A 130,313-nucleotide genomic window follows, 5' to 3' on the forward strand; every position below is an offset into this window, starting at 1 on the left:
CTTTTCCTGCTCCAGCTGTTTCTGTCTCTCCTCTTCCTGTTTCTTCTCCAGCACCAGCTGTTTCTGCCTCTCCTCTTCCCGTTTCTTCTCCAGCTCCAGCTGTTTCTGCCTCTCCTCTTCTCGTTTCTTCTCCAGCTCCAGCTGTTTCTGCCTCTCCTCTTCCCGTTTCTTCTCCAGCTCCAGCTGTTTCTCCTCTTCCCATTTCCTTTCCTGCTCCAGCTGTTTCTGCATCTCCTCTTCCCGTTTCGAGGCTTTTTCCTCCAGTTGGGCACCAAGAATGCCCTCACTCACTGCACTGCGGTCTAAATGACCAAGTTGGAGGGATGGAATGATGGGAACTGCATTCTCAGGTGTCTCTACTGGTGCGTTCTCTTTGTTTGATTGAGGTTCCTGCACCTCCAGTTCTGTCCCACCATTGGCTGACTGGTCTAAAGTAGTGAGGGATGCCCCACTCTGGTCTAGACCCTTAATACTCGAGTCAACCATAGGGTCTTCCACCTTGAGAGAAAAGAAAGAGGATGATGTTTTGACACTATTAGTAAAGCTTAAAGTCTAAAGGGGGTCTCAAATTTTATATGCACTAATACTACATTAGTATTACATACTGAAAATATCAACAGGGAGTAAAACTAACCTTCTCATGGGCCTCTCTTCCTTTCTTGTCAACACCTCTCATTTGAACTCTCTCCAGGCCAACAGAAGGGCTAGTGTCCATAGACATTCCTGGTGAAAAACTGAGACACTTTTCAGTCAATAATGATCCAAAGATTTCTTAAACCGACCATCACAGAGACACCATATGATCAGGACCCTTAACTCTTACTGTCTAACCTGCTAGTTAAAACTACATGTGACCCAAGTACTTTCCTAGTGTATAAACAAACTACATTTAAAGGTTCCCAATAAAAAAATAACAGATATATTATTATCTGTATATTATTAACAGACAGAGCAGAGAGGAGACACTTGTGACTTACCACTTGGTGAGGTCCTGAGAGAGGGGGCGGGGCTTGACCTTTCTCAGAGTGGGGGACTGAGATGGGCTCTCTGCTATCAATTGTTTAATCCGCTGTTTCACACCCACTGAGATGTCCACCTCCTGGATGGGCTGTGCCGATGAATGAGGCTCCACCTCCAGGGGCGTGGAGACCCCGCCCCCTTGGGCAAAGGAGGGGTCAAACAGAAGACTGATCCGCTTCTTTATGCTGGAAGCAGCCTCTTCCTGATCGGTGCCCTGCTTCTTGCTCTCCTGATGCGTCCTCCCCTCCGGCATCATTTGCCTGAGGCTGTCTTCTGTGTTTTCCGATGGTTGTGACTCTGTGGCCTCTTCCACACACCTGGCCTCTTTCCCTTTTCTTTCCGGAATGTTCCCCTTGTCTGGCTGGCATTTGTCTGGGGTATTTAGGGACTCAAACCTAGACGCGAGTTGGCTCAGCTGGCCAGTGGCCCCTGTCTTCCGGAGGGCCGCCACCTTGAGTGGGGAACCTGCAGATTGTGGGGTGGCAGGCTGAAACACGACAGAGGTGTTTCTCCGCAGTGGTGGTGAGACTGACGACTTCTCCTCCCTAGTTTGTTCTTCTTCAGTCACGTCCTTCGATGCTTCCCACCTGGCTAGGTCAAGAGAGCCCATTGACTTAGCTCTGCTTATGGGAACGCCCATTTTCTGGTTGCCTGCACCCCTCTCTCGTGGTTGCTGCTCGTTTTGGGTCATCCCAGATGCTGAAGACTCCTGGGAATTCCGGAACTGTGACAACATCTTGATTCGTTCTAACACGGATAGTTTCCTGGGCTTTTCAGGGGAGTCTATGGAGGTAGCCTGATTGGCCAGGGGCTCAGGTGATGCAAATACCTCAGACTTAGATAGGTTAGGAGTACTGACTGGGACAGGTTTTAGTACAGAGGAAAGGTCAAGTTTAGGAGTATGAGGTGGGGTGGGTTTTGGTGTACTGGGATCATCGGGTTTAGGAATAGTAGATAGATTGGCTTTTGGTGCATTAAGTGGGACAGATATAGAAGATTCAGTCGGATCCAGTTTGGGCTTACTAAGCAGGTCAGATTTAGAATTCCAGAGCAGATTACTCTGCAAGGTACTGGAGAGATCATGTATAACAACAGTGGGTGGGTTGATTTCAGGATTCCTGAGTAGGGCTGGTTTAGGAGCAGTGGGTGTGTTGGATTTCGTAGATCTGGTCTGGTCCCCACCGAGGACTCCAGGAGAGTCAGCAAGACTGAGCTCACTGGATTTCTGGTCACTGGTTTGGCTAGCTCCTGCAGGGGCAGTTGGAACCTGAGGCTTGGGGGGCAGAATGGGCCGGATGAACAGGGTCTTCTCCAGAGAGAAAGGTTTAGGGGTGAGGAGGGGTTTGGTGCAGGTGGCAGGTTTCCCGGCCTGCAGGCCGAGGGTGACGTGCCCCTGGGTGCCTGAGGGAGGCTCAGCAGTCCTCCTCAGATGTCCACTACTGACCCCTGCTGTCTCCCCCTGTCCTGATTTCATCTCTACTTGGGCTGCCATACTTCCTTAGGTTCTAGAGAGAGAGGAAGAGAAGCATGACTATCATAAGGAATCAAAAAGATAATATCATGAAGCACATCCAAAAATGCAATTACATTGTTTATTTGCTGACCAAACCCTTCTATCTGGGGCAGTGATTTACATCTTACAGTTCTGCTCGTTTATACAGATAGATATCTACTAAGATACTCCACCTTGTTTGTCTTTCTCATGGTTACACAGGAGCTCAAATACAGCACAACCAGCGTTCATACAGACCTGTTTCTCCTTTTCAGAATAGGAAAAAGCACAGCTCATTTTTTGAGAATTCTCAGACAAAGGCTCACCTTTAACTGACCTATGACTTGCCTCTGACTCACCTCTGCTGTTTGTAAGATCCATCGTGACTGTATTTCACTCCCTTTTTAACATCTTTCCGTTTTGCTGTCCTAATAAAATGCTTTGACTCTAATCCATATCCTCAACTTTCATAACAGTCATCACCGGCAAACAAAAACAGCACAGTTAATCTAAAAATGTGCCCAAAAAACACCAATAATCAATAATTATGCATTACATTAAATTTCACGCAGCACTTTTTTTTCCCCTAATAGATCTGCCCCAAAGACTGGAATCTAAATTAGGAATTAAAAAACAAATTAACATTAACGAACGTTAGTACTGACTTAAAATTAATGAAAGATGCTTGTTTGAAACAACAAGTGCCCAATTTTTCTTTAACCTCTGAAAATTTATATGGGTGGACAATATAAGAGACATTACTTTCAGTGAAACACTGTGGGGTGTTCCTGGGCCCAGTGGTGTCAGTTTGACATTGGGGAGGACAAAATGTGCCCCAAATGCAGGGGGGGGGGCAGGGTATGATGTATATTGTGACATTGGCACAATAGTCACACTGGTAGAGAATGTGATGTAAGAAAGATTTAAAAATAATTTTTAAAAATTATATACAAATTAATAAAAATTATAAAATTAAATGTAATTAAAAATAATAAACATTTTATCATTTAAAATAAGACTAAAATAAGACACTATTAAAATAAAACTGCAGATTCATAACTAAAAAAAATACACTGATCTATATGATAAAATGATTTTGTCTCATTTAGGACTACAATCTTTGATAGGTTTGATATGTTTCGTCCCTGCGTTATGCATGCACACTGGCCTCAGTAGCGTGTGGATTCACAACGAAAGATAAGATGAATTAAGTGCGTGTTCCTTATGTGTTGCATCTGTAGCGTGAGAGAAACGTGTAAAATAGCAAAAGGCGCCATTGTGTTTGCCGATGGCTAAACTATGACACCATATCGTGTTTAAAGATTATTTACATCATTATCTTAAAGTAGCAGAGGTGGCCGTTCAATACAAGAGTGACATTTTTGACCACATAGGGATGATTTTATGTTTCTCTTCTTAATGGGAGGACCGCCCATGATCTAACGCCTTGATCTGTGTGGAATGACGGGGGAGGCGTGAGGGATACAGTGATGCCGCAGGAAGGAAGCACACACTCAATCTAATCATAACCAGAAATTCTCTGACATAGTGTTGTCATTGATGGAGGGTTTTATTATTTGCATAAATCAAGAAAAATATACAATAAGTTTATTTCTTTTTTTTGGAAGGAAGTGGGGGTGTCTGTCGATATTGGGGGGGGGACATGCCCCGTCTGGGCCTCCAAATGGTCTCTCAGCGCACAGCAGTGTCACTGAGCTGCCGCTTCGTTTTGGGGGGGGGGTTGTCCTTTGGTGCTGCTTAGTGACTATCCTGTTAGGTGTCTGCTCCTGTCAGTCAGCGTTGACGGTTTGAATGCCGTTCTTCGGTGATGCAGTTTGTCCACGTATTCCTTGTATTGATGCGACTTTTGAGAAAGTTCCTCTTGACGTGTTAAATAATGCAGCAGTTTGTATAACCAAAGTACCGGAAATTCAGGTACTAACTATTTGGCCTCTTAGAAGCTAACTCTGTAAGCTCTGGCTGTCAGACCTCTCTCATAGCTGATGCATGCGTATGGAATTCAGCTGATTATGACTCACCTTTGTAACTGTGTCAATTCCTTATGTAGTAAACAGTTTACTTCAAAATTGAAGTCCTTTTTTTATGTTGCATTTCCGTTATTTTGCTCACGCCCTGAATATACGCAAGCAGAAGACGCATCTTATATATATTTCTTGTGTAGACAGATACTTCTTGACACTACTGCATTATTAAACAAAACCAATGACAAAATAACAGCCCTCAGCCTGTGTCATGCCAAAGGCTGTTTCTTATGCATTAATCTGAAACTGCTTCATTCTCCGATTTGAGATCCCCCTTCCTTCTTGTCAGTGAACTTCATTGATGTCTCTCAGCTTCTGGGCTCTGAGCTGAGGGCCTGTGTTGCTGAGGTTGCAAGAGTCCACACCTCATTCCCTTGCGAAACAGGGGAAAATACCCTTCGACCTCCATGGTGGCCTCGGGTAACAAGCTCACCTGCCTAGCTGACAGTAGTCGCTGCTGGGTGGGGCCGTGAGCCTGGAGGGACCAGGCAGTGATGTCATCACATGGAGATGAAGGGGTGTGGCCTGGCAAGGGAAACAAACAGTATGTGAAAATGATGCATACAGAAGTGGAAGACTTTTCTTAAACAATTACTTGAATTAATGCACTGGGAAGAAAAAATGAAAACACACGGCACATCAGATAAACAGTCCTGACACCTTATTTTTAAAGATATTTGAGAATGCAGTTTTCCCTTTATGAGGTGTCGCAAGAGGTCCTGCTTTTCAAGGTTCACAAGCCTTGCGGTAACGTTGGTGAAACACACACACTTTGCCTCTCTCTCCCCTCTGCTCTCTTAACCCCTCTCACCTACACACCATTCAGATAAACACATACACTGGCACACTGCGATGAGCAACGACATACGTGTGATTGTGAGATTGTGGTTCAGCATCACGGAGTTTACAGGATAGTAGCATAAGCAGCTATCCCCAAACTGATAAGAGAACATAAAGAGTGCCTCAAGGTATTTTATAAGCGCAACAGTTTATGACAGCAAACTCCTGACAACATTGTAACATCAGTGTCATGGGAACAACACAATTAGCTACTATACAGGATTACCTATATAGAGAGGCAATGCCCTGTAAACCTGAATATGATCATGGTCTAGAAAAGAAAGCAATCACAAGCAAAGTCTTTTCTTAGCAAAGGAAAAACAAGTCAATAAATGGATCAGGTGACTAGAATCCTGCCCCGTACTCTGGTAAGCCAGTGGGAGCAGGACCCATAGCGTGCCCAAGTCGGATTTTCTCCTGACATGAAATCTTTACTCCTTCTGGTTGTATTTACACTGAGACGTTCCTTTGCTTTTACACTTCTCTGGTCTACATGTGGGTGCCCCCAACACAAGAGGAGAAGCCGACGAGATAAAGAGAGAGCGCGCTAACTAAGTTGAAAGCACGAGCCGAAGTTACTTCCTGCACTGCTACTCCACTCTGCACCTAGCATCTGCAAAATTTCGAAAAATTCCACAGATGTACAGAGCGCAAAAACTAGTCTGGCAAGTCAAAGATGAGCCAAAGCCGGTTGGATTTGTTCCTCGTGAGGTGGTTATAATGCTGGTTGGGGCTGTTCTGTGGCGGGGGGGGGGGGGGGGGGGGGAAATACCTGCCAAGTAAAGAAATTCTGGAGAATCTCCACCCTTCGCCCTCTTGATGTTGTGCTCAGAGCTTGGAGAAGTAGTCACAACCACACCAGGAGAGTCTTTAAGGAGCCTGAAGCTTTTTACATGTGATTTAATTATTATTATTATTATTATTATTATTATTATTACTATTATTGTGTGCCATCAAGGAGATATTGGTCATGGAGAAAGAATCGGGTCTTCCAACTTCCTAATTCCCAGTTCATACCAGTATTGAGGGAGATCATGCATCATCTTTTCTTGCAACTGCTTTTTTCTTGTTTAAACCTTTGGCTTTTCCAGGTGCTTCTGAGTTTACAGTGAGTCAATCTTAGGGACACTAATGTATGGTAAACGTGGTGCTGGGGGCCCTCGGGAACAAGGTCATGCAGTCACCGCAACTGTTTGCTCCTCAGCTTGTCCTTTGATTGTATTTTTCTCAAAAATATTTAGACATCCACTTTCCACACCCAGCAATCTCTGTGGTTGGGATCAGGCTTCTACATACAGCAGGTTTTGCAACAAAGGGTAACATGATTCTTAGTAGGTTTAACCAGCTCAGATTTAAGTGTGTAAATAATAATCCGGCAGGATGAAAGGTAAAATGAGTTCTAGGTCAGCTGCCACCTCAAGCATTTTACAGGCCAATGACCTGAAGATTCAGGCTTTCAAACTCATTTTGCATTTTTATTTTCACTGGAAATCAGACCAGCATCACCATTGTTCCCACAGACAAAGTGGTCAGATAACATTACAAGAGTGAACTCTTAAAATAATAAATAACAATCGGAAAGCAAATCCAGCCAAATCTGCTGATGTTGATCTCGGTTTAAAATCAGAAACATAACAAAATGTTCCCCCTATATATTGTTCACTGAACTTTCCTGGAAGTCAACCCCCCCCCGTCTGGCACTGCACCGTGTTTGTATGTCACTCAGATTTGCCTGGCTAGTCAGACAAGGCCATCATCCCTCAGGCAAATGTCATGCGGCACTGGTGGGGCAGTGGGGGAGGGGGTTGGGGTGTTGAAACATGCTGCATCTCAAAAATGAGAATGTGGTTTGATTTTGGTCTGTCAAGCTCACTGCTCACTCCGCCACTACCTCACTACTCACTCTGCCACTGCCCAGCCTGCCTCACCACTCACTCTGCCACTGCGCAGCCTGCATCACCGCTCACTCTGCTACTGCGCAGCCTGCATCACCGCTCACTCTGCCACTGCCTCACTACTCACTATGCCACTGCGCAGCCTGCCTCACCGCTCACACTGCCACTGCCTCACCGCTCACTCTGCCACTGCGCAGCCTGCCTCACCGCTCACACTGCCACTGCCTCACTACTCACTCTGCCACTGCGCAGCCTGCCTCACCGCTCACTCTGCCACTGCCTCACTACTCACTCTGCCACTGCGCAGCCTGCCTCACCGCTCACACTGCCACTGCCTCACCGCTCACTCTGCCACTGCGCAGCCTGCCTCACCGCTCACTCTGCCACTGCGCAGCTTGCCTCACCGCTCACTCTGCCACTGCCTCACCGCTCACTCTGCCACTGCGCAGCCTGCATCACCGCTCACACTGCCACTGCCTCACTACTCACTCTGCCACTGCACAGCCTGCCTCACCGCTCACTCTGCCACTGCCTCACCGCTCACTCTGTCACTGCCTCACCGCTCACTCTGCCACTGCCTCACCGCTCACTCTGCCACTGCCTCACCGCTCACTCTGCCACTGCGCAGCCTTCCTCACCGCTCACACTGCCACTGCCTCACCGCTCACTCTGCCACTGCCTCACCGCTCACTCTGCCACTGCCTCACCGCTCACTCTGCCACTGCCTCACCGCTCACTCTGCCACTGCGCAGCCTGCATCACCGCTCACACTGCCACTGCCTCACTACTCACTCTGCCACTGCGCAGCCTGCCTCACCGCTCACTCTGCCACTGCGCAGCTTGCCTCACCGCTCACATTGCCACTGCCTCACCGCTCACTCTGCCACTGCGCAGCCTGCATCACCGCTCACTCTGCCACTGCCTCACAACTCAATCTGCCACTGCCCAGCCTTCCTCACCGCTCACACTGCCTCACTGCTCACACTGCCACTACGCATCCTGCCTCACCACTCACACTGCCTCACTGCACACTCTGCCACTGCGCAGCCTGCCTCATCGCTCACACTGCCTCTGCCTCACTGCTCACACTGCCACTGCCCAGCTGCTGCCCAGCTTGTTCTCTATCCCACCTAAAGTCTTAATCTCACTATCAATTCTACCTTCTTCCTCACTTTAATCTTGAAGATCCATTTCCAATCTGCTCTCAATAACTGTGCTAAAATACTTCATGACAACAGAATGAAATTAGTTCTTGACCAGAGGGGATACATAACCACAACTTGTTAAACTAGTTGGTGTGGACTCCTTACCAGAGTTATGCAATTTATACTAATCTATTTGCTGCAGCCACTACTTCATTGATAATTCATGCATGTTCTATCACTAACCAGCTATAAACGTCAACATCAGAGGTTATATGCCTGTAAAAATGTAGAGATAGAGAATTTGTAAATCATGATTGGAGGCCTACTTGATGCATACATCATATACACTAATAATCTTATCGGTGGGCCTATACAATGTCATGGCATGTGAACAGAAGCAAAGTACAGAAATAATGTCTTCCTTATCATGGGTTAGAGATAAGCCTCAGGCAGAGTCACTGAAGGAGGTAGCAGAGTATATTCAAGGTATTTAAATACTAAAAGCTATATTTTTTACTTTTCTAACAATCTGGCCACAACACACAATCAAACGTTCTTCACGGTCAGAATCAAACTGCAACCATCCGTGACCCGACAGCGAACTTGCTGAACAATATGAAGATTACCGCAAAGGCAAACCTCCTGGGGTTTAAAAATAGTTTCCCTGCATCAGATTAATAGGTGGATTTAAAGAGAAATCACAAAACAACAAAATACTGCATAACAACTGGGACAAGGCACCATTGCCCAAAGGGACTGAAGTGGTTAGTTGACATTGACGCAGAACTGTGCGGAATTACACAGCGCAGTGCCGCAGGTCAAAGTGCATCGATCCAAGAGACGTCTTTCAGTCATAATGTAACATTTTACCCACAGTGCCCTGCTTTGCCCTGCCCACGCGCCTGAGAAAGGCTCCAGATGTGCACTGACAGCTCGCGCTGCACCCTTCCACATAAATCTAAATATATTCATAATCTCCGATGTTGTCGTTGTTATGTAATATTATTCAGTGAATTGTTTCTAATTTCATACCGAATTAAGATAGCCATCTAAAGACTTAATCATTTTAAATTTGAAAATAAAATATTTATTTTAACACGAAAGGAGAGTTTTATTAAAAACACTAACCAGTTTAATGGTTCTTAAGGGTGTAGCTATTCCCTCCGAACAGTTTGCATAGTTAGGCTCGTTAGTAAACAGGCACATACATTTCATGTCAGTATAAACATACCTGCTCAAGCCGACCGGCACCTTCAAGAAACTACCATTAAAAAACACCCAAAAATTCAGTAAAATTGTGATGGATTACCTGTTCGTCCCACAGTTGTGTTATAATGTATTCTCTTATTACTAGTTTTGAAGTCTGTGTTCGTTACTCCCGTCGTCCTCCTTATTGTGGTACGAGGAAGAGTCGGCCGAGTTAAATGAAGCGTTTCTCCACCTGTCGAAGCTCACCTTGCGCGATCAGTCACTCCTCCCGATCCAGCGAGTCAAGAGCGGGCTGAAGCAGCAGCCCTGCCCTTTGAACAACCCTGAAAGTTCACAATTTCCCTGTAAAAGGATGCGCAACAGCCGCGGCCGAAGGAGTATGTAGCCCCAGTGAAGAACATAAATGAGGCTTGTAAATTAATCTTTAAGTACTGATATTACTAAATGTTTCATTAGGAAACACAATAGACTTTGCAGTGCTTTCCGTGCTTCTGCCGTGGAGGTGTGTCTCATTCGGACTTGGGGCGGAGTTTCGTCTTTGTTTAACTTCCCGGGAGACGTGAAGGCCGGTCCTGGAGTGATGCATACAGCATTTGTCAGATTCCTCACGCTACTGGCTGATGGGCAGCGTGTCTCTGACATGAGAGCGACCAGAGACAAAGAGCAGTGGATAACAAGCTGTCCCTTGGGTAGTGTTTACATTCATGTAAGTTAGCAGGTTCCAGGTATACCTGGATCAGTGCATAGCCGTCTAAACCCGAGCCGTAAAAGGGACACTGGGCCTTTAAAAACAGTGGACACTTTTAATCAACTCAGTTGACTCAATAACTTTCAGTGCCAGGACCAAATCCAGGAGTGTTATTGAGAACGGGATGTGTTGTCCTGATGTGTATGGTACAATGCATACATTTACACTGATTACAGGCTTGAATTTAGGAGTGACCTAAGACCTGGGCTTCCTGCTGGGTGCTCAAATAATTTTGCTGTTTCAGATTCCACGTGGATCACTGACCTTGAGGTTGATTAAAGGTGTTATACACAGTGGGGGGATGTAAGAAAGCAACTAGTCACATGACCCTGAAACTGTATAAAAGAGAGACAGCAAAATAACAACAAAACAACTAATTTCAGACAGTTTTTTTGTGTAGATATGGAGGGACGTAGAAACTGGAGAAGTCGCCTCATATGTTGTTTGCTTATAACTACTCATTACCAGCTCTGATAACATTTCTCTGCTGTGTTTGTTTTGTCCAGCGTGTGTGTGTGTGTGTGTGTGTGTGTGTGTGTGTGTTTCGGATTTTAAAAAAAAGTTGTGGTCCCTTCAGTTAATTCTAGTCATTTCCATGTGAGTGTTCAGATTTTGCATCTTGGCACTTACACGGCACCTCCCACCCCCCAGCAGCCATGCCAGGGGCCAGACGTCACGGACGTCACGGACGAGGGGAAGGCAGGACGGCTGGGCTAAGAAGAACGGGACAATCTCCAAAGAGATAAGCAAAGAAAGGTCTGTGGAAGGTCTGTGGAAAGTATTTGAAAGGGACTCTGAAAGACGACGGAGGCGGGAGTCATCGTCCAGCTTCTCAATTAATCTCTTTTCTTTTTGTTGGGAACCCAGCAGCTGCTGCCTCCTGTTTCTGCTGAGGGCCACCTGGCACAATGCAGAGCAGGAGTGCGGACAGCAGGGGGTGCTGCTGGTCACCATCAGCAACCTCACAAGGCAGATGATGCAGACTAGCATGCAAATGACACCTGATATATGAATCCAACAAATTTTGCACTAAAAACAAACCAGAAGTGCTTTTATTTATATTTTTATGATTTCTTGATGCCTTAATGCCTCAGTGGAACGAAAATTGCAGACAATTGAGAATACAGACTTTCACAGTCTTATGAGATCCATCTGTCTGGATTCTGGGCCTGGTGACACAGCTTGAGTTCCTCAGGAGTTCCCTGCTCTTGCTTTTCAATTCCCCGTCCCCTGTGCTCCTCTCATCAGGACCACATCCTCACTCACGTGACACACAGACTCACTGGATCGATCCGGAGCAGAAAGAGCAGGAAGCTCCAGTGTGGCTGGTTAGAGGGCAAACACCCCCAGGAAACAAGGACAGGATGGTACCATTGCACATAAGCTAGCTGCGGGCTGAGTAACATAATGAACATTCATGAATAAAATTAAGTAAGTTTTATGCTGAGTGTGATTCATGTTTCAGGCAGGAAAGGCTGCAACTGTAATGCTAGGGAATGTTTGTAGCATTTTTAAGACATGGGTGATGAGCTCAACCCAGCTAGCAGATGGAGCAACACTGCTTCATATGACTGAGAGCACGGAACCCGGCCATCGCTCGTCACTTACTGCATTCTGGAATTAACGAGAGAGCTGCACTGGGCTGGGCCAGTACATTTGTAATAACTGCGGGCAGTCAAGTTCACTAGTGCAGTAAATGCAGGTAATTAGAATGTATGTTTACATGATTGTATAGCCACGGTTCTCGGTCCTGCTCCTGGCGCCCAGCCATAATGTTTTCATTCCAGCCTTATTTTAATCAGGCTTATATGGTCCTTAATAGGCTAATAATGAATGTGGCAGGTTGACAGCAGTGTGGGTCGGAATGAAAACAGGATTGAGAAGTACTGCTGTAGCATATTGTGGTATAAAGGTAGTATATAAATAATGCTGTTTTTGGGTGGTATTTCAATTGTAGAAATAAGTTCTTAAACCACTGTAGGTGGGTTTAATGTACAGCCAAAGTTTTAACCCAATAGGAAACAAGCATTGATAGGAAATAACCAATGAGAAGTATGTCAAGTGTGATTGACAGCGCATGATAATCTCACCCACAACGGCGCAAAAATTATTTCTTGACACTAGTGTTTAGTTACGTTGTCAACTCAACAGATTGCACAACTCAGCAGTTTTTCACTAACCTACTAGCTACCTACACACTGCAAAACAGGATTTTTTAAAAAACGCTTAATATGTGTCAAACAAACAAACAAGCCTCCAGAAAGGCTGAGACTGCCCCACATCTGGCGCCTTACTGCTCCAAGATAAACCAGTAACTTAAACCAGCAACCCAACCACTGTGTGAGTGTGAGGCCAAAATGAAAGCACTAAGCCCAGCCAGGGATGTCAGTCAGCCAGTGAAGCCAATTACTCCCCAGCGAAGGCAGTGACACCCAAACCATGCTGCTACTCAACGGGATGCAGGCCAACTGCAGGTGATACAAATTAGGTGCAATAAAGGCTAATGGATTGTCCTTTGGATTTGTTCATCAGGCAAGAAGGTAGCACACTGCCCTCTACTGGTTCTCATACACATATACACACACAGACACGGGCAAACCCACAATGCAATGCAGCTGGGTACTCTGCTCTTCAAGGTCACTGTATTCACTCACACAATGATTGTGACAAGGCGAAGGGTCATCACAGAATCACATCCTTTATTATGTTAGAAACTGGGCACAAATATCAATTGGCATGATGACATCCAATCCACAATCTCTACAGGTGCCGATAACCTCGGCAGGAAGCGATCTGGAAGTGATCAAGGAAATGGGCAGATCCCTCGATCACGTATTGAGAGGGCCAGGAGGAGCCCGGCCAGGTTCCCCGGAACCGCAGCCATTCAGTTGTTTTTCCCAGCCATTGGTCCCTCATTTCTCCTGGCTGCCCCTTAGACTATTTCAGCAGCATACTCTAATTGTAAGAAACAAATCAAAAATTTATACTACTGTCGATATAAACAGAATGTTAGGGTATTATGTCTGTAAACGATTTTCCGGGAGGAAAAAGTATGTGTGGATGACAGAGACTCATCAGATATGTAGGCAAGTGACTTTGTCGAAGATGCTTAGTGAGAGAGAGAAGAAGAACACTGTTTGTACCAAAAAGTCGCATTTTTATAGTTCATGAGAGTTCTACAAACGGTGGGCCTCATTCAACAATTTCATCCTAAGGTTTTGTTCTTGAGAAAGGTCCTAAGAAGGTTCTAAGAAAGCCTACATCCGATTCGCGACATGTTCTTAAACCACAGATCTCTTTGCAAATGTGTTCTTATAACGATGAATCCCACTGTTCTCGTAAACTGAAAGCATGCGTCAGTCGGTCCTAATAGGTAAATGCCCTGCCAGGCCCTCAGTGGAGCACCGGACTGCAAATGTAAGAACGACTTCTGCAGTTCTGAAGAGAAGGTACTGCTGTAGGATGTGAACAGCAAACGAGCCGTCATACTTAGCGGGGTGGATATGCAATAACAGAATAAAAGATGCATAGGATCCTATTACTTGTTTCAATAATTTAATAATTGCTAAAAAAATATTAGTAATAAATAATTATTAAAATATTCATTGTTAAAACTGTAATTAAATTATTATTTTAAAATTGTATAAATAATAAAAATATTGTTGGAATTTAAATCCTATAATATTATACAACTGCAGAATTGAAGAAAGCGCAATAAGCTATTATTTTGTACAAACTTGTGAGCAATCAAACGTGCATAAATGTGCTCTTGATTGTGCGTAGGTTCTGTTCTTACCTAAGAACAAATCCCAAATAAAACATTGAATGTCAGAATTTTCATTAAAACTGCTTAAGTGGGTTTTAAGAAGAAACTACTTCTTAAGAACGGTTGGTGAATGAGGCCCATTATCTTGAAACATTGAACCTTCATACCAAGAACCTTCCCTTACCCACTAGGGAAGCAAGAGCAAGCTTGTCACTGTGCAATTTTGAGCCAGAGCATTCTGGGAAATCTTCACACTCCTTGGCTATACTCGTCTGAGGACGACTGAAAATGAAAAGATGTCACAGCGATGCTCGTGATTGGAAACAGCAGAGGCAAAACAGGAAGGGAATTGACAGAAGTCTCAGTGTCCAGCGTTCATATGGGCTTGTAAAGGAGAGTGGTGACGTACTTCTTTTTGTACCGGTGAGTGGCACTCAGCACCATCACGCCGTCCTGAAGGGGGAGCAAAGGAGAGCCCTTCCTGCAGCCAAAACCATCACATGGGCATTTCAGCGTGTGCTCACGTCGCCACTGGCTTACCTTGATGGAGAGGGCGTACAGGTGATTCAGCATGACGTGGTTAGGCTCCGGAAGCAGGGCAGGGTCACACTGCAAGAATTAAAAACTTATTTTGCTACGTCACCAGCTTCCTTCTCACAAGCGCGTGAGACGATATTTAGATCAGTGATTCAACCCACGGTGGGTCGCTGCAAGTTCTGAAAGGGTCGGGAGTTGGAAATGTAAGCATTTTAAAACCAGCGAGCTCCTATGCTGATCCACGATCAGATTTCCCTCCCCCAATCCTAGAATTAACCTATATAAACAGGTCTTAGGTCTGCAAATGCTTAGCACAAAACTAGTGAACTCTCAACCAATCCAAGAGGCCAAACCACAGATGCTTAATTTAAAATTCACTGGCACATCCAATCAGATCTGTACAATAGGCATTGATTGGCGTAAATTGCAGAGTGCACTGTGCACTTGATCACAGCGTTAATTTAAACCTACTTGATATAGGGTCGCGACTGAGCTGGCATGGTAAAAATTGGGTCGTGGTGCAAAAAAAGTTGAGAACCACTGATTTAGATTATGACCTGTATCAAAACCTAAGCTGTCAACTCTGGACTCAGTGACTTACTTGCGCTGTCAGGCCATTTACTGGAGCAACGGTGGTTAAGCATCCAGCCAACATGCAGTGTACACAGTGCCCCGATTGGCCGGTCACTTACAGAAATGCCCGTGTCCTTGTTAAGGATAACTTGCAGAAGGTGCGGCGGTAGGATGGGCGGGGACTTGGCGCCCTCTTCCTGTTTAGGCATGTAGTGGTCCTGGTGGTACGGACCAGGTGGAGAGCTGGACAAGTCTGGGATTAGATATGATGAGAAGGTGCTTTACAGTCCAGCAAGGGAAACCATCATTATCACAAACAAGTGTGTCCATTAAAGTGACTACAAACCCACCACATCATTCTGAACTAGACTACTTAACGCATAACCACGTATCACCCTCAAAGTCTCTAGAGATAAACAGCTCGTGTTTGGATCTTTGGTTTAGAGCAGCGACTAACAGACAGTTAAAGTTTCTGGGAGCAAAAGCGTGGACCGGCTGTGGGTCCCCAACGTCCGGACTGGGAAACACTGGTTCAGAGCTTTGGTTGAGCCTACCTGACATGTCCGAGGATTTCTGTGAGTCGACCATGAGTGCATCAAACACCTCAAAGTCCGTCTTCTTCACCTGGATGACATTGTTGACCGTGCCGAGCTGGCTGGTTACCACTGGCTGGAAACAACATTGTGCAGCACAACTCCATTTCCATCGCCACATGTCACATCTCTACTTATCCCTACTTACAAATACAAACCAAATAAAGTGAGATATATATATATATATAACATTGTCAACTGAGAAAACAGGCTGCTCTGAAGATGTACTCACCTCTGTGGGGTCGTGGGTCCACTGACCATCAACGAAGAACTTGTACTGGTGCTCACCTTCCGGGAGGCCAACTATGGCCACAAAGTTGTTCTGACTTAGGAGGAAATAGACATTTTAATAGAGCAAAAAGACACAAACACATAAATTAGTCAATGATCACAAGAGTGCTGCTGTCACTTAGTTATTATTTATGCAGATATTTTTACCAAAAGCTAAAGACGTTGGTCTACTTGATCTATTTATAAACCTGAATATTCAACAACTGGCAGAATGCCTAACAGAAGAGCACAGGATCAGTCCCCTTCCTGTGGATTCGAACCCACAAATTTGCAGCTGCTTTGTTGCTGTGGCAACAGTAAACCCAACTGCACCCCCCGCATCCCGCACCTCCGGATCAGAGGTATCTTAGTGACCCAGCTGTTGAATGAGCCGGACACAAAGACTTCTTTGCCAGCCCCGGTCCATCGGAACACGGTGGGCCGGTCCTGGATGGAGCCGCTGTCATCATGCTCCAGATCGGGTTGCCAAGTCAGAAATTCCTTCTCAGCTGGAGCCTTTGAAAAACCAGCACAAATGACGATATAAACAATTAAAAAATCCATTGTCAAATTGCGTGGCATCACTGAATTAGCTACAGCAACCCCCATCCTCCAAAAATTAACTGTCGACACAACTGCATATGAAACAGCAACAAATTTAGGATGCACCCTGTTTAAAGGTTAAAAATAGAATGACATCGTTTTTTACCAGAATCTGCAGAGTCCTTAGTGCTGACCATTAGTGCTGACCATTAGTGCTGACCGATAAATCCTATTTTAATCGTCATCGCGATATAAACATACGCAATAAACACATCGCAACAGACTGCCTGAAATGCATCATCGCGTAACTGAACAATGTTATCGCATGTCGTAGATTTTCCTCATAACGTTCTGCCTATTAACCATCATGCCACCTGTTATCCACAAAAGTACATTCAGTTACTGGGTGCCCACAGTATCACTGTTAAAACACAGACTGATAACGACCAGTGATATAAAAATAACAAGCAAGACTAATTATACACTGTCAATATTTAAAGAAAACGTTCAGAAAGTAGAGCATCAACAACAATCACTTTACTAAATCAGATTAAATAATTACTGAGCATGATTATTTACTCATCTGTGTCACTCATATCAAGTGTAACTGCTAAAGACTTAACAACAGAAATTAAATTTAAATAATTTGACACAAATTGACTTGTTTATAGAGCCAAGGTCAAAATGGGACAAGTGGGGATTCTCTCTCTAGCCGCATATTCAGGACACCAACCGCATCGTCACATCACACCGGCTCTGGGTGTCCCGCACCTTAATATCCTCTCCGTGAAAAATGTCCGCGTCCTCAGGGCTGTCCATAAGGATTTTTGGACACTCGCCCTCCTTGGCCCCACGACTGTCCCGTCGGTGAACTTTGTCCCCTTGGACGACGCCCGCTCGCTCGCTGCTTGTGTTCCCCATAGTTTCGCCGCGACAAATGGCAAAACCTGGATCTGCGGCAGTGTGACGGCACATAAATAAATAAATAAACACACACACACACACACACACACACACACACACACACACACATATATGTGTCTGTATGTATGTATGTATATAAAAACACCCATCCAGCACGACACAGGTGCATACCCACCGGTTGTAGGAGAACAATCACACTGACAGAAACATGTACGAAATATTCAGAATCGCCATCGGTAATCAAAACTGCTTTTCCATCATAAAACATGCTCGAATGCTTAAGTTAACTGCATGATGAAATTAAGCTCGCCTTTAAGGGAGCACTGTAAATATGCATGGCTGCATTCAAGTTAGCGGCTAAGCCTGCTCAGACGAATGCAAAAGATGTGCTTTGAATATGCAACTCGTGCCTGCAGCAGTGCATTAAAACCATACACGTGCGCGTCGTTTAGCGCATGTACGCGCTGCATTAGTCACGTCTTCATAAAGTTTTTCCCCAGTACGTGTCCTTACCTTCAGTTCTATGCGTCTTATCGTTCTTTATGTTTTTATTTCGCCATTTTTCGGCGTTTGATGCAAATAACTATCTGCGTCACCACGAAGGCCAACCCATTCCTCCGTCCTCAAGATCGCACAGTGCTATACGAGAAAATGATCTTCTATATTTTCGTCTATATCTTAGTGGGGGATTAACATCGTTCAAACGGTTAAACATTTTAATATAAGCTTAACTGGAGTTTTTAAAAGCGTACTTCATACCTATCAACTGTAAACTATCTACAAAAGTGACTCCATGCAGATGGATAGATTGTCAACGGAGATTCTCAAAATAATAGGTTTCCTGAAAACTAGAAAGTTATATATCGCGTATATAGTACATTCAGTGAATCTTTGCTCATGCCTGGTTCGCGCTGTCCACGAGCCTGCATTTGGCCAAACACACTAAGGTACAAAGGTTTGATCTCGGCAGTCTTACAATATAAGGTTTAAACTTATCCCGCTTCTGTCCTCGTGTCTTATTAAATAGAAGCCAACAGTAAGGTTTAATTAACGTGGTATAATACACTTACAATGCGGGGGTCTTAACGCCATCCATTGAGAAATCCTAACAATAGCCTAACGATCGGTGTTTTATTCGTGCAAATGTCATTCATAAATGCTAAGCGTGGACCCGTTATTACGACAGGGTACCGAACATGTGTTGTTAGCTTGGTAATACTGGACAGAATGGAGTTACTCCCGTCTACTTAGGATTCCTCAAAAACATCCACAGTGTTACCTGCTGCGGGGCGAAGCGCGATGACATAGAAACAGCTAAATATCAAGGGCATCGGTTACATTGGGCGAAACACAATTTAATAAAAAATAATACTGTAGCGTCCTTAGAAACGGTCTCCGTAAAGATCAAATTGTTTTCGCGTGTTTACATGATGTTCTGATCCCCACCAACAGAATGACCTTCAGCGAAACATGCAGAATTGCACAACAAACCTATGAATTAGCTGTCAAATAAAATTTGGAAAAGGTCATTAACACGGTGTAACAACTTGTACTGTCAAGGTTTGTTTGCAAAATGTAACACAATTAGACCTGTTCAATGCAAGACAATGTATGTAAAATAAACGATTTAGCTCATATGAACGGGGCTGTTCAAAATACGTCATTGACTCCAAAGGAGGCGATGATAATACAAAGAATAATATTATATACAACATACTGAATAACACATTTAATGGTATTATGTTTGCAGAGTATCATGGTGAAGTTTCGGTGGCGATTCATAAATGAAAGCCGCCCAGACCCAGCTTCGTCCAGTCACAGCTCCGGCGAAGGATGGGCTAAACTATCATATAATCTGTTTTATATTTAGCCTCTAGCGGGTGATAGGATTACATATCGAAGTACAGGATACTTCAGACTCTGCAGATTGCCTTTGGCGCAAGATGCAGAAAGAGAGAGGAAGCGGACCACCCCGTGAACAACATCTGCGCCTGCCTGTAACACGTCCTTCACCCCACCGCTTCATTGCGTGAGTCACAGCGGACTCCACCTTCCCCTGCAGCGGGATGCCTGCCTTTCGAATGGCCGGAACTCTGCCCCTGAGTCCGAGCCGCACGATTTACACGTGGGGCTGCCAGCTCTCACGCATCTGGCGTAACTCTCACGCTTTCAGACTGTCACGCTCATGCAAGGAATCCTACGGTGCATCTATATTATTCCATTATGAACCTAAAAAAATAATACTTAAAAAAACGTCGGGGTAGTCTGCAAACCCTAAAGACAATTTGCTAGGTAATACAACTGTTACATACACGTAAATGCGTGTGCGTGTATGTGCAGACTTGACTCCAACTTAAAATCTCACTCCAACCAGCAGACCAAAATCGGCAACTCAGGGGTTCCGAATAGTTTCAGAGTTGCGCGCATCAGAATGATAACATTAAATGCATATTTAATACAGTGAAATTACTGCCGTCCCCAAAAGATATGAAAAATCGATTAAGACAAATGAGACAGACAGATTATCTGGATGTCAGGGTGGATTCATTCTTTATTAAGACATACAATTACAGTACCTGTATGTTATTTATCAACATCAGTGCAACAATAACACATCGCTCTCCAACAAACATCAGTGCAGTCTATTATAAATTTTACAGATATAAGTCAGACAATTAAGTCTCTATGTTCGGATTCTACGTGTATGTTAGCGGCTGGGAATACGCCGTCATTTACTCGTAAACGTGTTATGTGACCCAATACATGTTTCGGGATTACCAGATTTACCTGAGCATTGATTGTTTTTAGTAATACATGTACTGTAATTTTTAAAGGAATGCCTTTTACATTACTTTGCACACAATAATATACACGATAAAATTGATTATGTACATACTGTCTTCATAACTTTACGCACATGTACAGCAGACCACGTTTCTGCTTTTTTTAGGATACATATGATACACTCTTCCATAAGTCATGCATCTTTCAACCGCTTATCCAAAACGTTTTTGTTAACACGTAAGGTTTATTTTTAAGAACTATATACATTTACAAGGAAAATCAACAAACTTTTTTTTCGGGTAAAAAAAAAACCTTTTTTTTTTTATTATTAAAGAAACGTGGCATAATCTGGCCTCTCTACCCCTCCATCCAATGCTGAGCGGGTCAAGAATCTGTTCCAAATATATGTCTACTCTTAAGTTGTGTATAAAGTACACCATGACATAGTCCTCCTATATACCAGCAGCTTTAATTTCGGCAAATAACCACTAAAGAGAAAAAACATGTAATTTAATAAAGTTGAAATCAAAATCTGATCAGAATTTCATTGGATTCCTACGGATTATCCTATACTTTTACAATACACAAGACATACAAGAGCACGTCAAAAGACTGCTGTCATGACTGAGGGCGCATTTTGCTAAGGCCTACATTATTCTCTTCGCTGCAAGATATGTCTGTAACCTTGGTGGGATTTTACCGCAAGGTGGTATACGTTCACAAACATGAAAATCGATCCTGTCTCTGTTTTTCAATAAAAAATAAATTTACAATACAATTTTTTCTTGCTAGGATATTCATTAACAGGACGCCCCTTCTACTGTAGGATTTAGAAACACGATCGTTATATTTGTCGATCTCTTTCTTCCTACATAAGTGCTTGATGATTCCAAAAAAATCTACATATTAAATGCCTGTGAAAACCTTTATTGTAACTGCAGACTCAGAAGAGTTCACGTAATGGGAAACGGCACCGAGGGAGAGGGCTGTCCTAGGCGGGGTTAGGTGTGCCTAAAAGCGTGCATTACTTATTTTCCCCGCTTTGAGGTGGACCCATCATCTACAGGACACTCCAGTGGTCCCCATGGACTGAAGAGCACTTAGTTTTCTTTTCCTGTGTCTGTTTCTTACGCCACCATCACTGATTGGCCGCAACCCCCCTTCAAAGTTCCTGCTAAAATCCAGCTAAGAAGACAAGCTGGCAAAGTAACTATCGGGACAAACAGTAAATCCACAGTTATTATGAATTATTGTACTTATCCTATGATAACACTTCTTCTCGTGCGGCATATTCTGACTACAGTCAATAATACACGTATTCTTTTAATTTAAATGGTGTCTGTAATTATTTTGAATAACTGACAGGCTATATAAAACCAAATTCTACAGAAACAATTTTAAATTCGGGCATTTTTATGGTTACGCGAAGTAAAGAATAATATTTTTTTTAAATAATACTATAGTATTACCCTATTCATTGTGTAATGCGTTTAGTCAATATATAAATATTTATATTGATATATATATTATAAATCACAAACATTCGCAAAAGGATTTAGACTCACTGGGGTAGCAATCTGTGAAATAACACAATGATGAATATTAGCATTAAAACCCTATTTGTAACTTGGAAAAACAGGATAAATATACTCGAATATTAAAAATAAGATTACAATAATAATGCATATTTTGAAAGCTGATATAGACCTATAACGGTCGCCTAAGCATCCAGAGCCCTGCTCCTTGCGGATTTCGCGGAGCACTGAGGCGCAAACATATATTGCGTTGCTAACATGCTGCCATCAAATAAACTTGTGAATTCTCTTAAAGTACGAGTTGCCATTTAAAGGTAGGAATACTATTTTGAATGCTCATTTTGTTAATTTAGTATATATATATATATATTTGCCCCAGACAAATAACAATAATTGGAAAAGAAGACAACACTGTTTCTTTCTTGTAAATAATGCTCGCTATTTGGCATCCAACAATGACAACAGTGTCATCAAAACTTAGGAAGAGTTTCTGGCGACACAGAGAGGAGATAATGCTGTGCTCACGCTGTGCGATCCCAGAGCCGCGGCGGCCTTCCTCAGCATTTGGTGTTTTCTCAGTGGTTCTGCTCTGCCGATCCATCCGATTGTGGTATTTTTTTTTTCTTTAATCTCAGACTTATTGCTGGGGGAATAAATACAAGCACAGGTTGTTAATTGAAAATGTGCACCTGTAGTTGAAGTTCAGTGTGTGTGTGTGTGTGGGGGGGGGGGGTGGGGGGGCAACGTAACAGGAGCAGGTGGATAAATGGAGTAGGCCTGTGGCCAATAAATTTCGCAGGGGGGACTGTTACAACCCTCCTGTAGATTTTGCCGGGGGGGAGTCCCCTTCTGTAGATTTCACTGTATAGGCGGTTTCAGGCGAATTTCAAGGGGAGTTTTCCCATATGGTTACGTGGTGCTTGATCGGTAACAGTTACATTTAGGGGGGGGGGGGGGGTTCAAATTCATTTACTGGAATACACATGTTCAGGTGGAGGTTTGGCAGTGGGTAACCTAGTAGTCTATGCAAGAGGAGAGTTTTGCTTGGCGGGTGAAAGAAGGTTATCTCACCTTGGTGAACTGAACAGCACAGAAGATGATGATGATGGTGATGCCAAGGATGACTGAGGCAATTCCCACATGCAGGGCTTTACGCCCCAGCCTCCGCGAATCCTCATAGTCCCCATTCTGATAGCTGTTCCTGGACTGCACAGACACATGGGGAAGACACCAGGAAAAGAGAGAGGAAGGAGGACAGCAGCAAATGAGGAAGGAGGACAGCAACGAATGAAGAAGGAGGACAGCAGCGAATGAGGAAGAAGGACAGGAGCGAATGAGGAAGAAGGACAGCAATGAATGAGGAAGGAGGACAGCAGCGAATGAGGAAGGAGGACAGCAACGAATGAGGAAGGAGGACAGCAACGAATGAGGAAGGAGGACAGCAGCAAATGAGGAAGGAGGACAGCAGCAAATGAGGAAGGAGGACAGGAGCGAATGAGGAAGGAGGACAGCAACGAATGAGACGGCAGAGGTGAGAGATGAGTCATAAGCCGAGAGACATGGACATTTTATGAAGTCACAGCTCTAGACCCTCAGCTCACTGCCTGTAACCGCATACATACGTAAGATATATCTGTGGCCTTGCCTTCCATATACACCTTTGTTAGTGTATTTGTGATTACAACTGCACACCTGCTCAGGCAGCACTGAACAAGATCTATCCCAGGACTCTTCAAATCTGGACATGGATTCCAAATCCAGGCCTTATTTTCAGTTTAATAATTACTGATTCTGATTGGCCAGAGGCTTCACACCTGGCTCACAGGTAAAGGAAGGATGGAAAACCAGCAGGGCTCGGACCTCGAGGACCGTGAGTTGAATAGCCTCGATCTATCCCTCTCCCGTAAGTGTGCCCTCAGAGTTCATTTATCCAGAGAGCATTTGATGCCTGCAGGTTAACAGACTTGGCAGTGTGATAGATTTAATAAATATATGTATCTCTAAATCAGCGATAAGATGGTGGACTCGGCCAGCTGTCCCACTCCCTGATGCCAGGAGGCCGTCGCGAGAGTCGGTGTATCTGAGGGTTAGTAGACTACAGCTCTTTACCAGAGGAGAGGGTACTTAAAATCTACTTAATAAATGACATTCTCATATGACATGACTGCTGTATCTCTAGCTATACCATGCAGACAGATTCAGCTCTGGGGGGAAACTCATCTCAGGTGAGAACTAGTGAAAGTAATTACCAAGGGCAGCCACAGAAATAACACTCACATTGCATTGTGGGTAGACTATGCAATCAATGCTCCAGGTTACTGTCGGACTCTTCCGGTCCCTCAGTATTTCTGTTATTGCAATTTGAGCGCACAGGATTCTGAACTGATCCATATGATATTGATCCTTCATTGGCTGTTGTCGTATTAATAACTATTCATATGAAATGTCTGATGCGTGTATGTCTTTCATTGTGAATCCATGACTCACATCCTAAACTCATTACGGCACCCATGTATCTGTCTGTCTGACTGTCCCTCTCCTCAGTGACATGATCCCTGAGGCTGGAAAGGGCTGTTTCCCCGGACGGTAATCAGCTAGCAGCCGGATGCACTGTGTCAGCAATCGGACACACGAGTGCATCGGCATGCACAAGTTATCCCCAGTCAGTGGGAGGAGCCTGGGCTGCACGTGAGGAGCAGGGGGGGGGGGTGTCATGGTGTGCAGATGAAACCAGGTCACAGCTGCTTCACTCGTCAGCCTGCTCTCAGCTTACCTGTGTGACCCGGGCATGTGACTCTCCATCACGGCGCCATAAACTCTCCGCACTGCTATTGGTGGCTGCAGAACATTTTGATTGGGGCGGCCAGGTATATTTATGGGGGTGGCCGTGGGGCGGCTTCTGAGGCCCCAAACCCGAAAGAGAAATGAGTGTGAATTGGGGGTGCGGATGATATAACTTACTAACTGGGGGAATCCACAGATCGATCGGTGAGATTTATTGATGTGGGGTGGCAATGTGGTTCCCACCCCCCTTAGATCCACCCCTTCTCAGGCCTGCAGCCCACCCAGCTACACCTTCATGCTAATGTCAGTTTTGGTGGGGCAACAGACAGCTGGATTAAGGTGGCCCCCGGGGGGGGTTTGTCCCAGGAGGTGAGATGTTAAGCCCGGATACTGGTATCGCAATTAAGTTAACGTATTGGTCTGGAAACAGTAAACATCTTAAAAGAAAAGTGTTTCAAGGTCAGGACAGGTTGGGGAGCGTGCACTGGTATAATGCCGCACCCACCACACGACAAAACACCTTGGGATCCTGGTTGGCAACCCCCCAGGCCGAAACGCGGTTCAGTCCCACCCTCCTGAGAAGGCCATCCATCTGCCGCAGCCAGGTGTTACGTGGGTGTCCCCTCAGCCTGGTCCAACTGCTTGGGTCCTCAGCAATGAGGATCCTGTGAGCCGGATCACCCTCAGGGAAACGCGCCGCGTGGCCGTAGTGCCGCAGCTGACGCTCCCTCACAAAGCAGGTAATGTGCCTCATTCGGGACTCAAAGTCAGACTAGAAGCACCCAAGGATTCTCCCAAAAGACACAGTACCGGAGGAGTCCAGTCTTCGTCTCAGCTCACTGGATAGCGACAATGTCTCACAGCCATACAGAAAGACAGGGAGCAGCAGGACTTCATAACCCCCCAATCAGTCTACTGACTTCACAGGCGAGTCACCCCCTCCATACTGATCTCAGATCAGCTGGTTTATTACCTATTCTCTGGGGGAAAAAAACAATTGGCAATGATATGAAACAATACAAAAAATAATTATAATTAAATTATCATTTATTATAATTAAATAATTGTTTGTAAATTTGTTTTGTTTATTTGTATATTTTCTTTTTGTGGCATTAGCTTTAGGTCAACTAAAATGATTATTGGCTCACATTCCCCAAAAGGGAGATTTATGTATTTCAATATGTCAAAAAATCCCTTTGATGCTAAGAAGAATCAATAAAGAAGGGAGTTTTTAAAAGCCTTTCCATGAAATGTGCAAATGAGACAAATATCTTTGACGCGGCACTTTGGAAATCTGTCCTCGCACTATCTGCTCTTGGATTTATACTGAAGGAAATAATCCTAAACAGCTTTTCATTGAGATCCCAGCGGTGGTTCGGGCTCAGGGATAAACGGAGTGCAAACATCTCCGCCACCATGCGCGCTTTTTACAAAGGCTCAGCGTTACACCTCATAAAAATAGCCCCCCAGTGGCAGCACCGTTACGCTCCAACAGATCGGGAAAAGCTACAAAACGAAAAAGCAAACTGATATTTATGGCATCAAACAATCACCCAACTGGAGCAGCTGTGGAGTCCTGTGGGTGGGGGTGGGGGCACACGCAGACTGGGAAAACAGGCAAAACATGGGACAGGCTGGGCGCCACACATCCAGCTGCTGGGCCCATCAACGTCAGCCAGAAGCCGCGGGCTTCCTCACAGCCGGACACCATGCAGCAGCACGGAGAGCTCCTCTCTCTGCAGGTCACTTTGGTCCCGGGCTAGACTCACCATCGCGGAGAAGACCAGAGCCACGATGTTGACGGGGTATGCAGGGCAGAAGCAGGTGAAGATGGTAAACAGGAGGTAGCTCCGTAGGGGAGGGACCTGACACTCCTCGTCCACCAGGCTGTGGTTCAGGCTCCCGTTCCAGGAGCCCTTAGAGCTCGGCTGCACCACCTCCAGGGATATTGGACGAGACATGGGGAGGGCAGGTCAAACACAGTGCAATAAGAAAAGAGGAAAAAGAGGAAGAGGGCCAGGAAGAGACTGGGGAAAAAAAAAGCTGGTAGAGGAAGAGGGAAAGGAAGAGGTGAATCTGCAGAAAAAGTGACTAAGATCAAGGCGGCACAAGGCAAGAAACTGACGACTGAGCCAGAGATAGATGAGTTTTTTCTGAGCTGAATATTATGTCCGTGCCTGGGAGTGGGTGGGAGTAAGTGTTGGTGGGAGGAGCAAAGGGGTGGGAGCAACAAGAAACACATGGACAAGACCCTAGTGGGGCAGCGCCGTGAGACGCCGTGTGTAACACCTACATCGGGACCAAGGACCCACAGCAGCCAGAGAAGCACACGGGAGACGGGAACGTTTTAAAATAATTTATTAGGAATTTTTTAAGTCAAAATTTCCAGAGGAAGAAGAAAACAAAACAGGAACATAAAATAAATAAAACGAAAGGAGGAAGACTGAGGAATCGAAAACCCCCGCTGGCACGCCGCTTGTGAAAGTAAAACATCGCCTCTCGGCATCAGAGCCGAAGCTTTCGAATCTGTTGGCGTGACCATGTGCCCCCCCCCCCCCACCCCCCACCGCACAAAAAGGAAAAACCGAAACACAACAGCAACCGAACATACGGACACTTTAATCATAAACAAAGTTTCAAAAAACAAAACAAAAAAAAAAAAAACGCCTGGAAAGAAAACACCCTTTTTCTCCAAACATAACGTTATAGAGGTTTTAATGCCCCTTGGTCTTTCTCAGTATTCCTGTCACCATTGTTATTACTTCAGATAAAAAATAACTTATTGCTCACTCGTTGGTTAAATAGCTACAGTGTTTGTGTCAAACAGTAGTCACATGCAGCCTCCATCTCCAACAATCAGTGTAGGAGGTAGACCGTTTATACAGCGTTTGGAGGTGAGAGAAGGGTTTCCATCAGTAAACACAGAAGCACTACAAACACACAGTTGTTATGGAATATATTTTTGTGCCCAAATTGACTCCCTGTTCTTGCTTCAGTACACTTTCTGCCTGTAATGATAACAGCACCCTCACAGCCATTCTCACTGTTTGTCTGGAATCCATCGGGGGTGGCGGCCTCCTATCAGCCAATGTCAGGCCTCACTGCAGGTCATGTGACGCGAACGGTGGCCAGAGTACTGGGGATGAGCACCTCTATCTCAGCTGAATAATGCGCGAGCCACCCTTCTGGAATGTACTACCGCCATTCAGATTCCGGTCAGACTTTCAATAGCGATGCTGCAGCCGATATTTGCCACAAGATATGAAATTTCTGACAGTGTTTTGCCCTGAAAATGTTTTGACTGCATTCGGCCTTAATGCGAAAAATGATGTACTGACTGTAGTGTTTGCCCGAGGGACTGGGGTTTGTGCTCTTTATGGGGGATCTGAAGTCTCCCCAGTTTCTCTGCCTATGGAAGCAGCTTTAAATCCCGCTTTTGTCTACCCTTCCTACACTGTCGTAGGAGTTTCAGTACCAAACCTGGATGGCAGTTGAAATTCATATGAATCCCCCCAAGCCTGTAAACCCACACACCCTTCACGTTTACGTGAAACACGCACGCAGGCGCACACACACACACACAAACACACATGCCACCTATGAAAATCTTGAAGAGGAAGGATTTAGCCAGAGAACTAGACAGAGGCTTAAGGAAAGTTCTCACAGGGAATGCTGGTATGTTAACGGATCCTTCATTTCTCCTTTAATCAGTGATAGTTACCATAAGTGATTCCGCAAAAACGTAATAAAACAAACAACACAACTGAAGAAAACTGCGCAATATATACCAATTTTCTGAAAATCACTAAGACCGCCACGGAATTACTCCCCCCCGTCTCGTCTCTCATGAGTTTGTGTGGCGCCTTCTGAGGCTCTGAGACCCGGCTGGGACGCGAGCCGAGACCACGGGGAGACCCAGTGATGAGAGGCGGAATGGCAACGCCGGATTGTTCAAAACGAGAAGTAGCTTTTTCTAAATGGGCTACAGCAGCAAGCAGCGTTGGACTGTGGGGAATGCGAGGGAGTCTTTCTCCCTGCAAAGTTATGGGGAGAAATCTCTTAACCCTTCGAGCACCAGGATCCCTGGCCTTTGGCGACAGTCCCTGGAAAACAAATCGCAAACAATGGGAAGGTCTGTTCAATTTCTGGATGACCGCTTGAAACATAATTTCGCATGAAAGATTTCTATCCAGTGATAATTTATGGTACCCCCCCCCCCCGAAAGCCTGGGCTTTTGCTTAGTGTGATATTCTGATGACAGACTTTCCTGGATTTTGAGTCTCAAGGTGCAACGAAACCTTAAAAATAAAAAATAAAAACACCTTAAATAAAAGGCCCGTCCAAAAAAATAAACCCCAACATTTCATGAGATCACCGACGACTAAGCTGTATGTACATTATCTTACAGGAAGAAATAAACATCGTTTAAAACCAATTACGGAAAAATACCTTCTCGGTTATTATTACTATTATTAATATTACAAATGGTTTTTTTGCTTAAAAACTACCAAAATATACATTTTTGTCATTTTGTTAAAAAAATGATTTTTGATTTCTGTTTATTTTCTTGCTTCTGCGTTAAAATTCATCACGAACCTAACACTGAGACAGACGCCCAAGCTCACGAAAATGGGAGCCGCAGCCCCGAACATGCCTGGTATTCTGACCGGAGAAACACGTTCATCCTCTCTGCAAAATATTCTCTCCCTCTCCTCCGTGTGACATCATGATGCCGGTTCAAATTTATGACAAAGGTCGTCAAGTGAACCCAAAGCGACAATCCAGACATAAAAACCGTTAACTTACACTTCGTCAACAATAACAAAAACAAAGGAAAACTGCAACAACAAAAGCAGGTGCTTCTCTTCTAAATAAAATTACAATCTTTTTTAAAAAAAAAAACAAAAAACTTTTTTGTTCCATGTTTTTTTGTTCGCTCGAACAAAGTTGATGTGGCAGACTGGCCACCTTAAAAACAGATTAAACCTACGTAGGTGAGGATGTGAACAAGGGATGTTATGCAGGTAGTGATGTTAGTAGAGGAAACAGGAAGTGGGAAAAGCTCTTCTGCCATTGGGTAGAACTGGGGGTGGGGCAGAGTGAGGGGTGGGGGGAGGTCATGTGACAGCTGGCGTGGCCTTTCGGGGTGTGCCATAATGAAGACACCCAACGTTTCTCACTGGCTCAAAGCAGCATTTACTTCTCTGATGTTCCACACAGGAGACCCTTCAGAAAGACAGATGGAATTGCTGGGTTAAGAAAACGCACCCGGAAACACGGCTGGAGGCTCACACTCACAATGAGGCAAGGGGACCGTTCACCGTGCCCGGCCGTGCACAAGGAGCAGCCGTCTGGAGAACACGACAGACTCACCTTCTTCAGTGGTAGCCGTTGGTGAAGGCCGTAGCAATCAGAGGACCCTGGGAGGAGAACATACATAAGGATGTGCAGGGACAGCGCCTCCCCAGCAGGGGGTGCACAACTCAATGTGCTGGTGATTCAGAAGTAAACCCCAAGGGCTGCCCTGTGGTTCAAATTAAACCCACAGCAAGTGCGTGCAGTTAGACTTGCCAGCCAATTATCACCTTGTCAAGTTGGGGCTTGTTGAAGCATCTGCGCACGGCGTAGATAACATCCAAACAACCTTCAAGGTGATTTTAAAACAAATATCAAGTAGCAGTCACTCATGATTTTTAATTTTTATACCACACATATTTATATTTAATTAATCGTGAGCAAAACATAACATCTCCACTCCGCTGGACATAGAAGGTAAGAGGGCGTTCCCATTAAAGGCACTGACTGTTTGTTGGTTCCTCCATCAAAGAGGACTGAGACCCAAACTAGGAATTAAGTGATTTCCTGTCAGGTCTAGCCTGGATGCAGCTCATACTCTTCAAAGGATTTTAACACAGTTTGGGAGATGCAGCTAAGCTGGCTTCTTATGCTTCAGAAGAAGGTGAGATTACAGGACACAGGGAAGAGCCGTCTTATCCCCACAGGTGGCAGGACACCCAACAGACTGTGGAGCCGGAAGTGGACACCCAGCATGGGCCACAGCGCTCTGGGGCTCAGACACCCAGCATGGGCCACAGTGCTCTGGGGCTCAGACACCCAGCGGACGCCTCCAGAGTCAACTCCGAGTTCCAGTCATGCAAGAACAAAATCGTACCCCAAGGCCGGGGCCAAATCCGGTGCTGGGTGCCGGGCTTGCGGCGCTGATGTAACTGCTGACTCCAGAGTCCTGATTGGCTGCTGCATACAGGTCTGCCATTGGTCCAGGGCTGCTAGTGCCCAGAAACCCTGCTGTGCGGGATGGGGTGGAGCCTGTCAGGACAGAGAGGACTTTAAATACAGAGCACATGCTAGTATAGAGAGCAAACCATTGAGTACACAAATAATATTTATATTCTATATTTTCCATTAATTTTCACCACGGGGGACCCTGAATTGGATGAAGCTGGGTTGATGAATGAATGAGGGATGATGAATGAATGGTGGATGGCTGTTATCTTTTTTTCCCGAAACATTCCGTGACCATTCAGCTGGAATACCACCCAAGTGCTAAGGGAGGTACCAGCAGTAACCTCCATGTCGCCCTTGCAGGCATCCCAGACCCCCCATGCGAGCCCACCCCCACCCCGACCCCCACCTGAACACGTACCTCGAACTACCGCCGCGGCTGCAGCCGCAGCCATTGGTCCGTATGCCGTCAGTGGAATGGCTGAGGATGAAAGGGTGTGGGGGGGGGATAAAAGGTTTACTGACACTCAGCAAATGAACCAGAACATTCCCCCAAACATCAGCGAGCCAGAACCCCAAGGCAACCTGGGACAGTTTAAGGAACAGGAACAACGCTAGTGTTCAGGAAAACAATCTGCACTGCTAGTCTAGCAAAGGGTAACTAATATTTAAGTGCAGACAGGTTACCCAGCGTGTACCTGTCCAGCTTTCAGATTCCAAGCGTATGTGGACTGGTTACAGACCCGTTTTGTGATTAAGCCTCAGTCAAACTTTAAACTGATATTCGTTCGACTCAAAGCCAATAACTGAACAAATGGTATAACGCTAAATTTAAATTTCCAGAACAACATGGTAAATTCAGTTAGATACAAACAATAATCATGAATTACACAGGCTCAGCAACTAGGCCTCATTTCAGAGCCGCTTCTGCATGTCCGAAGCCAGAACTGGCACCTTCGAAAAGGGACCAGCCTATTATCTGGACGGGGCCACCGGGGGCGCCGTCGTGCCAAGCCACACAGATGGACAGATCAAGTGCTGCTTGTAAACCTCAGTAGAGGAGGAACTGACCTGTGATCTCGGGGGGGTGGGATGATGTCAGAAGGGGGGTCCTCTCTAAATGGAATTCTAGAACAGAAATGTCAGAGCGATTTTTAAACACACGCCATCTGCAGGTCTAAGAGAAACAGTGCAAGCGCGTGCACACACACACACACACACACACACACACACACACACACGGACGCTGGACAGGGAAGGGCGTTAGGAAGCAGGAGAGGTCAACACAGTGGTTAGATGGGATTAAGGCACAGGAAGTCCCACAAGTCTCACAATCAGATCATTTTAGGGACAAAGAAGGGGCCAGAAGTGACAGAAAAGCAAATGATACACTGTGAAGGATGGTTGCTGAAAATAATGGATTAGACCTTCTGTCAGCTGCACAATGATACACCACACCCACCGACACACACACCCACCCACCCACCGATACACACACACGGGCGCGTACAACCCACAGAGCGCATACAAGACAGGGACACGGCACCAATCCTCCACTCCCTGAAATTTACAAGCAGCCAGGGGGGTATGTACGTGTGTGTGCACACGTGCGTCATCTGCTAAGCCATGCCTGGGGTCACCTGATGCAGGACAGGAAGAGAGCTGAGGCCGCCGGGTTTTAAGTTTCAAACTGCTTCCAAGCTGTTGGGCCCTTTGCATCAGGAGAAACTGGACCCATTTAAAATGGGTTCTTCAGAACTTCCCGTTAACAACCTGACAAGGGAGACCAGCTGCACTCTCCTTTTTTGGGGTTGGGGGGGGGCATGTCCCTCCTCCACAGGATGACTCCACCCACGTGGCAGGAGGGTGAAACATGCAAGCGGCCGGGGTCACTTTGGGGGCACAGCACACTGTGGGGGTGCCTCTGTAAACCCCCTATTCTGTGACCCCCCATGCACGATGGCACAGTCCACACCAGGGGGGGGGGGGCAGAATGTCAACAGCTTAACACTGAAATCTATGCTAACAGGTCCTTCCTACAACCACACCCCCCACTAGGCAAAATGCATGCCTGTGTTCAGGACACATGCTTGTTGCTTTTAAGAGAGCTAGTTGGTCTAACTGACTAAAAGCATTAAGACATGGGTCGTCCATTATAAACTTTTTTTTTTTTAAAAATTGTAGAAGATCTATATTTAGTATCTTTTTTCTCCAACACAACTGAATTTCATTCAATCATACTCCAATCACAACTTATTGCCTTTCTGACCTGTACCAAAAACACCCTGTATTGCTGAGCTAAATGTTAAATGTCCATTTCTGTCCCACTCGACGACCGTCGTATGGGAAATGAACTTCCACTGCATAGATCTACCCAAATCTCTTTGCAATGCGTTTTGGGTAAGAGGGAGACATGGCCAGACACAAAAATGAAGGATTACGCCACAAAGAAATGTATCTTTTCCTGTTCATTGTGAAACCACCAGATCACAAGACCCTGTCTCAACCAACTTCACTTGTTAAGCTGGCATTTTTCATCATCTGGCCCCTGACCTGTACGTGTTCCTGCAGGTTAAAGACCAGCAAAACATTCTGTGAGGATCGGCGGTGTCCTCTGAAGATGACAGAGGTTGGCGTTGGGGTGGACACTCACCTGGAAACTGATAGGTGTACCCGGGGGTGATGCCTGTGTAGCCGCGGCTGGCGTAAGTGGCCGCTTGGAACCCTGGGTAACCTGTAGGGAACAGAAGACACATCAGCGTTAGCATCAGGTCAGATCAAGGAGGCCCAAACCCAGGGCTCAAAGTGCAAAAATTAACACTGAACCAGCACAGCTGCGGAGAAGCTGAGAACCTTATTTATTTCGCAGTGCAACACAAAGACAGATCACATGCAGTACAAATTTGTCAAAAGGCACTTCAGTGTTTCATAAATGCGAGGTAACGGTTTATGTCCAAGGGTTAGAAGGTCTCGAGTCTTAGTGGGTTTCTCAGTAGCTCTCGGTCGAATGGTTTTGAGAGAACTGCAGTTCCTGACACCAACCAGCAGATGGCAACTGCGGAGTTCCTCACCATGACCGGCTTCATTAATTGCTACTGGCGCGCCGAACCCCTCGCAATACTGAGAAATGGGCAGGGGGATCTTCAGAACTGCAAGGCAGCTGCCCCGTTTCAGGAGTCTCAAGATGAGCTCATCCCAATAACAGAAATAGCAGAAGACCCGCGCAGTTGCCAGGCAATTATGATGCTCCCCGGCGCAGCTGTAAATACTGACTGGGCGTGCTCAGTCAGGCTGGCTATCCCTACAGACTAGGTCCTCCAGTGAGCAGGTGAAATGTGAGGATGCCGTGGAGGATTCTGGGAGCGTGCGAGAGGCACATCTCACCCAGCATGCCAATCCCCAGCATGAAGGCGTCCATGCCATAGGGCATCACCCTGGAGCGGCTCCTCGCCGAGCCTGTCGGTGACATCACTTCCTTTGGCTGGGCCTTCTTACATTCCACCTAAATGGAAGGGAAATGCTTTGGTGTCTCCATTTGAACCATAAACACAAATACAGCACTGACATTTAGGACAAGAGCATTAGGAACTACCCCCGCTCCCCCCCCCCCACACATACAAAAACATACATACACATACACACACACACATGCATGTATGTCTATGTATTCATATCTTTATGGGGACTCTCCATTCATTTCTATGATCATAACCCTAATCCCAGTCCTACCCAGTCTTAACCTTAACCACGAGTAACCAAACAAAATATTCAACTTTTTTTCAGTTTTTTTGATTGCATTCACAAATTTTTATAAAGTTCAGGTTATCCTTGTGTCCCCACTAGGTAAAAAGTTGCAGGTTTTATCACATTGTGGGGTTAATCTGGTCCCCATGATATAATAATATCAAACACACACACACACACCACTACATTCACCAGAACACGAGAACCTTGACACCACCGTACAGAGGCACCTGAACCCACCATCTTGTTGTTGATCTCGTGGAAATGGATCTCGCACACTTTCTCCACCACGTCCTCGTTCTCGAAGGTCACAAATCCAAACCCTAAAGTGCGAAGAAGCACGGGTGAACCTCGAGGCGCAGCCATGTGACCCTCCTACACCATCCAAGGGGCATAGAAGACCCGGATGAGGACAGGATAGGCGAGAACAGGGCATAGGAGAGCAGGGCTATGGAAGAGGCCGGATCAGGCAGCCGGGGCTGGAAGGCAGCACCGGGTACGGGGGGAGGTCGAGGTCAGACAGGATGGGGTACGGTTGGAGATGCGATTCGGTCTGAAGCAGGATGATCTGTTTCTGCTTTTGTATCCTGCTGTTCTTCTATGTGTCCAAACACCCAAAAAGCTTAATGTGGATTTGAGCCGGTACGGTAGCAGGCTGTCTCCCCCACTGGGCTGCATTCCTGAATGGCACGCTTGTTAATGATTTTGAATGTAATAAATGAACAACCTAGACAGAAAAATGCTAACTAGGTCGCTGGTCTATGAAGGCTTGCCCTGCAGTCCTGGGATCCCTGCCCAACGCACCTGTCCTGTAGCCCCCCGCCCCCCTGTGGCCCCACCCCCTTCTTTCTTAGTCCCTGCTGGCCTCCTTTTCCCCCCCCATCCCCAACATCCTCTGGACTGTGGGATTTAGCCAATGCAGGCTTGGGTGTCACGATCGATCGCTCAGTAACCGAACAGGCCAGGGGGGTGGGGGTGGAGTGGGGGCGGGGCTGAACTCGGGAGGCTTAGGGAGGGTTTATCCTGAGCCCCGATTAGCTGGCTCGCTAATTAGCGTGGCCTCATTCCGATTCCCTCACCTCAGCAGCCCCTGCTTGTCCAGGGACATAAGACCGGGGGGAGGGACAAGGGACAGGGGATGGAGGTGGAAGGTCAGGTCCTGCGTGGGGGGGGCATAACGCTACATATCAAGAGCATAAGCAGTAAAGGAAAGCTTTTATTCTCTTAATCATTCAATTTTTTTAAGTTTTTAAGTTAAGTTTTTCGTATGTGTTACGCAAAGGCAGTATGTGAAATTGTTTTAAGTAATGTATGCTCTAGAAATAATCAAAACAGTTTTTATCAGGGCTTGGGATACTGTAAAAACATGCAGGGGGGGTCCCTGGGCTGCCATCTCTGAGACCACAAAACTCCTCCGCAAGTGGGCCGTCCGGCATGGTGTCACACCCCCCTCTGAAAACAGCCCCGTAAGTCAGATTCATGAAGGGGCAGCTCAGTTCCTTGGGCCCCGCTCTAGTCTGGGACAGAGTCTCTCACATTGGGCGGGGGGGGGGTCGGTAAGGGGTGGAGTGGAGGAGGAGGGGGTCGTGCAGACTCACCTCGGTGTCTGTTGGTGGTTTTGTCAAACATGAGCATGGCGTCGTCAACCTGCGGGGGGCAGGAGAGAACGAAAGGAGAGAGAGAGAGAGAGAGTCAGAGTTAGAAGATGGGGCTCATTTTGTTACGTGACTCCATGCTGCATTGTCCTGCCGTGGTCACCTCCTCTTTACCAGGGGGGTCAGGGTGGTGGTGGGGTGCGACAGATGGAGACAGAGAGGAGAGACACATCTAAGAGGGAAGGTGGGGGGGTAGGCAGAGAAAACTGAAGGGGAGGGAAGGAGAGAAGCAGGGAGGCCACGAGGGGGAGAGAAACATGGAATTAAGATGGCCGAAACTAACAGGCCGCGCTTCATCTCAGCGCTGCGGAAAGTTAAACAGACCTGAATGTCTTTCTTCCTCTCCGTCCCCCTCTCGCTAGCAGGGCATGGGGGGGACGGGGGCTGGGGTAATCTTTTCACAAACTCGCCGCCCTCTCTTCCACTTTCCACCAAGTTTACCGTTCCCATGGATACCGTGCAAAGAATTTCAATTAGGAGCGTTTTCCTCCTTCTCCCTTCATGAATAGGACACGAGAGAGCGAGAGACAAAGAGAAAGAGAGGGGGAAAGAAAGACAAAGAGAGACAGAGCGAGGCAGGAGGGAGGGATGGGGAGGGCAGGACAGCGGAGCGCAGGGAGACGCCTGGGGGTACTGGGACTGCAAAGGGGGCAGTTTTTATGGGGAGGGAGAAAAGCGAGAGTCGGTTAGGAGATACGGCGCCGGCAGGGAACGGCCAAGAAGGAGGGATGAAGAAACGGGATGGAGAAGGAGGAACGGCGCTTTTCCCGCTCACACCTCCGGTCTGTCTCCTTCCTGCCGCCCATCCTTTCAGTGCCCACGGAATTAATACCCCAACATATTGTGCTTTCCAAAGCCTAAAAAACAAAATGGCCACAAGCACCATGGCAACCAAGTGCATAGATCGGACCCTAAAGGTTAAAGGGGTCAAGTTCCAGGACACGTTTGCTAATGAACTCTGAAAGGAGGCGGTTAGACTGCACTGCTGAACCGTAGAGGGAAGAATGGATAAAAATTCCATGTGGTCGCTGGGAAAAACTTGCAAGCCACAAACAAACTCTGCTTTCACATTAATCTTCATCTCTCACACACGTCCACACTCACAGTCATCGTCTCCAAATGACAAGGCAAGAACCTGTTGAGCTGGTTATGTTCGGACCCCCAGGTCCACGTTGGCACATTGCTGCCCTTCCAGTCAGGTCATGAACGCAACCGAACCCGCCTCTGAAACCAACAGGTGGCATCATCCACCCGCAACCTCAATGTCTGCCTTCAAGGCATCGCTACACTGCCTTGACCTTGCTGGCCTGCTTGGCCTTGACAGGAGACACTTGAATCACAGCTTCTTCAACCTCGGAGCAGCTGGGCGAATAGCTCAAATACATCTGCTCATAAGTGACTCAGCCTCACTCTCCGTCATCATCTTTAATTCTCCCTTCTTCCTCTCTTCATTGTTCTCTCATTCTAAACAGGACAGCAGACAAAGACTCCAGTGAGTCTCCTTAATAGGGAGTCCACGCCTGGCTGAAGCTGAAAGTCATGCGTCCGTTCCTCTCTCGCTCTATCTCCCTCGCTTTCTCGCTCATCAGGGCTGTACTGTACCGCACCTGGATTAGCTCCATTTCGGGCAGCTGAAAGAGCCACAGCACCTCAATGATGGGGGGGGGGTTGGGTTGGGAGGGATAGGGTCCCAGAAAGGGGGGCCGTTTCCATGGTGCCTCACCAGCCAGTCAGACCGAACCCCCGTTCCCACTGCCCCGGGGCTTACGATCCCGCCGCCAGTCTGCCTGAGGAATCGGTGGGGCGACGGTGTGCCAGCAGGGTGGGAGGTGGGGGGCGACGGTAGCACAGAAATTTTGGCAGAAAAGACCTGGGGGAGCCCCAGACCATTCTCTCGACAATGCTGACGGTGGTTGGATGAGGCCACCGCTATGGCAAATACAGCACATTGGGGATTTTGGAAAGATTTGTCAGCGCCGGTCCAAGTAACTAAAAAATCTTAAAGGGGCCATGAATCCAGTCTCGTGTCTTAAGAGTATCTTCAAGTCCATAATGCTGGCATAAAAATCCAAGATAAAACAGTTGCTTAAAAGGTAAGCAGGTATTTCTTAAGCACATCTAGACAATCTCCGCCAAGTTCAGTAGAACGTGATTTTCTACAGATCTCAATTCTCCTTCCAGCTTTCAAGGGATTCCCCAGGCAACCTTCAGAGAGCAGTCACCCAGAATTCACCAGCATGCGACATTTGCACAAACATAACCTGACCTATAAGAGCTTCTCCGGAGAGGAGTTTCCACCAATAGCACAATAGTTTAGCACATGAGCATATGAACCACTAGATCTATTTCTTTAGCACTGAGGGCAAGAAAAACAAGGCTGAGAGTGAATTAGCTACAGGTCGTGGTGGAAAAAACATCAGGTGAGCATTTGCTTAGCAGATGCGCTTGTCCTAGGTGACATGCAAAGTTCCCATTTTACATTGGGCTGTCCCTGATTCCTGAGGCCGCATCGGGCTCCTCATTCCCAGGAGAAAATGAGCTTTGTTGTTCACCTGCCGTGAGGGTTCAACCACAGCGTCCTGTGGTGGACTTTCACCCAGTGCCGCCTTCTGCCGTCCACAAGTTGCCCCGAGCCCCCGAGGAAATGGCAGCAGTTGGTGGTTCTCAGAGGCTTGCGAAGGCATTGGCCAGCGCCCCAAGGCCACATGCCACGCTCAGCGCGCCATTGGTTGGCCGTTCCTTCACGTTGGGCTAGAAAACAATGACTGCTTGGGGTGAAGCGGGAGGGGGGTTCAGCTCCTGTCTCTGTATTGTGAGAACGGAGGCCTTGTTTAAAGCCCCACGGGAAGAGGGCCGTCACTGGCCACATTGAAACACGGCTCTCCGGGAGATGAGATGACAAAAAAACGATTGAGTCACCTGAAAGAAGACCTTTGCTACGGCCCCTGAAGCTGTACCCCTCTGGGTAAATGCCACAAAATGTAAAGATAAAAAAAAAAATGTACATGCAAGGCTGCATGAATTTAGATGATTTGGAAACAATCATCTAGACTAAATGATAACATTAAAACAACAAAAGAATCTACTGCACAATAATAACACCTCTTCTACAAAAAGTGGCGCATTTACAGTCACAAGGCGAATTGCCAAATGGCTCAAAAGTTTATCCAGAAAGTTCCAGAACACTTTAGCTTCAAACTTTGCACAAGAAATCAGGCTAGAAAAAGTACAGAGTCAAACGTATGTCAACAAACAACAGTCAAATACAGATCAGACTAAATGGACAGTAAATTCTGTCTGAAAACAAGAATGGAAATAACCATTACTTGCTGGCTGTTGGAGAGCCAGGGATGCTGTACGGTCTTTAATTTCCTAACTTCATTGTGAAGATGCCTTTTGTGACATCGAAGGAGCAGCTGGAGAGCCCAGTCCTCCATCTTGTTCCCTCCTCTCTGCTCCCACTCCCTGCCAGGCTCTCCATCCCGCCCATCCTCCTCCCCATCGCTTTGCTCTCCCTTAGTCGGTCGGAGGACCTCCTACTGCTGCCCCGCCCTCCACGAACTCGGCCAGGAACTTCAGTCCTCAGCTTCACAAACACAGGGCCGAGTCCCTTCGCTTTGCGCTTTGAGAGTCAACAGGGACCCTTGCGGGGCAGATTCTCGCAGACAGGACGGCGAGTTTGATCCGCGGGCTAAACCACATGGCGGCCGGTTCTGTCGTTAGAGGCAACCCCCCACACGATACTGTTCACACACACACACACACACACACACACACACACACACACACACACACACACACACACACACCCTGCCAAAGAATTACATATGGACAATAGGGACATTGGGTCACCACAGCAACAGGTTGACAGGGGGTAGAGGGCAAGTGTCTGTGTGTGTGTGTGTGGCGCACAGAGAGCTGGTAGAGCTGGAGCAGCTGTTACATCAGATTAGTTCAGATTCTGATAATCCCCTCCCCCTCTCTTCACCACCTTCCATACTCCTGTGAAACTTTCCCCCCCTCTCTCCCTCTCCTAGCAACCACTCTCCAGGCAACCACAGGCTTCCCCATGCTCCCGGTCGTCCCCCCCCCCCCCCCCGCCACCCCATCGCTGATTCAATTCCCAACTTTGCTCATCTCTTCCACCCTTCTCTCTGTCCCTCCCTCTTCTCCATCTAAACTCTTCCATCTCCCTTGTCTAACACTCAATATTTGCATCTGCCCAAATCCGCCGCCTTTTCACTCCCTCTTTCCCTCAGAGAAATCTCCCTCCCAATCACATTTTCTGCCCCCCAACACACAACAGCACGAATGCCTTATTATGCCGTCTTTCCCAGCCTCCCTCCCTTAGTTTCTCGCCTGTTCTTCCAAGATTCAGTCTCCGCCCCCTTATCAATTTAGAGCACACTGATTGACGTCAAAAAAAAAAAAAAAAAAAAAAAAAAGCTACTAACGAACTTAAATCACTCTCCACTGTGGCACTGCAGAGGACTGGAGAGGAAAGTGCCACACTTCTGTTGAAAAGCAAAGCCTACCTCCCCATGAGAGCTACATCTTCATCGCCCCGAGCAGTATGACCAACCCCCCCCCCCCCAAATAGCCATGTATCAGTTTATATCCATTAGTAACCCCCACCGTGTTTCCTCACAGAATACACTTCTGTAGGAGGTATCCTGGGCATTTTTGTTCTGGGGAGGGGTGCCTACAGTGTCACTGTATCCAGAAACGTTTGGAATGAAACATGAAACTAAACAATTTACCAAGAAAATTGTACCACCACGCTAATTTCACAGTCAAACGTACCGAATGTCAGCAACAGTATCCTCCAAGCAACACCAAGTACAAAGACTTCCCAGTGACCAAAATCATAAGTCCCAAAAAGTGCCACTTTCTAGTGAAACCCTACGTCAGCGACGCGTTAATGTTCCCTGCGATGCTCATCATGCTCGCTCCCTTCACACCTTCCCAGACCCCAGGGCCGCGGAGCGTTACATAACCGTACACGGTCTGCTTTGCTGCTGACACTGACGGCCAGGCTCCATTTAACCAACAATTCAGCTCCCTGGCGCCTTTTACAGGTTCAGCAGGAAATGAAGACCACACACGTACAAGTAGTTAAGCGTGAAATTCAGCAGAATGTTTACACCAAAAAAAAGAAAAAAAAGAAAAACCATGTGAAAATGTCTCCTGAGGACCAACATGCCCTCCTTTTACCTTTCCGAACTGGTCGAAATACTGCTTCACGTCCTCGATGGTGGTGTTTACGGACAGTCCCCCCACGAAGATCTTCTTGGTTCGGGTTACCATCTGAAGGGCCCAGATGGGGAAGGGGGGGGGGGGGCGGCGGGGAAGAGGGGGAGAGGAGTGAGACAGATGCTGGGTCACTTTGACGTGCATTTTGCAAGTCTCCACCTCACAAGGGCCCCAGCAGTGCTGAGAACAGCTCCCCCCCCCAATAATCCCCGACCTTCGCAATCCGGTGTGGAAATAGCCCTCCGGAGTACACACCCAGCATACCATCTCCACAGGGGTGTGGAGGAACACGCGAGGACACCATCATGAAAGTGAACTTTATACCACAGTCGACCCTTCCACACCACAGGGGTTAGAGGTGCAGTTCCCCCCCCGCGATCTGGAAAAACCGCGTAAAAATTTTTGGTCCCCTTGGGGAGGCAAGCGAGCATGCAGATAGAGCTAAGCAAAGAGTTTTGGATTTTAGCAGTTTAGGGCATTGAAATCATACGGCAAGATATGAGAAGTTCAAGATGCACAGATCACTGCGAGATATGAAGTGAGAGGCTGCCGTAAACACGCTTGGCATCCTCCAAACCAGCATTATGCATTTATAGTAATTTATGCATTGATGAGTTAGTAAACTATCTGTGGGTTTGTCTGCGGCTTTCACAAAACTCTCAAAAAAAATCCCATTTAATTTCCCATTTAGTTTATGCAGACCCCGACATACATGGATACCGCGATGGGGAAAGCTGCGATGCAGAAGGATCGACTATTTTTACATAGAGTACTGTGCAAAAGTCTGAAGCAGTCAAAGAAAATTATGTTTAATTGATCCTCATGTTTGTATAAAGCTATGATTTTATGTCTGTGTCAGCTTTGCCATTTCAAACCCTCTCCTAAAGTCGACCCGGCATTTGCGGCACCCATCCAATACGCTCATCAGTTTGTTGACTCAAGCATTAGCACACCTTGCTTGGCTAATCAATACCTCATTGAGTTATTTAACAAATGAAGTTAAATTAATTAATTGAGCTGGTGGAGAAATTTAACGATTACATGCAACGGCTGAGGTGCCCCTGAAGAGATGTTCGGGAACCAAAGCCGTGTGTTCATCCAGCTATCGAGCTAAATATCAGCAACTCACTGGAGGAAAGAAATTCTTGCCAATTTGTGTTACTGTTAATTTATGCGTTCTAATGCTAACTTGTGCTTTTTTTGAGGAAATATGCACTTACAACCCAGATACACAGTTTTGAACAATTTCTTTCAGTGCCTAAGACTTTTGCACAGTACTGTATAACTGATATGACAGCGCTTCTGCCGTTTAATACGGACAGGCAGTGAGGGACATGGCTAAGCTCTGTTAATGCTTTGCTTAAGTGACTGTAGAGAACACAGGACACAGCAGACCTGTATCAAACGCCGTGATATTGTCCAGGATTATGGCCATCAGACAGAAAGCAGCTGGGCACATTATGATGTAGGTGTGGAAGTGGGACAATTACACCATTACAACTGAATTACAATGAATTACACCAGGGGAGTCAGAAGTGGAAATAATCCAGTCCCATTACAACAGCTATAGGACATGTGGGGTCCTGCATCCTCATCTCATTAGGGAGCCAGGGTTCACACTGCTGGAGATGAGGGGGACTCAAGGCGACGGATCAGCTGACCGACTCACCTTGGGCTGAGCTCTCCGGGGAAACGCCACCTTTGGGTCGATCTGCAATGAAGAAAGAGAGGCTGGGGAATCAGAACCAGTCAAAGACCAGGAGAACCGCAACCACCTTCTTGGCCAAAAACCACAGCCTGCCAATCTGAGCCGCGATCTACATCTATTTCATCCTAAAATCCTGGATATCTAAAGTGTGATATCAGTGAAACATTTAAACATAGAAATACAATGGCTCACATCACAACTAGCTCTCCAAATGAATCTCCCCTGTTAGTCTTGAGCTTAAGAAGCTTAACAGAGTTTAAAGAACATTTGCTCATTTCAGAACATCATTGCTCCCTGAAACTCAAAATCTGGATTCACAAAAGGCAGACAAGTGTCTTCCTGTTTCCAGTTGCACACACACAAAAAAAGAATTTGAATTGACCTTGTGGGACTGAAAATCTTATGGGTTATTGTTACACTGACGACAAACTCTGGTTAGGTAGGTAATCTGAGTAATCTGAGGTGAGCTAATCTTAAATCAGCTGGAGGAGAAGGCATTTACCATCAGATCCGTCTCTGGCTGGAAATCAAATCATACTGCAATTTAAACAGCACAATGGCAAGTGAAAAAATAACAAAAAAAAACTGCTTGCTTCCTATAGCTACAGAGCTGCATAAAAAGTAAACAATGGCTCGAATTAACCAGTGGCCTGTACTACAAAGCAGGGTTACTGTCTTATCGGGGTAACTTGTCGGATTTAAGGTAGTCTGGGTAAAATGTAAGTGAATGAATAATAAGTCCATTTAAAAACTGTGGTACCTTAAATCCGACAAGTTACCCGGATAAGCCAGTAACCCCGCTTCGTAGTACAGGCCACTGGACTTCAGAATCGAATTCCTTGGTTGAAAAATACTTTTTAAAAGAATGAATAATAAAATAAAAACACATTATGACATGAAATGCATAGTAAATTAATAATTTACTTTAATATGTAATTGTACAAATGAAGACAGATTTAAAAGGATCAATAACCCAAAAATGTCCTCTTCTTTTGGCATTGTTTACTGTCTTATCACTCCAAAATTCTAATCTAAAGGCCTAGATAAGTAGCGTAAGGCCAAGACGAGTGATTATCCAGCCTCTGCTCTGTGTTCAGATTAGAGCAAGACGGAGATGGTGCTGCAGGGGGAGGAGACAAGCGGGGCTGTCAGCTCCACCTGAGGCCCAAATGTAATGGAAAGGGACAGACCAGGCATGGAGAGCCCAGGGATCCACTGTGATCCGCTACCGGCCTCCGATAGGACCAAGCGAGCCGCCACTCACTGCACTGCCCAGAACCCGCCCCTTCTGATGCGGGTCTGCGGTCAGGTTGCTGGGGGCACGGGGCATCTGACCCAAACCCATGCAAAGGGGGATGCAGACTATGTTGGGGAAATTCCCCACCGTTATTTTTACGCACGGCTCAGGAATGGTGCCGGGGAAGAACTTACCAACTTATCTGCCCATCTTAGCTCTACTCCAACCACAACGCCACCTGACCGGGCCAGGCGGGTGAGAGCCAATCAGAAGCCTGAATACAAATGCTGACTAGCACCTCTTCCTCTGTTGTGGCATGTGCTACACAACACATTCCAGATGTATAAGGCAGTAAAGTGGGCCACTGCCTCCCCACTCCTACCAGCCCACCAACCAATCCCCACGATGCTGTAAAAATGAATTCTGGCAGAACAAACAAGACAGTACCTGCTATTAAGTTCCTACGGGAGCGGTCTCTGCTCCTGAGGATGCTACACTATTCTACGCAGCAAGAAAACTGAACACAGTCCCTTTGCAGACATATTGTGCTTAACCGCTAAACAAGGCGACATAAGTCAATGTTACAGATAGACGTCGATCTCGACACTGAAGGAAAAACAAGCGGCTGGAAAACAAAATCACACATTAGAGTCGCGGCAAATGTCGTGTGTAGATTGACGCTGTCGGAAAAACCAGATTTAAATTATTAGATGCTGTAGCGATTTCTGTCACCTTAGAAAATCTTCTGGCTCACGTCTTCATATTGGTGAAAGTATCTAATCCACGCAGACGCACCTTGGGAAAGGCGGCGAGGAATTCAGTCTAACCTTCAGCATAACCTTAGGAGCCCACAAGACAGCCAAAGCATGCATGCGGCCCTTTGGTTATGGAGGCTGATCTGTCAACGCGAGGCGGCCATTCTCACTAATCTCCGTGGCAGGGTGGGCTCTCCTAGCTATGCCCCCCCCCCCCATGCATCACCCCCTGTGCTAAAGGGCTAAATCGAAAATTCATATCACCAGCACCACAGTGGATGGAGAGAGAGAGTGAAAAAGGGAGAGAAAAGATCTTCCAGAAAGTAGGAACAGATGGCGATCTCCCAGACAACAGCCGCAGCCGGGGCCCTGTTGTGTTTGTTTTTATCTGTTTGTTTCTGTCACCTTCCTTGCAGACCTCCACGCTCACTCGTGTGGGGGCCATTTTGCCCCCCCCCCCCAGAGGCACATGCAGATGCTGTCCTCAGACGGCACCTGCGGACACAAACGCCTGTCGGCCTAGAACGCGCATCCCGGGAACTGACCGTGGCGATCGGCCGCTCTGGGGATGCCGGCCGGCGTTTTGTTTTCCTCTCCTCTCCTCTCAAACGGAACGACGCGGCAATTTAACTAGGCGGCGCCGGGCAGGACTGAAGGCATTTCCTCCTCGGCTCGGCCGTGCGCCATGGGGACGCGAGCGAGGACGGCTCGTGCCGAATCTTATGCTGCGGCACAGGAGGGACTAAACCATCACCGCGCACTTCTAAAAAGGCTCCGTTAGCCCCTGCTCACAACACGGCCGGACACAGCCACTATGAAATACTAGTTCTTCTATCACAGACTGCTCATCATAGTAAGATGTTCCACTTCATCTCTCTGGCATTAGCTACACTGCCGGCATCTACTGTGCAGTTCTAGATATAGAAACAGATCTATACTAGGCTGCCTGCTGTGGAACACCACAGCTAGCTGGCTGTGTAGATCTATGCTATCAACGCAGCCCCCAGGGCCAGCAACCTGGTCCCCAGATGAAAACTTACTCAGAAAAAATGACAGACAGGGAGACACGGGGTCAGCATATGGGGAGGGGGGTCCCAATGACATTATTCGGGTGTCCTGACACCTGAAAATAACTGATAGCAGTCTTTACTCTTCTCTAACACTGCTGTTTTTGACGTCAGGCAGCAGCGTTTCAGAACTTTCCGGAACAGTGAACACCCCCCCCCACCCTGCGTGAAGAAGAGGCCGGCCGTCTGCTCTGACGTGAGGAGAGAGGGTTCAGTTGTAGCGATACTGTGGTTTAATAAAAAAGGAAAAACTATTCAAGTTTAAAACAAAAAAAATCTGCCAGGGTACAATTGTCTGCATAGAGTTTCCACCCAGCAGGGAACCCCCCTAATTTCATTAATTAAGGAGATGGGGGGGGGGGGGGGGGGACACAAACAGATGGCCCAGCTGAAAGGCAGGGGCCTCTGACACCAACCGTAAGCCTGACGCAACGAAAAAAACAGCATCTGAGCCCAATGCAGACAGAGGGACCCGAAAACAAACAATGTGAACAACTAGACGGACCACCTGACTGGACCGGGGGACCTGGGAGGGGTGCCGTCAGTGCTGGACCGAATCCCTCAGTGGGGGTCTCTCCAAATCACTGCTAGTCAAGAGTTCATACCAGTGGTTCAGATCAAGAGGAAAAATGCACTTCTTCAATTAGACAAACGCAAAAAGAGGATATCAACATAGTAACTATAAATAATATACACCAGGACATCATTTGAGCATAAGCGGTAACAGCAAAGTTACTGGCAAATTAATTCTGAATTTATTAAATTTGAATTTGAACAACAGGACAAGAGAGACACAAAACAGATGAAACTGGGCCACACCCTGATCCAGTCCGTGTGTGGCTGTGTGAGGCTAATCGAGGCTGGCTGGCCAGGTACAATCTCTCTCTCTCTCTCTCACACACACACACACACACACACACACACACACACACACACACACACACACACACACACACACACACACTTGAATTCTTATCTTTGTGGGGACTCTCCATTGATTTCTATGGGAACAACTCTAATCCCAACATAACGACCTTAACCCCTGCCCAGCCCTAACCTTAACAACAAGTAACCAAACAAAACATAAGACTTTTGACACTTTTTTTAGGTTTTTGATTGTTGTCACAGATTTTTTTATAAAATTGAGGTATATATTGTGGAGACCTGAAAAAATGTCCCCACATGCTAAAAAGTTACGGATTTTACCACATTTACGGCCCACACACACACACACACACGCACACACACGGGCGCCTGCTCAGGCCAACAGCTTACTCCCATCGATACCTCGGAAGTGTAGTCCAGTTTGTTTCCTTGAATCCGATTAGCTGCTTTCGGGATGTATGCTAATTACAGACTGGGTTGGGCATCTCTCCCCTTCCTCCCCCCCCCAACTCGGCTTGGCCTCGTCAGCAGAGCGGGGCTAATCTCCACAGACGGGCTGCGGGCTGTGAGTGGACTGAGGGCCCGTGATATCGGGCACCCAGAACGGGGCCACGTCGCGTTTGGCCCAGAGCAGCCGGCGCCACATCGCTGGGCACTTTCATGCATGCTGCTCCTTCTTTTGGAACAACTTTCCATTTTTCAGAGCCAGATCTGCCCCCCTGCTATAGGGTTTGGCCGTCTTGAACCTCTAATAGCATATCAAGCTTTGTTGTAGTATGTTTTTAGTCACCGGATAACATTTAATAAAAAAAAAAACAGTTATGAAGACTGTGCCTCACTGTGACAGTTTCCGCACCCCAAACACATCAATAAATATACGTATAATGTGCCTGCGACAAGCACTGATCGATTCCTGCACTAAAAGAACAGCCTCAAAGATCTAATTCAAGCTTTACAAACCTTTATAAATCTCTAACACAGAGACAAATTAAATGTCAAACTTTGTCTGAAGATCCTGGCAGGAGTTGAGATCCTCAAGTATCAAGCAAGTCTTTTTAATGGCCTGGCAGATTAAAAAAAGAAAGAAAGAAAGAAAGAAAGAAAGAAAAAAAAAACAAGGCCAAAATGCCATAATGCAAAAATGATCAGTGCTGACATCTGCCTTGAGCAGAGTCCAGACCAAAAGCCTTCCCACCAAATTGTCCTGTGTATGAGGAATATCCCTGTTATATTTTCAAGATGAAGAGGAAAACAGGCCACTATTCAACCACACTCTAGCACCGTCTGCCACCAAAAGTCACTTGACAGCAAGTTATAACAACATTTTTCTTCATTTCTATGATTTTATGAACGCGGCTGTCCCGGGGATGAACAAGAGAATCTGTTTATCTACCGGAGATGTAACTCCACAGTTTGGCTGAATTAATGCTCCTCATTTACTCTGAAGCCTTTTCTCCTCCTAGCTTTTCTTCTGGACGGCTAGCAGGAACACCTGGCGCTGTTATTCATGGGGCAGGGCCCGAAAACAGGCTGCTCCGCTTTGGAAAACGTAACCCTATGAAAAGCGTCCGAGTCAAGTTCCATCCTGACAGTAAAGGCTGCTGGTTTGTGTTTCATTACTGGCACATAAAAAAACGCACACTTCAGGTTTTTTCTTTAATAGTGGAGGGTGTGTGCAGCACTTGCAGGTACCAGTGCGTACCTGCGAAGCCCATCAGCATCACGGCTGACAATGACACTCGCTTTTTGCTTTTTTTTTGCACAATGCGAGAAAACGGATTGCTCGATTTCCTGCTCACGTTCGTTCGGTATACGGGCGCTGTGTTTGTTATGAAGAGCTCTACGAAAAAAAGAAGCTAACAGTCTCACTCACACATGCACACATACGTGCACCCACACACATATATGTGTACATGGCTTAATGACGCACAGCTGCCTGCTGTTTGGGAAAGACTTCGTTAAAAAAAGCAGCTAACTGGGCGACAAAGTGGAGAACACATACAGGAAGCTGTGGTTTTCCACCTGTGAAAATCTGTTTTATTTTCCCTTTATTTTCAGATCCGTGCTTTATGTATGGTCCTCATACAGACCACACCCCAAAAATATAATATTGGATGCACATGTAGCTCGAGACATCACAATATGGAAATGTCATTTTTTGAACCGAGGCTTTGTTCTGTCGCGAGACCGGATCTGTTTTTAATTGACTCTTCCGCGCTGCCTCCCATTCAGCAGGCAGAGCTTCTCAGAGTTGCCCTTTCATGTTTTTGCCCACTGTGGCCCCCGGAGCCGCTTCAGTCAGCCGTCGCGCTGGGTGTCCTATCTGTTCCCACGGGGGAGCCCCTCCACATCTCTCCAATTACCTGGCAGCCTGGAGAAGGTCAGGGAGGAAGCCTTGCCATCCCGCTAAAGCTGCAGTTCAGCCTAGCGCTCCAGGGGTAAGGTACCCCTTAGATATGGCACTTAGATGGGTCAGCCCTTTAAATATCCTACTTAAACATAAATGCCAAGTTTTTCACCTTTCAGGCACCTACTCTGTCATACCTGGATTTGAATACTGTGGGCTGGAAGGAGACAACAAAGCTACTTCAACGACACCCGCCGGCACCCATTAAAGTGACACACCCCCTTCATTCCAAGTAGCCAATCAGCACAGCAGGTAAGTGGTAGTTAAGAACATGGCCACCTAACCTGAAGGTCCTGGGCTTCAATCCCCAGGAAGGGCTCTACTGAAGCTTTGTTAAACATGCTCCTTAACTTAAACTATTCAAGCAAAACACCCAGCTGTTAGAACTGGGCAAGAACTGTAGGTTCACTTTGAATGAAAAGTCATCAGAGCAGCTAAAAGCTTGCATTTTATTCCGCCGAGAGCTGAATTACCTCCCAGGGCAAATGCTTGATCGACTTTGCAGCCCTCAATGGAAAGCGAGTGCTTGAGACCACAGACTCGAGTGGAAACGGGGAGATCTCTGAAAGCGATACACCCCCACTCGTCTTTAACAAGCGCACATTAATTACTGGTGTTCAACATGCTAGTGCTGACATGCATGAACTAAGACCCCGTTTCCTTCTGATTAATTCCGTCAGCAAGAACCATCTCTTTCCAAACCAGAGGCAGGGGGTGTTCCGAGTTGGCATGTCGAAAAGGTACCTGCCAGGAGAGGTGGCGAACTTTGATGACGGCACGTACGCGCCTGTTTATGTTCCCAATCGCTCTGGATCACCAGGGAAGTCATCATGGAGACAAAAGTCCCGCGTGGCATCGATGACAATGGCACCCCCAGTGACTGACATTGCCGCGCGACGTCTCAGCAGCAGCTGGAGAGGAACCGCTTTGACACACACACCACTTCTGCCAGTCATCAGGTTTTCTTTTTTGATCCCTCCCTCTGCATCCCCCCCTTTCTTTAGCTCCCTTCCTCAGCCTCCCCCTTTTTAGTCCCCTTCCTCTGCCTCTCCCCTTTTTAGTCCCCTTCCTCTGCCTCTCCCCTTTTTAGTCCCCTTCCTCTGCCTCTCCCCTTTAGTCCCCTTCCTCTGCCTCCCCCCTTTTTAGTCCCCTTCCTCTGCCTCCCCCCTTTTTAGTCCCCTTCCTCTGCCTCCCCCCTTTTTAGTCCCCTTCCTCTGCCTCCCCCCTTTTTAGTCCCCTTCCTCTGCCTCCCCCCTTTTTAGTCCCCTTCCTCTGCCTCCCCCCTTTTTAGTCCCCTTCCTCTGCCTCCCCCTTTTTAGTCCCCTTCCTCTGCCTCCCCCTTTTTAGTCCCCTTCCTCTGCCTCCCCCTTTTTAGTCCCCTTCCTCTGCCTCCCCCTTTTTAGTCCCCTTCCTCTGCCTCCCCCCTTTTTAGTCCCCTTCCTCTGCCTCCCCCCTTTTTAGTCCCCTTCCTCTGCCTCCCCCCTTTTTAGTCCCCTTCCTCTGCCTCCCCCCTTTTTAGTCCCCTTCCTCTGCCTCTCCCATTTTTAGTCCCCTTCCTCTGCCTCTCCCATTTTTAGGCCCCTTCCTCTGCCTCTCCCATTTTTAGTCCCCTTCCTCTGCCTCCCCCATTTTTAGTCCCCTTCCTCTGCCTCTCCCCTTTTTAGTCCCCTTCTTCTGCCTCTCCCCTTTTTAGTCCCCTTCCTCTGCCTCCCCCCTTTTTAGTTCCCTTCCTCTGCCTCTCCCCTTTTTAGTTCCCTTGCTCTGTCTCCCTTACTACTGCGCTTCATCCTCATCTCTTTGCATCTCTTATGTCCAGGCCCATCAGTTCTAATCCCTACACGTCTGGTTCCCCTGACCTCTAATTCTGCCCTCCTTCACCTAAAATGTTGAGGGACAGATGTGTGACAGCTTCCACCTCTAAGCAAATAAAAAAACAGAAGAAATAAGTAAAATGAAACAGCCAGAGACCCTATTTTGTTCCTGCATGCGCACACACACACACACAACAGTCATCTCTCCTTGCGTTTGACCTCCTGATTTAGGTGGTTGGGGGGGGGGGGCGGCAGTAAAGCAGCTCTCTCGTCCCCATGGTGACAAACTGGCAGCATTGTCCCTGGACACACCCACATTCATCATCACTGACAAAGATATGCACACACACAACATGCGGACAGACTGCCCCCCTCCCCAGAAGACTCTGCTGTGAGGTTAGGAAAACAGGGCTGAGGGAGGCAAAACTCGCTCAGCTCGACCTCAGAGGACTTCACGTCCACCGGGAGCCGGTTCACTTCCTATCAGCTGAAGGACTGTGTTATACGCAGCCCTGCACATCTGACAAAGGCTTCATTCATGTCCCAGGAGGGCCTTCATCGCTCTACCCTTAAACAGGTACTTCATCTGAGTTAATTCAACAATCTAAAAGATACTCACAGTGCAAAGCCACTACACACGTTAACCACAGACATGCATCACTTTAAATAAAAGTAATAAATGTCAAAATGTATGGCAGTTTGTTGCTTTAATCTGTGACAATGACGTCAACTGCATGTAACAATGTATTATTTTCTTCCAGTTCCCCTATCATAAAACTACAGACAGAACTTAAACAAAGAAAAGGGTCAGATTCACATTTTGGAAACCATGAAAACAGTTCTGACAAGTTTTGCTTAAATTTCTCTGCTATTAATAAAACAACAGACAGAACATACAGTCTACTTTTTCCAAAAGTTACTTTCCACTTGGAAATACATATATTTTTATGTAAGCGCAGTTAATTTTTAGTTTTTAGTAAGTAGCTTTTTTCCAAGCTTAAGTCTTTTTCTTCTTCATTGTTTTATCATATAAGCACCACAGTACTTATGCTGTAGGGTGGGAAGCACTTGGTCAAGCGGCCCGCAAAGCCAACTGCTGAAGTTGTAACGGGGAGCCGCCCCGTCTGGGTCCCCAGGTTACCATGGAGATGAACACCGAACGCTTTTATGTCGCGCGCTCCTGACAGCCTCACGGTCGGAGGGAGAGGCGTGGGGGGGGGGCTTGAAAGAGCGCTAACATTTCCCCCAGTGTTATTTATTTGACAATTTCCTTTCAGCAGCTTGTTAAACTGACAGTGGAAAATAATCATCATAATAATAATATAAAAGACAAGAAGTAAACAGAAGTCTTGTGTCGCTGTCGAGAACGTTCCCCGATCTTCGAGTTGCATTAAGAAACCTTGGCAAAAGTACTTACTCAGTACATCTTTTATACATCATAACTAATTCATTAACATTTTTCACAATTCCCAGTGAGAGTTCCTCCAACAGCTGGCATATATAACATTTCCACCTAAATTTCGTGCCTTTCTTAATTTAAATAATCGTCTCTGTTTGTGGCGCTCCTGTTATTCCGTATTGCCTACAAATCTTATAAAAGTATTTATTTTTGCTGAGGTGGGAAATATTCGAATATAGCCAACAAAAAAGGCAAAGATACTGCAACTCACGGTTTTAGAATCCAGCTCATGCCTGGTCTGTGCCAAAACTTTATCCACACCGGCCTGGTCGACGTAGGTGACAAAGCCGAACCCCCTGCGGGATTAACAGTAAAATAAACCATGCGAAAGTTATTTTTTTGCATGTTGCAGCTGCACTTCTGAGAAACAAACAAACAAGCGGCGGCGGCGCGGTGGGGGACTGGGGGCCGCGCAGCGAGCTCCTCTCACCTCGAGCGCTTCGTAACCGGATCCCGCATCACCATGCACTCCTTCACCTCACCGAACTTGCAAAAGTACTCCTTCAAACCCTCTAAAAGAAATGGAAAGAAAAATAACTACATTGTTTTGAAGTGTCCACACTGATGGGTGGCAATAAATGCGTCGCCTTATTAATCTTTTATGTGAATTTTGGGAAGTTTACGGTTGTACAGGGCTGACAACCCCAAATTGCCGTCGATAACCCGCAGTCATCGCAGCGGACAAATATGACAGCATAAGCCGTAGATCTGTACTAAACACACCGGCCGATGTCGCGGATGAACAAAGCATCGATGCCGCCTTCATACAAACATCAAAACAAAACATAAGGTATCTCCAGTTAAGCGTGGCTTCTTCGGCTTTGTACTGTTATGATGTGCACCCTGCCCTATTGTACTGCAATGTTTAACGGGATAAAAGGAAGACTAAACACACCAAACACAGGATCCAGAACCTGCTCTAACAAAAGAGTAACAAAAAAAGAAAAAACAAATTCCCGGGGCGCTATTTTATCTACTAAGTTTTCGCTGCCCAAAACTGGAGATCTCCGTCTTACTAAAAAGATGTAAACTCACGCCTTTTATCCCATGTCAGTATCTGTTCGCTTATTCAGCCACACACACATGCATTGAACAATATCTACAGCATAAAGTGTGCTAAATCAATTTACAGTGAGCTAATCCCCTCCCTCCGGCTCCACTGTTTGTTTCAATCCAGCACACTTGGAAATCTCCGCACAGTGATCCTTAGTTCAATGACCGCTTTTGATTTCAGCAGTTCAGTCCCACATCTACTTTCTTTCACATCACCACGGGAGATTTCTAATACATCTCCAAAACGGTTAGCAAATAACACGTTACATCTTTGCAATTTAAAAAAACATAAGTATTAATAACAATAAAAACAGATCGCCATCACATCCACCTTTCAGACTTTGCAAAGTACATCGCGGTTGTAATGGACGGCTCACCTTGTGTCGTCTGCCAACTGAGGCCGCCAATGAACATTTTGCTAGGGAGGGAAAATGAGAGAAATAATGAGAAACGGCATCCCAGGTAAGATACAATAAAATTAAAAAAGAAGACTTAAGTAAAAGAGAATCGGCCATGTTGGCAGTACAGGTCTACTTTCACGTCGGGTCGGGCCGTTATTCCAGCTTTAAGACGTACACTTCTTTTTGGTACGGATTAGAAAAGTTGCAAATATATCGGGACTGTCCCGTCTCTCGTAGCGCACGGAGCAGGACGGGGGCGCGCGGTCCGCTGCACTCCGGCAGGGCGACAATGACACAAGTCCGGCGCGGCGCGGCGCAGCGAGAGCACAACAGAAAAAAAGCACGCCGTCTTTTGTCTCCGAGCTCCGGCAGCCTGATCATCAACTCCCGGGTCGCTGTCGGGGCAGTGGACGAACCGGAGCGAGCAGGGCGAGAGATCGGAGGGGAGGTTTTTTTTATTTGTTTTTTTGTTTTTTCTTTTTACCAGGGATCGTGGGGGGAGTCCGCGGAGGACAGGCTGCTCTGGCTCCCTTCCGTGTCCATTCCGTGCCTCTGTTCCCGACTGTGCAGTGCGAGAGCGCGGCGAGAGTGGAGTCAGGGGCGGGTGGCCGAGGGGGGTGGGCTGGTTGCGGTGGGGGGGGGGGGGGGGGGGCTGGGGCGGCCTGTCTCTGAGAGGAGGGAGGAGAGCGCTTTACACACACAAAAGAGGAGACTCCTCCTCTCTTCCCCTCTCTCTCTCTCTCTCCCTATCTCTCTCCCTCCTCTCCCCGTCCTGCTGACTGTATTCTTTCTTCCGTCACCCCTGCTTTCCTGTTACCGCAGATAGACGTGCAATCCGCCATAGGGATGGTGTTTCGCTTCTGTACGCGGCGGCTCCGGTTACTGACGCTGCAGTGATTTTTTTTTTTTGTTAGTTATATTTCCTACGGTACGGAAATAGCAAGCCTTATATCCCCACGGACGACGTTTCTGTCTGCCTTAAACCGGGCCGGAACATCCGACGAATACGGGTCCATTACGTTTACAGGGAGCCCGGCGTCACGTGATCGTGATACGACGCGGGGAGAGGAGATTCACGTGCGGAGCGCCCTTTGTAAACCTGCGCATCAGCAAACGGCGTTTTCTCGCGTCTCTAGTCCTCCGGGGACCAGGAGTGTCACTAAATAGAGAACCCCACACTGCCTTTTGAAGAAATAAACTTCGTCAAAAAAGTTTATTATAACCAGTTTCTAAAATAGCTTTATTTCATGCACTGATGTATGACATCATGCTGTGCATGGAGTTAGATATCTCGAAGACAATCTGAAAAGGGGCGTTTTTGAATCCAGGCTGTTCGTGTTTAGCTGACAGGACGAAAGTTGTGAAGATTTTTCCCCCCCCTCCTGTCACTAGTCCTAGCAGGGATTGATTTGGCCAATCTCTGCAACATCAGTAGCTTTACAATGGCAGTGAGCATCAGTTAGATGGATGCAGATACTGCAGTTGCAGCAGGACTCCGTTTTAAAGGCACAGTACGCTCCTGTGACCCTTGACCCCGGTCCAGGTCCCATGACTGTGTACCTCTCTATATTTATAAATGCTAAGTGAATAGTACTACCTCTGAACTAGCCAGCTACAGACATCCCCTCCCCCTCCCACTGGACTCACGTTCACGTACCATGTGATTCAGTGAGTAAGTGGTAGATTACCAGCTTTTCGTAAGCCCTCCTTCATGTTGCCCAGGTGGTCACCTGAGCCCTCGGTAGCCCATTTTGCAGTGTTAAGAAGTTAGGCCTTCGCCTGCTGTATCATTTTCAGAGGTAATAACCATAAAGGTCAGGCCTGTTGGAATAATGTTCACCTACACAGTAATTAAATGCACATCACTGGGAACCCAACAATGTCTGCTGTTCCTGTTTCATCTTCACACAGAATCCAAGAACACTGACAGCTTTGTAATCATTTTAATACATCCCATAATACAAACTACATGGATATAAAAGACTGCAAAACCTTGCTTAAATATTGCATGCTGATATCTGTATTATTGTTCATCATTGTTGTGATTAAAGGTGTAGGCCTGACATAAACAACAATTTCTGTTTCCATGTGGTGCTTTTACTTCACACAAGTTCCCTTAAACCATAAACATGTGGGAGAAATCCATTCAAACAAAAGAAAAACCTTCAAACTTAACACATGCTGAGTCAGATGAGGGAATCAAACCCACAATCTTGTAGGTGTGCGACCCCACTACTAACTCTTACAACATCCTTATCAAGCAAAGATGTGCTCAATTATCACAGAGAGTTTTCCCTGCAACCCTCCCATGAAGACTCTTGGTGTTAAATTGCTTGGTGTTTCTGTGTGGGTTGACCGTGAGATAGAATGCTCTTTTTTTTAGGGGGGGGAGGGGGGGATCAACTCTGACTCCGTACTAACGGACAAGGAATAATGGAGGAGACTAATACGACCTCGGTGATGGTATGTGATGATGTCATGGATGGCTAACGGGGGCAGAGATTGGCCGATCCTTAGATGCTTAGTCCTCCCAGGATTCTCACCTCCTGCCCCCTTTTTCTCCTCTTCCTCACTCTCATTCTCCCATAAAAGTAAAAAAAAAAAATACACCTGATGCACAAAGTCTCCTTGAAGAAATCAGGAGTCAGTATTGTCCTGGAGAGGGTTACTTCAGGAGTCAACTCCGAGAGAGAGTCACAGAAGGCGGCTTTTGGCTGAGACGAGAGGCCTTTGAAAACTGAAAACAGGCAACTCTGCAAACTTTAGCATTAAGGAGTGACTTTTTACCAGATGTGCAGTTATAAAAGTCCAAACATAGCTATGAACTACATTTTGGTTTTCTTTTCAAAGTAACGGATTCTCTGGACAACCAACATCGCAGAGACAAGAAACTGCCAGCTACAGTAAGTGACAATTAGAGAGAGAATCAGCCACTTTATATTTCATCCCTTTAACTCAGGAAAGCATTAAAATATAATGAATATACAATGGGGAACGAAAGTTTATGGAGCCAAATGTATAAAATGATATTTTCTGTTTATATTTTAAATTCAGGCTGTATATTTGAGTTTATACTGAGTGGGCTGCAAGTTTTAGAAATGTGTGACTGTGCGTCATGTTGCAAAGGGACAGCGGACCAGAGGGCTGGAGCCAGCGTGTCGGGGGGGGGGGCAACAGTATGTAGGGCAAGGCCCATTCTGACTGGAATTATGGGCGTGCTGAATTTCTGCATGCATGATCAATGGGGTTGAATAGAGGGAGAGAAAAGGTTTGGGGGGAGGGTAAGAAATCAGGTGGCTCGCAAGAGAGAGGGACGGGGGGGGGGGGAGTCTGGAGTGGGGACAAGGGCTACTTATGGTGGAGGGAAATTAAGCGTAACATAGAAGGTGGAGGATGAGAAAATATCAACAAGCAGGAGCTAAAGAACAGAAAAGCAGCACTGGAGTCCCGGCAAGTGAAGCAAACTGGAAAAAAAAGTGAGAGAATTTATTGTACGGAGTCTTTTGCCATACATGACTTTTGTTCTCTCGTTAGGAGCCGATTGGCAGCCGCTGCCTCGCCTTTTCCAGGTCAGCGAGGCGTGACGAAACGAGAAAGCGCGAGGAGGGAGCTTCTGTGCGGGAAAATAAAAGGGGAAGATGCCGGATTAGTGGGACCGAGGGCCAGTACGCGTGTGTGCGAGTGTGCGAGCCTGTTTGTTTACGTGTGCCAACTCTTTCGGAAAGTTACCGAAAAAAGGCAGTTTCCGCCAAACAGTGGTGGAGGAAGTACTGAAGCTTAGTACTTAAGTAAAAGTACAAATATCCTGCAAAGTATGTACTCAAGTAAAAGTAGAAGTGCTACATCAACAATCTTACTTAAGTGAAAGTACTCTGTACTTACTTTTAAATTTACTTTAAAGTATTTTTTTAAGTAAAAGTACTCACACAATGGTTTGTCTCAACATCTGGGGTGTGCCATTTTATAAAAGAATAGTAGATATACTGACTTACGCCTCTACCAATATCATTGCTCATAATTATTACAAGCAACTATACAGTATATGTGTATTGGAAAGTTTGGTGTGCTTATTGTGCGTGCACTCTGCAATACTGTCTGTACCCTAACTTAGAATTATGTGGATGATAAGTTATCTACTAGGTATTACCCACTAATATACCATTAAGATAAACAATGTTGAATGGGTCCATGTTGAATGTCTCGTCTTCTTGAAATCCAGCCAGTCTACCAGCTCCTGCTGCTAATTGATGCGCTCTGCCATCATTGGAGCTAATAAAGCCACCTGATTGGTAGGAAATGGCAAACAACGCCAGAACGCAATAGGCTAACTATTTTTTCATGCAAGATTTTGAGGAAATTGTGTTCATAAAATGTAACGACTAACGGCATAAATTGTAGAAATGTAGTGGAGTAGAAAGTACAAATAGTTTCCGCAAAATGTAATGGAGTAAAATAAAAAGTATGCATTATTATTTTTACTTAAGTAAAGTACAGATACGTAAAAATGTACTTAAGTACAGTAACGAAGTACAAATACTTTGTTACATTCCACCACTGCCGCCAAAACATCTCAAATAAAATCATGAGCATGTATTCGAAATAAAAAAACTTTTTCATTCCCAAATTCAGCTGAGCCTAGGACTGGTTCACTTCCTAATTATGAATGAACATTCTGCCAGCTTTTTTTTCTTTTCTGTTTGCTTTAAATGACTAAACAGCATGATCCTAAATAACTAAACACGCCCTCAGGGAGCACAGTTTGACTTTTCACTAGGGCACTTTTGTGACTTCCTCGGAGTGGGCCTTAAGAATAGCAGCTAAATGTCTCCCTTAGCTTCACCCACACTTACATATCCAGCCTGCTTTTAAGCCAATCAGGATCTTCGTTCCTTGGTACCTTTGACCAAAGCCAGCCTCAGAGTTGGGAGGCTATTGTTTATTTTTGACCTTTGACCCAATGGGTCTGACACCTGCTGGAAATCCTTGGATGGGGGGTGGTGGGGGGAGCAGGGTCGTATTGGCATCTTACTTCCACTCTGGATTAAGAACATCCAACTTAAGGACAACTCCTACTAACAAACGGTCATAAACTCTATTATGTTAAAAATTCAGGTTAAATACAATGGTTCATAATAATAAACGCATGCACTACTTTGTGATGCTCGTGAAAACATTGTGTGGCTTCAGCGAGTTGGCTCGAGGTGCAGTAGAGTGCTGTATGTGATTACTATCATTATTGTTACTCTATAAATATTGTGTACTCTAGTTATATTTTTTTCTGCAGGCCCAGTCAACGTAAACTCCATATGGAGCTTCAAAAACATCTGGTCTGGGATCAGTTTGAGTTGCATCCAGCCATTAGCAAGGGGGAAAACCACAGCCATCGTGACAGACAAGTCAGGTAATGGATCACGCCTTAAAGCTCTGGGCCATCCTGGGCCGGTGGCAGGTTTCCTCGCACAGGTACCAGCTGGAATAAAACACACCTGCGCCGTGAGGTCAGTCCTTTCAAAACCCTTCTCTCTTCCTCAGGGTTAGGGTGGAATAGAGGGACGAGACAAAAGAAGAGAGAGAGGGCTGGAGAACGGACACATGTAAGAGGAATACAGAAAGCGAGAGAGAATGAAGAGGGGACCTTTGAAAGGCTCTTTATTCGGCCGTGATTGAGGAGAAGTGGAGGACATTGAAATAGGTGATTACTGGACTCCGTGGCTCTGAATCTCAGGTGAAGCTATCATGTTAAACAGTCTCGTTCTGGCCACCTTATCGCGGCAGCCCAGCCTTCCTGCCCGGACCTGTGCCCACACGGTGCTGCTTCTGGCCCACTTTCTGCCAAAGTGAAAAGCCATGGTCAGGGGGAGCTGTCTGGATTGGATGAGTCTACATAGGCTGTTTACTACCTGCCACATGTATCCCAGAATGCTCTTCTCGCATTCTACTCCTGGTTTAATTTGAATTAAAGCTCATCTCATTTTCCTGTAGCGCGTACAGCACAGCTGTGGCTGCCCCCAGGCACGCGTAGTGTGATGCAGTGTCAGGCCTTAGTGACCTCCAGCCGGCAGAAAAAGCTCCCCAGATTTAAGCCAGACACTCTGTGGGAAACGCTGGATTCACACTCGCCCAGGTTTAAAGTGTAAAAACGTTGAATTGCCTCCAATTTCCTGCTCATCCTCAAAGCCACTCCTTCCATCTGTTTTCATTTAGAAAAAGGTCACCGGAGAGAGAGGGTGAGGAAGATTCCAATGAGGAAGATGCTGGAGGTGACATGGATTTGATACTGTACATGGGTCACAGCAAACTTACAAACAGGCAAAGGACCCAGACGATTTCAGTGTCACATAAACACAAACCCCACTGTCTGATGCCTGGCTCCACCTCCGTCTATCTCTTCTAATCCCTCTTCTATATTCCTACCCCTGCTTCCGCAGGACCCATCAGCGCCATCACTCTAGCCTATAAATAGCTTTGATCCATTCCCTTGTCATGGTTTTGGCAGTGTAGGGAGGTGAAGGAGATGGAGCAGCTCTCCTACAGTAAAGAGAACTTTTGTGACTTGGACCAAACAGGAGTTCCCCATGAGAGGACTCATGAGCTGATGGAGAGAGTGAATCTAATTGAAGTATATGCAGCTGCTTGAGGAATTAAGTGACAATTAAAAGATTCATTTATGCACTCAACCTAACAACCTTAATTCATCCATTCAAGGCTCCATAAAGGGCCGTCACGTCAAAACATGAATCCCTGAATTCGTCCGAGTACATGATTAAAAGGTCACTGAAGGTTGTAAGGTCGGCATTTGATATTCACCTGCCCCAATCACAGGCCAGAACACCTGGGTAAAGAGATGATTGTTGTATCTGTTAGCCAATCAGCCAAAGGAGAAACTGGCAAGAGGGAGGGTGAATATATGATGCCCTCTGTAAGGGTGACTGATGGACAAATGAGAGAAAAAGGGAACTATTCAACAGCAAAAAAAAAATGACTTAAGGTATTAACGTTGTTGCTATAGCTGCCAGAAGTGGCAGCTGGAGTGTCAGGTGACAACGTATGACTGACATGCCCTCTGCTGGCTGAGACATGAACTACAAACAGGTCGCGAGGAGCTGCACCAGAAACATGGACACAGCAATCAGACGGAAAGGCGGAAGGCTGAAGTCCAGCTGGGATCAAATAAACAAACGGGATTTTACCCAGCTTCCTAAAAGTTCAATTAAATCTTCGTACTTGATAACATGTAGTACAGGGTGCCAAGAAACACAGACGACAGATGAAACAAGAGAGAAAGAGGGACAGCATTGGTAGAGTGAGCAGAGAGAGAATAGGTGGATGTGGGAAGGTGGAGAGCAGGCGCCTTTTGTTTGGCTTTGTGAAGCTGAGACTCTCTCTCTCTCTCTCTCTCTCTGGGAAAGTGGAAACCCAACACCAGTCCCCCAGGCTGCGTTTACCAGGCGGGAGTTTGGGAGAGACAGAGAGAGCAGCAGAAAAAGAAAGAAGAGGGTGAATAGGGGACAAGGAGGAACAGTGAAGAGGAAGGGAGGGAGAACGAGAATGAATGTGGAGAACAGAATGGGAGGGAAATGTGGGGGGGGTGGACTGGAGAGATGATGAGAGACTGGAGAAAGGGGGCTTAACCGGGAAAAAAGAGGCTACAGAAAACAGGTGCAAATTCACCGTCACGTGCATAGAAGCCGCATATCGATTTCAAACAGGATACAATACAGGGCGTGTTGTTGGTTGGCTGTTAGCTAACGGGTTAGTTTGGGCTGGTGGGGCGTGACCGTGACGTGGCTGTTTTAAGGAGCAAACCTTCATCCATGCTTAACTGCGAACGTTAATAAAAAAAAATATGCACATACCAGGAAGCACAAGTTCTCTCAACACATTTTGTGTACTTGTATGTCATGAGGCAGACAATGGTTTCTTAAATTCAGAAATATGTTGTATTTTTTTTTAAAGTTTGTTTTGACATATTTTTCCAGTCTGGCTGAAACGTCAGACCTATACACCCACTTCATGACAGCACGCTTTCCAAATGGACGAAATTAGTTTACATCCCGGAAAACTTGAGAAACTGCGGGGGATTTAATAGCGTATTCGGAGTGCCCTCCAGTGGCGTCGCGAAGAACTTCAGGCCTTGTGGATTAAATTGCTGCCTGGAACAAGCAAACCCGCAACTGCAGAGGCCGAGTGATCGAGAGTTCTAGACAAGCATGTAGATTATGCAACACACAAGTACTGTGGGGAAAAAAATAACATTTATTATTGCTGTTGGCAAAATAGATATATATATATTTTACAAACAAGGCAAATTTACACCAGACATGCTGCTACAAAATGTATTTGTACTCATACAGATTTTATATTTCAAAATGTCCTCTCCAATTGTAAAAACCTTCATTAAGCAAAATGTCCTTCTTGTCCTCAAATCCATGGTTACCACCAACTCCCCAAAGAATATTTCAAAAATGGATAATAGTACAAAATAACCTCAAAAAAAAAAAATTAGCAGCTTAGAGACTTAGAGTAGTCTTGATTACCAAGTTCCTTCACCAAACACGCAGAAATGTTACTGTTCCAAAGGCCTAAACCATTCCAACATGGACAAGATACCCAACTTTACACCTAGCTGTAGCACTAAGAACTGTTTTAGTTATTAATACACAGGTCAGTGCATCAGATCATGTATATTTTGGTGCAAAAGGGTGGTTAAATACTTATAACCATAAAATATCTGCTTATACATAATGTGTTGATATGTTTTTCCTCTCATTGTGCCCACTCAGACTTTTGGGGTGAGCTGTGATTGGCCGACACGAGCTGCCATTTCATCACTTCCTGTTTCAGTATCTTAGTGCAGTGTTTCTCTACTCGGTCCTGGGCGACCAACAGATGGTCCAGGCTTTTGCTCCTTCCGACAGTCCACATTTCTGCTGCCTATGGACAGTCTGGGGATACATGAGGACTGGTTAGAGAAACATTGTCTTAGTGTTCATTTGGGGTTGCAGTGAAACTATAGCCTACAAGAAGATTTGGGGGGGGGAATGGAGGGTTACTTTTGTTGGGGGGGGGGGGGGGGGGGTGTGTCAACATGAAAGTGCGTGTGTGTGTGTGTGTGTGAATGTGTTTGACAGCATTTCTGGGGTAGGGCCAGCGATCCCGTGGCAACGGACAGCCGGCAGAGACATGGAGGACCCTCATGGCTGACGTGGTCAAAGAGACCACAGCTGTGGCTGGCAGGTTGCCGTGACGACAGGCCACGGCAACCAAAAAAAGAAAGAGGAAAAACGCGGGATGCTACACTGGGCTCCGCCGACAACCAGGCGCCGGGGACGTGGGGGTCAAAATGTCAGTAAGAAAGGCTCCTCTGTGAGGCATAATTACATATTTACATCAAAATAAACAAGGATGAACATTTAACCAGCAACACAGGCCACAGAGGCAGGCAATTAGCTTGATTTTAAGCAGATCCGCTATGAGTCTGCACACCTCAACACAACCCAGAGAATGTTCCTACACAACAGGAGGAGCTTAAGCGGTTACCTAGTAGTGATTTTACCCATCCATCCATCCATCCATCCATCGTCCAACCCGCTTATCCTACTGGGTCGTGGGGGGTCCGGAGCCTATCCCAGAAGCAACGGGCACGAGGCAGGGAACAACCCTGGATGGGATTTTACTGTCTACAAAATTGTGTGCGGAGAATACGGTGTGTGTGTGTGTGTGTGGGGGGGGTTAATTCATCACCAAAACTTCACCATTTAGGTTAAAGAGAGGAAAACAGATCAATCCAAGTATGTGGGACCCAGCCTGATTCCAGTTATTTGGCGCGTCTCAGATCGCTGCTACATCCACTGACCTAGTTCAACCCGTCACGTGACCCTACAGCTTCGTCGTTTCCCCCAGTGGTAACCAAAGAGGGTTATTTTCATGGAAAAGGAGATAAAAGCCAACAGATTTTGCTGTGGCCATCCCAGACGCCCCGTCACGGCTAAACACTGAACATCACGGGGGAAAATAATAATTAAATATGACCAGTGACACTGACATGTGGAGAAGAAGCAGTGACGTCCAGCAAAGCCAGCAGGCCGTCTGACACCTCTCACGCCACAGCGCAGTGAGGGCACAGCACTGAAATAAACTGCTGAGAGGTACGGCTCAGAAATGCCCGCAAGCAACAAGACCCCCATGATTCCATGTTGTTTCCATGGCAACTGCACACTGCTTTAAAAAACAAAAAAAAAAACTAATTTCCCCTGTCCTGGGGCATAGAGCAATTGACAGTTATTAAAATACAGTTTAAGTGGGCATGTGTGTGTGAGAGTGTGTATATGTGTGTGTGTGTGTGTGTGAGAGAGTGTGTGTGAGTGAGAGAGTGGGAAGGGGGCAGCTATTAAATGGTTCATTAATAATAAATTAGTCTTGGCAAATTAACAAACAGTGTAGGCCATTTCCTGTGGATTCTTGTGGGGGGGGGGGGGGGGGGGGGCGGGGGTTGTAGTTTATGGCTGATCCACCGTGAAGAGTTCTTAGGCAGCACCCCCACCCTCCCCCAACCCAGGTGTTGGGCCAGTGCTACTGACCGCCATTGTAAGCATAGTCGGCTTTGTTGTGCATGATGAGCTTGTTGTCCACAAAGTAGAAGCTGTCAGACCTGGTCTCGTAAGGGTGCTCCACCATCTGGCGAACTGTGGAACAACGCCAGAGAAGACAGCCCATGAGACATGGACAGCAGGTGGCAGAGCGGTTAAGAACACAGACTCATACTGAGCAATGTCCCAGTGAGTGTTCTGCTGTAGTACACAGAAATGACATTCACTGCAAGCTCGGACTGCAACTGCAATATTAACATTATACCCACAGCAATAAGAAGCCACATAAAGGAAAAACTCAATTACTATTGAACAATGACCATCACAAGCATCCAGACACACACATATATGTAGTGTACATAATGACCCAGATCAAATCACTCGAACAAATTAGATTCCATACATCGTAAACCAGGCTGTCAAATTTAGCTGGTACAGCAACTGGCCTCAGAACACTGGCCTCCAAATGGACCAGTATCGACCACATATACAAAAACCGAATTTACACAGACGGAGAAAAACAGTCAGAGCCAATGAGTCAAGGCATTCGACCTCTAACCTCAGGAAGGCATTTTCTGGTAGGCAAAGACGGATGGAAGAGAGAGAAGACAGACAGAGACAGACAAGACCACTGTCACGGGAGGCCTGCATCACCTGGGGAGGCACAGAACTCCAAGAAAGAAGAGATGAGAGAAAAGTGAAATGAAATCAACAATCTGACAGAGAGAGTGTAACGACACATTGTGTAATAACACTGCATTATGTAATAACACTGCATTATGTAATAACACTGCATTATGTAATAACACGACAAAACGTAACAAACCTTGCCCTCAAGTCATGTTGGAAAAATCGTAAACATGAGATGAGAGCACACGAATGCCACTACAAAGTCGTATTTACCAGTGGGGAAACTTTTTCTTTAAGCTCCAAGTTGGGGGCGAGTCATTTTAACAATCATGACCGAGGCAATGGATAGTCCCACTGTGAAAGGCAAATTATTTTAGTAGTAAATTTTATGAAGTGTTTCATTGCAAAACTCTGAATTGTTTTGAATATTGAGATTATTATTCAAATGGTGTACCACGAAAACAAATGATAGCTTTTTGTCTCGGTATTTGATATATAGCTGGTTAGCTACCTGTTGATTGAACAAGGGCTTACGAAAAGTTCACCATCATTCAATTTATTACATTCTGTCGAGTTATTACATAATTCGGTGTTACTACAAAATGTGTTGTTACACAGTGTGTAACAACGCATTATATAATAACATTGCATGATGTGATGAAAATTTATGTTTTGTCAAGTTACTACATAATGTGGCATTATTATATAATGCGTTGTTACTGGGAGGCAGGAATGGGCGTGGCTTATAAATGACCACAGGCAGCCTGACCCAGGCGGGCTCACCCAGACTCTCGGGAAGCTGCGGGAACTCGTAGATGTGCTCGCATGTGTTGCGGCTGTTGGGAATGCAGAAGCCAAAGTCGAAGTCGAAGCTCTTGAGTAGCTGATCCTTAAAGAAGTGCCTCTCGATCATGCGGAAGCTGGGCACGGGACGGTCGCCCACTGTGAACTCCACCCTGGAACAGGAAGCAGAGAGGATCAAGGGAACAATGCAGCAGACAAGCAGCTGACAAGCAGCTGCAAATCCACTTCCGGATCACAGCTGGGCTCTGGAGACAACACAAATACCTTGCATCAACCCGTATTTAATCTCAGCAAGGACAATAGGATTCAACTGGAAAGTCTCCTAGTCTCTCAAAATAAAGGCAGACAAAGTAGTACTATCCCCTTTGTAGCTGTAAGTTCAGCATTTTGAAACATATCCCAAATAGAACTGTAGATAACTATTCCAATGATTAAATAATGTCACCTCCCTTTACCCCTATACACACGCTGTGCTGCACCCAGTCTAGTAATCATACATCTATGCTCAAAGCACAGGTCAGACTCACGTTGCTCCGACGGTACACAGCCTCAAAAATGCCGGGGTGAACTGGTAGCGCACAAAGCGGCCTGCACTGGAATCCAGGTCCCCATTCTCTTCGTCCCCCTCTGCCTCTTCTTCCTCCAGACCTGGCAGTTGATGATAGGAGGGTCAGGGGAAGCCACACCCACAGCACAAAGCCACACCCACAGCACAAAGCCACACCCATGGCCCAATTCCCACCCACCCAATCGCATTAGGGGACAGGATACCAGCATTGGGGGGCTTGGCAATCTCAAACAGCACAGTCCCTGTCTCCAGGTCCCTGATCTTGAAGCGTGTGAAGTCGATATTAAAGATGTTGGCCTCTGGCTTGCACAGGTAATCTGGGGACACAGTCGGCAAGGAACACTCAGCGTTAATAATAATAATAATACATTTTATTTATACTGCACTTTACATTACCAAAAATCTCAAAGTGCTTACAGAATCAGAATCAGTTACTCTCCATACTCTGTTACCTGCACTGTTCTAAATACATGTCATGGTGTCAGACACTTTATCCTCCAAGCCAAGGCTGAGCCAAGGTAAGTGTACAAATATAGCAGACTTCAAGAGTACTGAATCACCACAATCAAACTTGGGACAGACACTAGCTAAGCCGTGGACAAAAACATCACCTAAACAATATAGTATTACTGTAAACAAGCAAAAGGTGTTCTCTGTTGTTGAATACATCGAGAGTGCGGTTACTACCCCCCTACCCCAAAGCCTGAGCCTAGTCCATCTCCACGGGCAGGTTTCCAGGTTACCGTTTAACTATCCGGCGGTGCCCTTGTCCGAGGAGACGCTGATTTCCGCCCACGGTGTTTATACGCGGTTCAGTCTGAGGACCCACCCCTATCTACGATGGCCATTGATCTAAAAGTGGCGCTTTATCAGTGTTACTCTACTCTTCTTATTGTGAAATTGTATGTAATCGCCTTTTGTATCTAAAATTAAATAGTGTTTGGTCTCTAAGTAGTTATAGTGTTACTTTTCGGCAAGAAGTTAGGCGTATTACGTCCGAATTAGTAACATGTCTTAAGCAGACATTTTCAATAACTAGTAATAAAAACAAACTTTGAAATGTGGCGTCGTGAGAAAGTTAGTCAACCCTGAACATTATAAATGTTAAACATTTCGACCGATGTTACCGGATGCAGAAGTAAGAGAACTTTACGCCACGACTCCGCCGATCCCGAAACTGTCCGGACTCCCGCAGACGCTCGGAGCCAAGATCGGAGCAGCGCGGCGGTCAGCACGCCTACCGCTGGTGACGGTCCGCAGCCCCAGCACGTCCTCCGGGGTGATGGGTCTCCCCAGCGTCCTCAGCTCATCTTCCGTCACGATTCGGCTGTCTGCCTGGATCTTCCGTGACTTTAGCCTTTTCAATACACCGCCGCCAGGCTTGCGGTCTCGGGTGGGCGGGGAACCCAGATCGGCGGCCTCGTCATTATTAGCGGCCGTAGGCTCCGATCGCGCCCTGGGTCCGCTCATTTTCCTCGACCCAGCGGCTGCGCAAACGCCCGATATACCGTTCAATCCAAGATGGCGGCCCGCATCTCCATGGAGTGGCTACGGCGTTTCAGGAGGATAGTGACTCGCTATTGGTTGCCGAAGCTCGCCTGTTGCCATGACCACCGGACATAGAGCTAGACTAGACTAGATCCGACGAACAGCGAAAAACCAGCTGAGGAATATTAGAGTTTTCCATTGTGGGCTCACTTACCTGCCGGCCAAGATCGGAACAAACAGAAATCTGTTCCCGCCGGCGAGTCTGAAATTAAAGCAGTCATGAGTATTGATGGTTATCATTTGCACTGTTAAACGAATGGATAAAGATTTGCATAATTCAAAGATTTAAGTCATTATATTAATCCACCCCGTTTACTATGATTCAATGACTTCCAGCGATGGTCCAAACTTTTGATAGCATCACTTTTAAATTAATATAAAATCTAATAATAAGACGAATACAATTTCCTGCTTTGCCCAATCTTATTCTCCATCCAGGTGAGTGCAAACATGGAGGTCACAGTGAAGGGGCAGCCACCAATTGCAGCACCCAGGGAGCTGGGGTTTAATGGCCGTGCTAAAGGGCCCACGTACATGTGACTATTCTGTCATGGCCACGCTTCAACCGGCAACCATCCGATCACAAACACAGACGCTTGGCCTGCTGAGCCACAAACTTAAGAAACAAGAATCTTGACTGATAATATACCAATTGTATGCCAAGGGTACCAAATTGTGATCATATATACCAAATGAAACACTCAATCAATATAACTGTCATTAAAGAAATGGGCCACATACACTGCAAGGCATGCTGGGAAGTGTGGAGTTTCATGGAATGTAGTGATTTTGGAGGTCTTACAGATGCTGTCTTTGAATCTCAACGCCTCGACAGCTCTGCAGCCTCGTGCTGCTCGTGCCTCACGGTCTGCTTATTTGTGCAGAGGCGTCTGGCTGTTTGGCCGTGTCCTGGTTAGGGTTACAGTTAATTATTATTATTATAACAAATATTAGTGCGTCATGCCCAAGATCAGCACAGGGTTCTGCTGACACACGTACAATGAATACACACCATTATCCAAAAGCACAAATGCATATTTAATATTTGATTCCCTTCCATTGAATGTTTAGTCATTTTCATTCCTTATCGCATAGTTTGGCAAAATTACAGTTAACACTGTCAAGGCCAATAATAAATTTCGAGAATTTGCAAATTATCAATTGAAAAAAAATGTTTCAATATCATTTGAAATTATGTGTTAGCACAAAATAGTTATTCCAAGAAGATTTTGCAAGCAAAAACGCTGTTTTACTTTAAGAACAGCTTGCATGTGATAGATGGACAATAACCACATGGTCAACGGTAAAACGTGATAAAAATCTAGTTTCACAAATGATGGAACCTGCCAAAGCGAAGTTAGCATTTTGCATGGTAGCACGTGGTACAAAGTGCTGGAGCACAAGAAAGAAGGAGGGGCTGCATGCTTAAGCCAGTATATGCTGGGAGCCCAGGATTTGCTATTTGCTCTCAGAGGCTGAGCTCCTGCTCTTATAAACATTAAGTAGTGACACAGCGCCCTTCTAGGGCAAACCTCAATACAACGGTCACAATGTCTAATTGTGATATGACCTTTTTTCCTGTGACAAAATATCTCTTTTAAAGTCATGCTTAGGTAAATTATTCATAATATACTGGCATCCCATTCAGAGTGTACCCCCCCTGCTCACTTGCATCCCATTCAGAGTGTACCCCCCCCCACGCTCACTGGCATCCCATTCAGAGTGTACCCTGTGTTCACTGGCATCCCATTCACAGTGTACCCCGTGTTCACTGGCATCCCATTCAGAGTGTACCCCCCCGCCCGCTCACTTGCATCCCATTCAGAGTGTACCCCCCCCCCCCCCCCCACTGGCATCCCATTCAGAGTGTACCCCCCCACCCCACTGGCATCCCATTCAGAGTGTACCCCCCCACCCCACCGCTCACTGGCAACCCATTCAGAGTGTACCCTCCCCCCACGCTCACTGGCATCCCATTCAGAGTGTACCCCCCCCACGCTCACTGGCATCCCATTCAGAGTGTACCCCCCCCCACCGTTCACTGGCATCCCATTCAGAGTGTACCCCCCCCCACCGCTCACTGGCATCCCATTCAGAGTGTACCCCCCCCACGCTCACTGGCATCCCATTCAGAGTGTACCTCCCCCCGCTCACTTGCATCCCATTCAGAGTGTACCCCCCCCCCACTGGCATCCCATTCAGAGTGTACCCCCCCCCCACGCTCACTGGCATCCCATTCAGAGTGTACCCCCCCCCACGCTCACTGGCATCCCATTCAGAGTGTACCCCCCCCCACCGCTCACTGGCATCCCATTCAGAGTGCACCCCCCCCCCCCCACTGGCATCCTATTCAGAGTGTACCCCGTGTTCACTTGCATCCCATTCAGAGTGTACCCCCCCCACCGCTCACTGGCATCCCATTCAGAGTGTACCCCCCCCCGCTCACTGGCGTCCCATTCAGAGTGTACCCCCCCCACCGCTCACTGGCATCCCATTCAGAGTGTTCCCCCCCCCCCCCACTGGCATCCCATTCAGAGTGTACCCCCCCCCACCGCTCACTGGCATCCCATTCACAGTGTACCCCCCCCCCCCCCACCGGCATCCCATTCACAGTGTACCCCGTGTTCACTGGCATCCCATTCACAGTGTACCCCGTGTTCACTGGCATCCCATTCACAGTGTACCCCGTGTTCACTGGCATCCCATTCACAGTGTACCCCATGCTTGTGTCCTGTGCTGCTTGGGAGACTCCACACCGGGCTACATGGTTGGATGAATGCATTTGTAAGGTTCCCCATATTTGTCATTTCTGATTTTGAGTTACTTGGGCATGATTGATGTGTAGGGTTTTGCAGGTATGGTTGTCAGACCTGCATTGCTAAGATAATTATTACCACTAGATGGCACCACAACCCTCTTGGTCAGACAGCAGGGCCTGTTTCCATGGTAACTCAGCTTTTTGTACTGTACTTCTAAGAGTGGATGTCATTGAACATTTTAAGCAAGTATGAGTTTCTCATGGCCTAATGCCTTTGTATATTAATTTAAAAATAAATATACACAGTAACTCTTCAGGCCCGCCAAACCCAACATAATAATCATTATGATTATAATTAAGTAGGAATAACAGCAAGAATATTAATTACTCACTGTTTGACATGCAAATGATCTGTTGTCACTATCTGTAATAAAAACCAGCCGTGATGCAGACTCTGTTTGAATGCAGGAAGACCTCATGGGAACGTTGCCGCATTTGCATAATCGTAAGGACAGAGTCACTGACTCCCGAATTCTAGATTAGTCTTTATTTGTATTTGTCCTGTTATAAGAATAGGTTATTTCTGTGTACCGTAGGTGGTCTGTACTGCTGGCGCATGCATAGAAACAGGAAACTAACAGATAACACATGAAAAGTGACTACTTAAGATGTTTCACGCATGTACAAAAACGCAAAGCGACTTTTCCATGCTCAGGCACAGTAGAGAGCTACCTGAGATAGCTCTGACTGCAAACTACTACGTCAGGACTGTGAAGTTTAACATGACAGACGTACTGCTAAAGGTCACGTCGAAAGGCCATCCCCTCAGGAACTCGCACACGCATCGTCATGGAACACGTACATTCGATCACATGCAGCCATTTCACTGGGGGCTGTTCAGGTAGACTGGGCCGCAGCCTGAGGTTTGTGCCTTCAGATTGTGGTCCTGTGCTTGCAGATCTACATGTAACCATAGTGACAGGCATTTGTGGATCAGGGAGCAGGGTCTGCCAGTCTCCGGAGCAACTGAGGTTAAAAGCCTTGATCAAGGGCTCAACGGTGACATCACCCCTGGGATTTGAACCTATGACCTTCTTATTACAGGAACAGAATCCTTTCCCATATAGAGCCACACAATGGCCCCATGCAGCTTTATGTAGATGTTGCACTGATCCAGCATGAACCCAGTGTAAACACTGATTATATATGTCCTGTAGATATTTAATTCCTGTAACTGATATCTCATATTTATTTGCTGTATTTACCATGATTGGAGTCTCTAAGGAATGGACAAATATGTAAAACATTATGCAGAGTAAATACATAGAAATTACAGTTGTAATCTCACTAGCTTGAAATGTGACACCTCACTCATTGAGTGTATTAAAAGGGACAAACATTTAAACGACATTGTGGCTATGTGACAATTAACATTTAAAAGAGGTATTTCTCCTGTCAACTCTTGGTGGCTGTGCTCCCCACTCATGTTACCTACCTCCTCCCCTCCATCTGCTAACAAATAAAAGCGGGAGATGCGTGTCAGAGTGACCGTTAAGGTCACTGCTCCTCCCAGTGCACGCACAGTAGGGCACGACACCTGTGGTCTGGAAGCACTATTGCTGGAACCTTGAACACACAGTGGTTTTCCACACACGAGGAGGAGTGAGGAGGCGCAGGGGGAGGAGTCGCTGCCCTGCTTGCCTGCCTGGTCTCCGCATCGGCCTGGTCTGCTGGTCCACCCACTGACCCAAAGAGCGTGTGCAGGAAATGGCTGTGACATCACTCTTGCCTGGGTCAATAGTTCGCAGGTCAGAGGTCAAAGTTGAAGGTTCTCTCTCCTAGTACAACTTTGGGAAGGGGTGGGGGTGGGGGGGTTCAGTTTACGGCGCTCACTCCTGCACTCCCTCTCTCCATCCTTTGCCGTGGAGGCGATGGGGTCCGGCTCTGACGTTCCAACACTGTCCCCAAGTTCAGCGGGACATCATCCGGACAAACTCTGACAGGGAGGCGAATGGGAAGAGCGGGAATAGATAAACACGGGCGGTCAGCTCTCTTTCCTCCGGCAGGTTGGACTAGACCACGTCGAGATGGCTGGCAGAGAGAAACGGGGGCACCAGAAGACTGTGGAAATAAATTACCCTTATAATATAGTGAGATAAATTTTGATGGGTCGAGTGTGAAGGGGAGGCACAAAAGCGTGCACGTAACCAATCCGTCGGGTTAAAAAAAGATCAGCTAAAAAAAGAACATTTTCAATCCTCTCTCTGCTCGATGGCAGAAGTGAGAGATAATCTACGAGGCGACATAATCCTCTGAAAAAGGGGATAATCTGACAATTATACAGTCTTTAGCTTCCCATCTTTTTTCTATGCCTGGACCGCTAAACATTCTGTGTTTGCCATCAATCGTTCAACAGGAGAGGCACTGAAAAGCAAACATTAATAAATATATCTGCTTTTTCTCTCCATTCCAGAATGTCCTCTTTACCTTTCCTTAACCCTCCCTGTCATTTTTCACTGCTTGTTATGGTCCCGTGTTGGCGTCTGGAGATGTGGGTTTTTTACTGAATAAACTGAGGTTAAATATCTCGCTCGAAACAAACAGCGTGGGCCGCCATAAAACCTGAGCCTGAGACTGTTCTGGTCCCAAGTTAAGCTGCTCAGCATGTGCTGAAGGTGACGTGTCCCTGACAGAGACGGTGACGAGCCTCACCCTCAAAGTCCACGTGGCCGTCCCCGTTCAGGTCGATGTCCCTCAGAATGTCTTCCAGGTCTTTGTGGCCCACCTGGACAAAGAGGCGCAGGGGCAGGGTTAATGACACTGGCTGTCTGCCTCCATGGGGGAGGGGGGCACTAATCAGTCAGTCAATCAATCAATCAATCAATCAAGTCAGTCAAATGTGGTTTATCAAATTACAAGCATATTAGCTCAGTTTGCAAGCAAGGAGTGTTAAATCTCTATACCGATTTTTTTCTTTTTCAAATAAGACCGGTAAACAAGCAGAATTAAAAATTCCAGTACTAGAAAGAGATGCAAATAACCCAGGAACTGGCATTTATTAAACAACAAATAAAGTCAACCTTAAACGATGCAGAAAAATGCTCACGGATGCATGTGTGGGTACATACGATCTCACCTGCTGACCGAGTAGCTTCTTCATAGCTTCTCTGAGCTCCGCCGTGCTGATTTTACCGTCACCGTTGGCGTCAAACTGCCCGGGGGAACAGGGTGAGGGTGAGGGGGATGGGGGGGGGATGGGGGGGGAGGAAAAAGACAGATGGTGGATGCAACAGAGGTGAGTACAGTGACAAGCAAGGAAGCGCCTGAGCGTACCCCAGTTACTGTGCTTTTAGGAAAGAAGAAATATATATGTGAAATAATACATATAAAATAAATTATACTGTGTGAAATAATGCGTATATAACGTATATAACTGAAGGATGTGTTCCTGTCCTCCCATGACCCTGCATTAGATAAGTAGCTTGATGAAGGATGGATGGATGGATGGATATAATTTATATAACTAATGAGTCTGAAGTCCCAATGAAAAAACTGGTAAAGTCTGTCTTCGCAAAAGTATTTTTTATGTCAATGGAGGCAAGACTGAACACAATTTTAAAGATTTACCAAATATTATTATGATTTCAAAAGTATTCCTATAGTGTTGCAGAGGGAATTTGCATTATTTTGAAATTGCTAAATCACTGATAACGTGATCTGGCTGCAGAAGCGAACGCCTGTGCTATTCCCCTCCCGTCTTCGATCCATATTCTCCCCCGACCCCACCCCCGTTAGAAATTAAATTCAATTAAAAGGGGCTTAGACAGCAAATCCAACAGCCGGAGGCACAGTCATGCATGTTAAACGGCCGGACACCCCCCTCCCGATGGAGCAAGGGCGGAGCGGCGAGGGCATTGGGGGCCGTGGATGCAGAGGAACGTCAGAGCGGCCTAGGAAAGGCGGGACCCCCCCCCAGCTCGGAACACTACCTCCTTGAAGGCGTCCCTCAGCTCCTTGACCCCGATCATGTCTGCCGTTTCGGCCAGCAGCTTGGGACCCATCAGCTCCACGAAGTCGTCAAAGTCCACGTGACCCCCCACTGCAGATGGTAGGAGCACCGAGAAGCGAGGACTGCGCTCAGAGGGCTGCTGCTTCTGCATTCCCTCTCGGGCGTACACACAGGCTTCCATGTTCTAAAGCTCCCCAACAATGAAATGATTCCCACCCCCAACCAGCAAAACATGAAAACCAACAAGGTAGTTTTTGCAGAAATGGGCATCTCTTCCTTGGGGGCGTCCTGAACGTGTCTGCCGCTTAGGTCCCCTTCTCAGCACAGACACATGACTAGAGTTGCACAATTCTGGGAATTTTCAATGTTGGAAACTTTCCATGGGAGTTAATGGGAACATATGGGGATTAATGGCAATAAACTGGAAATTCGCAAGATTGCAGGTTAACCCATAACAGGGAACTTAAATATAGTTTAAAAAAATATTGACGGCACTAATAGTGGAATCAATGTGTAACCAAGTGCTTGTGAGTAATTACGTGTACATAAAAATAAGCATCGGCATCAAAATACACTGCTTATAAGCCATATTCTATGTTGCATTACTCATGCAGTTTGCTGTATCTGACAGCTTGCGTGGAGTTCTATATGTACAAAATTCCCCCGCTTACCTCCCCACGGAAAGTTTCTGCCTCTGTGCAACCCTACTTCCCATGGAAAGTTTTTGGAAATTTACCAGAAATTTTCCACCCCTTTGACCCAAAGGGAAGGGCTACAATTTATGGGCACTCCAAGGAATTTGAACCCACAACCCTTGCATTGTTAGCACAACGCTGCACTTGTTACACCAGTGTTTCCCAATCTGGGCCACAGGAGCCACCAGACAGTTCACATTTTTGCAAAATGTGGGCTGTCTGACAAGGAGTTTGGAGGGAGCAGAAACGTGGACCGTCTGGGAAACACTGTGCTAAACTACAGGAGCTTGTACATGGCCACTCACAGTTCATGTTGATCTGCTGGCTCAGTTCTATCAGCTCCATTTCGGTGGGCATGTACCCCATGGTCCTCATGCAGTTGCCCAGGTCTTTACAGCCAATGAATCCATCCTTGTCCTTGTCGAATTCCCTGAAAGCCTCCCGTAGTTCTGTGAGAGAGGGAGACGAACACTGTCACTTTGTTTCACCTCGGGGTGGGGGGGGCACGTGCTGGTGATGGACAACTGGTCTACAGCCATTTGCTGAATGGCTCCTCCACATGAAGGAGTCCCTCTCTGCGCCACCCTTCAGCTCCCCACGGCGATAGTCTCTCAGCACTCACCATCCAGCTCCTCTGGTCGCAACTGCCGGTCCTGCAGAGGAACAAGAGAAATGAGGGACCATCAGTGAGGTTCCTGCTCAGTCCTCCAGCAGCAGCGGAACCAAGAAGCCTGGAATTTTGCAAGTCTTCTCTCTTGTAGATTCTGTGGGGCTATCCAAGGCTTACCACTCAGCTAGGACCATCTGCCTGACGCTCACATCCTACATGGGTAACACACTGGTCTCCACCAACCCTATTGTTTGGACGCTAATGTCCCTGATCATTCCAGAATGTTCTCTAACTGCTTCTGGATCCGACACCTGACCGGTGCAGCATTCAGGTTCCTGCTAAATGATTTATTCAAACTGCGCCAACTGTTTGAAAAAATAAATGGTGCATGTTTAAAATTTCACTCAGGACTCAGTCCTGTGTCCCAGAGTCTGATAATTCAGCTGAATGGATGCTTCCCCATCTCTGTTTTTTTGGCAAAGGGGGAGAGAGAAAATCTCGGAAGGGGAAGCGTCAGACCAGGAGATAAAGCTCTCATAGACACTGCAGGATTTGGATCCCTGCAGCCGTTTTGCCCCACGTCCGTCACGCTGGCTCTTCGTGGAATCGCTGAGTATGGTGAGATTGACTTGCCTCCTGGGATTTATTTACAAAGGCCGTGGTAAGGAGACAAGGATTAATATGAAGAGTCTTCCTCATGGAAAGCAGAAAAACAAATCCTGATTGCTGGACGAGGCATTTCCTGACAAATCAGAGGAGTTAGAGTGGACAGGTTACACTTGGACACAGTTCCAAATAGATTCCAGTGGTTTTGGGAGGAATTACCATGGAAACACACAAGTTACATCACAGAGATACACAGGTAACATAGATCGATGATGCCTAAACCACATGATAATGAGGTCATGAACAATTTAGACTGGCAAAAGGATGAACTGCATTACATATCTGTTAAATCCACCTGGTTACCTCTCTCTGTCTTGAGCTCTCTCTTTCGTTTCTCTCTTTCACATACTCTCTATCTCTCCATTCATGCATCATCACAGTACCCAAGGAAACTTAAGTTTTTGAATTTCATTTGAATTTGCACTAAAGAGAATGAGTATGAAAGTTTCTACCGTGTGACTTTTTGTGTGACAGAAAGCTGATACTGTCTGTCCATATGAATCAATGCTATGAATGTTCTTGTGTGTCAGTTTGTGTGTGTGTCAGTGTGCGTGTGTGTCATGGCTTATATTCTGCGTGAGTGTGTGCATGCCCGCGCAGACTTACGTACAGCCTGCCGGCTCTCAGCGAAGCCCTTGCGCAGGAAGATGCAGGCGGGGCCCAGCACGTTGTGCATTAGCGTGCAGTTCTGCGCCAGGGCCACCAGCGAGTCCTGGCAGGCCCCCGTCTCACACGAGCGAACCACCCTGTAGCTCCTCTTCTGCTCCTGGGCCGCAGTTTGGGGTTAGAGGGACGGCCGGTTACACGCGGTTCGAGGCTAGGCTGCGTTGTGCAGGTAGCGGGGAATTAGGGGGCGGGGTTTGGAAGGAGGGAGCTGGGGGCGGGGTTTGGAAGGAGGGAGCTGGGGGCGGGGTTTGGAAGGAGGGAGCTGGGGGCGGGCCCGTCCGTGTGTGGGCATGAACCAGTCGCTCTGCTGGCATGTCAGGGTTTCATGCTGGGACAATCAGCTCCCTGTTGAATGATATTTCCTAGCCAGCCCCTATTATTCCTGAAGAGCTACTCGCTCACACCAGGATGAATCATCTCTTACGCTTCTGTGGCACCTTTCCCTCCTGCTTATATCATCTGCAGTAGCCAGACTCATACCTAGTGGGGAGGGATCGGTTAGGATCCATCCTCCTGTCCTTCAGATAAATTTAGCCCAACCTGTGATCCGAAATGTGGTCCTTCCCAAACTTCGCATCCTACCCAGCATTCGTGTATCTGCGTTTCGTCTACGCAAAGACAACAATCATTACCGCCCACCTTCGCGTTCATGACAACTGCTACCTGAGCCATGAAGGATATTGTTTTTCCGTTCATCACAAGGAAAAAAAAAACCTAAGGATACGAAAAACCTACAGAGTTCAAAACTTCACACACGAACGAAACAACAGCAACATCCACGAGTGATTTAGCCAGCAAACTAGCGCATATTTCCCCTCATGAGTGCTACACATTAGCCCTTGTGGTGTAGTTGCGCACTTATTCGAAATGAAACTGCAAATTTTAGAACAGATAAATGTGTGGCCCAGTTTTTTTACGTATCGCCAATTTGTTGTGACTAAGCAGTCAGCCGAACACTACGTCTGCAGTGCACATCGGAGAGAAAAACACTAATTATACTGTCATTGACCGTATGAACTGTAATATGTAATTAAGTCTGCGATTTTCAGGCTAAGTCTGACTGTATCTGCAACTTAAAGACAAAGAGAGGCAGCAACACAATCAAAAGGTGAGGAAAATACATTTATAACTATACATTGTAACTTAATTGGTGTCTTTCGTTTAAGATGATGATGGATACTTTGTTAGGGTACAGTTGTTTCCAGATATTATCCTGAAGGTAGACCACCTTCCTTGTATAACATGCTACTCTAACTGTGAAACATTACATAAGTGTTTATTCTATGGTTATATGTACAGAGTGTTTTCCTATAATAAGACCCGATGTTTTTGCCTTGTCCTTTGCTGCGAGCATCTTGTGCTCTGTACCAGAGCTAAACAGGTCCCCTCCGTTTGGGCTACTATATTTTTGGATGTCATTATTTACATGTAGGATGCAACTAAACAGCAATTAAGCCATTAGAGAGGATAGAAAGGGAGGAGAAATTATTTTCGTCATTTCTTTAACTCGCTGCGGGAATTAACAGAGAACAGAAAGAAAGGCATCCAGCCATTTCATTGTAATGGTTAATTAGCCAATAACCCAGAGCAGATAATCTGCAGGTCAATCAAAAACAATACAACATTTATTGCTAATGCAGTCAGAGCACAGTGGCCTTTTCCCTTAAGGTTAAGGCTGAATGAAGTCCACCTTTCTGCTTGAGTGAGTGACATTTGCTTAAACACCAAACAAAGTAACGGAAAACTGTTTTTTTTTTTTTATATAAAAGGTCCTTCTCATCAAGGGTCTTCATCCATCTCGAGGCTAACTGTGAACTGCTGACTGTTAAAGGCACGGACCATGCAGCCCTCCTAGGCTTTTAAAACCTCTGAAGGATCTTGTTCAATGGCAGCAGAGAGGTTAAAGACCAGCTCTGCAGGGGTCCATAAGAGAGTAAGTCATCTGCACCGCGGCCGAAGCAGGAGCCCTCTACAGAGTAGAGAGAAAGTGAAGCGACCAGCACACTGTGGTTAGCTGTGGACCAGAGTCCGTCTGTGTCCATGCTCAGCCCTGGGGAGGCCCTCCCAGGAAATGCCCACTCTATTCACACCCCAACTGCCCTCACGTCCTCCGTGACTCGGAGGCTGGTCCTGTATCTTGGTTACTCGTGTGTTACTAACACAATGGTGGCCAACCCTCAAAACAAAGAGACACGAGGAAGCGGTACTGAAGCGACAAAGCCTCAGAAGGGATGGGCACAATGGTGAAGGACCCGTAGCTGACCGACGCTATGCCTGCTTGGGTAAGCGTGACATGAATTCTGCAAGTAATGACCAATCGACCGGTCTAAACCAGCAGACTGACTGGTACATAGCGACTGATTAACCCTGACTACTACAGACAGTCTTTACAAGATACAAACTGACTTTGGCTCTGTGGTCATACCGCTGGACTCACAGACAGACCCCACCATGAAAGCGACTTTGCCTGCGGCCCAAATGCCACCTTCCCGAACACCCCCTGGGCACATGTCACCCGCACGGTTTCTCCGGCGCTGGATCTCTCGGACAGCGAGCCTCCCAGGATGCGATACGTCAGCAGGCGATGACAAATTTACAGTTTAGCCCAAATCGCTAGTAATCGCTGCGCTTATCGCCGTAAAGAAAAGAAACCTCCGCGGAACATCTCCACTTACAAAAAAACCCAACTCCTGCCAGATTCCAGGCTGTCGCCCAAAGCCGCAGGGGCTGCAGGACGCCGCGCCTGACAGCAGTGCACAAGGGCACGTCACCAATGGTGCACAAAGTCCCCATCCTGACGACTCCCAGCTCAACGTGCAGTGGTGCTGAGTTTCCTGCAAGGAATTAATTCCACGCACCCCCGAAAAAAAACAACGCGATCTTGCCATCTTTCAGAGGCAAAGGGGAGACGTCTGACTCAATGCGATGAAATACGAAAATGTTCCCCGCATGTGTGGCAGCTTTTTGAGTTTTCAGCTTCACAGGTTACTATCAGTCATTGGAGTCGTCCTTTGTCAAAGGGCCGGCTGACCACCCATCTGTCCGTCCATCCTTGGTTACTAAGGAAGGCCAATGTGATGCAGCAGTGCATGATGGGACAAGCCTACCAGGAGATGGGGATGACAGGGCCTCAGGGCGCCTCACCCACCCTCCCGCCTGTCCATGTCTCCATCTCACATCCTCGCAGCGTTTCTAAACAGTAGGTCCCCTGGGACTGTGCAGCCAGCTAAACGAATGGCTGCGTAAGACACCAGAGTGAAGGCGGATGTAAGCGGGTACAAAAGCAGCATGCTGTGCTGCGCTGCGCTGGCATCGATTCCGTGGTCCCCTCCATGCCTAAGGTGCTCAGGTGGACCCAGGGTACAGTGGCACCTGCTGGAGCACCTGGCCTAACAACAGGTCCGTCAATGAAAGGGAGATCCACCTTCCGGCTAGGCTGGATTCTGTCCCCCGACTTGGCACCAGCGTGGAGTAGGATCTAGATCTCAGCAAACTCCCCCACTCCCACTCCCACCCCACACATGCAAAACACAGCTAGCAAGAAAAGTGCAAGAAGCATCTACCGTCCCATCAAACATGTCCCATCACGGCAGGCAGAACATCTACAACAGTGTGTCCAGAGACAAATCATCTAGAGTCACAGAAGTCATGGAAAAGGATACATCCATAGCGTTACACAAACAAGACGAGCCTCTCCTGCCGTAAGTCCAGTCCAGTGTGGTGCAGAGTAGCTAAATGACTCCTGGTCCAACAAAGTGTTTTAGTGTCCAAAGGCAGACGACTTGGTCCATTCCGATCAATTCCAGGCCCTGGAAGATTGATCTACAGGACCACATCCTGGCAGAGAGGAATCCGACGCACCATGGAGCGAAACCAATCTTGCAGGTTATGTGTCAGTGCAGTCCACTCGGCGCCGGACACACGGACGGTGGGGGGAGGGTGGGGGGGGGGGGGGGTGTAGGCAGGTGGTTGGGGGGGATCATGCACCGCGACACATCACAGACAGGCTTACCTCCTTAGACAGTTTTCTAAGTGGAGACTTTACGCAGTTGCCCATAGCTGGGACGCTCTCTGCCGGTCTGCCGTCTCAGCGGTGTGAGTGTTAAGCGTGTGTGTGTGTGTGTGTGTGTGCGTGCGTGTGAGCGCGCGTCAGAGAGAGAGAGAGAGGGAGAGAGGTTACAGCGGATGCGCCGGCATGCGCTGCGGGGTCTCTCTGCGGGGCATCCCGAAATTTTGGGGAGGGGGGCCGGAAAGAGGGCAGAGGGGATGGCGAAAGGTGGGGAACGGCAAAGGAGAGAAAAGAAAAGTGAAGGGATGAAAGGAAGGAGGGAAGAAAATGAAACCTTAAAAGGATGGTGAGAGGAATGTGCAGTGTCCCGCATGTGATGTGAGCCCTCGGAGCCGAAAATGCAAGATTGCTTATTAATTTGCAAATACTCACACCCGCTGCCTTGCTCGCTCTTTTTCCCCTTCTCACTCTCTCTCTTTTCCCCCTCTCTCTCCCACCCATCCAAACGGAGGAGCTGGGTGACACAGCGCGACTCATTTGGACAAGCATATTACCCAAAGAGGCAGAGACACTAATCTGAACACACACACACACACACACACACAAACAGCATGCACACGCTCCTTCACGCACAGGCATGTGTCGCGCGGCTAAAAATACTCGGCACACGCGTGCGGATGTCGCCGCACGCTGTTAGGGGCAGCGCCGGGATCGGCGTCAAACGTCGCGGAAGGGATTTGTGGATATTAACGTCGACGGGCGCCCGGCCAGACTTTGAGCCGCTTAGCCGTGTTCAGTGCACGTCGCTCAGGATAAACCATCCGTCCTTCTAACAGAGCAGCGGGTCCAGCAGAGGGTGCGAGCCTCCGCCATCCACATGGTTGGTCGACATCTCGCTTAGTGTCCATTGTTCCTTCCCTCCACCAAAAATCAGTCGTTTGACCTCCCGGACTCCTCCGCCATGCCATCTGTCTTTTTCTCTCCTTTTCTTCTTCCATATTTCTCTAGTTTTTATGGCTTCCCCCCTCCCTTAAACCCCCAGCTTCCTCACCCACTGCAGCACCCCCCCCCCCCCTCATCGGAGCTGATGATTCATCTTGACGATGAGCGACCCCCCCCCCCTCCCCTCCGACCCACAGGCGGCTCGTTGTGAACCTCAGAATGCATCACAGATCAGACACACAAGCCATCCGATCGCATCACGTCAGCACTGGGGCACGCCCCCCTGGCACGGGGCCTCCTGGTGATGCCCGCATGCACACGGACCGCAGACGGGACAGTCGGGTCACACGGTCATGAACGCGTGCGCATGCATACGCTCACAGGAGTGATGATGTCTCATGCATCTGCACAAAATCCACATCTTCATGAAATCATATATCATCCCACAAAGGCGCTATGCTAAATTCTGGAAGATTCCTGCACACAGGTGCACACGGATGTGGGTATGGGGGTGGGGGGGGGTGGGGGTGGGGGAGGAAGCTGGCAACTAAAATAACATCGGGTTTTGTGATTGTGGGATGAAGATGTGAGTTCAAGGATGATCCCATTATGTTCAATGACCCATATTAGGATGGGGGGGGGAAGGGAGGCAGGGCCCAGGGAGAGGAACCAGGGCTGTGGGGCAGGGGGCAGTCTCCCACTCCCCTCTGAGTAAACAATAAGACACATCTGGAACACTGAGACCACCTCCCCAGATAGCAGGGGAGGAGGGTATCAGGGCTGTGATGAGAAAAGAAGGATGAAAGAGGTAATCAAATATGAAGGAAGAGACAGCAGTAGTGACAGAAAACCAAGAGCTGGACAATGATGTGTCGGGTGACATTTCCCACAATGCACCAGTCACTGCTCACTTTCATGCAAATCTGTGTGTGTTTGTACGCTTTTATATTACATATAAATAACAAAAATATGTGTGCTAATGTGGCCCATCGGGGCAATACTGATTATTCACTAATTGTGTAGAAGAAAGCTAAGATGTTGCAGGAAGCTGCACATCATTTCTGCTCCACACAAGACCAACTAAAAAACATTCCGTGGTTTTCTGGGCTGGTGTGATTGGTGCAGGTGTATTTGCTAAAAAAACAAGTCATGCAGAAACTTCTAGGGCAAGTGAGTTTGGTCATCTCAGCCTCTCGGATCAGGTGAGACGACAGCCCCAGGTGAAGGAATAGGCAGGTTGTAACACACACACACGGTTCATACACATTCACTGTCACATATTGGGTTCCTGCGATGTGTGTCAGCACCTCTTTCTACAAAAAGGCTCAAGATGGCTGAACGACAGAAAGTGGATTACTTGCAGAATTCACCCAAGCTTTTACAGTGTGTGACACTCTCGCTGTCACTGCCGCTTCTGCTTCCTCCGTTTCTCTTTCCGCCCCCAACACTGTCTTTCGTCAGTTGTGTCCTCATCTCCCTCCCTCCCTTCTCCCTCTCTCCCTCCCTCCCTCGCTTTACGGCAAGGTCAGTCTGACCTGAGCTGGGGCTGAAAATCGAGTGCGAGCATCAGAAGACAGAGAGACGGGGAGAGAGAGAGTGTGAGAGAGAGAACGAGAGAGAGAGAGAGGGATGGAATGAAAGGTCCAGTTTCCTCTTTTATATTGAGCTCTCTGCTTTGAATCACTATATCTTTCTCTGGTTAAATCTTGTCACAATCTACATGTCCACTGTGTGCTTGCCGCCTCAGAGCACAAACGTTTGCACAGCAGGTAATGTGAAAGCTGAGCTAGGAGGGAAAAGCGAAAGAGGATAAACAGAATGGAAAAAAACACAGCGAGACGGTGGCCATTCAGCAGCCCCTCTCATTCCATTGTCATTCTCCATATTAACTGTAATGTCGTTGCTGCAGGAGTTTAAAAATTGGCTGTTACGTAACTCGCCATAAACCATGCAGTACCGCAATTATCATTCTTTCCTCTGCCACTAGGTGGAGCCACAACAGATCTGCTCACGCTACCTGAACAACTGGCAGTCCGATTAGCCTGCGCTGCTGCTGGAAAGTGACATGACGTCCCAAAACGGAGCGGGAGAGACAGCTCGTCCAGGACGTTTCAGCTAATAGCTTAAGGGTCCGGCCATTTTCTCTCATGCGGTTGAAGTTAAGGCTGCGCAAAAGATGCTGGGTTGGCGGCCGCAGGAGCGGCGCCGGTGTGCAGCAGAGACGCACTCGATCAGAAAGTGCGGCGTCGGAGACTTGCTTCTAATTCTCACTGGCTTAATAAGTTGAGCTCCAGCTGTCTAATATCATACATTTTGCGGATAAACACTACTGCTTATCCATCTGTTATAATAACATCATCATCCAAAGCCTCTTCGCCCCCCCCCACCACCCCATTCGGTCCTTCACCGGCCCACCAACGATTCTCAGTCAAGCTATCGGACTATACATGGGAGTCAGCACCGAGGCTCATTCTGCCAATTTTGTATTTCGTATTTTTTTTTTAATTTTGTCATTTGCCAGCGCACTTTGACAAGTGGGAAGGGATTGGAATAATTTTTTATGAGAATATAAAAACAGAACACTTGGCTTTGCTCATCTCTGCTCTAATCGGGCCTTGGGTAGTCTAGATTTAGCAACCGGTACCGCAGAATCAAAAATTTTGTTCATGAAAAAGCAATGCACATTCCTTCATATGAGAAAAAACTGGAAATGAATACAACAAGCACATGCTTACACACCATTTGCAAATTCTTGTCACTCTTTTTACATGTAATCTAACGCCTTACAACACGTAAGTGTAATAAGGCGATTATAATAAAAGTGAAAACAACAATGAAAAGATGCTTATCGTGTACAGAGATCTTCTGGATTTGTACTTGAGTATTTTTAATTGTTTCTACGTTTACTTTCACTTCGCTACATTTCTGAGCCAAATAACGACTTTCTACTCTTCTGCGCAGCCATGGCGGAGGGCGAGGGGTTTCGTTGCTAATTCACCACTTACAAGAGGTCTAAAAGTACTGGCCTGCAAAATGTTTACAATTCATTATTGAATCTGGCTCGTAGACCGATATTTCATTTTCCATAGAATAATAAAGCCTTTCTGCTAATCTGCGCCAGCACAATCGCAAAATTCCATTTTTTTTCTGAATAAAAATAAAATACTGTGCTCCACTGTAAGATTGCTATATTTTAACTTGACTTGAATGAATTTATAAGGATAGGCTGTTTTTTGTTTTTCGATCGATGCATTTAAATCTATAGTAGGTCTTCTTTTCACTTAAGCACTTTTAAAACTTTTTTCACCACTGGAAACCCGCTAAAAGCAAATAATACAAACCGTTACAGCTAAGCTTATTGTTAATGTGGAGTCTAGGTGACAGATGTGCACGTGCTGTAGGGGAGTCATGCACTTAGCGACTGACCTTGGATCAGTTTGGCTGTTTGCTCTTGAAGATCAGGGCAAGGATGTTAACAAGAGCAGAATTAATATCAGCACCCTGGCCCAAATTCTATTAAAATTGTAATAACAGCAATAGTGATATTGGAAGAAATGGTTGATAAAATCTGTTAAAATTGCACACAGTGGGTATTCATCTCATATGTCCTCTAAACAAACGGTGGGGGTAAACATATTTACATTTATCTGGCATTTATTTGTTTAGCACACACTTTTATCCAAAGCCACGTACAATCGAGAAAGCAGGGTTAGGTCAGACAGTCCCTGGTGGAACTGGGGTTAAGCTCCTTGCTTAAGGGCCCGATGGTGGGATCAGTCAGCCTGCCGCGGGCCTTGAACTGGCGACCTTCAGATCAGAGATCCTAACCCAGGCAGCCGCAGGCCACTCCATTCGGGCTACTCGAGAACCTTAAATTATGTCACTGCAGCAAAACAAACAGCTAAACGATTTAGAGTACAAGTCAATGAACAAGCTTGAGTAGATCAAATCCTCCATACATTTATGGTAAATCCTGTAGTCCTACTTTCCTGCACTATTGTTCGTTCTGGTTAAATGCAGGAATTTCCATTGTTTATTTCTTTTGTGTGACCTGTTTTTTTTTTTATTTAAACCAACCGGACATTTTTAACAAGGATCCTCATTTTTGTATCTGTGGTTTATTTATTTTGTAAACGGAGGGATGCATTGGTGTTGGGATCTGCTTTCCGACTGAGTGAACCTTAGATCCGACTGGCGAAGTGTGCTATCAGTGTCGGTCTGACCCAGGACCCAGCCAGCCTCGCCCTGGATCTGGCACTGTTTGGGTTTATTTATGGGGGTGCATTAGTTACTGCTCTGATGTCGGCCGGCTGTTTCAGCAAAGGCTGATGCGTGCAAGAAGAAGCCATGACGAACTGACATCTCGGTACATCACGTCCGCTAACGTTGGCGGCCATATTCACCGTCACCTGTGTAATGCAAACATTTGCCATGTTATGTTAGACCCGTTCAGCTACGCGGCCATAAATACAGAACAAAGTGGCTCAAGGCTCCATTTACATAAATGACGCGGGGGAATTTTTAGACTAATTAAAAGATGCTCGCGTTTGACTTCCAGCATCAGCGGGGATGTAGTGGATTGCGAACAGATTAATATGTTTTTGCAAATGACATTCTTGTAAATATTTTGCAAACTGCTGGCAAAGTGACAACTGACAGATGGAGGGCCTTCCACATGACTAAGTTAATAATAAAATGAGTCAGACCTACACTGGAAGACATACTGTCACGATGCTATTTATAGGACTAACTTATATTTGGTTATATACGGCATATATATCACCTATAAGTGACTCATAGAAAAGAAATGTACGACAACTATTTTCTAATATAATGCCTTCACTATTCCAATAATTTCTTATATCATTCCACAATCTTTGAACAGTCTTGGCTATGAAATGCCACTCATTCATAAGCTTTACCTTTCCTCCGTTCCCATGAAACTATCAAGCCTTCACTCTCCACTGTCTTCTGCTGAAATCGGATTGTTTGACTTGTTCTGTAAGAAGAGTCCGACTAAACAAAACTGGCTTAATGTTGCTGTCCAGGCTCATTTATTAGCAAGACACGTCCAGACTTGCCGAACACAGCGGCTGGTATAAGAATAAGGGTGTTAAGAGAAGTGGCGCCAGATTTGTTTACAAATTGGTATCAGGAAAACACGCATTATTAAACATAAATATCAATTTAAAGCTGAAGGTTTTCATTTCAATTAACCTATTGTGCTATTTCCACACTGTCAGCAAAAAAGGGTACAACTGTGTTACTGTTTTGCTCCCCAAGGTATAAATAACATTAATGTACCCCCAATGGTACAGAAATGTCCCTCACAGTCCATTCATGGACCTTAAATTAGACTAAAAGGTACATTTACCTAAAGCTAGGGTACAACTGGCTGACTCTTAAGGGTACAGCCCCAGTGACAAGTAACTTTAGGCCAAATCAGTAATTTTTTCTGACAACGCACCTAATCCAAACGTACTGTGGTTTCAGTCCACCAACTGCCAGAATAAAATTAATAGGCAGTTCACGTTAAATGTAGATCGCCCAAAAACACAGATGATATCCGACTCACGACCTTCAGCACCTCAATTCTGTTATTCTTCTTAAAATTAGCATCCGATAGCCAGAAGTTTGCATTAGCCTTGTGTGGACTTCAGGTCCTCAGTACCTGGTATCACTTACGGTCGCCCTGTCAATAGCTTAAATATAGACACAATATAAAATATCACATAAGTAAATAGCTGCATTTATTTTGATTGGGAAATATTACTATGTACCCACGTGTTGCATTAACCATTTCTGGGACTGAGTAAGCTGTGTTTCTTTTAGCATAATTTGTTAACTTGAATAGCTTGCTGTTAGAGCTTTCTCAGAAAACCGAACCCATAAACAAAAATTCTTCAAGAGCCCAAGCTGTCTGTAAAGCAGGCCTATGTCCTACACGTGTTATTGACACTTAGTCTCAGATAAAGTTCTGCGTGTAAGCACTGACATAGAAAGTTTAACTCTATAGCCTTCTGTATTCCTCCGGTCTGATACCTAGTCTTGTACTGTATCATTCCGTATTATATTGAGGACGTATTGTGTTAGTATTGTCTATGCCGCTGAACACTGTGCCACCCACACAGCCTGCGCAAAATAACTTGAATTTGGTCACAGACGGGTAATTCATGCTGTAGCCTAAATAGAGGTGGGCGCTCGCTCGCTAAGATCCATGGTATGTCTAAAGCACAGCCCATCTAGTGTCCGACTAAGCAGCTTACATTAAGCTCACGGTAAACAGAACATAAAACTGTGAACCAATTACGCTGCCCCAACTGGATTTCTTTGATCTCAAATCCTGCCTTTGCAAAACTGCTATAAATGTAATTAAATATTAATAATGCATCAGCCTTCCCAGCGTGAAACTTACTTGCCCATACACCGAGTTGACGATGGGGTGCAGTTGGGACTCTGAGAGAGGTGATGCCGCGCTCGATTTCCCCGGTTTGCTGCAGGAGCGACGCGCCGAAGCGGAGACGGGAGAGGACGAGGCGTCAGTGTCGTACGTGGTCGCGGTGCCCGAGTCCCTCCTGGTTCGCACCTTGGTCTCGAAGAAGGCGGCTGCTTCGTCTAATCGGCTGGACAGGGACGGTGTCGGGGAGGGTGTCCCGCTTGACCGGCGGTCGCTGCAGTGATGCACCGGAGACGGATCTGGCCGCGAGTTATTGTGATGGTGGTGTGGATGCCTTGACCGCACACCGTTCTCCCTGCCGATCCGTCCGACACCCAGTCTTTCCTGCATCTTCTCCCGACTGTACCCGGGGGTCAGCTGGGTGTACGGCTGTTGGGACGGCTCTTTGCTCTCTTGTCTGGCCCCGCCATCTCGGAGTTTGGGGTGACACAGTGGTCGCCGGGCACTTGCGTCGCACTCGTCCGGCCAGCATTCGTCCTCGGTTGCGCCGCTGCCTGCGTGCGATGTCGCCCGGCGTTCGCTGCGGCGACCGGCGATAATGCGCTCCGGCCGGAGGGCCACCCTTGCGCTTGGTTTCAGCAGGGATGTCGTAGAGTCGCTCTTGGGGAGCGTGGAGCTCATCGCTGCCGTACTGCGCGTCTCCACACACTGTTCTCACCTCTCAAAGGAGGTAGATTTTTTTACGTGGGCTTTGTGTGCAGGTGCAGATCATCGCACCGGCGTGCGATCCAGCGTCCGGTGTGACTTTATTTGCAGTATGGTAATAGAACTACGACTAGTAGCATCTACCCTTTAACTCCATAAGACGGAAAAAAAGCGGCTGCAAAGTTTGAAACCTCACCTCCAGAGGTGGCATCCATCCAGCCGCCTCGTTCCGGAGGGCGCCTCTATTCCAGCCCAGTGCAGGTGGGAGGCATAGATGGCAAATAAGTACCGTCACTGTAGGAGTCGCCGGTGAATTTCGGTAGGCCTGCCTACCTTTGGAGCCGCTTTCTATGTGTGCGGGGAGTTGTCCTTGTTCGGCGCACTTCTCCATTCAGTCCCATGTGACTGCAGATTTTAATGGCCCGTTTAAAAGCACAAATTAAAAAGGAAATTAGTCAGCTAGACGCAGGCTCTATTTCTGAACTAATTGAGAGAGCCTCCTGAGATTTAAAGCCACCTTTCCGTGTGTGGCCATCTGCATGAAACGGGAAACTTGGTTGAAAATGAAGCCTGGTATGGCATGGAAGCATCTTGTTTCCACAACGTTTGTCCTTCCGTTTCAAATTATTATTAAACTTAAAGAACAACGGCTGAACTTTGGCCTAAAGCTTGAAGAAGTGTATAGAGGTCAAGTTAATTAGATCTAATCCTCTCAGGGTTATTGTTGTCTCATAATTATATATGTTTGAAAACTGATATTATTGACTCTTAGAAAAACAACACGTTTTGTGTATAAAAACACAATATTGCCTATCTTTGCACGTATCATCAGGGATGGCATGGGGGTTGAAGTATATCATCCATCCAGCACAGAGCCCAATGGGGACACCCTGGATGATATGCTAGTTTAACATGCATAACTTCAACATGAACACTGGAATGACTGCCCTTCCACTGGTAGGCTAACAGAGCTGTACTTACAAAGGCTTTAAGCAAACACTTAAAATACTGGCTATAAGTGCAAGTATAAATTACCACGGTTTTTCTTTTTTTTCTTTTTTTTTACTGTATATACACAACTTTATTAGCATAATGAAGGTCTAAAGGTCAAATGAATAAACTGTAATTAGGCCTAGAGTTTACATGGCGGCTTTATCTTCAAAGAAGTATTCAATTCAAATCAAATCACTTTATTTACCCCCAAGGCAGTTAAAAAAAGCACATGGAGTAGCACAGCAACCAATCACACATGTCAGTAAATGTAGAATAAAAAGCACATGCGCACATAAAAGGCCAGGTGCATTGTTGTCAGGCGAACCTTAATGCTATGTGTTCTAATGAAGTTCCATTAAACGTTCCGTTAATAGTAAAGCGTGCCAGCACACAAGCGTGGCCCGTAGTGAAGGTAAGCTGTACCATGGGGAGGCAAGTCCTGTCGTGAAAACCAGTTTGATAGTCCCTGAAAGAACCAGCATGTGATGCAAGCAAGGCCTGCGTTCCGTGCCTTGCAGCCACTTGAAAGGGGTTCCTTCCGTAGGCCGTTGTCCCTCACCCCCACTTCCCCCCCTCCCCATCCTCTCTTTCTCTGGGGTGATTTTTTCAACAGATGCTCTCAGGTCCTGAGTGAGTATTATATAACAGCAATCTCCCAGAACTTCCCCATCTTTCCACCCTATTTTTACTAGCTAGTTTTTTTTATACACGCTTGAAAAAACACTTGCAGTTAGTGACAGAAGCGCATATATGATTTATACCTTTTACTATAAAATTATAAATGCATAACTATACGCTCAGATTGTGACAGAATATGAGTTTTGTTAGAAATACTTTTTAAAAATGTGAGCAGTGCATGTGGAAATGTAGTAAACACTAATCGATTAAATTGTGCCAACACTTTTATTTTAACAAGTGGAGCTTCGGATTTAAGCTCCTCTTGTTACTTGAGGTATACTCTTTATTAATCAGTTATATGTCAATGCGCCACAAAGCCGGAGCTGACAGGGGGGGTTAGTGGGAAAAAATTGAGAGAGAAAGTGAGAAAGGAGAGAAAGGGGTGAGAGACAGTAAAATAAATAAATGCATAATAAAAATAAAATAAGGAGGGGGGTCAGAGAGAGAGAGAGACAGGGAAAGAGAAATAATACATAACAAACAGTAGAACAAAAAGGAAAGAGTAATAAGAGGACAGCTTCTGCATCTTGCTGCTTCACACCGTATCATCACATCAGCTGCTGTATCTGAAAGATAAGATCCAGGGACACACACAAACAGAATACACACAAAGAAACCAGTGGTACCATTATGACATGGGAATGTGCTTGTGCCAGTATCTGCTTCTGGAATTAAATACGTTAATACCAACGAAAGAAAATAAATATATACAGTAGGCACAAGCAGACCACCAGGAACACCGTCCAAACATTGTCATACCCGCATCCGCATCCGAGAGGAGGGAGTGGAAGCCACACACCAACCCCCACACACACTCTCACACACACACACACACACCCAGACAAGGGGAAAGAGGGATAAAATAGGGGAAGAGAGCCCCAGGCTCTCGTGTGTGTGCGTGTGCGTGCATGTCTATGTGTGTGTGCGTTCTAAGTGTATGTGTGTGCGTGTGCATATGTACATGCATGTGTGTGTGTACGCATATGTGTATGTGTGTATGTTTGTGTGTTGTGAGTGTATGTATGAGTGTGCAGGTTAACATGGAATGATTCCCAGTGTGTGTGCGAGACCACAACAACGCCGCCCCGGGGCCCCCAGGCGGCCGGGAAAGCCCCGACGGGTCACGGACCCAGCCGCCCCACAGTGGCCAGGTACCCGTTTGGTTTCTTCAACTCAATCCAGTTTTGGTTTTTATCTCATTCGCTGAAGACTAGATTTCTTCATGCTAAAATACCAAATGTCCCATGGAAGCTTGTAAAGATAAATTATTTTTCATGAAGGCGTTAAAGATTCAAGCATCCAGGACAAAAAAATATATAGCAATTTCAAACTTTAGTAGCGATTTGCACTAGACTTTAGGCTGGGCATTTCCTGACCTCCCCCCAGGCAATGAATCAGGACCCGTCAAAGGACATAACAAAACAACAACAACAACAACAAAACGTAAACCATTCTAGCTTTGTTTCAGATGCCCCACATCTCCTAGTTGCCGCCTTCACAGTTTCTCAGTTTTTGCTTAACTCTCTTGCCTTGACAGCTGGGTAAAATTCCCGTCATCGGACCCCAAGCCTAAGACACCGTGATACCATTTGCTCTGACCTTCCTGTACATCTGCAACCAAAACCTCCAGGTCCAAAAATACCTACTAACATGATTCATTTTTTCACTGGGTCACATATCTTTCATGTGCAGCCTTTTCACATCCAAGTCTGAATCAATGCCTTTGTAAAAACCAAAAGACACAGACAAGATTGTATAGGATTTCGTCCTTGTCAATACTGCATTTTACTGGTGCTGATGAGATGCATCAGACAGTTTTTCTACCCGACTACCAAATTGACCACAGTTGTTGGCTCAATGGTTGGATGTGATGAACCCAGAAGAACTAACACGAAAAGGCTGCAGATGACATTATCCAGCCCAGATGTAAGGTCTGGGTGGACTGCAATGATCCATCTTCCTAGCTCTTCATTCCACGCCCCCCCTCATAAGCCTGCCCCTCCCCCAGCATCCATCCCGTATCAACTATCCGGGTAAAAGGTCACATTGGCTTGACCTATTGTTCTCGCTGTATTGTAAAACACAGGGTAATGATCTGTGAAATCATAACGGACTCAAACTGGGTTCAGTAGTGCTGAACCCAATTGTGCATTTGGATCTGAGTACAGAAAGGGATGGAAACCATTTTATGGGAACCTGAAAACTAGGAGCCCCCTGAAGATAGAATTTTCAGAAGCTATATTTATGGATATAAGATAATTGGTCGTTTAAATTCTAGTTATTTGTATTTTTACCAATAGTTTTGAGGATAGACAATGTTGCCCCCTGTCACATCTGTAATGAACTAGTCCTACCTGATACTTACCGCTACCCAGCTGGTGGTTGTTTCACTGCCAAATGAACCGGCACAGAGTAGCCTCAGAGAAAAAGATGATGGCAGAAAGATACAAGACTAATGTTACATCTCCTGTGTGTGTCATACTCTCCCGCTAGAGTGGTAAACGGACATGGACAGAACAAAAAGAAACGAACATAAGCAAAAATTCAAGACTAACCTTAGACTCAGGGTAGACTAAGGAGACTAAGGCATAGCACCATACAGCCCCATAGGGGGCGCCCTACCCACATCACTCTAGGGCCCCCAGAGAAGTTATTCCGCACCTGACCTAGAGGGGGATGCCAGTCTATCTCAGGATCTGGAGTAAGCGGGCGTGACGGACATCTGGTGAACATGCAAAGGATAAATAAATAAATAGGGGTAAAACTAAACATGACTTTATGTTCTGCATTAAAAGGGCCCAGTTTTCCCATTTTACAGAAATGGCCTGATACACAGGGTGGCTATGGACAGTTAACTGTTCCTGCAGGGCTCTGCCTAAGGGCATCGCTTTTCGCACCTTCCCGCTGACCATATCGTTCACCTCAATTAGCGTCTTTGGAACAGTTTGTTCGTTATGAAAGATTAATCAGCTGCAGTTAATAATGAAGGAGGCACTCATCTGTGGCTAATGAGGTGAGCGAGGCTTTTGAGTGCCTCGATACCTCGTGTCGTCTGAGCGCTGCTCCAAGCCCATGTGGTGTCTTGGCACCCAGGCAAACTTTACTGCTGCCTTTGGTGGCATTTAAGAAATATTACCCCCTGGCAAGTTTTTTTGCATGTTTTTTGTTCAATATCACAATTTTATAGACACAACGCGTAGCATTTAACCTACTGTGCACTATAATCACAGGATAATCTTTTTTCAAAATGTAACCTACTTTACTTAGTTAAGCATTGCAGCACGATGCACAGTCAATAGTGCAACCTTTCATAAATTAATACTGAAAACTAATTCAAAGCTCATTTAAAATTTATGACTTTCTCCAGTTCTTACTTTCAATTCTGTTTTCCATACTCATCTCTTATATTTCAGTCTGTCTCACCTTTCACTATTTGTGTTGCTTCTTTGTTTCACTACCCATCTTTCCTTCATCTACCGTTTTCACATTGTTTCACTTTCTCGGTTCCATGTTCACTCTAACCATCCTATATTCCGAGCCGTATTTAAGCCTCCCACCACTGGGCTCCTTACTTTACTCAAAGACCTGCTCGAGTAACTCCTGCCATAAAAATAAGCTTCAGAGTATTTTTTTGCAATGAAGCTGATACTTGAAACAATGAAACAATACTTGAATAACCCCCGACAATGGAGGAGTGCACAAAGGGTGAAAGGCCATGAGCTGTAAACAGAGTTTAATCGGCGACGATGAATGGGCCGCAGAATAAGGGTGGAAGTCTTTTAAATAATCTGCAAATGCTCAAAAACAAATGGAGAGGAGAAAAATGCGTCAAGTGTAAAGAGGGAAAGAACGGCGAAATGACGCAAGAAGGGCAGAATAATTGTTCCTATTTTTAGCAGCAGAGATATTTGTCTTCCCCTCCCCACTTCCAGGCTGCCTCACCTTCCTTCGCTTTTTTTTACTCTCTGCCACTTTCCCTCAGTAAGCCGCACCATAATCAGACAACTGCATATCACCACAGGAAGAGTGTGTCACTAGGCAGTTAATGTCATCCATGTTGTCTTTGGAGGACTGAATTACGGTGTGATCCAAAGCGTTATCGGTAAGGATTGTTACGGACAGAATACAAATCTCAGAGAAGCAGAGAAGATACAAAAAAAACTGATCTCGTGATAATTGTCATCAAATCTACTAAACTGTTAAATATACTGTCACACAGAGTATTGTAACAGGATCTGTGTGGCTCATGGTTTCTATTAGAGATTAGGCAGCTCCTTGTAAAAGGAATAAAAGTTCTGTGTTTACTAACCACACACTGCCAGAGATAACTAACAGCAGCATAGACAAGGAGAAACGACACTTTACACAATAAACACATTCAGGGTAATCACTATGCAACCACAAGTACGCCACTGTAAAAACATTACATCACAATGCGACTATGCCAGCTAATTACCAGACAAATTCACGATTATACACTTTAATTTACCAATGATTTCAATTCCATTTATTTTAATATAGTGCCTTTCATGACCATCACTCCAAGGAGCTTTACATGGGTGTATTGTAATACATTACTACATCATTTGAACGGAATAATTGAAAAACAGGGATAAGGTAAGACAAAGAAATAAAGAATGAAAGACAGCTAGATGACAATGGAATAGAGGAACCAAAAACTCCCATGTAGCGAGAATAAAAACTTCGGGGGTCTAACAGTGTAGGGTGGCAGATTGAAGTCCTGCACCTACAATTTAAAATCTGACTATCCACTATATTGAGGTCATGGCATTAATAAATCATAGGGAATTTCTATCATTTAGGTGACATGTCCTAATCTTCTCTGCCATAGTCATAGAGGGTGGCTCAATCACGAAGGTGATTAGAAAACTGACTTATTTAATGCACAGACAGATACAAAATTAGTTAGGAACAAAGTGTAAGGTCCAAGTGGTCTGTATACTATAACAATGTAGATGGGCGGGTCAGATACCATGTGAATTAGCATTTGCTTCAAACGTAAAATCTTTTATGATTTTGGGTTCTATTTTTAACAGTGAGTTAAAAATAGCTCTCATGCCACCACCACAGCCAGAGCCTGCAGTTTCTGTACAAACTAAGGCCATCAGGTGAGGCTTCAACGAGAGGAATAGTGTCTGTGGGACTGAGTCAGGTTTCTATTAGAAACCACAGGTCAGCACCAGTGTCAAGCACCATGTCATTGATGAGAAGTGATTTGTTTGCTAAAGAGTGAATGTTCAGTAATGAGCATTTTATGGTGGGTTTACGTTGTAAATTACACACTGCAGAAGGTCTACCCGCAGGTTCTGGGTCCATCCCCTGCCGACTGAGAGAGAAGACAAAGGTCAAGTTAGGACCCTGTATGAGATTTAGAGGAATGAGAGAGGAAATGACATCACAGGATGCTGTCCCTAGTGTTACTGGGGGAAAAGGGGAGTAAAAAACGTGTTTGTATGTATTTTTCATCATCATCAATGGGAATGTGCAACGCAGAGAAGTATGTGCAACAGTGTGTTTTCAAAATAGTGGGACCATCATACATTGAAAGTAGCCTACTATAGGTTACCTCTCCTCTATAAGATGTAAACTATAGTAGGGACCAGAGAGAATCAGACCAAATAGCTTCAGACCAGAGAGAATTAGATTCCGACATTTTATTTCAGCTTTAACACACATAAAAATGAAGTTCCTCTTTAATACCTCGGATTGAAGGGACTTTATACCGTTAGTCCCAGTGTGATCAAGCAAGGTGGACTGGTCGGAAACTTTGAGAAGACATTTTACAGGAGCTACTGTTTTACAATTGTTTGAAATTACGAACACCTTTTCCCACTATGGCAGATGCACTGCTGAAAACAGAGAACCTGTTGCCTGATGCAACAGCTGACTGGTGTGCAGGAGCTTTCGGTGCAGAGCTCCTAGGACCACGTCTGACCGCGACCCAGGGCTCGCGTGTGCTGGCACCAGACTGGAATTGTGGCAGGAGGGTCTATGGCCAGATACAAGCTGGCTGTATACTCCAATTAAGCTGTATCAAAAAATCCCTCAGTCTGCTTAATCTCCACCAAGGTTCTAATGCACTCCTCCAAAGTATGAATCCTATCCTCCAACTCTACTATGACTAAACACTTCTGGCATATGAAATTGTCAGGAACGTTGGAAGGACAGTCTGCGCTGTACATACTGTGGGAAATAATCCATAGCCACAAATATGTAGCAATTCCCAGAGTCACTTCAGGAAAATGGACCCACACATCCACCCCAACCCTCTCCATCGGCGGCCCCACTTAATACGCCTTCATTGGCGCTCTGGACTGGTGACTTGGCTGCTTCTGGGTGGTGCATGCATCACTGCAGCAGATGAACAGCTCGGTATCCTGGCTGCAGTGGGGTCAATAGCAATGACTCTGCAGCTTCCTCAGCCTCTTTGCTGCTCCAAAGTGTCCGTTTCCTGTAACGTCATGCACTACCCACAGGAACATGCATGGGTCGAAGGCTCCAGGGCACCAACAGCTGCAGCAAGTGGGAGTCACCATCCGGGAAAAGCCTGTCATGCTCCTCGATGGTCCCTTATTGTGAGTAAAGGGCCTTAGTCTATTGATTGAGTGCAAAGTCCTCCCTCCATTCTGACTGCTGCCCTGCCTGCAGCCAACCCTTGACTCAGGTCAGCACAGGTTTGCTCATCTGCTCCATTCGCAGATGGTGGTGATCTATCTAGTCCCTTGCACCTTTAGCTCTGCTCCTCATTGGAGCAACAGTGATGCCAGTTGTACATCTAGCAGGGGCATCAAGAGAAGATGTCAGCACTGCCATGAAGCCTGCCTGACCGGTGCTGGATCTCAGAGTTATAACCCTGGAGGACCTTCAGCCAGTGCGCCAACAGTCCCTTGGGGTTGTGGAAACTTGGCAATTATAGGTGAGGGATACATAGTCAGTACACAGTTTGTAGCACCATCCACAGAGATAGGGGCGGTAGTGGTGAAAGGCTTATATGACTGCAAAGAGTTTGTGCCAGGTCATGCAGTAATCCCATTTGGGGCAGCTGAATGTTCGGATGAAGTACGCCAGAACCCTTTCACCCAGAGGTCCTACCGGTGATGTCTGAGCCCCTCATTGATGGTGTCTGTGTGAAGGATGTAAGGGTGTGCCAGATTGGGGTACACCAGCACTGGGGCATCCATGAGTGCAGATCTCAGGCAATTGAAGGCAGTGGTGCAGTCTCCAGATGACTTGAAGGGCCGCCCCTTTTCAGTGAGTTAGTGGAGCAGCTTGGCAGTGCTTGAAGGTCTCATACAAACCACCGGTAGTACGAGGTGAGACGCATGAAAGTGTGGAGCTCTGCAATACTTTGTTGCGTCAACTAGTCTTTCATTGCAGTAATCTATCCTGGATCCACTGCCACGCCCTCACCGCTTACTACATGACCCAGGAACTCCGTCTTTCAGGGCAGGAAGGAGCACTTACGGGGGTTGAGACACAGGCTAGCCTTATGAATGGACACGAGTGAAGTGAAGACAGTCCACAAATTGTTAAGCGGCAGCATGGGTGAGCAGAACATCCAAGTAGACAACGCAATGGCTCTGTGGGGCATGAGCCAGCTTGACTTGCTAATAGCCACTTTGGAGGCCTAAGGAGCAAAACCACGTCAATCCGGTGATGTCATTCAGTATGGAGTCCTAAGGAGCAAAACCACGTCAATACGGTGATGTCATTCAGTATGGAGTCCTAAGGAGCAAAACCACGTCAATCCGGTGATGTCATTCAGTATGGAGTCCTAAGGAGCAAAACCACGTCAATACGGTGATGTCATTCAATCTTCACTGCTCCCTCCCCAGTGGGGTTTGCTGATTGGTGACTGGGAATATGGCCGGGCTGGGTGTCCTTCCAGGGCTTCGCATAGGGTGCCCTTCATGACGCGGTTCACGTAGAGGCCCCACTTGTGACTCAGCTGACCCACTTCATGGCACAGGGGCAGAGGCTTGTTGGTGGGAAAGGGCTCTAACACAGTGCAGCTCACCTTCATTCTCCTGTCGGGGCTCGTAGAGTTGCAAGTACAGATTCATGGCGTGCTATCTGGTGTGGCTGGTGGTTAGTGTGTGGTTGCTGGTGGAGACAGGATTTCTTCAGCCCTCTCTGCCTCTGCCAAGGCATCAGCCAGTCTGATGTGTGCTTGCAGCTGGATGTGCTGGTGACACCACTCTGGTGTTGATGCCTTGACAAAGACATGGAGGGCCAGCGAGTTTTCCACAACAAACGGGAAATGTAATCCTGCCATGCATAGCTGCAGAGATTGACAGGGAATTGCTCCCGGGGTTCCCGCTCTCCTGTCTCCACTGACTTGCCAGCTTCTCCCTCATGGTCTCCTCCAATGGTTGCAGGTGGAAATGCTGCTCCGATGCTACAACTGGAGCACTGTAATCCTGCTACTCATTTGAGGTGAGGCTTGCAGTGCCAGGTGGACCACCGTCTCCGTGGAGGATTAGCAGTCGTACCACACAATGAACTAATGAATGAAAGCTACATTTCTATAGCACTTTTCAAGACACCCAAAGTGCTTTACAGAACCAATGAGGAGTTGCTTCAACCACCACCACTATGTTGCCCCCACCTGGATGATGTGACAGCAGCCATTCTGTACCAGTATGCTCACCACACAGTACCTAAGGTGGTGAATGGGCAGGAGAGAATTCACCAGTTAGATATAGGGGATAATTAGGAGGCCAGATCTGATAGGGTCACAGTGGGCAATTTTAGCTAGGACATCGGGGTACCACCCCTACTCTTTTGAAAGATGCCCAGAGATCTTTTATGACATCAGAGAGTCAGGACCTCCATTTTACGTTTCATCCAATGAGACATACTTAGGCATGGTAGGGCTTCACGGCTGTCTTTGCCCCACCACTCACAAAGCACAATGCTAGATTCCTGGGGTCTTCTGCTGCTGCTTCCTCCCTCTACTAAGTGGTCTGTACTCTGTAGTGCTAAAGTTACCAGATCAAATCATCAATTTCTAACTAAATTTCACCCTAAGATCCCACTTTTGATACCAATGTCACAGGATTTGTGCAGATCATGGATCTCTTTAATATAAAAAAGGACAACTCCTAAGCCTAATGAAGCCCCCTCTTTATAAACCACACACTGCACAGACAAGGAAAGTCAACAATTTATACAATAAACACATTCAGGGTAATCACTAGGCACCAAACACACTTCAGTAAAATCACTACATTTGTTTACAACACTTACACTTACAACACAACAACGCGGCCTACTTATAACACAAACGCACAATTATACACATTAATTTGCTGATTATTTACAGTGACAGTGTGGCGCAAAGCATGACGGTATATGCATAGCTCGAGCCACTATTGGCCGCTTCGCGGTATAACCACGTCTTAGTGAAGATTTCATTCAACATACGGCGTTATACCGTGGTTTGTGGTCCACTTAATATCCATGGTTACACCCCTAATATATTTAGTATTTTTAAGTCTTCCATGTCTATACAAATCAGGCGCAATTATGAATCTACCCTTACAGTCTATGCTCACGATTCGGATGCTCGCCGCACGACTGCCTCCTTGAAACTTGCGGGGCTCCTGTTTGACAGATACACCGTGTTCCTAATGTGCGCTCGGCTATTCTGCAGGGGGCGTGTGACTCAGCGGCTGTCGTTTGGTCGTTTCTAAATGCGCGAAACTTGTGGCTGTACCAAAAAAAAACATAGAACCGTGTCTCCACACAGAGGTGATGAGACTGTTGTTAAGGCGATTAAGTTGTTACGAAATTCAGCAAAATATCTTTCATTTAACGACACGGATCAGTATGGTAGAACATAAGTAGTAAAAAGTTTAGTTTAATTAATAAAGAATTGTAGAAACACACTGGAAGTGGTGTGTTCTTTGTTTTAACAGTAACATTTTTATTTTGTTTTCTTTCATCCTCACATTTTATTCTATTGATAATGAAATTTCATGCTTAAGGAAACAACTCCAATCGTCTAACTTCTGGTTTATTTACTTAAGTTTAAGTAAAATTAGCAACGTGCATTACGTAGGATTTACATGCATTAACACAGCCTTCCGAAATAAGCTTGAATCATCTGACACCCTCTCCCGCAGAAAATCCAGTGCTGCCATATATTAAAGCCCATGGATTAATGACACAGAAGTCTGATACATGTATATTCATGCTATTTTAAAAATCCCTTATTAAGTGCTTCTCTGCATATCACCAAGATGCAAATACATTCAATACAATCTTCTCTCACTGACGATTGATGCCAAATGTCACAGTACTCTGTATTAATCCAGACACTGGGGACAGTATGTTTCTATGAGATTTTTATGAAAGTGATTTCAGGTACAGACATTTTGTGGTAAGTTCAACAGCAAATTGAGTGTAGATGAGGCCATTAAAGATGGAGGCCTTTCCCCTGAATAGGAAACAAAACTCGCATCTCTAACACACAGATCAATAAAACTGTAGAACAGATGAGAAATTAGTAATAGATCAGGACAGTACACTCTGTTCTTGGTCTTTTTGTTCAAGGATTAATCTATACCTTTGCTAAGTGTACCTCTACTTTAAGGGCTAGGAATGGCAGTGTGTCAAGCATTATATGCAAAGAAAATTAATTTTGAGACACCGATACAGTTTAAATGCATGTTTTTGTAGAGTGGGCTGGAGCTCATGCAAACACGCCATAGACATGCACAGTCTACCCATACAACCAAGGGCAGGAGAGATATGTATCAATCTGTCAAGTGCTCAGTGTTTCTGGCATGCAATGGTCTGGCATTAAGTTCCCCTGGATGGTCTTCCTGGAGTTTATGGTCTTGGTCATGCCTATAAAAGGATGAAAATATATTAATTATTCAGGTGTGCATGTCCAGTGAAAGACTGAGTGTGTTATCAATGATGGTCTGCAAAATCTCTACAGCTTCATTTATTCTGTTGGGGTGGGGTGGGCCAAGATACCAAAACCATCTTAATTAGTCATTTCACAAGTTGGTCTTTTTGCCCACATTCTGTATTAAGGACATATGGGTTTCTGTCCCTAAGCACTAGCACCCCTGCATTCTACTGCATTGGGGTCCTGTTACATATAGCTACCAGACCTCATCTGTGGAGGATTTGCGGGGTGGGTATGCATGGAGGTATGCAACAGAGTCTGTCTGCACAGCAGAAAAATAACTGAAATACTGCCAAAGTCAAGTTATATCCAGAAACAAGCAACTTTTATATTCCAGAAAAAAATGGTTTAAAAAAACGTCACAGTTTATGCGGAAAAACTGCACTGCGGAGACACGCACGGAAGGGCCGCCGTGGCACAACCTGCTGATCAAACCCCTTTGCTTCGCAATAAAAGAGATATAAATATCAGAAGGACTGACATTCAGCAATTGGCTATTCCTTATCTAGCCAACACCCGCTACCAGAAGTAATAAAATTAGCACTTTCGTCTTTCATGATTTAAATGCAAATGTAAAGTCGTTCATTTTCTTCGTCTAAACTACTTACTGCCGTAAAATTGCACCAGGATATTATAGGAAACTAATGATTTGCAGAAAGCATGAATTCTCCTCCTCACACTCTTGCAGCGTTAATTGAATCAATTACGTCTCTCGGTAGTACCAAAGAATTTCTCTTTTATAAAACCAAGATCGTTTAGTTTCTGCTACATACATTTTTTTATTCTTGGTATTCGTCATGGTTAGGATTTTCAGATTCTATGTTCAACCCCCACCTAAAAAAACCTAAAAGAGTGCAAACGTATTTCTTCTCCCAAAGGAACATCCTTATATGGCATTTACGTACTTTGTTGGGTGGGAGGACCGTCATACATTTCGGTAGCTGTAGTTACTGACGTACGCTGGCAGGAATGCGTTGCTGATGCGTGTTATGCACTTCAGTAGGTCCAATAAAGTCATTTCCGTGTATAAATAGCTTTAAATATAAATAGGTATACGTAGGTATAAATATAAATAGGTATACGTAGCCTACGCAGGTATTGTGGGTTTCCATAAATGACATCTGGTAAGAAACAGCAAACATGTAGTGGGACAACCAACACAGCAAATGTATTTGTGCCGATAGCTTTACCAACTGCTAAACCTTTATGCCTGTAATTCAATTAATTTATAACACAGAAATTATACCCCAGTCCCTTTTTCGGGAGGATCTCGCATAAAAAAATGACATCACTTCAACAGAACAACAGTCAAAATACAACGTGAACTGTTATATAATGCATGTTTATATATCTATATTATGTATTTTTATACGTAGGTAGAATTTGATTTTGGCACTGGGGGGTGGTGGCAAAAACCCCCCATCTTGCTTACTTTATGTGTTACAGGTATTGGGTGCAGCCATTACCTAATATTTTGTCTACAAACTGCTTATGCAAAGGTGCAGTAATGAGATGTACTCATTAAATGGTGATGCTATATATGGAAATACGTTAAAATACACAATTATAATAAAAAATATGGTCATACATTTTTTTACAGCGCACTAGTCAGCTTTGTAACTGTGCAACCAAATTTAAGATCGTAACCAAATTTCCCAACTAAAATGAAAGCATCGCAAATATTCTTAAATTTTATCATGTGGTGATTAAGTACATTTTGCTCATGGGAGTTTTACTTACACAAAATGTTCTGAGGGCAGAAGGGAAAGTGATTGGCTCAGAGAGATAACCAATCAAATTGTAGAGGAAGAGGGTCCAAGCAACTTGAGGAGGCAAGACCAATACATTGATTTGTCCCACCTCCACTAGTTTGCTTGGACTCACCTCCTGTACAATCTGATTGATTATCTCTCAGAACCAATCATATTTCTTTCTGCCCTCAGAACATTTCTGTGTATGAGAAACTCCCATGAGCGTACAACTTCTTCAAGCAGTCAGTACGACCTAAGGCGCTTGGAAACCTGTTAACCAAACTGAAGTTACAATTCATCAGGCATATAAAGTCACGTTCCTGGCTGGGTCAGTAGCCCGCAGCTTCCGCCATCCTTCTGGCATCCGACTGGGCTACTATGCAGGTGCCTTCCATAACCACAGCATTGACCACATTGCGGACTGTCGCCAGCTCTTGGCTATGGTGTCCGAAGGTTTTCAGCTCCTGCAGGACGGTCTTAAGGAGAAAGAACAAGCAGGGCACAAACAGGAAGATGAACATTTCCTGGTGTCGCAAACTCAAGTCTAAAGTGCTTCATTTACTTCTGTGAAAATGTGTAACTTTGCTGAAGTACAGCGACATTTTGTCATGCAGTGCATTCTGTAAAAATGGGAGAGTTAAGCAAAAATTGTAATAACTTATCTGCTGTTTTTTTGTTGGTTGTTTGCTGCATTGTCACACAAAAAAAACAAAATCCCCATTGGAGACATAAGGAAGCCTGCATTACCTCATCAAAACCCTGCTCATATTCTTCTGTAGTGTTCTGTCTCACAAACAGCACAGGAGCAGCGATGGCATCTTTGAGGTCCATCCCAAACCACAGGTGGTTCATCAGGGCCTGGGTGGGTAAAAAGGTAACACCCTGAGCTGGGTAACTGGGGGTTCCGGTGACAGAACCCCAAAGGCTACATGACAATGGGGTACAATGTACCCAAGGGTTCCCAGCCCTTACCATGGCTATTCCCGTGGTGATCATGGTGCCTCCTGATGCTCCAATAACCATTGTCCTACTCTTAGCCTTTGAGTAGAGTATCGACGGGGCCATTGAGGAAGGAGGCTGTTCTCCTGAGAATGACATCACCACCTGGTATCTCACACCATGACCATACCCGCGTTTACACACTCCAGCACTGTGTTACTGATATAAATCCTATGTTTGCTACAGTATTTACATGGCCGTATTTGACTCTGTTGATGTACTTTGCTATGGTATAAAGAGGATCTGCAAACTGTGTCAACGTAATCTGCATATGTCCGATCCTACTGGTGTTCAGGTTGTCCTTGATCCCACAGAAATCAGCGATTTCGTTGTTGAGGATCACCCCTGTTCTGTATGAGTACACACCAGAGCCGAACCTGTGTGGAAAAGATGACCCTGTAAAGATACACCTTAAGCCCAGCTAATCTACTCAGAAAGGTTCATACCGGACTGTCGAAAGTCATTGGAGGTCATATTAATTGGTTCTTTTGATCCGAGCAGAAGTATAAGGGTTACTGCGTGTGACTCCCTCAGCACATTTAAAGCAAAGATTTATTCATGGTGACCAAAGACCTGACAGAACAAGTGGGGGATGAAACAAAGAGGCACAGAACACAAGACGATTATAATACAGACACTCCTCACTTAACGACCGAGTTCCATTCCTACGACTAAGTTGTAAAGTGAGTTGGTCGATAAGCAGGGAGACACCCCTTACTGATGTCTCAAGCATACTGTGCTGATAGTGGGTTTGTGTCAACCATCTTTAGATATTGTTTTAATGTCACCTTTACACCATTTCTAACATTTTTTATGTATTTATAAATGTTTACAGGTAGCACATAATCATCTTTATTTATTTTCGCACTATGGGGTGCAAAATAAAGTACAGATTTGTAGACGAATATGTAGTCTTGGGGACTGCGAACGTTAGTGTAGTGAATACTGACCGACTGCGGGAACGAGACTGAGACTGAGACTGAGAAAGAGTGATGTGAGATGACTGCTTGACGCTGAGACATCACGCTGCTGTTCCCACAGCCAAAATTGTCATACAGCATGCAATACTGGCTGGTCAGAGAGCTGGCCGTAAATCCGGGCGGCTGTTAACTGATGGGTCGTTAAGTGAGGAGTGTCTGTATAACCAGATTATAGAGTCAGCCAGGTTTCTTTATGCATACAGTGTGGCCACCAACTGAACTGATGGGATTAAGCTAAACAGGCCTGCCTCGCATTATTCCCGTGCCCAAGACAAAATTACTTCAACTGGGTCCCAACTCGGGACATTTTCCGCAGCTGTCCCCCCTTCAGAGATGGTGGGCCTCAAGCAGAACCAATCCACTTTCACAATTGTGATGTAATAGGGAGTCCCAAACGGTGGAACAGGATAGCAATTCAGCACAGCCTTGTCTGAAATTCTGTACAGAGCATGCAAAACCGAATCACAAAATTCAGCCATTTACCAGGTAAGCTTTTCAGCCATAAACTGGATGCCTGTAGCAGGCTACAGAGAGGAGCCAAAATTATCACATGGCACTAAACGTAGGAGTGTCAAACTCACTTGTCATTGATGGTGCTGGTGACTGATACCGCAGAGCCATCGGCAGCCAAAACTGACACATGGGTGGTACCGAAGCGGTCCAAGGAAGGGGTGACATTGTAGTAGTTGGGGTTGTAGGTTCTGCTGTCACTGATCATGGCCCTCACTCGATCTGCAAACGCCTCTTCAATCAAATGAGCAGCTCCCTGGGAAAGGAATTAAGAATGAGGGTCCATGTCCTTCATCGTGTGATTAAACTGGTTGGGATGTGAACAGCCTTTTGCTGGACAGCATGTGGACATGTCTATAAAGTGAGCGGACATCACTGTCCCTTGATGCCAGTGCCAGCTAGGAGCCTGTTGTAGGGCTTGGTTAGTGAAAACCACTCCTTACATCTCCAGGATTGAAGTCAGGGTCACCAGTCTTCTTCCGTTGAGCATTTGCGAATTTGAGGGCTTCGATGTAGCGGTGATAGGTTAGTGCTTTCTGGTCACCCTCAAGGGAAGAAGGGCTGAGTTTGTACCCTGAAGGGGAAGAAAGAATGAAAAACAAAATTAAACGATCATTATAGTAAAAATATGTGTGAGTATATTAAATATGTATAATGGCAATATCTGTACACAAGAATGTAATTGTATAACCTAAATGTATATAGTTTAAAAATTATTATGTAACCATGAAAAAGACAACTCACCTTTCATGATGTTCAGGAGAAAGGCAAGAATAGCCCCCCCTGTTGGCGGTGGTGGGAAGTGCATGACATAGTCGTCTATTGGAACTGTCCATGCATCAGTCACTTTTGCCTGAAAGGACCTCAGATCTTCCATTGTTAATGTTCCCCCTAAAGGACCAGTGATTAAAAATATCCTTTTACAAAGAGTGCTTGGTATATTTAATGTTTTAATTTGCTGAAAATGATTCTCCATCCTTTCATCCTGTTATTTTACAAATTGGAGTTCCAAATTACAAGTCGTTATCTTAAAAATACACACACACAGGACAATGCTTATGTGTATCCAGTAGGACTTCAAAATGCTGCTATTTAAACTACCTGCTTCTTTTATCTCCTGGATCAAGTCACGCGCGATTCTGCCCGTGTAGAAAGCATTGGCCCCATAATTTGCTATGTTCTCAAAGGTTTCTGCCAGCTTTGGAAACCTCATGACGGCTCCTTGCCGAAAGACTGTCTTGTTCCCATAGCAGAGAATGTCACTGTAATGGTAAATAAATGAATAAGATGCCCAGGTCTTTTGACAGGAATCCCAGGGTCTGGTTTCCTGTCATTATAAAGGAAATGGGCCATAAGAGTCAATGACCTATATAACTACTTTCTAATCACATAGTAAAGATGATGAACAGTCAGTCTCATGACCACAGACTAGGAAAAGCCTGTGTTTTTATTGGTGGGTGTCTGTATATTCCTATTTTTGCTAGATGCTCTGGCACACAGGAAGTTCTCAGACCATCATAAACCTTCAAACAACAGAATATAAAGGTGCTCCCTATTTCTAAGGAAACAACATGAACCAATGAAAATGTCCACATGGGATATTCATGCTGTACCATAGGTGGGATCCTTCCACTCGCTGTTTAATATCGTCCCTCTGGAGGAGTTTTGCAAGGTAGGGGGACACAGGGACCCCGTCTCGGGCCAGTCTGATGGCAGGCTCAAACAGCTTAGCCCATGGCAGCTTCCCATACAGATTGTGAGCCTGTTCAAAGGCACGGATCTCCCCCGGCACGCCTATCCACTGACTGCCTAATGGGGGCGACAGAGAGCCTCATAGGTCACAAAAATATATCATGCTTGAAGATTAATTTCAGTCCTTGGAATTAATATATCAGATTCAGTGTTTTTTATTTGCACCAATTATTTATAATTTAAGTATAAGCAATTGAAACGTGATATGCTTTTAAATAAACAAAGAAATAGAGATATAAATGGACAGATAAACAAACAAACAAATAAATAGGAATTATTTATTTACAAGTATTTTTGTTCTTGTCTTTTTGTGTACCTTGTGAGCCCTTTGAGCAATCCTTCATCAGATCAGGTTTTAACTCTGCAGGTACCGTCTCCCTAGAATTAACGATCTTGACCTTGCCTGAAAAAGAGGAAAGAAGAAATGATTTATAAATGCACACCTGAGAGCAGCACTCAGCAGTGGCCGTGTAGCTAGGGAACTATCATTTGGATCATTCTACTGAAGACAGTGAGGCTTCCAGTTGACCCTATAAACTTGGGAAATTGAGAAGCACAGTGTCTTCTTTTAGACTTCAGTCTTTCGGCAGCTGGTGGAGGTCTGGGGGAGGTCTGGTGGAGGTCTGGGGAAGGTCTGGTGGAGGTCTGGGGGAGGTCTGGTGGAGGTCTGGGGGAGGTCAGCCATTTCTCCTGTCTGTAACAGCTCTTCCGCTCAACACCCTATAACCCTCAAACATCATTTTATAAATAGTAAGTTAGGCACTGTAAGCTGTCAGTGGACTTTCTTATATCCCACTGGGTTAAACCAGACGGCACATTTCCCCAGCAATTCGAAGGGGATTTGAAAGCTGCATTTCTGCCATTACTTGTAAAAAGCAAGGAGAGCCATTAGATGTGTGGACTGTCTTTGGGTCCCCGAGGACCAGACTGGGATACGTTGCTCTTTAAGATCCATTATGGGATAAGAACTCAAACCCTGGTTCCATTTTGGGGCTGGAGCCAAAGCTGTCGCACTTATAATTTAACAATGTTGTACTGAAGGACTTGATACATGCTATGGCTCTCACTCAGCAACAAGTCAAAAGAGTGGCTGAAGTGATGAAGGGAGTGGCTTCCCATCAGGAAAGAATATAAGACATGACTGGTATCAGTTCTCAAATCTCCCACATATGCACCTTGTACAGTGGAATGAAGGGCTGGCTGCATTTCACTCAAACCGTTCCAGGCACATTCCAGCTGCATTCCTTGGTACAGCAGTAAAGGTGAGGAGTACCAACTGATAATTTATGCAACATACAGCAAACCGATGAACACAGGGGTCAATCTGGCTGTGAGTGAATCAGCCTGGTCTGGGAGGGTCATGGATGGTCATACCTGTCTTCTCCATGACGGTGAATACAGCCCCTCCGCCCAAGCCTGCACTGTGTGGGTTCACCAGATAAATGCAGAGCAGTGCAGCGATGGCGCCATCTACTGCCGAGCCTCCTTGCTTCAGGATGTCCCTGCGCCAAGGCAGGAGAGTGAAGTAAAGTGCTTTGGTTATAGAGATGTATTCTTCTTGAACTCGAAAACCTTCCACACCTTCTCGATGTGCACAGATAATTTGTGCCAAAACTAGGAAAATATGCTGCCTGGGACAAGTCAGTGTGGATGCAGCAATAGCTCTGTGAACCAGTGTTAATTTTGGCAGCAAATTTTCATTTAGTTTTAGTCATAATTTAGTCATCTAAATTATTTTAGTTTTAGTCTAGCTGTAGTTGACTTAATATCATAAGATTACAGTCGACTAAAACTGCAGTTGATTTAGTCGACTAAAATTAAAAGTGCAAAGTGTAATGTTTAGAGTTTCCCTTCGATTTCTGAAAGTCGTTATGTTCACCAAGATGAAATGAAATCAATGTTAAGGAATGATGTTAAGGTCTGACTATGCAGTACACAAAGACACAGATTTCACTCTTATTTGAAACACAAACATATGCTTATTTACCCGGAAACTGAGTACTGTAAAATCAGTAGTGCCATTAGTGCAAAAATAAAATCACTTCAAACTGCATAGGTTATAATGCCACCAGGCCTGCTCTCTCTGAATATTAAAATAGAAATATAAAAATAAATATTTGTAGACGTAGTTTATTGGTGATTTCACGTTCGTTGAAGTTTCCACTTATAAAGTAATATTATTTATTATATAAATCAACTCAGGTGAAACAAAAAATGTACGTTTTCAGGGTTGCCAAATCTGGAATGAAACTCACGCTTTCAGACTCACGCAGGAAATCTTACGGCAAATCTACATTATTCCATTATAAACCTAAAATTAGCTATGTCATAAGTGTAAAGCATACTATTTGCAGCCGACTATTTACCAGGTAAGAACTGTTACATATGTGTGCAGACATCTCAAATTGAAAATCTCACTCCAGCCTGTTGGCAGAAGTTGACAACCCCGCATTTTATTTGAAATGAAAAGTAAAATGCGCTGTTTTCGCCTGAAATAGCTCGTCATTCTGTTTGCGTTGTTACTCCGACAAATATAAAATGGTTATGAGAAAAACACGTCACGTTTTATACGTTTTCGAAGTAATAAGACCATATCCTACTCTAATAGCGATTAATGTGATAGCTTTGAATTTATTTATTACATTATTACATTTATAGTTAGACATTATGATTTTCCGAACCTTTGCTTCAAGAAATTCTCTTTAACTGGACCTCTTTAAATTTTTGTTGACTACTCCTGCCTTACGCGAACTACATTAGTTCTGATTGTATCTTGTCTCTGGCAAACGTTTTCGGCTTGTTTTTATTCGTTGACGAAATTGTCAATATACTTCGTCATAGTCTTAGGCCTCGCAAAATCATTTTTATTTAGTTATCGTCTCGTTTTAGTCTGAAAATAAAGGTCATTGATGATAACTATGACAAAAAAAAATTCTATGTAGAAGAGCTGGATAAATTCAACCATAGACTCCAGAATGTTTATCAACTAGTTAAGCTGGATAAACATGTTCCTGACAGCAGGGCTAGACTGACCATCTGGCCTACCAGGCATTTTCCCGGGGAGCCGACGTGTGGACCAGAAAAAATAATCATAGAGGACCCCCCAGTCAGCAAAATTGATCACTTGGCAAAAGTTATCACATGAACCCCCCGTCACTCAGCAAAATGCATCGTCAGGCATTCCACCACAGTCGGCATAATCAATCATGGGGAACCCCCCCCCCCCTCAGCTGTGGGAAGCCCCAAAGTCCCCGGCTGATTTTAATCCCAGTCCAGCCCTACCTAAGACACACATCAGTCTACCACGAATTCTGCAGGCCAGCTACTTATAAATCATATTTAAAATGGTAACATTTGGGATTAACTTTCTTTGCACTGCACAGCAGTATTGGAGCAATGCGTTAACTTACCTGCCGATCTCAGAGCACGTCAGAGAGTCTGAAGCCACTGCCGCGTTTCCGAAGCATTGATGCTTAGATGCATGCCTTGCGACAACGATGCACACAATGATGATCAAGACGGCCACCACCACGCCGATGACCACCCGCTCTCGGGACGCCATGCTTTCGACACTGCAGACTGAGGAAAATAAGATGCCTGTCGCGATGCGACTATGCCTATCCCTGGGGAAAAAAATGTCGTTTTACGAGATTCTCAAAAACGAAAGTGATATTGCTTTAATCATACTAACTGCATGAGTGTGACAGCATTCAATTTCATCCATTCTCAGTAGCTCTTTAACTCTTAGGTCAAAGGAAAACTACATCTGTTCTTGGGGTCAAGATGGAATAAAGAGATGGATGCATCACAGATCAATAAGATCAGGGCCAACTGTTCAATATGAACTAGAACAAAATTTGCGTACTACATACATACTGTATGTATGTATAAAGTATAAAGTAAGGAGGAAAAGGGCTTTGTTCCAGAGATGGAAAATAACTGATGATGACATAATAAAGCAAGAGTATCTAAATCTACAGGCTGAATTAAAAAATGACATTAGACGAGCTAAAAGGAATGTCGAAAGGAAGATCGCATTGGAGGCTAAGGATGACGTTAAAAGTTTCTTCCAGTATTTTAACTCTAAAAGAGCTCTAAAAGCTGAAATTACTAATCTGCAGGATAGTAAGGGTCTTATAATTGAAAACGACATTGACATAGTAAATGAGTTCAATGATAGTTTTGCACGGGTATTCACTGTCGAGGACACTAGTAACTTACCAGTTCTTATTACTAATTCAACATCGTCTATAACTAATATATATATAACTGAAGCTGATGTTTTGCAAAGCCTAGCTAAGCTCAAAATAAATAAATCACAGGGCCCTGATGGCATCTTACCTATAGTGTTAAAAGAGATGAGGGATATTATTTGCCGACCCTTAACATTACTGTTTCAAAAATCCTTATCTGAAGGTGTGGTACCTTCTGATTGGAAGCATGCCAACATAACGCCCATTTTCAAAAAAGGGGATAGAAGTAATTTGTCAAACTATAGGCCAATCAGTCTAACTTGTATAACTGGTAAAGTTATGGAGGCTATAATCAAAGAGAAAATGGTAGATTACCTGGACTCAAATAACATTTTGAGGGATAGCCAGCATGGATTTAGGAGAGGTAGATCCTGTTTAACAAATCTGTTGGAGTTTTTTGAGGAAGCTACTCAGGAAGTTGATGATAAGAAGGCCTATGATGTCATCTATTTAGATTTCCAAAAGGCTTTTGATGTTGTTCCCCACAAGAGGCTCTCACTTAAACTCAAAGCGACAGGTATTTTAGGAACTGTAGCGACTTGGATTGATAACTGGTTAATGGATAGGAAGCAGCGAGTAGTTATAAGAGGCTCGATGTCACAGTGGGCCTGCGTTCATAGTGGGGTACCGCAGGGTTCAATTTTAGGACCACTTTTGTTCCTAATTTACATAAATGATATAGACACCAATATATACAGTAAACTGGTGAAATTTGCAGATGACACCAAGGTGGGTGGTGTAGCAGATACTGAACTAGCGGCTCAGCAGCTACAGCGGGATCTTAATTTAATTAGTGACTGGGCTGACACCTGGCAGATGAAATTTAACATAGACAAATGTAAGGTACTCCATGTAGGGAGCAGAAATATAAAGTACAGGTATTTTATGGGACCTACTGAAATAAAGGTAGCTGATTATGAGAAAGACCTTGGTGTGTATGTTGATGCTTCCATGTCTCATTCTCGCCAGTGTGGGGAAGCAATAAAAAAGGCCAATAGGATGTTGGGGTACATCTCCAGGTGTGTGGAGTTTAAGTCAAGGGAGGTAATGCTAAGATTATACAATTCCTTGGTGAGACCTCACCTAGAATATTGTGTACAGGTTTGGTCACCATATCTTAAAAAGGACATAGCGGCCTTAGAAAAGGTGCAGCGTAGGGCCACAAGAATGATTCCTGGTCTTAGAGGAATGTCATACGAGGAAAGGTTATTTGAGCTAAATCTGTTCAGCCTCAAGCAAAGGAGACTGAGGGGGGACATGATCCAGGTCTATAAGATTCTAACAGGTTTGGATGCTGTTCAACCGAATAGTTACTTCAGCATTAGTTCAAATACAAGAACTCGTGGCCATAGGTGGAAATTAGCGGGAGAACATTTCAAACTGGATTTAAGGAAGCACTTCTTTACACAGCGTGTAGTCAGAGTATGGAATAGTCTTCCTGATAACGTAGTGCAAGCTGAATCCTTGGGTTCCTTTAAATCAGAGCTAGATAAGATTTTAACAACTCTGAGCTATTAGTTAAGTTCTCCCCAAGCGAGCTCGATGGGCCGAATGGCCTCCTCTCGTTTGTATAGTTCTTATGTTCTTATGTTCTTATGTGTACTATACTAACATACTCCAAGTGTGAATGCAGCCCCTGCACTATTTGTATGCTGGTACTCTCAATCGGGCCGTTTCCATTCTAAAAACATGGAATGCAGGTGAATAGGCCTCAGTGTTTGAATGCATACAGATGTAGCTGCCCTGGGCTTCCGTTAACCTGAAGAACCACGTCTCCATCTTGAGGAGGCACTCAGCCACTAGAAGGTGACCTCACCCTCGTATCAGACTCACACACAAGCACAAATAACTATCCACAGAATTCAGAGCAAACAAGTAAAACATACCAATGTCATAAGTTTAAGAGATGAAAAATAGTAACTGTAAAACCAGTGTGTCACGTTGCGCAAGAAGGCAAGCAGGGAAGCAGGAGAGCGAGTCAAACTGACGAGTAATCAGGGGTTTTAATGAGCAAAGGACAGACAGGTAGGGACATCTAAGGATACTACAATGACGGATCTGGGGAAACTAACTGAGACACGGACTAAATGCACAAGACAGGTTGAACATAACAGGCAACAGGTGATCACAATCGGGGATTCACACAAGGTAATGAGGGGGGCGTGGCACACACGAGGACCGTACGGAGCTGGGCGTGACACAGTGTGACCAGCATAATGCTTATGGTTATACCAGCATATGTTGGGTTTTATGTGTTTGAGAACCAGCAATAATAAAATATTGAAAAATTGAATATAATGAAATATTGCTGGTGGACCAGGGATAGAAAACCCTTTATAGCTTTAAATATTTTAGACTTATTTGTGCACCACAAATGTTGGCCTACAAAAAATTTTGAAAGAATGTATAACTTCCAGTTTATAATACACAGCTGTTATTTTAATGTTGTAACAGACCGTGGATTTCTGAGCCATACTTTAAAGAGGACAGACACACTCTTTTTGTGGTTTCACTTTCTAGCTAGCCTGCTACCCAAGAGAAGCAGCAGAAACACAAACAGAGAAGCCGACAATTCACACAACACTCACCCTCAGGGTAAATGTTAACATGAAACACACACACAGCACAGTAAAACATCACATTACAAGCACTTACATCAGGTTACAACACTTACTATTTCCAACACATTTGAAAATAATCATGTCTCTGCTGACCGGCATCATAATATTTTATGCAAGTTGACAATGGAAAGAACAGAAGGGACAAAGCTTTTAATATGACATCCAAAACATAAAAAATCCGATCTTATAAAATAAATACATTTTATTTGAAAATAGGCCCACACATCTTTAACACAATGTCTATGGGTGAAGGTATTTGTGTATGGAAACAGAGAGTCATCCATCCATCCTCAAAAATATCTTAAATTTGTTATTTTTAGGCGTGCTTTTTCAGTCTGTATTTTCAACTGTTCATGGTTACAAATGAGACCCCAAAATTGACTGTCAGGGACTGGGGGGTCGGTCATTACATAACACAGACAGGTGACGATAATTTTATCTAATCAATGGCCCCTGTACATTTTTCACTGGGGGCACGTGCAAGGAGCAGCGGCACTACCAGGGCGACATGGCCGGCGGAGGGGAAAAGTTGTCGTCCTGGGGTACAAGTTCTTGGCAAGCAGCAGTTATTTTTTATTGGGAGGGTGGGGCACCAACACTAGCTGGGCCACTGAATTAGCCAGGGTTACCCATGCCCCTGTTACATATCCGGTTATTTTACAGCTTTTATAAACAGCAATACCCACAGTCAGATCTGTGCAATTAAAAACATTAGTGCAAATCTTCAGCGTTAGCTTAGCTTCTGCTAATGAAAGCTAAGAGTGTTACACAAGAATGTAGGGAAGGAGGGATGATCCATAGGGCAGCTTATAGAAATTAAATATAAATATTAGGAGATTAAATACAACTAACACAAGTAACCAAAGGAGCACGAGGGACCATAACAAAAGCAGGAGGGTGAAACAAGAACTAACAAGGGTTGGGAGTAGACATAGAGAGACAGAGTAAATACAGGCAGGAGCAACGGTACTAATACTGTGTGGGAGATCAAGCAGGAGACTAACATGCCGCACTAACACGTTGAGGATCAAGCAGAAGACTAACATACTGTGCCAACAATGACCAACAAAGGAAAAGAACATAGCCGGGTGCATACAACTGGAAAAAATTAAAAGACCACAGCACAATTTTTTGTTTCACTCATGACTCAATTTATGGGTGCGCGTCCGTGAATATAAGTACATACAGTATATATTTTTTTGCAAACTGCAGTCTGGTTCTCTGTTTCTCATCAATGAAGGGCTTATTCCTTGCTTTATGGGACCTTAGTCCTGCTTCTAGGAGCCTGATGTGAGCTGTCCCAACAGTGCACTTCACACATGCACGTAATGTTTCCCATTCCTTCTGAAGGACAATTGATGTCATCCTATAATTTATAACAGTCATCTATGGTATTAGAATATCACTTCCGCCCTTTACCTGGCTGGTTTTTGGTCATTCCCAGTGTCTCCTGCTTCACCTTATTCTTGCGTTCTGCTGTCTTAGAAATTTCGAACCTGGAACCAACCTGCTGCTCAGCATAGCCTTCTGCCAGCAAAACCAGGATTAAACCGGGATTTTAAAATGCAGATTTGTTTAAAAATATAGAGTGGCCTCTTAATTTTTACCCACTGCTGTATATACATGGATAATAAAGACTTGGCGATGGACAGGTTGATTACGAGCCAAACACTGTGTATTACAGGCAACAGGAAACAGGTGAGGGTGATCAGGAACAAGAAGGGGAAGAGACGGAACGGTAGAGACCTCTGCTGGCCAAATGGGAACATGACATAAATGGATTGTGACAAAATGTTTAATGTAACTAGATGATTTAAAAGCAGTGAATATTAACTGGCATGATAGTGGTGAACTTTCATTCAGCTGCCACATTTAGTTCAGAATCCAGCCGCTTTGCCACCCATCCTGGCATCCGACACGGCAGAAATGTAAGATCCCTCCTTCAACACGGCATTGACTGCGTTATACACTCTTTCCGTTTCCTGCATGTCGTGTCCAAAAATTTTCAGCTTCTTGACAACAGACTAGGGAGAGAGAGAGAGAGCGCAACCGCTGAATATTACCCATGTCACAGCAGCCAGGGGAATTCATCAGTTGCTATTTTTTCCAGCACTGAATGCATGGCTTTGCAGAGCCGAGCAGGTACCGCCGTCAGCATTGATTACAATCAGCAGGGATACCAATCAGCAGGAATCACAATGAGTAGGTTTGGACTACAGAATTGTGAAAGGCTGATTCACTAAAGGTTGCTAAATAAAAACACATTTCATTTTAAAGTAAAAAAAAAAAAACAATGGCCGTGTGGCCGAAAATAGCAGAATTCTGGAACAGTAGAAAAATCTCTTGTGACATCTGAATAAAATAAAGATTAGACGGAGGAAATGCCGACAGACAGCTGCAGCGCCACGCTGGGAATCATCCACATAAATGACACCATTGGAGAGAGAGGTTACGCACAGCGCTAATTAGGGCTTTTGCTGCTGTGTTTTACGTTATAACCTTTTCCCGGAACACTCCCTTGCGCCGTATTGAACGTGTTATTCTGCACAGTTTATTTGCACACAACACATTTACGTTTATAATTTAGCCGCATAACAGATACTTTCACTCAAAGCCACTTGCAGTTACCATCTGCCTTTTTGCTGCAGTAATACTACTTAATTTCCTCTCTTGAGCACAGTAGCAGCCTTAATGGGATTTAAAAACCTCAACCTTTGTGTTGCAAAGCCCATTCCAATTTACTTAATGGTGTGTTTGCTCCATCATAGTAAAACAGCAACTGAGTTGCTAACGTCAATGGCATGTGCAAATTAAGATCTTTAGGTTGTGTGCATCCTGGTGGGAAGTCCATAACTCATTTCCCTGGCTTAATCAGGGTGATTAATCTGCTAATTGCCTGATCTATTTATATTAAGGTGGTTTCCACAAAATACAGAATTGAAATTCAGCAGGCATTTGGGAAACATGAATACCACAGATTTGCCGTATTCAATTACTGCTCCTTTTTCATATTGTGTGTCAAATTATAGTGTTAAAATAATTAAGGAAGGCAAACAGGAAGTGGGGGATGTGTTTGAAAAGGCAATAAGAAAAGAAACAAAGTTTTACCTCATCAAACCCCTGCTCGTAAAATACTGTGCCATTCTGATTCAGGATCAGCACAGGAGATGAAACTGAATCGTTCAGGTTCTTTTCAAACCAGAGGTGGTTCATCATTGCCTGGTGTGAGTAATTGGGGCAAAAAAAAAGTGGTTAAGCTTGGTTTTATTAACCACTGAAGCAGAGACAAATTTTTCAGTAGAATTGTAATTTTCTTGTGGTGGAGTTGTGGTCATTTGGTTTAGAAGCAGGACTTCATAAGAGGTACTAGAACCTATGGTTTCTGTTGTTATGTTATTATTTTGACAATGAGGTTGCTTCCAATGTGACAGTTATGTGTCTCAGACAGCACACTTACCATGGCCAGTCTTGTGGTGATCATGGTGCCCCCTGATGCTCCAATAACTAACGTCTTCTTCTGGGACTTTGAATAGACTATCAATGGGGCAATTAAGGATGGAGGCTCTTCCCCTGAAATAGAAAACCCCACCTCTTATCTCACGTTCACACAAGACCGTACCACTGTTTATACACTGTAGCATGTTTATACAAGCAGTGTTTCCTATGTTCGACTCTTAGGACGCAAAGATGCAAATGTTCACTGGGAAAGGAACTGAGGCGTTATCTTACCGGAAAGAATGCGATTCTTTTTCCAACAGAAACCTGCCAGTTCACTGTTAAGGGTCACCCCTGTTTTCCGTGAATATGCAATCGAGGTAACGCTACATGGGGGGGGGGGGAGAGTTTGATGGTAGCTGACATAAACGCAAGAAATCATGACTGCATCACACCACAGTGGCTCAGCAGAGGGTTAACTCTATGCTCACACCAGGATACTGAAATTATACTCCTAGGTAACACAGCGGATTGACTTTAAAAAAGAACCTGAATTTCTTTCTGTTTCTGAAGACGATGTATCACTGAAACTGGGTAACAATGAAGCAGAATGAAGCAGAATGAAGCAGAATGTCTCTCTCTCTCACTGTTGGTTGGTGGTGCTGGTGACCGATGCTGCAGTGCCATCAGGAGCCAGCACTGACACATGGGTGGTACCAAAAGGGTCCAATGTGAGGGTGATGTTGTCGTCTTGGAGACCTTTGGCCATTGCGTCGCTGATCACGGTCCCGACTCTGTCTGCAAACTCGTCACTTATCAATGGAAGTTCCTCGGAAATTGAGAAAAAAATTGCTACCCTTATCTGATGCCTGTTCTCCAGATGAGGGTGATAAACATCAGATGACTTAATGTTTTAATAGAAATGCTAGAACTGCTGTTAACACAAATATTGTGTTTCAGTGCTTTGATAAATCAATAAAACTTCATTGAAGTTTAATCCAAGATTATTGTTTTGAGACATTCAGGTAGATCTCCCCTTGTCATTGAAAATAAATGTAGTATAAGTAAAAAAGGAAAGGAAAAATAATAAAAGGATAAACTAATTGTTACTGACAAGGACAATATATGAAGAAGTCATCCAAAGTTATACCGCCGCTAGGATAGTGAAACAAGCGAATATTGTGCCACTTGATTTGCAGTAAGATCAGGCCCCAGTGTTGAGAGTCTTTCGCAACAGTGACTGTTCCTTACTTCTGTAGGATCAAAGTCTAGGTCACCAGTCTTCTTCCACTGAGCGTTTGCGAATTTGAGGGCCTCGATGTAGCGGTGGTAGGTTAGAGCTTTTTGGTCACCCTCAAGGGAGGAAGGGCTGAGTTTGTACCCTGATGGGGAAGAAAAGGTGTGCAATAAAAAAAGCTTTAAGTAATTATCCTCATTGCAATTATGAAGAATCTGGAGAATATAGATATGATAGATTACAATTTACACGTCTACACATTTCATGAAATCCAAATGTTCTGAAATTCTACTTCTGCTTAATTTATTACTATATATGAGAATTGGATCAGGTGTTTCTCTGAACAGCAGTTTATTGGTGACACGTTGTACAAAACTTAACTTGATTGAACAACTCACCTTTCATGATGTTAAGAATGAGGCTAAGAATACTTCCCCCTGCTGCTGGTGGTGGGAAGTGCATGATATAATCATCTATTGGAACGGTCCATGCATCTGCTACTTTGGCCTGAAAGGACCTCAGATCTTCCATTGCTAAAGTTCCACCTAAAAAATATCTAATCATTTTGTATATTTGGCATACTTAAGTCTACTCCGATGCAACATGAATCGCTGCACCTTCATCCTTTATTTTGAATATTGCAATTTCATTAAGCCATTAATTTAAAAAAAAAAAACCATGCATATACACAACAACGTTTCTACATATACAGCAGAACATGACTGCAAAATGCTGCTATTTAAACTACCTGCTTCTTTTATCTCCTGGATCAAGTCATGTGCGATTCTGCCCGTGTAGAAAGCATTGGCCCCATAATTTGCTATGATCTCCAAGGTTTCTGCCAGCTTTGGAAACCTCATGACGGCTCCTTGCCGAAAGACTGTCTTGTTCCCATAGCAGAGAATGTCACTGGAATGGTATATAAACGAATAAGGTGCCCAGGTCATGTGACAGGAATCCCAGGATCTGCTTTCCTGTCATTATAAAGGTGTCATGCACATTCTGTGTTACTGCTTTCTAGTCACAAGACCTGGTTTTTATTGGTAGATGACTCTAAACAAGTATTCTGCTGTACGTTCACACGCAAAATTGTCTCCATAAACACATACATTCATGGTTTCTTAGACATGAAAAGTTATGTTCAACCCTGCAACATCTTTATAACATCTGGCCTGACTGAGCAAGGCAGACATGAAAAGAATTAATTACTTTCTGTTTATCTTTATTCTCTCTGTTTTAGGTAAAAATACAGCATATATTGCAGGGATGGGGAGAGCACAGTGATTAGGATAGAGATTTGTAACCCAGTGCTTATGAGTTCCCAGCACATAAGAAAGCTTATTCTTGCATCTTAATGCAAGGTACTTAGCCTGCCTTGCACCGGTAACTCATCTCTATGTATAAATTGGTCAAAATTGTAAGTTTATTGCGTCAGTTAAGAAGCCTGAGGTAAACAGTTTTGCAGCGTTCTGATCCTGTACCAAAACTGTGACCCTCCAGCAACTTTCCGGCGAAGTATCCTGTCAAGGTCAGCGGACACAGGCACCCCCTCCCGGGCCATCCTGACGGCGGGTTGAAAGAGCTTGGCCCATGGCAGCTTCCCGAACAAATTGTGAGCCTGCTCCAGCCCACGAATCTGTCCGGGAACGCCTATCCACCGGCTGCCTGAGGGGGGCGATACAGAGGCATGTTTCTGAGCTTGTTGTTCCACAGACGGCAAGAGGATAATACTGCTAAAGTACATTAAAAAAGAGAAGAAATAAAAACATCATCAGACATCATGCCAACAAAAAAGTAATCTAATTGGCCTGCTGCGTTCAAAACTTTTCTTCCAGATTTATATGTAATTTCTGTGAGAAATATGACTTAAATGAGAGGCTTCCTGGAAATATGAAGTACTGTGCAAAGGACTTAAACAGTCAAAGAAAATGTTTAAAGGTATTTACTTGGGTGGTAAGTGTAAAAAAGCAAAAATTTAACCATAGAACATATGAATATTAACACAATAAAGAGTAACAACTTCTTCTGTTCTCCAAAATAGTTACTGATATTTTGTTAGACGTCTAGAGGAACATCGCTTTGGGTCCCAGACCCCCCCTCAGGGGCCCCACAGCTGTTCCATGTATTTTTAAATTTCGCCACCAGCTCAATTAATTATTTTAATTGCTTAGTTAAATAACTACATGAGGTACTGATTAAATAAACATGGTATGCTAGTGGTCGACAAATACATTGGATGGCTGTAAATACCGGCATGACATTCGGGGTTTTGAAATGGCTCAGCTGACACATTTTAACAGACATAATATCATAATTTTACACCAACCTGATTTTTAAACCATCATTCAACTCTGACTAGCTCAGACTTTTGCACAGTAATGTACAGTCATTTATTAAATATATTTTGTTGAAATTTTACGTGAAATTTTTTACCTTTTTCTTGATTTGAGCAGTACTTTAACAGGTCCGGTCTAAACAGTACCGGCACCGTCTCCCTGGAATTAATGATCTTGACGTTGCCTACAAAGAAGTTGTAGTTAATACACTTTAACTAAAGTGATAAAGTGATACCTGCGGTTTGCAAAACACAATCCGTTCCAGGAAAGTGGTCGTGAACCAATCTGTACACGAACCAAGGCAATTTTTCCCATAAGAAAGCATTGAAATTCGATTCTGTTTTTTATAGTAAAAACTTTAAAGAAAAACACAATATAGTGTGGCGACGGGCGGACCGAGGCATCGCGGGAGCAGAGAGAGACATGGAGACTTGCTAGCTGGGGAAGTCAAATTTTGTACGCGAACCAATTCATTTTTTTTCACTAAATTTTTGATCGCGAACTAAATTGTTCGTGGCCACAGTGTTCATGAACTGCGGGCACCACTGTAAAAAAGACTGTGTTTGGTCTATATCTGTGTCAGTTTTGCAATACAATTTCTTCCTTCTCCAACATTTGAAAAATCCAAATGCCCCCCTTTATGAGACTTCTGGTCCAGACTGCCATCCCCACCTAGGGTACTGTATGCCCCACTGACGGGAGTCTGGGTTCAGGTGGCAGACAGTTTGTAGGGTCTTCACCAGGCATGTGGGAAGGGGTTGAGGCTCTGCTGCCCCTTATGTCCAAAATATTGCAGCAACGATCATGCTCAATTTACAAAGGACCACCACCCAACCCAACTCGCCCCCCCCCCCGGGCCAGTTGAGCACCTGTCCCTCAAAAGTCTCTGCATAACACTGGTCTTCACAAAGGCAGACACTCAATTGCCCCGTCCTTACCAGTTTCCTCCATCACAGTGAATATGGCACCCCCTCCAAAGCCAGCACTGTGCGGATTCACAACAGAGGTGCAAAGAAGGGCTGCAATGGCGCCATCTACTGCCGAACCTCCTTCTTGCAAGACGTCTCTGCAAGAAAAAATCAAGGACTTGTGAAAAAAATTCATATGCTTGAAAAGAAACGGTGTGTGTGTGCAAAAAACTTTGATTTATTAAACCTGGTGTAGACAGATGCATGCAAATTCCCCTTGATAATTCCAATTTATCTTGTCAATGTGTGTACATGGATGAGCCTGAGATCCTGTCCAGTTCCGGCCCACGAATAATAGTCACTGCCTTATGGTTTGGAGCTGCCTTCTCATATAATATACAAACCAGGCCTTTCTGTTTACTTAGTCTGACAATAGTGACTGTACTGTAAATAACAAACCAAGCAGAGAAATTTTGTATAAACATACATTATTTATTTAGTTTTCACACATGTGTATATTGTACAGCTGTTTCTAGCACTTTTATACGATTTTGCATTTTTGGATTATATATGTCAACATGCATTTCGTTGTCTGATTAGGCTACTTGTACTTGCAATGACAATAAAGTTAAAAATAAGAGAATGTGTTGAATGGTAACACTTTGCCGCTGCGGTAAAGTCCGACATCCCTACAAAAACGTCCCAAAGAGAAAGTGGAGAGATATCGAGAGAGATGACAAGCGAACATATTTTATATATATATATATGATGCCCCTGGGGCCCCGTTTATTAAAGTTTCGTATGCAAGAAAGCTTTTTTACACTAAACCCCAGATTTCTCTAATAAAATCTGATGAGGAAACAATGCTTATATTCATGGAAACTTCGTATGCAGTGCAAGCAGTATTTTGAACAAACCGCGAAAAGACGACACCCAATGTAAAGCAGGGAACTGCAGGTAAACCAGCGAAATGACCGTGCTCGTGCAGACAATTCATAGGTCTACCATCAACCCGCGTTTTGATGTAAATATAAAAATGATAAGAGGAATTTATTGATTTTCTGTTTATTTGTGTATGTCATGACTTACGACGGGGAAGGAGCGACATTCCAAATGCAGCAAAGGGAAACCGAATGGGACTTTGGGTAATAAATATAATGAGCTCGAGGGGTCAAAACAGGAAGCAGGGAGGAAAACTCAGGAGAGATCTAGGCTGACCTGAACACAGGGGAACGTTGGGTAAGCAGTAACAGAAAATACCAGGATTAATTACTTACAAGCGGGAACCGACACAATAACATCTACAGAATTAACAATGACCGAAGTAGGGAACAACACCTATAATAGTAGGGTAGCGAGGATCAGATGAGAAACAGGTGTGAGTGCTTAGGAAGGAAATGGGAATGCTTATTTATCAAATACAATACAGCATACAGCAGTAGATGCCACCATAGAAATGGTATGACTTAAGTTACTTTTGTCAATCAAAATCATTTCATTCTATTAATGTGCCAGTCTCTTGTGATGCCAACATGACACTAACAAAAATAGTAGCTCGATGGTCTGGATCAACTTATGATTCATTAAATTTGAGTTCCACATACTACATCAGTATCTCCTGACATATCTGGCATAGCACTGCATAATAGGGCATACCCTGTTATAGATGCCACATGCATGTTGAAGTTTGGGGGCATATGCCAAATGGCCTAGAAAGGAGTGTCGTATCTCATGGCCTGGTCATGACTTAAACACAGTGGACATGGGTTTTGAGGAGTTTGACCAGAGAGTGATGGAAAAGCATCTCAGGAGGCCAATGGGTCAGCCAGTCCCTGAAGCAACTGGGGTTAAGGGTTTTGCTCATGGGCCCAATGGTGGGATCACTCTGCTGACCCAGTAACCTTCTGAATCCATAACCACAGAGCTGCTCCAGCCCAACACATAATTTTTTAATAATTGCAACTTAAATGATTACAGCAACCATCTGTCAAAGTTACCATCAGATACAGCGGTTGGGCACTAAAAACATCTATCAAAAACATCTAATTGGTAACATTACAGATTAAGTCAGAACAGATCGATCTCATTTAGTCGATTGAATACTCATTCATATAGCTGGGTTTTGCCTGTTGCGTTGCAAATATTTTCTGCAATGACGGAAAGATATGAAGGACATCCATCATTTTGACATTTTGATTAAATATGAAAATTACATGCTATTAACTATATCTAATTATCATTTAAAATGAACTTTAGGATGACCGGTAATAATAGGATAAATTATGACGGATTTTTGCGACCCTGTGTATCAAAATGACAGGCTAGAAAGCCAAACCCTTGCTCTGGTAAATTCGTAAAAGTGATGTGTTTTTCAGGATAGGTTTTTCTTTATAAATCCCAAATCTGTCTCACGTCTTTTTCGTTTGTACAAAGACTCCCGGGTCGCGGTAGCTGTGCTTGGCTATAAGCAATGATCGGTCTCCGGTAATAGAAAATTCCCTAGTAACATACGACCATTGAAACCGAAACATATACATTTAAGGAAAAAAGCTTTTTATCGTTGTGTCAATCGATTCTTTAAATCGTTTTGCGGACATAAATATTTATGCTAGAGTTTAATTTTGAAGGGTCGCGGTTGCTTTACAGCTTAATTACATCAGAAACCAATTATCCAGTGCTTTTAGTACGAACCACACTTAATACACCGCACAAGTTGAAGGAGCAGTTATTTGTATGTGAAATGCATTCTTCCAGAATTATTAAGGCAGAGAACGGACCAAGGCTCTCACCTGCCGACCATGGAGCATATCTCTGAATCTGCCGTAACTGCGGCTTTGCGGTCATTCCTCCTGAAGACCGTAAAAAACAGACCGATAATCACAACCATAGTCAGGATACAAAGCGTCTTCGCCCTTGCATTGCCCATGCTTCTATAGTTGTCTCTCTGCTTATTTGAGTAAGCGTGTTTTTAGCCAAGAATATATATTATGTATATATCTTATATATGTATAAGAATATAGGTATTACTGCCTCCGTACAAATTATTGTGCCAACACATACTTACTAGCCTAGTGGATTCTCAGGAGAAATGATAATTATCAAGGAAACTATTGCTTGTGTAATACATCCTGTTCTGAACTACAAGCAGACTTCTAGAAAGCCGCTGTTTGAAGTACATGCAGCAAATACTAATCTAGCTGAACAAAACTGTTGGGCTTTAGATACTCTTGGGCTGGGACAGATCTACCTTTTCAAAAGCCCAAGGCAAAGTTTGCGAGAAACCCTTACCAAGAATTTCAATTATTTCACTTCCTCTACAACACATGGCTGTATGTACATTTATGAAGGTTGCGTTGGTGTCAAGGAAGTTTACATCGATGGAAACGTTTGAGCTCTTAATTATAATTGTTGGAGGAGTCGCAAAATGATCATACAGTGTATCTAAAATTAATGTCATATGATTTGTTTATCATTTATTATTTAGATACTTTTAAAGCCATATTACATATGTGTCTCAGATTCTCAAGCCTTCTATATGAATAGTGTCACAGTCTGTCTCAGTCAATCCTGTAGTGTTTTCATTTGGCCAGCAGAGGTCATACCGTTTCTCCCCCCCTCTTGTTCCTAATTACGCTCCCCTGTTCTCTGTTAACATCGGGTTCATTGTCTATTCCCTCATGTGGGCCTTGTTATCAGGATATATGTGCCTTCTCTTGCCCTGTTCCTTGTCAGTCATTGTGGATGTTACCTCTGTGCCTGTGGTCCTGCTTGTGGTTTGTGGTTGGTGACCCTAGTGTTTCAGTCTAGCCCTTGGCTCTTCTTATGCTCTGCCTGCCTATGTTTTGACCACTTGTGGTCCTTTTGTTTCTGGTTAGTGTGTGTTTTTGTTGCACTTTGGTGTCTAAAAGCCGCTTCATGCATTGCCACTCCTTCCCTGCTCCCCATCGTTACTAATATGAACAAAACTATGCACATTTCAGTGTTGTTGTCTAGTTCATTGCTTGTCTACTCCTTTCTGAAAAACATTTCCAAGCGTTATACCTTTATTAAACTGCAGAGTCAAAATGAACACAAGTCTGCCGATGAAAATGAAGTATTCAAATTAGGAGTGTGGAACTTCACAGGAAAACTCACTCTTGTTTTGAAACATGATCTAAAGATTTATTTGAATTATTCACCGACATTGTGTTAATGCATGGGGAGTCTGCAGTCCCATTAATCATCGAGAGTGCTTCATGAATTTGTCTAATGTGTGGACATCATGTATGTCACGTTAACCAGTGCTGAGCTCTGAGATGCCTTCCTCTCTGAGGGGGACAGTTCTGTAATCCTGACCAACGCCCCTCCTGGCTCTGTTCCATTAAGGAGCAACACATTGCAGGTACTGTGCTTTGGAAGTATTCGCTAGTCCATAGCCTATACTCTTTGAACTGCTGGAACTCCAGACAGGTATGAGAAATGGCTTGCTTACAGCAACCAGATGGTAAAAAAGCCTGATGTTATCCTGCATGCTATGGGTCCTATCAGACTGTTTTTAAGCAAAAACTGGCTACTCATTCACCAGGCTAACATTTCCAGTCAACTGCAACAACTTTCCTGTTCAATGTTTAATACAAATTGCAATATCAGAGTACACATTTCTGCTTGCTCTTGCTCCTTCCGAATGATTAATTGTTGCCTTGGTTACGCTGACTTCACAATAAACTCTATTGCTCCGAAACCATTGACAAATTGAGTTGCCTTGGTCGATAAAATTCCTGTCGAGTACCAACAATCACCTCCTCTTTAAAAAGTCTCCCATTGCAACTACCCATCCATCCCATCTGTCTTCCCTAACCACCTATCTAGAACAAGGGCTCAGTGTCTTTGAGCTATGCTAGCCATGATTTACAACATTTTATACATGAACCTAAACATCACAGAAAATTATTAGCTTAATTAAAATGTATATTTGGTGTCCTGTTTATGTTCTATCCAGAACACGTAAGATGTACAGTTAATTTATATACAGAATTGCCGTATGTAAACTGGTGAATTCTTGTCAAATGTCAAATTTAGAATTTAATTTCTTATCACATATTAGGTAGTTTTAAGTGTTTCAAAATACAAACAATTTTTGAGTAATTCTTACAGTTTTTCCGAATTGCTAAAACACTAAACCTCAATCTGGGAACAAAACCGTCAATTACCAAAAGTCATTTATTGAATCAGTCACTCATTTGGTGAAACTTTAAACAGTGCTCACCTAGTTAGACACAATTTGAAGATCTGAGTCAGCTTTTTTTGCATTCTCATTCATCTAAACACATTTTGCACTGTAGTGAACTTCGATGCAAAACAGAAAACACAGGCCACAGAAATTAAACAGCCGGCACGCACTAGTCAGCATTTAAAGGCGATGACACATGTTTCTAAGCATAAGAAGAAGCCAGAGAGTGACCAGAACACAGAATGTTTGTGCTGGATGAGAGTGCAGGTACCATAAGTACCATAAGTACCATAGGTGAGTTGAGTTTCGACGTACGAATGGGTCACACAGAGGATTCTTCCTGCATCATCCAGCGAGGGGGAACATCTCCTGTGATGCAGACAAAGTTCTCTGTCCTGACCCAGTCATGAGACATGGTGATGGGACGAAATGAATATTCTTCCTTGATTCTGGCTTGACAGTTGCACAACATTTTACTCTAATATGCCTCATCTGGATGTTTTACTTTGTTCCTTACAGTTACTTTTTGCAGTACTAAGTACTGCAAACATTACCTTTGGCTTGAAGTATAATTGTATATACTCATTCTAGCTAAACAACAATGTTTTTACTATAGATGTTTGGTTACCAAATTTTCAACTCAAGATGCAGAAGCCCATATTTACAGTGAGCATGTTTCTCTTTATGCCAGTAACAGTTTTGACTGGTATTGTTTAGAAATTTTTTGCTGCAGCCTGTAATGACTGCTGACAGTGTTGAGTATGGTTTATGTAAAAACTAGCCTGATGTGTGATCTGAAAGGTGTTTGGTTTTGAACAAAGATAAAATAGTTTTGAGTAGATTGTTCGATTTCGCAAGACGGGTCAAAGGTTTTGTTATTGTAGTTTGAAAAGTGGGTTTTGTGTTTAGTGTTTTGAGAAAAGAATGGAAGGTTTCAGGAAATGTGCTTTAGCGATGCAGAAAGACTGTAATCGCCAGGTCAAGTGTACCGGCTGCTTTATGTCTCTAGATGGCAGCTCAAACCAAATAATGTTTTTAATCCATTACCTTCGCAGACATTTATTTATTTAACCTTTATTTAACCAGGAAGGTCCCATTGAGTTACAATAACTCTTCTTCCAGGGAGTCCTGGTTCTGATGAATGAAATAAAAATGCCGATGAATGAAAGAAAACAAAACAAGGCAACTTCAGAGGTAAATCTTTGCTACTGCGGCTAATTTCCATATCTATGAATTTATTGTATTGTTGAATGAGTGTTTTGCTGATGGAATGAAGTTCGACATTTTCGATTATGATTTTCATATACATTACACAGGTCAATCAAAATAGTAATAAATATTTTCTACAAAGTATACACAATCACAAAATTGGGTGATGTTGTTTTCTTCAGTAAATGTAATATTACACAATTATGTTATATTGTGAGTAATTCCTCTACCTACAATAGGCGAATATTATATCACAGAATAAGAGACACTACAACTGAACTTATTTAACAGACACGTTTATCCAAAGTGATCTTTTTTTTTTTTTTTTGAAAGCAGGGTCAGACAGCCCCTGGAGCAACTGGGAGTTTCGGGCTGTGCTCAGTGGCCCAACTGGTAAATAACTCTGGCAACACTGGAATTTAAACCAGCAACCTTCCCATCGCAGGCCCTGCTCCCTGACCTGCTGTTCCTTATGACCCAGATGGGACACAACCCATGAGCGGAACCCAAATCCATTCGGCCACTG

At 45.2% G+C, this 130,313-nt stretch overlaps 7 protein-coding genes and 1 long non-coding RNA gene across 15 annotated transcripts in view; 1 reads left to right on the forward strand and 7 right to left on the reverse strand.

Moving 5' to 3' along the window:
• The window catches only part of tnks1bp1 (tankyrase 1 binding protein 1), a 25,307-nt gene extending 15,171 nt beyond the window's left edge, over window positions 1-10,136 (reverse strand). Inside the window, exons 1-5 of one of the 2 annotated variants that reach the window (XM_023808414.2) lie at window positions 9,890-10,136; window positions 4,988-5,079; window positions 978-2,525; window positions 635-734; window positions 1-498 (exon numbers count right to left, since the gene is read on the reverse strand). The exon at window positions 1-498 is cut by the window's left edge and continues 1,740 nt beyond it. In XM_023808414.2, the coding sequence (XP_023664182.2) occupies window positions 1-498; window positions 635-734; window positions 978-2,512 (2,133 nt within the window). In that variant the 5' untranslated portion in view covers window positions 2,513-2,525; window positions 4,988-5,079; window positions 9,890-10,136. Of the gene's footprint in view, window positions 499-634; window positions 735-977; window positions 2,526-4,987; window positions 5,080-9,743 lie in introns of both variants that reach the window. The other variant, XM_023808413.2, reaches the window with a different exon arrangement.
• Window positions 10,137-10,138: 2 nt separating this feature from the next.
• On the forward strand, window positions 10,139-11,779 carry LOC111842117 (uncharacterized). Its single transcript, XR_002837832.2, has 3 exons — window positions 10,139-10,349; window positions 11,043-11,147; window positions 11,640-11,779. It is a non-coding gene; the product is annotated as an uncharacterized lncRNA (long non-coding RNA).
• A 1,291-nt stretch (window positions 11,780-13,070) lies between these two features.
• On the reverse strand, window positions 13,071-18,210 carry LOC111842029 (5'-AMP-activated protein kinase subunit beta-1-like). The gene is made up of 8 exons (XM_023808254.2): window positions 18,111-18,210; window positions 17,445-17,626; window positions 16,480-16,646; window positions 16,093-16,186; window positions 15,822-15,936; window positions 15,387-15,520; window positions 14,698-14,766; window positions 13,071-14,610 (listed from the first exon to the last, which is right to left on the reverse strand). Exons 2-8 carry the CDS (start codon window positions 17,592-17,594, stop codon window positions 14,533-14,535), a joined length of 807 nt encoding a protein of 268 aa, XP_023664022.1. The 5' UTR covers window positions 17,595-17,626; window positions 18,111-18,210; the 3' UTR covers window positions 13,071-14,532.
• Window positions 18,211-20,130: 1,920 nt separating this feature from the next.
• Window positions 20,131-26,870, reverse strand: LOC111842037 (transmembrane protein 233-like). Its single transcript, XM_023808262.2, has 3 exons — window positions 26,470-26,870; window positions 22,988-23,122; window positions 20,131-22,559 (listed from the first exon to the last, which is right to left on the reverse strand). Exons 1-3 carry the CDS (start codon window positions 26,659-26,661, stop codon window positions 22,554-22,556), a joined length of 333 nt encoding a protein of 110 aa, XP_023664030.1. The 5' UTR covers window positions 26,662-26,870; the 3' UTR covers window positions 20,131-22,553.
• A 172-nt stretch (window positions 26,871-27,042) lies between these two features.
• On the reverse strand, window positions 27,043-54,999 carry LOC111842193 (RNA-binding protein Musashi homolog 1). 3 transcript variants are annotated; one of them, XM_023808559.2, is made up of 16 exons: window positions 54,863-54,999; window positions 54,355-54,395; window positions 53,355-53,436; window positions 53,136-53,220; window positions 43,265-43,306; window positions 41,557-41,649; window positions 36,286-36,334; window positions 34,928-35,010; window positions 34,328-34,445; window positions 33,597-33,677; window positions 32,015-32,071; window positions 31,365-31,424; window positions 30,873-31,027; window positions 30,286-30,344; window positions 30,074-30,120; window positions 27,043-29,926 (listed from the first exon to the last, which is right to left on the reverse strand). In XM_023808559.2, the coding sequence occupies exons 1-15, from the start codon at window positions 54,919-54,921 to the stop codon at window positions 30,111-30,113; spliced, it is 1,074 nt and encodes a 357-aa protein (XP_023664327.1). In that variant the 5' UTR covers window positions 54,922-54,999; the 3' UTR covers window positions 27,043-29,926; window positions 30,074-30,110. The 3 variants fall into 3 exon arrangements, 2 of the variants coding, with proteins under 2 accessions (XP_023664327.1, XP_072570323.1); XM_072714222.1 differs by lacking the exon at window positions 30,286-30,344; XR_011992344.1 differs by lacking the exons at window positions 27,043-29,926; window positions 30,074-30,120; window positions 30,286-30,344 and having other exon boundaries at window positions 31,002-31,027; window positions 32,015-33,508.
• A 7,615-nt stretch (window positions 55,000-62,614) lies between these two features.
• LOC111842245 (protein unc-119 homolog B-like) lies at window positions 62,615-68,523 on the reverse strand. Its single transcript, XM_023808663.2, has 6 exons — window positions 68,211-68,523; window positions 67,173-67,286; window positions 66,929-67,049; window positions 66,381-66,553; window positions 64,959-65,063; window positions 62,615-63,323 (listed from the first exon to the last, which is right to left on the reverse strand). Exons 1-6 carry the CDS (start codon window positions 68,437-68,439, stop codon window positions 63,313-63,315), a joined length of 753 nt encoding a protein of 250 aa, XP_023664431.1. The 5' UTR covers window positions 68,440-68,523; the 3' UTR covers window positions 62,615-63,312.
• Window positions 68,524-71,807: 3,284 nt separating this feature from the next.
• On the reverse strand, window positions 71,808-90,388 carry LOC111842028 (calcium-binding protein 1-like). Of its 5 annotated transcripts, none has more exons than XM_023808253.2 (8): window positions 81,934-82,948; window positions 77,866-78,021; window positions 76,602-76,632; window positions 76,285-76,428; window positions 75,265-75,374; window positions 74,412-74,486; window positions 73,988-74,060; window positions 71,808-73,271 (listed from the first exon to the last, which is right to left on the reverse strand). In XM_023808253.2, exons 1-8 carry the CDS (start codon window positions 81,976-81,978, stop codon window positions 73,246-73,248), a joined length of 660 nt encoding a protein of 219 aa, XP_023664021.1. In that variant the 5' UTR covers window positions 81,979-82,948; the 3' UTR covers window positions 71,808-73,245. The 5 variants fall into 5 exon arrangements, with proteins under 5 accessions (XP_023664021.1, XP_023664020.1, XP_023664018.1 ...); XM_023808252.2 differs by having other exon boundaries at window positions 71,808-73,396; XM_023808250.2 differs by lacking the exons at window positions 77,866-78,021; window positions 81,934-82,948 and adding an exon at window positions 89,288-90,388 and having other exon boundaries at window positions 71,808-73,366.
• An 11,612-nt stretch (window positions 90,389-102,000) lies between these two features.
• On the reverse strand, window positions 102,001-126,415 carry LOC111842202 (uncharacterized). The gene is made up of 25 exons (XM_072713868.1): window positions 126,159-126,415; window positions 123,400-123,527; window positions 122,559-122,645; window positions 121,607-121,790; window positions 120,874-121,034; window positions 120,524-120,670; window positions 120,140-120,270; window positions 119,536-119,717; window positions 119,183-119,274; window positions 118,911-119,023; window positions 118,562-118,672; window positions 117,338-117,477; window positions 111,990-112,202; window positions 109,954-110,081; window positions 108,896-108,982; window positions 108,441-108,636; window positions 107,929-108,089; window positions 107,572-107,718; window positions 107,271-107,401; window positions 106,899-107,083; window positions 105,623-105,714; window positions 105,311-105,423; window positions 105,086-105,196; window positions 103,361-104,814; window positions 102,001-102,520 (listed from the first exon to the last, which is right to left on the reverse strand). The coding sequence occupies exons 1-24, from the start codon at window positions 126,293-126,295 to the stop codon at window positions 104,668-104,670; spliced, it is 3,324 nt and encodes a 1,107-aa protein (XP_072569969.1). The 5' UTR covers window positions 126,296-126,415; the 3' UTR covers window positions 102,001-102,520; window positions 103,361-104,667.
• Window positions 126,416-130,313: the final 3,898 nt, after the last annotated feature.

This window comes from Paramormyrops kingsleyae, chromosome 7, assembly GCF_048594095.1.
Source record: "Paramormyrops kingsleyae isolate MSU_618 chromosome 7, PKINGS_0.4, whole genome shotgun sequence".
In the NCBI taxonomy this organism is placed as follows: Eukaryota; Metazoa; Chordata; class Actinopteri; order Osteoglossiformes; family Mormyridae; genus Paramormyrops; species Paramormyrops kingsleyae.

Coding starts and splice junctions, on each gene's coding strand:
- LOC111842193 (XM_023808559.2), bottom strand. CDS start 54,921: ATGGACACGGAAGGGAGCCAGAGCAGCCTGTCCTCCGCGGACTCCCCC. Junction 34,446..34,927: donor ACGAGATCAACAACAAGATG/GTGGGTTCAGGT, acceptor CCTTCCATTTAG/GTGGAATGTAAGAAGGCCCA. Junction 31,028..31,364: donor AGCCGCGGCGGTAGTTCGAG/GTACGTGTTCAG, acceptor CTGTCCTGACAG/GCTCCACCCCATCCCGCACA.
- LOC111842029 (XM_023808254.2), bottom strand. CDS start 17,594: ATGGGGAACACAAGCAGCGAGCGAGCGGGCGTCGTCCAAGGGGACAAA. Junction 16,187..16,479: donor AAGATACCTCTGATCCGGAG/GTGCGGGATGCG, acceptor TTTCCTCCTAAG/TCAGAACAACTTTGTGGCCA. Junction 15,521..15,821: donor GAAATCCTCGGACATGTCAG/GTAGGCTCAACC, acceptor ATCTAATCCCAG/ACTTGTCCAGCTCTCCACCT.
- LOC111842028 (XM_023808249.2), bottom strand. CDS start 89,950: ATGAGCTCCACGCTCCCCAAGAGCGACTCTACGACATCCCTGCTGAAA. Junction 76,429..76,601: donor GCGACCAGAGGAGCTGGATG/GTGAGTGCTGAG, acceptor CCTCTCTCACAG/AACTACGGGAGGCTTTCAGG. Junction 74,487..75,264: donor TGAGGGACGCCTTCAAGGAG/GTAGTGTTCCGA, acceptor TCCCCCGGGCAG/TTTGACGCCAACGGTGACGG.
- LOC111842037 (XM_023808262.2), bottom strand. CDS start 26,661: ATGTCTCGTCCAATATCCCTGGAGGTGGTGCAGCCGAGCTCTAAGGGC. Junction 23,123..26,469: donor CTCTGGTCTTCTCCGCGATG/GTGAGTCTAGCC, acceptor GTGTCTGTGCAG/TCCAGGAACAGCTATCAGAA.
- LOC111842202 (XM_072713868.1), bottom strand. CDS start 126,295: ATGGGCAATGCAAGGGCGAAGACGCTTTGTATCCTGACTATGGTTGTG. Junction 121,791..122,558: donor CTGCTCAAATCAAGAAAAAG/GTAAAAAATTTC, acceptor CGCCCCCCTCAG/GCAGCCGGTGGATAGGCGTT. Junction 119,024..119,182: donor AAAGAATCGCATTCTTTCCG/GTAAGATAACGC, acceptor TTTCTATTTCAG/GGGAAGAGCCTCCATCCTTA.
- LOC111842245 (XM_023808663.2), bottom strand. CDS start 68,439: ATGAGCGGACCCAGGGCGCGATCGGAGCCTACGGCCGCTAATAATGAC. Junction 67,287..68,210: donor GCTGCGGACCGTCACCAGCG/GTAGGCGTGCTG, acceptor CTGTGTCCCCAG/ATTACCTGTGCAAGCCAGAG. Junction 67,050..67,172: donor TGCCAAGCCCCCCAATGCTG/GTATCCTGTCCC, acceptor ATCAACTGCCAG/GTCTGGAGGAAGAAGAGGCA.